This window comes from Coregonus clupeaformis, chromosome 35 (assembly GCF_020615455.1).
Source record: "Coregonus clupeaformis isolate EN_2021a chromosome 35, ASM2061545v1, whole genome shotgun sequence".
Taxonomy (NCBI): Eukaryota; Metazoa; Chordata; class Actinopteri; order Salmoniformes; family Salmonidae; genus Coregonus; species Coregonus clupeaformis.
This window is the reverse complement of record NC_059226.1, coordinates 26,823,293-26,967,471: the sequence shown is the minus strand read 5'-3', so window position 1 is coordinate 26,967,471 and position 144,179 is coordinate 26,823,293. Positions and strand designations below refer to the sequence as shown.

The 144,179-nt window shown below is 41.3% G+C and overlaps 6 protein-coding genes and 1 pseudogene across 9 annotated transcripts; all 7 read left to right on the top strand.

The window, feature by feature from the left end:
* Positions 1–7,391: 7,391 nt before the first annotated feature.
* Positions 7,392–24,986, top strand: LOC123482623 (zinc finger protein 239-like). 2 transcript variants are annotated; one of them, XM_045210983.1, is made up of 3 exons: positions 7,392–7,577; positions 22,009–22,186; positions 23,138–24,986. In XM_045210983.1, exons 1-3 carry the CDS (start codon positions 7,569–7,571, stop codon positions 24,073–24,075), a joined length of 1,125 nt encoding a protein of 374 aa, XP_045066918.1. In that variant the 5' UTR covers positions 7,392–7,568; the 3' UTR covers positions 24,076–24,986. The 2 variants fall into 2 exon arrangements, with proteins under 2 accessions (XP_045066918.1, XP_045066917.1); XM_045210982.1 differs by having other exon boundaries at positions 22,009–22,198.
* Positions 24,987–26,075: 1,089 nt separating this feature from the next.
* On the top strand, positions 26,076–40,707 carry LOC123482621 (zinc finger protein OZF-like). Its single transcript, XM_045210980.1, has 3 exons — positions 26,076–26,244; positions 38,748–38,931; positions 39,508–40,707. Exons 1-3 carry the CDS (start codon positions 26,236–26,238, stop codon positions 40,623–40,625), a joined length of 1,311 nt encoding a protein of 436 aa, XP_045066915.1. The 5' UTR covers positions 26,076–26,235; the 3' UTR covers positions 40,626–40,707.
* Positions 40,708–45,240: 4,533 nt separating this feature from the next.
* Positions 45,241–56,141, top strand: LOC123482624 (zinc finger protein 239-like). Its single transcript, XM_045210984.1, has 3 exons — positions 45,241–45,602; positions 53,034–53,220; positions 54,576–56,141. The coding sequence occupies exons 1-3, from the start codon at positions 45,594–45,596 to the stop codon at positions 55,469–55,471; spliced, it is 1,092 nt and encodes a 363-aa protein (XP_045066919.1). The 5' UTR covers positions 45,241–45,593; the 3' UTR covers positions 55,472–56,141.
* Positions 56,142–65,683: 9,542 nt separating this feature from the next.
* Positions 65,684–93,413, top strand: LOC123482622 (zinc finger protein 501-like). The gene is made up of 3 exons (XM_045210981.1): positions 65,684–65,916; positions 91,438–91,621; positions 91,973–93,413. Exons 1-3 carry the CDS (start codon positions 65,908–65,910, stop codon positions 92,962–92,964), a joined length of 1,185 nt encoding a protein of 394 aa, XP_045066916.1. The 5' UTR covers positions 65,684–65,907; the 3' UTR covers positions 92,965–93,413.
* Positions 72,468–76,158, top strand: LOC123482586 (annotated as a pseudogene).
* A 2,497-nt stretch (positions 93,414–95,910) lies between the features above and the next one.
* On the top strand, positions 95,911–103,271 carry LOC121551523 (zinc finger protein 239-like). The gene is made up of 3 exons (XM_041864224.2): positions 95,911–96,464; positions 101,610–101,787; positions 102,169–103,271. Exons 1-3 carry the CDS (start codon positions 96,456–96,458, stop codon positions 103,071–103,073), a joined length of 1,092 nt encoding a protein of 363 aa, XP_041720158.2. The 5' UTR covers positions 95,911–96,455; the 3' UTR covers positions 103,074–103,271.
* A 12,779-nt stretch (positions 103,272–116,050) lies between these two features.
* LOC121551520 (zinc finger protein 135) lies at positions 116,051–142,010 on the top strand. 3 transcript variants are annotated; one of them, XM_041864221.2, is made up of 3 exons: positions 116,051–116,074; positions 139,899–140,085; positions 140,495–142,010. In XM_041864221.2, exons 1-3 carry the CDS (start codon positions 116,066–116,068, stop codon positions 141,730–141,732), a joined length of 1,434 nt encoding a protein of 477 aa, XP_041720155.1. In that variant the 5' UTR covers positions 116,051–116,065; the 3' UTR covers positions 141,733–142,010. The 3 variants fall into 3 exon arrangements, with proteins under 3 accessions (XP_041720155.1, XP_041720156.1, XP_041720154.1); XM_041864222.2 differs by lacking the exon at positions 116,051–116,074 and adding an exon at positions 136,421–136,727; XM_041864220.2 differs by lacking the exon at positions 116,051–116,074 and having other exon boundaries at positions 139,869–140,085.
* Positions 142,011–144,179: the final 2,169 nt, after the last annotated feature.

Genomic DNA, 144,179 nt, shown 5'->3' with positions numbered 1-144,179 from the left:
GAACAAAAATATGAACGCAACATGCAACAATTTCACAGATTTTACTGAGTTACAGTTCATATAAGGAAATCAGTCAATTGAAAAAAAAGTTATTAGGCCCAATCTATGGATTTCCCTTGACTGGGAATACAGATATGCATCTGTTGACAAAATATACTTATAAGGGTCATGTCATTTTATATGAAATTATTTTTTTACCTTACCATGTATCTCATATAGCACTCTGTTCTGTCAGTCATCAGGTAGGATTGTTATATTATTATTATTATTTATGTTTCCTTGTTAGTCACTTCTCTTGTTTTGTATTCGTTCCAGGTTCGATATCGTTCAACTCACACTGCACTTGTTTCCTGACTTCCTGCGTCTACGTTACACCTTAGATTAGTTATTTGGCAACTTTAGTTGCGAATTATACTAACCTTTTTAGAATGTCTTAGAAATCAAAACATATCAAGTCAAATCAATTTTTATGTCACAACCGCCGAATACAACCGGTGTAGACCTTACTGTGAAATGCTTTCTTACAAGCCCTTAACCAACAATGCACTTTTAAGGAAATATGTACTCTTTTTTTTTTTACTTTAGTTTATTAAGTTAACACAATAAAATAACAATAATGAGGCTAAAAACAGGGGGTACCAGTACCGAGTCAATGTGCGGGGGTACAGGTAGTTGAGGTAATTTGTACATGTAGTTAGGGGGAAAGTGACTATGCATAGATAATAATCAGCAAAATTATATGGGCTGCATGATGCGACCATAGGCTATTGATGATTTCAGAAAGTTGCAAAAAATGCTTGTGCTCTGTTCTTTGCCTCAGGCTGCACAGCTGTTCTCACATTAAGTGATCATATATTACCCTATCAGACTATTCTGAATGTAATCTTGTCTTTACTAATGTTTAAAATGAGTTTGGATTTAGAATGGCCCATTATCAAATTGGCACGGGCAGGGGAAAAATACCACATCCTTATGCACTTGAATGGTGGCCACGCCCACCGCCTGTCGGTTTTTCAATGATGCCGGGTAGGCTACTTTGGTTTTATAGCAGAGCATGTGCTTAATATGAGCAGCTGAGAAATAAATATAAGAACACTTATTTCACTCCATTTACATTTACATTTTAGTCATTTAGCAGACGCTCTTATCCAGAGCGACTTACAGGAGCAATTAGGGTTAAGTGCCTTGCTCAAGGGCACATCGACAGATTCTTCACCTAGTCGGCTCGGGGATTAGAACCAGCGACCTTTCGGTTACTGGCACAACACCACTAAGCTACCTGCCGCCAAGCATCAAGCACTGTTTGAGGAGCATGCTCTCGCACCCAAGACATCTTAAATCTTGTTTTATTTCTGTCATGCTTAATATGTGGTAGGCTAAATATTGTATAACATCACAATCATCATTTTTATTCAGTTTGGTTTTTTGGGGGGCTTGGGCTCATATACAGCTCTAATATGCGTATGAGGTTTTGAATTAATCATCACCTTAGAAAGGCTGTCCATTTCGTTGTGTTAGGCTTTGAAACAACATCCACAATGACCTGCTGTTGAACTTCTTTCTTCAAATTGATCATCACAGTGAGGTGAGTTTTAAAAGCAGGATACTGTTTTGATGATAATGTGATTTTCGATTGCATTTGATGTCAGTGGTTAGAGGGACAATAGAGCCCTGAGTACCAGGCAATTAAGACCTGATGGCCATTAGCAAGTTGGGTACTACCAACGCATGTCCAGAGTGCATAAGAGGTCACATGGAATGACTGCTGGTGTGGCGCTAATCCAGTCACTGCAACAGCCCTAGTCCCAATCCTTTTCAATGGCTGTGCGAAGTTGCTGGAGATTGGCGGGAACTGAAACACGCTGTCGTACATGTCGATCCAGAGCATCCCAAACGTGCTCAATGGTACCAGACATGTCTGGTTGCATTTGATGCATTTGGTGAGTATGCAGGCCATGCAAGAACTGTGACATTTTCAGCTTCCAAGAATTGCGTACAGGTCCTTGGGACAAGGGGCTGTGCATTATCATGCTGAAACATGAGGTGATGGCGGTAGATGAATTGCACAACAATGGGCCTGAGGATCTCGTCATGGTATCATCCTTGAAGAGCACACTTCTCCAGCATGCCAGTGGCCACTGAACTGCAGTCAGGTCAAGACCCTGGTGAGGATGACGAGCACGCAGATGGGCTTTGCTGAGACAATTTCTGACAGTTTGTGAAGAAATTCTTTGGTTGTGCAAACCCACAGGTTCATCAACTGTCGGGTGGCTGGTCTCAGACGATCCCGCAGGTGAAGAAGCCAGGTGTGGAGGTCCTAGATTGACGTGGTTATATACGTGGTCTGCGGTTGTGAGGCAGGTTGGACGTACTGCCACATTTTCTAAAACAACATTGGCGGCGGCTTATGGTAGAGAACTGAACATTAATTTATCTGTCAAACAGCTCTGGTGGACATTACTGCAGTCAGCATGCCAATTGCACACTCCCGCAAAACTTGAGACATGGGTGGCATTGTGTTGTGTGATAAAACTGCACATTTTAGAGTGGCCTTTTATTGTCCCCAGCACAAGGTGCAACTGTGTAATGGTCATGCTGTTTAATCAGCTTCTTGATATGCCACACCTGTCAGGTGGATGGATTATCTTGACAAAGGATAAATACTTACTAACAGGGATGTAAACAAATTTCTGCACAACATTTGAGACAAATAAGCTTTTTGTGCATATGGATAAATTCTGGGATCTTTTATTTCAGATGAAGAAACATGGGACCAACACTTTACATGTTACGTTTATATTTTTGTGCAGTGTAGTTGAGCATTCCAGATAATTCCTCCATCCACATAGTAGGATTTCAGATGTGCTGATAGACCAAAGCCCAGTCTATTTTCCTGTTACTATAGTCAAGTCTGTAGGTATTTTAATACAGATGTTATCATTTTAGTAATCAACCTGGCAAGACAATTGGAACCATTTCTGTGTTTGACAGCTAGGTTTTATGGGTATTATGACACGCTCACTGTGGGGGACTATATCTCCGTATAGCTCTACATTTACATAATTGGTTGACGGTAAGTGGTGGCGGTACATCCTGTATAAACACAAACTCCCTTCCTTGACAACTTCCTTTGGAGTGCGGTTGACGCGAGGTGGAATGTTTGAAGCGCTCTCTTGGAACCAGCAGAATGTCTGGTCGTAAGAGGAATCACGGAACAAGAACAGGAATATTGGGACAGGGACACAAACTTGTGTTTCTGAGGAGGAATGGAGGCAGAGAAAGAGGAATAAGAGGTTGAAGAGAATGAGGAACGCAGAGGTTGGATTTTAATCTGAGGAAGGTGGAGATAAAAATGGAGATGGGGTGTCGAAGGAGATTTGTGTCAAGTGCAAACAGAGTGAGCTGTACGCCAGACCAAGTTCTGGAGAGGAAATGGAAGTGAATGAGGGAGAGTTAAGTGAGGTGGAAGGTGTGGTGAAGAGCTTGGAACCCGAGCTTGGCATGGTGGGACATGATAAACAAGAATCTGGTCCAGTAGGGGTGACATTTTTGTAGAAAGTGGACCCTTGCCTTTTGTCTGATCTATTTATGGTTTTCAGGGCGGGTGAGAAAGGAGTTGGGTGCAGCTGAATCAGTGAAGGTAACCTGTAGTGGACTTGTGATATTTGTTTGTTTTTTTCTGACCAGAGGGAGCAGGCGCTCCGTGTTACGCAACTTGCATCAAGATCGGTTTCTTGCTTTGCTCTTAGGAACAGGGCACCATTGAAAATAGTGATTTCTGGGGTATTGTTAAGTGTGGAGCAATTGAAGTTGAAGATTCGTGGTGTTTGTGACGCCCGCCGTTTGGTGCGACGCAGACACGGTGGGGAGCGTGGTGAAACGGGAGTCACTGTCAGTCCTTCTGAGTCAGTCTCTACCCGACAAAGGCATGCTAGGATATATCAGTTATCCTGTTAGAGCTTTTGTGCCGAATCCACTGCACTGTTTCAGAAGCAACATTTATGGTCATGTCACATCAGTGTGTAGGAGGGAGATTCCAAGATGTGGGAAGTGTGCAGGAGGGCATGAGACAGACAATTGTGTCGTTTAGGTCAATAAAGTTGTGTGAGTCAACTAGGGGTGACCGTGTTGCTAGGGATCGGAAGCGTCCGGTGCGAGAGAGTCAGGTTGAAGTGGCCAGAGTCCGAGTAGTGCAGAAGGTGTCGTATGCTGAGGCAGTGAAGAAAGTAGAGGAGGATGGGTCAAGGGCGAGGGATCCTGAGAAGATCCCAGTGAGTGGTAGATCTGTTCCAGCACAGAGGGATAGGCCAATGAGTGATTTTAAGCTTCAGTAAGGTTGGGTTCTTAGCATTCATAGCCATGGTTATCAACTGTACCGCAGAAATGGATGCTGTGGTGGCAGCTGCAGGGAAGTATTTGGGTATACGAGATTTGACTTCAGAAGAGTTACAGGGTGTGTTGAGTGGTGGTGTCCTGTCCTCCCAGGCTGTTGGGATGGTGCAGGAGCAAATAGGGTCAAAGTAGTGGAATGGGGTAGTGGGTTTTTAATGAGTGTAGGTGGCAGCTGCTGAGAAGTACCTGGGTGGACAATATTTTACTGCAGAAGAGTTATAAGATATTTTGAGATTTTAATATATATATATATATATATTATGATTTTTTAAAAAAATGTCACATGTAGCATGATTGAAAACACCCTCTACTGCACAGTAGGTAGTAGCATGCACAAACAAAATGTGCAAATGCCATGACACCGAAGAAGAAGACCCCTTCCTTCACAACAGCTCTGCTCCGTGAAGCACAAGAAGAATGAATGCCCTGACTTCTGCGGAAACTGTAAAGGCTGTATGGCCAGTGGCGACCCGTCATTCAGGGCAGGTCGGGAAGAAACTATGTTTTTCATTTTTTTGTTGGCTGTTTTTACATATTATTTTGGCATTAATACGTGTCACATATCAGTTTGCAAACAATGTAAAAAGAAAATCATTGAGTGAATAAAGCCGCATACAAACATGGTCTCTTTTTTACTGTCTTGAGTAAGGCAGCTCCAAAATGCAGGTGTTTCAGCCTAGCTCAGTGCTTTCTGTGGTGGTGGGGCAGCCAGCGGAAAATACAGAGCGTAGGGGTTGGTAATGTTCTCTAGTTGCACCGTGATTGGCTCAGTGTTGTGTCACTCATCGGGACACTACATCACCTCAAAATATACAGGGAGAGCTTGAAAATTCAAGCCCCTTGGGTGCTGCCATAGATTTACATTAGAAGTGCCCATCCAAGAAGACTTAAGGTCATTGGCCAGAGATAAAATGACGTCAAATCACGTTATACATACCGTAGCTTTGATTGGACTGATCATGTCAACATCATACAAGCTAGACAAGCAGTCATCATCATGAATGAAGTCTACAATCTACTGGCAAAGCCTTTTCAATCCTTGTCAATGAAGAGAAATTATAGATATAACATATCAGCTCATCAGCTATTGGGCATAAATATTACACAACAAGTTGGAAATCGCAACTTCAACAATGAGTGGTTTGGAAGGAATCAGTGGCTAACTGCAATCTTTGAAAAGCAATCACTAACCTGCTATTCAGTGGAGAGGGTGTGTGGTCCAAGTCTGGGTTTAAGAGGCTCTTTTCCAAGCTTAAAAGGATAAACATTCACCTATAACATCATGGGCCAGAAATATATTGACCATGCTGTCAATCCAGCACGACTTCTGCCGCGTTCAAACAACTGGAAATACGGAACTGGTCAATTTTAGACTTCAGTGAGTTCAAAACAACTGGGAACGAGCTCCAACTAGGAAAATAAGATTGAATGGTCATCCAACTTGGAATTCCAAGTTGGGAACTCGGGCCTCTTTCTATAGCTCCGACCTGAAGATCACTGACGTCATGATTCGACCTTTCCAAGTTTTCAGATGTCTTGAAAGCACCATAAATCCAGAGAATGCCAGACTTTGAGGACAAAGTTTGATGACCAAATCTGCCCACAAGAAGCACCGCCGCGCCACCTTCCTGTTCAAGTGAGCACAGCACAACAAGGTGAGTCCAAAAATGTATTGTATGCTGCTGTATAAATGATGTAATATGTCAGGGAGATATGTATACTGTAGCTAAGAAAGTAATACTAAGTGTATGTTGTGTAGTAAGCTGTTAGTAGCCCATGTGCCTCTCCCTAATAATTTGTCCCTTTCACCCTCATAACTTAGCCTACTGTTCTGACTTGGTGGTGTACATGCAGCCTATAGCCTGTTTTAGAGAAATGTCATCATCGAATATTGTAAGAGCTTTCATTGTCTGCTTATATACCCCTGTTATTTATCCTAAGGTCTGACTTGGTGTACAGGGAGAATACTGTAAGAACGGCCCATGTTCTGAATTCTGTCGCTGTACATTTCAAAAGTGCTGAACAAATAGTTATATTGACTACTACTACGTTGCTCATTGTCTTAATCGAAATTACGGATTGCCTCTCATCCGCTTTTCATTCCCTTATGCCATAGTTTGTCCATCTCAATTGTCAGTGGAAACCACATTTGTTTAAGTAAGTCAGCCATATCAGCTGTTTTTTTTAAAGGCAGTAAATGAGTCTGAATGAACTTTTTCGCTGCCAGACAAGGCTCCGTTGATAGCCGGGCATAGCCGTGGTAAGGATTCACTCCACGGTGCTGAAAAGAAAGCTCTGCTGTTGGGACAGCTTTATGTAGGCCCTAATAGTTTGTGGGCACCGTTTGTCAATGTTATAGTGCAAATAATGTATTGTTTAGTGTTGTGTTGTTGCTTTTCTGGCATGCATCCTCCAAAAATGTTTTGGGGTTTGCCCCACCAAGATTTACATGCTAAAATCGCCACTGTGTATGGCCACTGCAGTGGTCGGATTGAACATAAATCGGGCTTTACTGGTTCACTGCACAGATAGCGTATCGGTAATCAGTCTGTTATTTAGGAGGTTATTCTTACTGGGCCTCAGCCAATAACAATATCTGGACTCTAAGAGAACGTTGTCAGAGAGGAACGGGCAAAGAGAAAGGCCCACCTCGAGGGATAATCTGTCTCCCTCCAGCAGGTGGCGTTTGTTTGTTTTTTCCACACCAAGCAATTCGTTTTTGTATGGAGGTCAATGAGTGTAGAATTTGGTCATCCAAAAAAGACGAATGGCTTATTTGCTACGTGAGGTTTATTTGATCTAATATTTTAATTATAGTATATATATATATATATATGACAATACAAACCATTTATTTCTAGAAATGAATGACTCTCTAAACCGCCTCACCCGCTTGAAGAGAAGTGCTGAAGACTATGTACTGTAGGTGGCAGCACCTCTTAAACACCACAGAAGAAGCCGAAAAGCATCAACAGGAAGTTCTTTGTTACCATCCGCCATCGTGTTTTCAAACCAAATAAAATTCCACAGGCTTTTGTATGATATTTTCTGGTGTTAGATTAGTCTACATGAGACGTTTATTTGTCACAACTTAAATCGAGTTTTGATATTTAAAAAGGTGTGGTCTAGATTTTATTCATTTGAAGAAACGAAGAAAGAATACAGTAGCTTCCACGATGCATCGGGTACGTTTGGTTGACTTTTATGAGCAGTATGCTTACTGTGGTGTATAAAATGTCTAGGTGTAGTTTCCATCATCTTTGATCTTACATATCCATGCGTTTGATTAGAACAGTTAGACAAAATAAACCATGGTGGTAATTTCATCCAAGTAGCCTATCGCACACATATTGATGATACAAGCAATACGCAAACATTAGGTAAAGTCAAATAATTAGGCATAAGCTACACCAATGATGTATATAAACCCTGGATTGCTGATGCTATGTATTGGCCATTGAGAGGCTTTGAAGACACCTGTTAACCTCTTTGAGGTATTTTCTGAACACCTTCTCACTTTATTTCTCCAGATGTCAGTTCGACCACACCGTTTACACACTCATTTGTGGCGCCCAAATAAAACATATCACAGTTGAAAATACGTGATTCTTGTTGCTGGGCTACCAGTTAGTGCTTTTATCTTGTGTTTGTGCGCGCCTTTATGGATAGGGGATACAACAATGATAGTTTGAAATGATATGGAGTTAATATTTGTCAGCTCAAATAAGCATCAGAAATCCTGATGTGGACCTCAGTCAAGAGAATATGCATTGTATGTGCTGAGAAAATATACTATGTAGTCCAACTGTCAGTATGTGTCACCATATTGAGAAAGTAAGGTGTCCACATAGGCCTATCTCAGTATATATAATGAGTCAATATCCGTTCATACCATGTATGATATCTGGAGGGAATCCAAAAATGATTTGTGCATAAAATAAAAAATATGGATTTCATATTTGTCTAATTATTGAGCCTTTGCTGAAAACTCAGAAATGTTTCAGAAATCCTCCTTATTGTCAGCATATCAAGATCCATATATGGACCTCAACCAAGAGAAGCTTCATGTCTTGAATGTGCTGAGAAACACATGCAATGTATACAGTCAGTATTTGTCAACATGAAGAGAGAAAATAGGGTGTCACATATCTCAGGATAATGAATGACTCCATATCCGACCATAGGAAATGTCCATGTGTGATATTCTGAGTTATCCCAATATCAGATACAGTGGGGAGAACAAGTATTTGATACACTGCCGATTTTGCAGGTTTTCCTACTTACAAAGCATGTAGAGGTCTGTAATTTTTTATCATAGGTACACTTCAACTGTGAGAGACGGAATCTAAAACAAAAATCCAGAAAATCACATTGTTTGATTTTTAAGTAATTAATTTGCATTTTATTGCATGACCTAAGTATTTGATACATCAGAAAAGCAGAACTTAATATTTGGTACAGAAACCTTTGTTTGCAATTACAGAGATCATACGTTTCCTGTAGGTCTTGACCAGGTTTGCACACACTGCAGCAGGCATTTTGGCCCACTCCTCCATACAGACCTTCTCCAGATCCTTCAGGTTTCGGGGCTGTCACTGGGCAATACGGACTTTCAACTCCCTCCAAAGATTTTCTATTGGGTTCAGGTCTGGAGACTGGCTAGGCCACTCCAGGACCTTGAGATGCTTCTTACAGAGCCACTCCTTAGTTGCCCTGGCTGTGTGTTTCGGGTCGTTGTCATGCTGGAAGATCCAGCCATGACCCATCTTCAATGCTTTTACTGAGGGAAGGAGGTTGTTGGCCAAGATCTCGCGATACATGGCCCCATCCATCCTCCCCTCAATACGGTGCAGTCGTCCTGTCCCCTTTGCAGAAAAGCATCCCCAAAGAATGATGTTTCCACCTCCATGCTTCACGGTTGGGATGGTGTTCTTGGGGTTGTACTCATCCTTCTTCTTCCTCCAAACACGGCGAGTGGAGTTTAGACCAAAATGCTCTATTTTTGTCTCTTCAGACCACATTACCTTCTCCCCATTCCTCCTCTGGATCATCCAGATGGTCATTGGCAAACTTCAGACGGGCCTGGACATGCGCTGGCTTGAGCAGGGGGACCTTGCGTGCGCTGCAGGATTTTAATCCATGACGGCGTAGTGTGTTACTAATGGTTTTCTTTGAGACTGTGGTCCCAGCTCTCTTCAGGTCATTGACCAGGTCCTGCCGTGTAGTTCTGGGCTGATCCCTCACCTTCCTCATGATCATTGATGCCCCACAAGGTGAGATCTTGCATGGAGCCCCAGACCGAGGGTGATTGACCGTCATCTTGAACTTCTTCCATTTTCTAATAATTGCGCCAACAGTTGTTGCCTTCTCACCAAGCTGCTTGCCTATTGTCCTGTAGCCCATCCCAGCCTTGTGCAGGTCTACAATTTTATTCCTGATGTCCTTACACAGCTCTCTGGTCTTGCCAATTGTGGAGAGGTTGGAGTCTGTTTGAGTGTGTGGACAGGTGTCTTTAACGAGTTCAAACAGGTGCAGTTAATACAGGTAATGAGTGGAGAACAGGAGGGCTTCTTAAAGAAAAACTAACAGGTCTGTGAGAGCCGGAATTCTTACTGGTTGGTAGGTGATCAAATACTTATGTCATGCAATAAAATGCAAATTAATTACTTAAAAATCATACAATGTGATTTTCTGGATTTTTGTTTTAGATTCCGTCTCTCACAGTTGAAGTGTACCTATGATACAAATTACAGACCTCTACATGCTTTGTAAGTAGGAAAACCTGCAAAATCGGCAGTGTATCAAATACTTGTTCTCCCCACTGTATTTCTAAAAGACATCTCGATTCAGAATTTCTGTTAAATTAAAATCTCCCTACCATCATATCTAAGCCATTATGACTCCAATGTTGATGAAAACTCACAAATCAACTTGATTGGAGATACACAACACACTCCCCACCTCTCGTCATGAGCTGTCCAGCCGTTACGGATTACCATAACCAGATTTCTAACAGGGTCCTTAGCAATTTAGTTTTCAGAGTATTCTCTGCGTCTACCTAGCTCAAATTCTAGACGTCAGATTTAAATTGAGAATATTTTGAAGGTTGTCCTCTAATAGCTCAAATCAGTATTGAACTTTAACTATTGAAGTATGTTTATAATTGACCATGGATAGTCAAAGGTAATTATCTGCAGCTTTCTGAATAGCTAATTGATTGTGACGGTCTTGCATTGTAAAATATGAATCAATTAAAAGCTAAGTAAAGGAAAATGGTTGGCATTGAATTAAAGGTTGTATACCTGAAGGTCATATAACTCAGCCATAGAAACTAAACAAAGATATCCCCATGTACAATAGAGCCACATCTTTCTTGTGCCTTTTACAGCTTGTTTCTAGCCTAAAGCATTGCAGTTATGCATCCTATACATTTATACAAATCAGTGTTTGGGGGATATTAGCCCCGTCTCCCACCCCAAGCACCACACCACTGGAATAGCATGCACTGCAGAGATGTTGACAAATATCCAACACATGGGCTAGTCCACCATCCAGATCAGAGCTGTAAAAACAATCAAGCCTGTCTAATGGCAGAGTTGTTAGTTTGGCACGGTTGATCTAAACAGATTTGGATAACAATGTCAAGACAGGAGAAGGAGCATACTAGAATGTATTCTGGATGTTTGAAACTGGTGAGTTTGTCCTGATGCAAGCATGCATTTGCTCACTGCAGTGCACAACATGCTGTTTACTTGTGCATTTGTTTTCTCAGCTACAGTTTGAGTTGTGTCCGACAGTGAAATATGGCTAGCTCTTACCATAGCTTGGACTATAGAGCTTTGTAGTGTTGCAAAAGCCACTTGCATTGCATGCATTGTGAGGTAGCAGCGTGACAATTTGGCCAAAGTTTGGTGTTGGTTTTGAACTGATGTACATAGCTAGCTAGCTATGTTTTGTGGAAATATTTAGGACTGGCATTTGGAAGTGAACTAGCTATCGTTAGCTACCTTCTGTGTCAAGGTCAGCTGTTGTCTGGCTCTAAATACCTAATGGCTTTGTTATTTGTATAACAAACCTTCCATAAACAAATATAGCTATCTACCTTTCTTTGCCCGTTCATTAGCTTGCTAGCGTTCAGCTGACTGGTGTTAGCTAGCTAGCTACAGAGGCTAGCTGCTGGACTTTGGACAAGCAAGCTAATGTTAGCTAATAGCAACTGTATTGTTGCTGACCCGTTTATGTAGAACTCTGAGATATGGCTGAAAAGATGTTAGCATTGTCAGAAATGCTACAAAAAAGGTAGCTCATCATTGGTTGCTAATGGACGGAAATGTGCACGTGAGAGTGAGTAATTATAAAATCTGCTGCAGCTACAAATTTAGTCAATCCGACATTTGTTAAATCAAATTTGGAAAGTATTCCGACCCTTTCACTTTTTCCACATTTTGTTACGTTACAGCCTTATTCTAAAATGGATCAAATAAATGTTTTACCTCATCAATCTACACACAATACCCCATAATGACAAAGCGAAAATAGTTTTTCTGAAATTTTTGCAAATAAAAAAAAAAAAAAAAATAACAGATACTTTATTTGTATAAGTATTCTGACCCTTTACTCAGTACTTTGTTAAAGCACCTTTTGCAGCGATTACAGCCTTGAGTCTTCTTGGGTATGACACTACAAGCTTGGCACACCTGTATTTGGGGAGTTATGTAAGCACAAAACCTGTGCCATTAAGGCGCAGACCTTTTGGCAGAGGCCAAATTAAAGGTTACAATAGAACTGCCAATGGCAGACTTGGTTGCTCAAAAAAAACCTAGCTTTGCATGTGGAAATGTTGTATAATATACAGTTGAAGTCGGAAGTTTACATACACTTAGATTGGAGTCATTTAAACTAGTTTTTCAAACACTCCACAAATTTCTTCTTAAACTATCGTTTTGGCAGGTCGGTTAGGAAATCTACTTTGTTCATGACACGTAATTTTTCCAACAATTGTTTACAGACCGATTATTTCACTGTATCACAATTGCAGTGGGTCAGAAGTTTACATACACTACAGTGGGGGAAAAAAGTATTTAGTCAGCCACCAATTGTGCAAGTTCTCCCACTGAAAAAGATGAGAGAGGCCTGTAATTTTTATCATAGGTACACGTCAACTATGACAGACAAATTGAGAGAAAAAAATCCAGAAAATCAAATTGTAGGATTTTTAATGAATTTATTTGCAAATTATGGTGGAAAATAAGTATTTGGTCACCTACAAACAAGCAAGATTTCTGGCTCTCACAGACCTGTAACTTCTTCTTTAAGAAGCTCCTCTGTCCTCCACTCGTTACCTGTATTAATGGCACCTGTTTGAACTTGTTATCAGTATAAAGGACACCTGTCCACAACCTCAGTCACACTCCAAACTCCACTATAGCCAAGACCAAAGAGCTGTCAAAGGACACCAGAAACAAAATTGTAGACCTGCACCAGGCTGGGAAGACTGAATCTGCAATAGGTAAGCAGCTTGGTTTGAAGAAATCAACTGTGGGAGCAATTATTAGGAAATGGAAGACATACAAGACCACTGATAATCTCCCTCGATCTGGGGCTCCACGCAAGATCTCACCCCGTGGGGTCAAAATTATCACAAGAACGGTGAGCAAAAATCCCAGAACCACACGGGGGGACCTAGTGAATGACCTGCAGAGAGCTGGGACCAAAGTAACAAAGCCTACCATCAGTAACACACTACGCCGCCAGGGACTCAAATCCTGCAGTGCCAGATGTGTCCCCCTGCTTAAGCCAGTACATGTCCAGGCCCGTCTGAAGTTTGCTAGAGTGCATTTGGATGATCCAGAAGAGGATTAGGAGAATGTCAGATGAAACCAAAATATAACTTTTTGGTAAAAACTCAACTCGTCGTGTTTGGAGGACAAAGAATGCTGAGTTGCATCCAAAGAACACCATACCTACTGTGAAGCATGGGGGTGGAAACATCATGCTTTGGGGCTGTTTTTCTGCAAAGGGACCAGGACGACTGATCCGTGTAAAGGAAAGAATGAATAGGGCCATGTATCATGAGATTTTGAGTGAAAACCTCCTTCCATCAGGGCATTGAAGATGAAACGTGGCTGGGTCTTTCAGCATGACAATGATCCCAAACACACCGCCCGGGCAACGAAGGAGTGGCTTCGTAAGAAGCATTTCAAGGTCCTGGAGTGGCCTAGCCAGTCTCCAGATCTCAACCCCATAGAAAATCTTTGGAGGGAGTTGAAAGTCCGTGTTGCCCAGCGACAGCCCCAAAACATCACTGCTCTAGAGGAGATCTGCATGGAGGAATGGGCCAAAATACCAGCAACAGTGTGTGAAAACCTTGTGAAGACATACAGAAAACGTTTGATCTGTGTCATTGCCAACAAAGGGTATATAACAAAGTATTGAGAAACTTTTGTTATTGACCAAATACTTATTTTCCACCATAATTTGCAAATAAATTCATAAAAAATCCTACAATGTGATTTTCTGGATTTTTTCTCTCTCGATTTGTCTGTCATAGTTGATGTGTACCTATGATGAAAATTACAGGCCTCTCTCATCTTTTTAAGTGGGAGAACTTGCACAATTGGTGGCTGACTAAATACTTTTTTTCCCCCACTGTAAGTTGACTGTGCCTTTAAACAGCTTGGAAAATTCCAGAAAATGATGTCATGGCTTTAGAAGCTTCTGATAGGCTAATTGACACCATTTGAGTCAATTGGAGGTGTACCTGTGGATGTATTTCAAAGCCTACCTCCAAACTCGGTGCCTCTTTGCTTGACATCATGGGAAAATCAAAAGCAGCCAAGACCTCAGAAAAAAATGGTAGACTTCCACAAGTCTGGTTCATCCTTGGGAGCAATTTCCAAACGCCTGAAGGTACCACGTTCATCTGTACAAACAATAGTACGCAAGTATAAACACCATGGGACCACGCAGCCGTCATATCGCTCAGGAAGGAGACGCGCTCTGTCTCCTAGAGATGAACGTACTTTGGTGCGAAAAGTGCAAATCAATCCCAGAACAACAGCATAGGACCTTGTGAAGATGCTGGAGGAAACAGGTACAAAAGTATCTATATTCACAGTAAAACGAGTCCTATATCAACATAACCTGAAAGGCCGCTCAGCAAGGAAGATGCCACTGCTCCAAAACCGCCATAAAAAAGCCAGACTACGGTTTGCAACTGCACATGGGGACAAAGATCATACTTTTTGGAGAAATGTCCTCTGGTCTGATGAAACAAAAATAGAACTGTTTGGCCATAATGACCATCGTTATGTTTGGAGGAAAAAGGGGGTAGCTTGCAAGCCGAAGAACACCATCCCAACCGTGAAGCACGGGGGTGGCAGCATTATGTTGTGTGGGTGCTTTGCTGCAGGAGGGACTGGTGCACTTCACAAAATAGATGGCATCATGAGGAAGGAAAAGTATGTGGATATATTGAAGCAACATCTCAAGACATCAGTCAGGAAGTTAAAGCTTGGTCGGAATAACCCCAAACATACTTCCAATGTACCACATACTTGTGAAAATCGCAACTAACAGAAAAGTAATGGGCTAGTGGGATTATCCACCATATGTTTTATACCAGTAATTTCCTTTAAAATCAGTGAAGGGAAGTGAACAAGTGCACACTTTGGGAGGAAGGAAAGATAATGAGGGATTCCTTAACATTGTATCTATGCAGAAGTGGAGCTAGTGTGAGGACCATTGGTGCAACTGTTCCTGCAGAAAAAAAAAAAAACTTTGATGTAGGCCTACCATTATTGAACACTATAAAACATTATTTAACACCATAACATTATTTAACACTTTAAAATACGGCAAAATTGAGATGATTAAATTCAACCCTGGAATTGGTCTAGGCGGTTGTTGCTTATTTGATAAAGCAATGTACCCTAAAACTGTCTGTCACGATACCTCCTTGAGGGCCCCCCTGGGACTGGTGGCTGCACTGCTGGTTGGGGAAGGACCAGGGTCTTCACATACTAAGTAAAATATTTTTTAAAATATAGACTCAGCAATATGACGTAGGCTAGATGCACAAAGTAAACAGCATAGTGGGTTAATTTCCGCAATAACAAAGAACGTTGAAGCGTGAGGCTAAACTTCTCCACTGTTTTGGTCCCATGGCTAGCATCCTGGAACAGCGTGAAGCGTACCCTTTCATATGTGCAGATACTGTGTGTGGCTGAGTGAGAGCGAAGTCTTGCATCTCGCTCATTGCAATATCTGCGGTGCTACTTGTAGCGTCATTTAGCCGAGTCTGCCTTTAATGTAGCATATTTTACATTCGCTATGCAATTTAGTAGACACATATTCCTGTGCCCTTATCAGTGTCAAGAAATCTATTTTATAGTAAAACTGTTTTAAGTGAAAAGTAGGCATTGGTCTGAATCTGAAAAAGGACATTCCCATGAGCACCACAATCCCTACTCCACCCATGCTCTACCAAGGTTTTCCAGCACACAGATTTGACCTACTACAGGAGCTATGTTGGTCTATTGTACTTACGGCTGTCTCTGACAAAAAAAAATATATGGGTCTGTTCTTTCGACCAATCAATTGGTTGAAATGTCAAAACGTGTATTTTTCCATATAAAGATACATGAACTATATGCACTGAGTTTGTCTGATGCTTTAAGCACACTGTTCGATGATATTAAGACACACAAATGACTCAAGGGCGTCAGATGTCTGGCGAACGTTGGTAATCTCTCTCCTCCCTGCTGCAGCGGACGGACACCACAGCACATTTCATTCCTTGCCTGTTTCTCTGACTGAAAAGTTGTTACCAAAATCCCTCATTTAGTTTAGCAAAAACATTCCCTATTCCCTCAGCCTCAACCCTTGCTCTCTTTACGTGAAGCAGGTATGCATTGAATGCACGTGACCAGTAGGGCCTGACCTATAGCCTATCATAATCACATCAATAAATTGGTTATAAAACTCAGAACTCAGTAACACAGAAAAATGGATCCGGAGGACATGAAAAACTGAATCTGAAAATGGGGAAAACTGGTTGCTCAGGAGAGAAAGGGGAAGTCAGATGTGTGGAAGATATTTGACTTACAGTGGTGTGAAAAAGTGTTTGCCCCCTTCCTGATTTCTTATTTGTTTGCATGTTTGACACACTTAAACGTTTCAGATCATCAAACACATTTTAATATTAGTCAAAGATAACACATGTAAACACAAAATGCAGTTTTGAAATGAAGGTTGTTATTATTAAGGGAAAACAAAATCCAAACCCACATGGCCCTGTGTGAAAAATGGATTGCCCCCTACAACCTAATAACTGGTTGGGCCACCCTTAGCAGCAACAACTGCAATCAAGCGTTTGCGATAACTTGCAATGAGTCTTTTACAGCGCTGTGGAGGAATTATGGCCCACTCATCTTTGCAGAATTGTTGTAATTGAGCCACATTGGAGGGTTTGAGCATGAACTGCCTTTTTAAGGTCATGCCACAGCATCTCAATAGGATTAAATTCAGGACTTTGACTAGGCCACTCCAAAGTCTTCATTTTGTTTTTCTTCAGCCATTCAGAGGTGGACTTGTGTTTTGGATCATTGTCCTGCTGCAGAACCCAAGTTCGCTTCAACTTGAGGTCACGAACAGATGGCCGGACATTCTCCTTCAGGATTTTTTGGTAGAAAGCAGAATTCATGGTTCCATTTATCACAGCAAGTCTTCCAGGTCCTGAAGCAGCAAAACAGGCCCAGACCATCACACTAACACCACCATATTTTACTGTTGGTATGATGTTCTTTTTCTGAAATGCGGTGTTACTTTTACGGCAGATGTAATGGGACACACACCTTCCAAAAATTTCTACTTTTGTCTCGTCAGTCCACAGAGTATTTTCCCAAAGGTCTTGGGGATCATCAAGATGTTTTCTGGCAAAAATGAGACGAGCCTTAATGTTATTTTTGCTCAGCAGTGGTTTTTGTCTTGGAACTCTTTTTGCCCAGTCTCTTTCTTATGGTGGAGTCATGAACACTGACCTTAACTGAGGAAAGTGAGGCCTGCAGCTCTTTGGATGTTGTTGTGGGGTCTTGTGACCTCTTGGATGAGTCGTCGCTGCGCTCTTAGGGTAATTTTGGTCGCCCGGCCACTCCTGGGAAGGTTCACCACTGTTTCATGTTTTCGCCATTTGTGGATAATGGCTCTCGCTGTGGTTCGCTGGAGTCCCAAAGCTTTAGAAATGGCTTTATAACCTTTTCCAGACTGATGGATCTCAATTACTTTCTTTCTCATTTGTTCCTGAATTTCTTTGGATCTCGGCATGATGTCTAGCTTTTGAGGATCTTTTGGTCTACTTCACTTTGTCAGGCAGGTCCTATTTAAGTGATTCCTTGATTGAGAACAGGTGTGACAGTAATCAGGCCTGGGTGTGGCTAGAGGAATTGAACTCAGGTGTGATAAACCACAGTTGAGTTGTGTTATAACAGGGGGGGCAAACACCTTTTCACACAGGACCATGTAGGTTTGGATTTTGTTTTCCCTTAATAATAATAACAACCTTCATTTCAAAACTGCATTTTGTGTTTACTTGTGTGATCTTTGACTAATATTTAAATTTGTTTGATGATCTGAAACATTTAAGTGTGACAAACATGCAAACATAAAAAAATCAGGAAGGGGGCAAACACTTTTTCACACCACTGTAGTTGTGGAAACTACTGCAGATCCTGAAAAAGCAGCAAGCACGCTGAGTGAGTATTATATGTGCCAAACAGGTGCTGTTAGATGTATAATTCTTTATCACCATTTGGAGCTGGTTTAACAACACTAAATAAATGATAAGTGTATATTCTAAATAAAAAATATATAAAGCCTTTATTACAGCGAAGACTAAAAACAGTTAGTGAATTGCGGTTGTTTTATTGCTTAGGCAAATTATTCAAAGCGCCCTTTTTGTTACTTTATTTTAAAACATAAATGCTTTATTGCATTTCAAAGCATGAAGGACTCGTCTGTGTGATGAAATGAACAAATGATCCATTGTATATTATGTGTGATGAACAGATTTAGATTATTTTACTTTCGGTTTTGTTCACCAGCTTCAAACACCTGAAAATCCAATAGTTTGGGTTATGGAAAATATATTTCACAGCGGTTTAGATGCTACAATGATTATCTACACTATACTTGCTTGTTTTGTCACAAACTGAAATTAGGCGAACTAGAAACAATTTAGCAACCAGGAAATGGTGGAGCAATTTCTGCATAGTGCATCTTTTTAAAAGATGTTTTATAGTGTTATATAATGTTCTGTAGTGTCACAATGTTTTATAGTGTTACATAATGTTCTGTAGTGTTACATAATGTTTTATAGTGTTACATAATGTTCTGTAGTGTTACATAATGATTTATTAGTTTTTTGGTAGGCTTACATGTATTATTATTATTATATTAATTTTTTGGAACAGTCGCCCCCACGGCCCTATGTGCAGTTCTGTCACACAACACAATGCCACATATTTCTCCAAGTTTTGAGGGAGCGTGCAATTGGCATGCTGACTGCAAGAATGTCCACCAGAGCTGTTGGCAGAGAATTGATTGTTCATTTCTCTACAATATGCCGCCTCCAATGTCGATTTAGAGAATTTGGCAGTACGTCCAACCAGGTCTCACAATCTCAGACCCTGTGTATGGTATCGTGTGGGCGAGCAGTTTGCTGATGTCAACAGTGCTCCATGGTGGGGTTATGGTATGGGCAGGCCTAAGCTACGGACAACAAACACCACTGCATTTTATTGATTAGCAATTTGAATGCACAAAAATACCGCAACGAGATCTTGAGGCACATTGTGAAGCTAATTATTTTAAGGTAGCTGTAACCAACATATGCATATATGTATTCCCAGTCATGTGAAATCCATAGATTAGGGCCTAATGAAGTTATTTCAATTGACTGATTTTCTCATATGAACTACAATCTTTGAAATTGTTGCATATTGCGTTTTATTTTTTGCTCAGTGTATATATATTTTTTAAATAGTGGAATGGGATTAGTGTGGTGTGTGTGTGAAGAATCATTGTATCCGGTACAAATCACTTTGTGGGAGCACCTCCTCTAAGAGTCTGAATTGGGCTTTTTGAGAAGGTTTGAATCCTAAGCAACCTGAATAAACATTGTTTGAAGTACAATAGTGGCATTTCCTTTTGAAGCTTCAGACCAATGCCTACTTCTCACTTATAACAGTTTTTTTGTTTTTAATTCTTACTATAAAATAGATGTCTTCACTATGATTAGGGCACAGGAATATAAGTGTCTACTAAATTGCATACACACTGTAAAAATATGCTACATTAAAGGTAGACTCAGTGAAATGATGCCACAAGCAGCACCACAGATATTGCAATGAGCGAGATGCAAGACTTCGCTCTGACACAGTCACACACAGTCTCTGCACATGTGCAAGGGTACGCTTCACGCTGTTCCAGGATGATAGCCATGGGACCAAAACATTGGAGATGTTTAGCCTGCGCTTCAACTTCCTTGGTTATTGCGGAAATTGACCCACTATGCTGTTTACTTTGTGCATCTAGCCTACGTCATATTGCTGAGTCTACCTTTAAAACTCAATATGCTATTCTGTTTTTTTGAATGCGTTTTTGTTTCTTAAATTTTTAGGCAGGAATTATTAGATTGTTTAGAATGTAGACAATATGCGTCATTGTTGGATTCATCTACTATAGGCCTACCTCAAGTCTAGGGGATTGTGTTAACTTAATTTAAACTATTCAACTTAATAAATAATTTACTAAATAAATAGCCTGGTCCTACCCCAACCAGCAGTGCAGCCACCAGTCCCAGGGGGGCCCTCAAGGAGGCATCGTGACAGACAGTCGTAGGGTACATTGCTTTATAAAACAAGCGACAACAGCCCAGACCAATTCCAGGATTTAAAAAAAGTATTTTGTCCATTTTGCCATGTTTCATAGTGTTACATAATATTTGATAGTGTTACATAATGTTTTAGTGTTACATCATATTTTATAGTGTTACATTAATATTTTATAGTATTACATTAATGTTCTATAGTGTTACAATGTTCTATAGTGTTACATAATGTTCTGTAGGGTTACATAATGTTCTATAGTGTTACATAATGTTCTGTAGTGTTACATAATGTTCTGTAGTGTTATATAATGTTCTGTAGTGTTACATAATGTTCTGTAGTGTTACATAATGTTTTATAGTGTTACATAATGTTTTATAGTGTTACATAATGTTTTATAGTGTTACATAATGTTCTATAGTGTTACATATAATGTTTTATAGTGTTACATAATATTTTATAGTGTTACATAATGTGTTTGTTTGTTGGTAGGCTTACATGTATTATTATTATTTTAGTCGCCCACATGGCCCTCACACTAGCTCCACTTCTGCCTAGATACTATGTTAACGAATACCTCATTATCTTTCCTTCCTCCCAAAATGTGCACTTTCTCTTCACTGATTTTAAAGGAAATGACTGGTATAAAACATATGATGGATACTCCCACTAGCACATGACTTTTCTGTTAGTTGCGATTTTCACAAGTATGTGGTAAGTTTTCACAACTCTAAGCACAAAAATCGGTTTCAAAACTCTTAGGCCATTTTCAATTGATTACTTAAATATTTGTTAACAATACATTTAACTACCATTTCATCAAACTGCTAAAAACTGTCTAGTTTATGTACAGTTTGAAAACTGTATGAATTGACATTCATTGATTTTGGTTGGAAGGTAAAACCAAATAATTTATGGATATGGCTGTAAAAACTACATTATCCTTCTTCAGCCAGTGTGCTTCTATACAGTAGGGCAAAGTGGGACACTGTGCTACCATTTGAAATGATGGTGTAGTGTACAATGCACTGCTGAAATACTTGGGTGGTAAATTACAGTTTATTCCACTCATTATCTGAATATTGTTATACTGTGAGCTGATTTTAGATGATGATGCTGTTACAGTAACAAGTCACATAGAAAAGTGGATCTTGAGTAATGTTGCATGGGGCAGAAATTGCACCAGGCTACACCAATACCTTTTTACTGTAGGCTTCTGCTACATGCCACAATACCCCTATATCAGATGGTTTCTTCTATTCATGTAGTGTATACGGATACTGAAACTAGAAGACTGACATTTCTCTCAACATGATCCAATGGTGGGATAATGAGCAGCAGTAGTTTAGCAGTTTAGGTTTTTCCTCACTGGTTATTTGAACAAATCACGATTTAGCAGGTGTTAGCATCTTTCATATTTTGGAAGGGGAGGACACATTTGGGCCATATCAAGAGGGGGAGGAGCTCCTCATTCCAGTTCTGCTCCTTGTTCTAGAATCTCTTAATCTCTCAATGTATGAACCCAGAAGTTAATCGAGCGGCTGACCAATTACGTGAGACTTTAGTTCTGGGTTAACCAAGATTAACTCAGGGTGGAAAGTAGTGAACGATTGCACACTTCAGGAGAAAGGAGATATTTTAAGGATGCACCAATTAATCAGAGATTTAGACTAAAGTAATCAAATATTTGGTCTAATAATATTCTATGTACAATACTTCCTGTGGTCACCAGGACAGCGCTAGCCCCTCCGCCTCCACACTGCTGGAGTCCCCTGGTCACAACTCTCCTGGTAGAGCCTTACTGCTGGGTCTGAAGAGGGTGTCTGTGTGGCTGGTCGACTGCAGGAAAACACAAGGGCAGAGTGGAACTATGAGAGAAGGACACGAGGAGGGAGAGTTGATTTCATCAAGTAAGAACAATGGTGTGTGTGGATTAGACTACAATCTGCTTCTGCAACTTCTGTTAATTGATTGATAAACAATATAGACTCAGTTGTCAGTTTATTAGGTACACCCATCTAGTACCGGATCGGGCCCCTTTTTATCTCTGTAACAGCCTGAATTCTTCGGGGCATGGATTCTACAAGGTGTCGGAAAAGTTCCACAGGGATGTTGGTCCATGCTGATGCGATGGAATCACGCAGTTACTGCAGATTGGACGGCGGCACATTCATGCTGCCAACAGCCGTTCCATCTCATCTAAAATATACTCTATTGGGTTTTGTCAGCAATAATGCTCAGATACACTGTGGCGTTAAATCGTTGCTCAATTGGTATCAAGACACCTAACGTTTTTAGTTGAAAGGAGCGTATCCCGGTGTGGTCGTCTGCTGCAATAGCCCATCATTGACGAGGATCGACGAGTTGTGCGTTCCAAGATGCCGCTCTGTTCACCACGGTTGTATTGTACTGCGCCGTTATTTGTGTTTGTGTCCCGCTTGTTAGCTTGCACGATTCTTGCAATTCTCGTTCATCCTCTCTCGTCAACAAGCTGTTTTCACCCACAGGACTGCCACTGACTGGATGTTTTTTGTTTGTCGCACCATTCTCTGTAAACCCTAGACACCGTCGTGCGTGAATAGTCCAGGAGGGCGACCATTTCAGAGATACTGGATCCGGCGCACCTGGCACGGACAATCATACCACGCTCAGTCGCTTGGGTCACTTGTTTTGCCCATTCTAATGTTCAATCAAACAGTAACTGAATGCCTCTGCCCGCTTTATATAGCAGGCCACAGCCACGTGACTCACTGTCTGTAGGAGCGATCTATTTACATGAACGGGGTAGTGTACCTAATAAACTGGCCAGTATTGACGGTGATATTTCGAAAACCTAATCATTCAATGTCTTTGTTTCGCAGGGGACACCCTTAACCGTTGCTCTCTCAGTGGGAGGGACTTATCATCTGGGGAGTCTCAACAACAACATGTTGCTGACGAGGCAGAGAAGAGTATCTCCCAATCAGATCACCTCATGAAACACCAGCAGAGACGTACAGGGAAGAAACCTCACCACTGCTGCGCTGACTGTGGGAAGAGCTTCATTACACGGAGGTCCTTCATAATTCACCAGCGTATTCACACCAGAGAGAAACTGTACTGCTGCTCTCAATGTGGGAAGAGTTTTGCTTCATCTAACACCTTCAAATCTCATCTGAAAATTCACACAGGAGAGAAACCTTACAGATGCTCACAGTGTGGGAAGAGTTTTGCTGCTTCTAACACCTTCAAATCTCATCTGAGAATTCATACAGGGGAGAAGCCTTATCCCTGCCTTGTTTGTGGTAAAAGCTTTGCTAACTCAGGAGCTCTAACCATACACCAGCGTGTACACACTGGAGAGAAGCCTTATAGCTGTGATCAGTGTGGAAAGAGCTTTGCTCGGTCAGGAGAGCTGACTGCACACCAGGTAACACACACTGGAGAGAGAACTTATGTCTGTCTATGTGGGAAGAGCTTTGCTCTATCAGGACACCTGAATAGACACCAGCGAACACACACTGGAGAGAAGCCTTATAGCTGTGATCAGTGTGGGAAGAGCTTTGCTCTATCAGAACACCTGAATAGACACCAGCGAACACACACTGGAGAAAAACCTTTTAGCTGTGATCAATGTGGGAAGAGTTTCAGTCTTTCAGGGACCCTAAATACACACCAGCGAACACACACTGGAGAGAAACCGTATGTCTGTCTATGTGGGAAGAGCTTTGCTCATTTAGGGCCAATGAAAAAACACCAGAAAGCAGAAATGTGCCGTATTTCATCTCCCACCTATCCGGCACCGGTTCCAGATCCCTAAATAAAGGATCAATAGAAAACATCTAGTGAACAGTCATATCCATCTCCCATTCTTAAACAGTTGACTTAGTCTGATCACCATGGTAACGTCTCTGGAACATAATATGCAGCTCTGATCTAGGATCAGGTCTCCCCTGTGTCTATGTAATATCACATATTGGGATTTAAATTGATAAATGTTATCATAGAAGAGGTCATAGTCAACGTGTGTGTGTGTGGTTCTAAAACTAATCAATGATACATTGGAAAATAATATCCATGAGGTCAAGGCAAGAAGAGGTATGCTGTGTCTTTGTAACAGTGGTTAATGTAATAACTTTTAGATTTATAATGTAATAAAACCGGGAAATGTAATATTTATTAAGTTAATGTGATAAAATGTTGAATTGTTATACATTTTTCCATTTAATGTAATAAGTTACGTTATCAGTCAGGTGAGTAACAACTTTTTTAATGAATAACGTAATAACTTCAACCGATCATGTAATAACACCTAAACCAATGTTTTATGTGTTACTTCACTAATGTTAATGCACATACCACCCTACACCAATTGCAAACCCACACACACAAACTTATGCACTTGTCCTCACACACACTCACAAACACACATTGAAATGTACACACCTGCACAGTCAGACAGACACACACACATTGATAAATAAAATACCTGAATTAATCTGTAGGCTTTATAATCAATGAGACCGGGGGTTGGTCGGGCTCACTTGGGGTGAAAATGTCCCAGTGACTTTAAGTGATTTTTTTTTTTTTAAGGTCTATGTCCCTGGAGTGTAAAATGTGTTCTATCATTGCAGCAATGGTAGCTTTCTGTGTGTTATCACTATTCATATTCATCCCTACAACCCATTCAGGAAAACATTGGATGTTATTTTGGCATTAATACGTGTCACATATCAGTTTGCAAACAATGTTTTAAAAAATAATAATAATAATCATTGAGTTAATAAAGCCGCATATTTGCTCAGTGATCTGTCACTCATGGGAACACTACTGTACCTCACCGCAAAATCTACTGGAGAGAGATCGAAAATTCAAGCCCCTTGGGTGCTGCCATAGATTTACATTAGAAGTGCCCATCCAAGAAGGCTTAAGGTCATTGGCCACAGATAAAATTGAGGTCAAGTCACGTTATATCTACAGTATCTTTGATTGGACTGATCATGTCAACATCCTACTTTCAAAATCTTAGCTAGCAAGCTAGCAGTCATGATCAAGTCAACAATCTACTGGCAAATCCTTTTCAATCCTTGTCATGTGAAGGGAAATTTTGGATAAAGCGTATAGGTGGCGTTTGTTCGTCCCCCCACCAATCAAGGAGTTCTTATACAGAGGTCAATGAGCGAGTATTGAAATTGTTCATCAAAAAAACGGTATGGCTTATTTGCCACGTGAGGTTTATTTGATCTAATAGAAGTTTCTTATCCTGTACCCATAGTACCGCTACAAGACCTTGGCAGGCCGCTTTTGCGTCTTCCATTCAGAGGACGGCCTTAAGCAAGCCATCTAGTCATGAGCTAATTTGAAAGACAATATCAAGGAATTTCACTAATCTCAAATTCGGCCTGCCACCTTCCAGCAAAGCTGTTTTTGTTGATTCTATAAATACCTTAGATTTGTTGTGATTTTAATTATATTTTATTAGCAAATGGAAAAACTATGACCACACGTGGACATAATGCACTTACAACCATTGAGGATGAAACCAAAAACGTGATTCAAATAATAATGTATAGTTTAAATTGATTATATTGATTATAGCAAAAATAGCCAACATTTTTGCCATTCTTTTAACATACTATATATTTGAGACAATACAAACAGTTATTTTCTAGCAATAAATGACTCCCTAAACCGCTTCACCCACTTGAAGAAAAGTGTTGATGACCCTGTACTGTAGATGGCGGCACCTCTTAAACACAACATAAGAAGCCGAAAAGTATTTACAGGAAGTTCATTGTCACCATCCTCTGAGTTTTCAAACCAAATAAAATTTCACAGGCTTTTGCTAGATCTATTCCGTTGTAAGATTAGTGTAGATGAGACGTTTATCACAATTTACATATAATTTAGATATTTAAAAAGGTGTGGTCTAGCTTTTATTCATCTGAACGCATTGACAAAAGAAATAATCGCTTCCAAGATGGATCGGGTAAGTTTGGTTGACTTTTATGAACAAGTATATATACTGTGGGTCTAGTAGGTCTAGTTTTCTTTGATCTTCCACATCCATGCGTTCGATTTGAACAGCTAGACAAAATAAACCATGGCGGTAATTCAGCCAAGTAGTTTACTAGCCTATCGCACACTGATTGATGATACAAGCAATACGCAACCAGCAGGTAAAGTCAGAACCAGGGAGAAATAATTAGGCATAAGCTACACCAATGATGCATGTTGCAGCTCACTTTTTTACTGGCAACATTTTTCATTTTCTATTTTATTGTTTTATTCCATTATGTTGTAGTCGCGCTGAGTATGGATTGGTTGAAGATCAATGCTAAATGAATCTCCCTACCATCATATCTAAGCCAATATGACACCAAAGTCGATTAAATCTCGCAAATGAACTTCATGGGAGATACACAACACACTACCCACCTCTCGTCATGAGCTGTCCAGACGTTACGGATTACCATATACCGGATTTCTAACAGGGTCCTTAGCAATTGAGTTTTCAGAGTATTTTCTGCGCCCACCTAGCTCAAATTCTAGAAGTCAGATTAAAACGAGCATAGAGCTACCATAAAGTGACCATTTGATTTAAAAAACTGTCGGATTTACTACGTTTGTAGCTGCAACAGATTTTATTACATTTTATAATGTATCGCTCATGCATATTTCCGTCCATTACAACCAACAATGAGCTCCATTTTATTGTAGTATTTCTGACAATGATAACATCTCTAAAGCCGTTTCTGAGTTCTATCTAAACGGGTCAGCAACTCTGTTGCTCTGCAACAATACAGCTGCTATTAGCTAACGTTAGCTTGCTTGTCCAAAGTCCAGCAACTAGCCTCTGTAGCTAGATAGCTAATGAACAGGCAAAGAAAGGTAGCTAGCGATATTTGTTTATAAAAGGTATGTTACACAAATAACAAAGCCATTAGCTAGCTAGAGCCAGACGACAACAGCTGACCGCAACACAGAAGGTAACTAATGATAACTAGTTCACTTCCAAATGCCAGTTCTAAATATTTCCACAAAACATACAGCTACAGCAGTTCTAATACAACACCAAACTTTGGTGAAATTGTCACGTTGCTACCTTACAATGCATGCTATGCAATTTGGCTTTTACAACACTAGCTAGCTACTCGATAATCGAAGCTACGGTAAGAGCTAGCCACATTCCACTGTCAGACAGGACACTTCTCAAACTGTAGCTGAGAAAACAAATGCACATGTAAACAGCAAGTTGTGCACTGCAGTTTGCAAGTGCATGATTGCTAGCATCAGGAAAAACTCACCAGTTCCGAACATCCAGAATAGATTCCAGTATGCTCCTTATCCTGTCTTCTTGACATTGTAATCCAAATCTGTGCAGATCAACAGTGCCAAACTAGCAACTTTGCCACTTGACCGGCTTGAATGTATTTACAGCTCCGATCTGGATGCACTCTCCCTCAACTTGAGACATCTGTGGCACATTGTGTTGTGTGAAAAAACGGCACATTTTAGTGGCCTTTTATTGTCCCCAGCACAAGGCGCAACTGGGTAATGATCATGCTGTTTAATCAGCATCTTGATATGCCACAACTGTCAGGTGGATACATTATCTTTGCAAAGGAGAAATGCTCACTAACGGGGATGTAAACAAATTTGTGCGCACATTTTGAGAGAAATACGCTTTTTGTGCTTATGGACAATTTTAACTGAGTGTACAAAACATTACACTTCTGTCATCATGAAGTGCTTTGAGGCCAATTAAGGATAGTTTCACCTTACCTGACACCCTAGACCCACTTCAATTTGCATACCGCCCCAACAGATCCACAGACGATGCAATCGCCATCACATTGCACAATGCCCAATCCCATCTGGACAAGAGGAATACCTATGTAAGAATGCTGTTCATTGACTATAGCTCAGCCTTCAACACCATAGTACCCTCCAAGCTCATCATTATGCTCAGGACCCTGGGTCTGAACCCCGACCTGTGCAACTGGGTCCTGGACTTCCTGACGGGCCGCCACCAGGTGGTGAAGGTAGGAAACAACACCTCCACTTCTCTGATTTTCAACAAAGGGGCCCTGAAGGTTGCGTGCTCAGACCCCTCCTGTACTCCCTGTTCACCCATCAAGTTTGCAGACGACACAACAGTAGTAGGCCTGATTACCAACAATGAAGAGACAGCCTAGAGGGAGGAGGTGAGGGCCCTGGCGGAGTGGTGCCAGGAAAATAACCGCTCCCACAATAAAACAAAACAGCTGATCGTGGACTTCAGGAGACAGCAGCGGGAGTACTCCCCTATCCACATCGACGGGACCGCAGTGGAGAAGGTGAAAAGCTTCAAGTTCCTCGGTGTACACATCATTGACAATCTGAAATGGTCCACCCACACAGACAGCGTGATGAAGAACGTGCAACAGTGCCTCTTCAACCTCAGGAGACTGGAGAAATTCTGCTTGGCCCCTAAGACCCTCAAACTTTTACAGATGTGCGATTGAGAGCATCCTGTCGGGCTGCATCACCACCTGGTACGGCAATTGCACCGCCCGCAACTGCAGGGCTCTCCAGAGGGTGGTGCAGTCTGCCCAACGCATCACACGGGTCAAAAAGCCTGCCCTCCAGGACACCTACAGCACCCGATGTCACAGGATGGCCAAAAAGATCATCAAGGACATCAACCACCCGAGCAACGGCCTGTTCACCCCGCTATCATCCATAAGGCGAGGTCCGTACAGGTGCATCAAAGCTGGGAGAGAGAGACTGAAACAGCTTTTACCTCAAGGCCATCAGATTGTTAAATAGCCATCCCTAGCCGGCTACCACCCTGTAACTCAACCCTGCACCTTAGAGGCTGCTGCCCTATGTACATAGACATGGAATCACTGGTCACTTTAACAATGTTTACATACTGTTTTACACAATAAATGGCGCCGGAGAAGATGGCTGCCGTTTTACAGCCCTCTAACCAATTGTACTATTATGTCTGTTGTTTCGCATTATTTGTAATTTATTCTGTACATAATGTTTCTGCCATCGTCTCTTATAACCAAAAAGAGCTTCTGGATATCAAGACAGCGATTAGTCACCTCGTATTGGACGAAGATTTTTTCTTCAATGAGTTGGACGCGAAGGATATCCTACAGACACCCGACAAGGCCCATATCCCCGTCATTCGCAGGAGAAAGAGACGGAGATATCGTGGACGTAGGTCGGGGTGCCTTGTAAGGATCCGATGGCGAGCGAGTAAACGGCCTCTTCCATCAAACCTATTAGCCAACATTCAATCATTTGAAAATAAATTAGATTACCTAAGATTACGGTTATCCTACCAATGGGACATTAAAAACTGTAATATCTTATGTTTCACCGAGTCGTGGCTGAACCACGACATGGACAACATATAGCTGACGGGATATATGCTACATCGACAGGATAGAACTGCTGACTCCGGTAAGACAAGGGGTGGCGGTCTGTGTATATTTGTAGCTGGTGCTGACTAAGGAAGTCTCAAGGTTTTGCTCGCCTGAGGTAAAGTATTTTATGATAAGCTGTAGACCATACTATTTACCAAGAGAGTTTATCTATATTTTTCATAGCTGTCTATTTTACTACCACAAACCAATGCTGGCACTAAGATTGCACTCAATGAGCTGTATAAGGCCATATGCAGACAGGAAAACGCTCATCCAGAGGCAGTGCTCTTAGTGGCCGGGGACTTTAATGCAGGGAAACTTAAATCCGTTCTACCCAATTTCTACGAAAATGTTAAATGTGCAACCAGAGGAAAAAAATCTAACTCCACACACAGAGACGCATACAAAGCTCTCCCTCACCCTCCATTTGGCAAATCTGACCGTAACTCTATCCTCCTGATTCCTGCTTATAAGCAAAAAGTAAAGCAGGATGCACCAGTGACTCGGTTAATAAAAAAGTGGTCAGATGACGCAGATGCTAAGCTACAGGACTGATTTGCTAGCACAGACTGGAACATGTTCCGGGATTCTTCAGATAGCATTGAGGAGTACACCACATCAGTCACTGGCTTCATCAATATGTGCATCGATGACGTCGTCCCCACAGTAACCGTACGTACATACCCCAACCAGAAGCCATGGATTACAGGCAACATCCACACTGAGTTTAAGGGTAGAGCTGCCGCTTTCAAGGAGCGGGACTCTAACCCGGACGCTTATAAGAAATCCCGCTATGCCCTCCGACGAACCATCAAACAGGCAAATAGTCAATACAGGACTAAGATTGAATCGTACTACACCGGCTCTGACGCTCGTCGGATGTGGCAGGGCTTGAAAACTATTACAGACTACAAAGGGAAGCACAGCTTCGAGCTGCCCAGTGACACAAGCCTACCAGATGAGCTAAACCACTTCTATGCTCGCTTCGAGGCAAGCAACACTGAAGCATGCATGAGAGCACCAGCTGTTCCGGATGACTATGTGATCACGCTCTCCGTAGCCGATGTGAGTAAGACTTTTAAGCAGGTCAACATTCACAAGGCCTCAGGGCCAGACGGATTACCAGGACGTGTACTCCGAGCATGTGCTGACCAACTGGCAAGTGTCTTCACTGACATTTTCAACATGTCCCTGACTGAGTCTGTAATACCAACATGTTTCAAGCAGACCACCATAGTCCCCGTGCCCAAGGACACTAAGATAACCTGCCTAAATTACTAACGACCCGTAGCACTGACGTCTGTAGCCATGAAGTGCTTTGAAAGGCTGGTCATGGCTCACATCAACACCATTATCCCAGAAACCCTAGACCCACTCCAATTTGCATACCGCCCCAACAGATCCACAGATGATGCCATCTCTATTGCACTCCACACTGCCCTTTCCCACCTGGACAAGAGGAACACCTACGTGAGAATGCTATTCATTGACTATAGCTCAGCATTCAACACCATAGTGCCCTCAAAGCTCATCATCCTGGGACTAAACACCTCCCTCTGCAACTGGATCCTGGACTTCCTGACGGGCCGCCCCCAGGTGGTAAGGGTAGGTAACAACACATCTGCCACACTGATCCTCAACACGGGGGCCCCTCAGGGGTGCGTGCTCAGTCCCCTCTTGTACTCCCTGTTCACCCATGACTGCATTGCCAGGCACGACTCCAACACCATCATTAAGTTTGCCGACGACACAACAGTGGTAGGCCTGATCACTGACAACGATGAGACAGCCTATAGGGAGGAGGTCAGAGACCTGGCCGTGTGGTGCCAGGACAACAACCTCTCCCTCAACGTGACCAAGACAAAGGAGATGATTGTGGACTACAGGGGAAAAAAGAGGACTGAGCATGCCCCCATTCTCATCGATGGGGCTGTAGTGGAACATGTTGAGAGCTTCAAGTTCTTTGGTGTCCACATCACCAAATAACTATCATGGTCTAAACACACCAAGACAGTCGTGAAGAGGGCACGACAAAGCCTATTCCCCCTCAGGAGACTGAAATGATTAGGCATGGGTCCTCAGATCCTCAAAAAGTTCTACAGCTGCACCATCGAGAGCATCCTGACTGGTTGCATCGCCGCCTGGTATGGCAACTGCTCGGCCTCCGACCGCAAGGCAATACAGAGGGTAGTGCTTACGGCCCAGTACATCACTGGGGTCAAGCTTCCTGCCATCCAGGACCTCTATACCAGGCAGTGTCAGAGGAAGGCCCTCAAAATTGTCAAAGACTCCAGCCACCCTAGTCATAGACTGTTCTCTCTGCTACCGAACGGCAAGCGGTACCGGAGCGCCAAGTCTAGGTCCAAAAGGCTTCTCAACAGCTTCTACCCCCAAGCCAGAAGGCTCCTGAACAGCTAATCATGGCTACCCAGACTATTTGCACTGCCCCCTCCACCCCCACCCCATCTTTTTACGCTGCTGTTACTCTGTTAATTATTTATGCATAGTCACTTTAACTCTACTCACATGTACATATTACCTCAACTACCTGGTGCCCCCGCACATTGACTCTGCACCGGTACCCCCCTGTATATAGCCTCCCTACTTTTTCTCAACACTTTTTTGTAAAAAAATTAATGCATTGTTGGTTAAGGTCTGTATGTAAGCATTTGACGGTAATGTCTACACCTGTTGTATTCAGCGCATGTGACAAATAACATTTGATTTCATGTACTGTATATACTGTATACTACTGTATTTTAGTCAAAGTCACTCCGACATTGCTTGTCCTGATATTTATGTATTTCTTAATTACATTCTTTACTTTAGATTTGTGTGTATTGTTGTGAATTGTTGGATACTACTGCACTGTTGGAGCTAGGAACACAAGCATTTTGCTACAGCGGCAATAACATCTGCTAAATATGTGTATGTGACCAATAAAGTTTGATTTTATTAAAAACACCTGCTCTTAGGCTCAATCAAGCTAATCTTCTTGACTACGTTCTTATGTCATTCTCACTGGCACCAAAAGTTAGTGTTGATAGGGTGCAGAATGCGGTGGGACCATCAAATAATTGGCATATACAGTACCAGTCAAACGTTTGGACACACCTACTCATTCAAGTGTTTTTTATTTTATTTTATTTTTTAAAACTATTTTCTACATTGTAGAATAATATTGAAGACATCAAAACTATGAAATAACAAATGGAATTATGTAGTAACCCAAAAAGTGTTAAACAAATCAAAATATATTGATATTTTAGATTCTTCAAAGTTTCCACCCTTTGCCTTGATGACAGCTTTGCACACTCTAGGCATTCTCTCAACCAGCTTCACCTGGAATGCTTTTCCAACAGTCTTGAAGTAGTTCCCACATATGCTGAGCACTCGTTGGCTGCTTTTCCTCCATTCTGCGGTCCAACTCATCCCAAATCATCTCAATTGGTTTGTGGTCGGGTGATGCGGCACTCATCACTCTCCTTCTTGGTAAAATAGCTCTTACACAGCCTGGAGGTGTGTTGGGTCAATGTCCTGTTGTAAAACAAATGATAGTCCCACTAAGCCCAAACCAGATGGGATGGTGTATCGTGCAGAATGCTTTGGTAGCCATGCTGGTTAAGTGTACCTTGAATTTTAAATAAATCACAGACAGTGTCACTAGCAAAGCACCCCCACACCATAACACCTCCTCCATGCTTTACGGTGGGAACTACACATGCGGAGATCATCCGTTCACCCACACTGCGTCTCACAAAGACACATGCCGGTTTGAACCAAAAATCTCACATTTGGACTCCAGACCAAAGGACACATTAATGACAATGCTAACTTCTTTTTTAGCCAAATATCAGAGTTCTATCTAAACTGGTCAGCAACTTGGATGCTTGGCAACAATACAGCTGCTATTAGCTAACGTTAGCTTGCTTGTCCAATGTCCAGCAGCTAGACTATGTAGCTAGCTAACACTAGTTAGCTTGCTAACGAACAGGTAAAGAAAGGTTGCTAGCTGTAATTGTTTATGGAAGGTTTGTTACACAAATAACTTCAGCCATTAGCTAGCTAGCTAGTTAGCTACAAACAGACAACAACAGCTGACATCGACACAGAAGCTAGTTAACGATAGCTAGTTCACGGCCAAATGCCAGTCCTATTTTTGCACAAAACATAGCTACATTAGTTCAAAAACAAATTGTCACGCTGCTACCTTACAATGCATGGAATGAAATTGACTTTTGCAACACTAGCTAGTTATCTACTCCATAGACCAAGCTATGGTAAGAGCTAGCCATATTTCACTGTCAGACAGGACACAACACAAACTGTAGCTGAGAAAACAAATACACATGTAAACAGCACGTTGTGCACTGCAGTGAGCAAATGCATGTCGGCTAGCATCAGGACAAACTCACCAGTTTCAAACATCCAGAATAAATGAAAGTATTCGCCTTCTCCTGTCTTCTTCACATTTTAATCCAAATCTGGTTAGATCAACAGTGCCAAACTAACAACTCTGTCATTTAACCAGCTTTGTTGTTTTTACAGCTCTGATCTGGATGGTGGACTAGCCCATGTGTTGTATATTTGTCAACATCTCTGCAGTGCACGGCCATTTCAGTGGTGCGACGCTAGGGGTGGGAGCTAATGGGGGCAAGAAAATATGTTATGAAATGTATTTCTTTTCTCAATGACATCTATTTTTCTAAAACAAAGTTTTAAGGAAATACAGGCAGGCACCACATTACTACAAGACAAAACCATTCGGTCAATTAATCATGAAGGTCTTGTAAGTATAAAAGCAAAGCTTGCTTTCATGTACACTGAACTATGCAACGTGTAAAGTGTTGGTCCCATGTTTCATGAGCTGAAATAAAAGATCCCAGAAATATTCCATACTCTCAAAAACCTTATTTCTCTCAAATTTGTTTAGAAATGTATTTGCATCCCTGTTAGTGAGCATTTCTCCTTTGCAAGATAATCCATCCACCTGACAGTTGTGGCATATCAAGAAGCTGATTAAACAGCATGATCATTACACAGATGTACCTTGTGCTGGGGACAATGAAAGGCCACTCTAAAATGTGCATTTTTGTCACACAACACAATGCCACATATTTCTCCAAGTTTTGAGGGAGCGTGCAATTGACATGCTGACTGCAAGAATGTCCACCAGAGCTGTTGGCAGAGAATTGATTCTTAATTTCTCTACCATATGCCGCCTCCAATGTCGATTTAGAGAATTTGGCAGTATGTCCAACCAGGTCTGACAATCGCAGACCATGTTTATGGTATCGTGTGGGCGAGCGGTTTGGTGATGTCAACATTGTGAAAAAAGTGCCCCATGTTGGTGGTGGGGTTATGGTATGGGCAGGCATAAACTACGGACATCAAACACCATTGCATTTTATCGATTGGCAATTTGAATGCACAGAAATACCGCAACGAGATCTTGAGGCACATTGTGAAGCTAATTATTTTAAGGTAGCTGTAACCAACAGATGCATATCTGTATTCCCAGTCATGTGAAATCCGTAGATTAGGGCCTAATGAAGTTATTTCAATTGACTGATTTCCTCATTTGAACTAAAATCTTTGAAATTGTTGCATGTTGCGTTTTATATTTTTGTTCAGAATATATATTTTTTAAATAGTGGAATGGGATTAGTGTGGTGTGTGTGTGTGTGTGTGTGAAGAATCATTGTATCCGGTACAAATCACTTTGTGGGAGCACCTCCTCTAAGAATCTGAATTGGGCTGTTTGAGAAGGTTTGAATCCTAAGCAACCTGAATAAACATTGTTTGAAGTACAATAGTGGCATTTCCTTTTGAAGCATCAGAACAATGCCTACTTCTCACTTATACAGTGGGGGGAAAAAATATTTAGTCAGCCACCAATTGTGCAAGTTCTCCCACTTAAAAAGATGAGAGAGGCCTGTAATTTTCATCATAGGTACACGTCAACTATGACAGACAAATTGAGAAAAAGAAATCCATAAAATCACATTGTAGGATTTTTAATGAATTTATTTGCAAATTATGGTGGAAAATAAGTATTTGGTCACCTACAAACAAGCAAGATTTCTGGCTCTCACAGACCTGTAACTTCTTCTTTAAGAGGCTCCTATGTCCTCCACTCGTTACCTGTATTAATGGCACCTGTTTGAACTTGTTATCAGTATAAAAGACACCTGTCCACAACCTCAAACAGTCACACTCCAAACTCCACTATGGCCAGGACCAAAGAGCTGTCAAAGGACACCTGAAACAAAATTGTAGACCTGCACCAGGCTGGGAAGACTGAATCTGCAATAGGTAAGCAGCTTGGTTTGAAGAAATCAACTGTGGGAGCAATTATTAGGAAATGGAAGACATACAAGACCACTGATAATCTCCCTCGATCTGGGGCTCCACGCAAGATCTCACCCCGTGGGTTCAAAATGATCACAAGAACGGTGAGCAAAAATCCCAGAACCACACGGGGGGACCTAGTGAATGACCTGCAGAGAGCTGGGACCAAAGTAACAAAGCCTACCATCAGTAACACACTACGCCACCAGGGACTCAAATCCTGCAGTGAAAGACGTGTCCCCCTGCTTAAGCCAGTACATGTCCAGGCCCGTCTGAAGATTGCTAGAGTGCATTTGGATGATCCAGAAGAGGATTGGGAGAATGTCATATGGTCAGATGAAACCAAAATTTAACTTTTTGGTAAAAACTCAACTCGTCGTGTTTGGAGGACAAAGAATGCTGAGTTGCATCCAAAGAACACCATACCTACTGTGAAGCATGGGGGTGGAAACATCATGCTTTGGGACTGTTTTTCTGCAAAGGGACCAGGACGACTGATCCGTGTAAAGGAAAGAATGAATGGGGCCATGTATCGTGAGATTTTGAGTGAAAACCTCCTTCCATCAGCAAGGGCATTGAAGATGAAACGTGGCTGGGTCTTTCAGCATGACAATGATCCCAAACACACCGCCCGGGCAACGAAGGAGTGGCTTCGTAAGAAGCATTTCAAGGTCCTGGAGTGGCCTAGCCAGTCTCCAGATCTCAACCCCATAGAAAATCTTTGGAGGGAGTTGAAAGTCCGTGTTGCCCAGCGACAGCCCCAAAACATCACTGCTCTAGAGGAGATCTGCATGGAGGAATGGGTCAAAATACCAGCAACAGTGTGTGAAAACCTTGTGAAGACTTACAGAAAACGTTTGACCTGTGTCATTGCCAACAAGGGAAATATAACGAAGTATTGAGAAACTTTTGTTATTGACCAAATACTTATTTTCCACCATAATTTGTAAATAAATTCATTAAAAATCCTACACTGTGATTTTCTGGAATTTTCTTTCTAATTTTGTCTGTCATAGTTGACGTGTACCTATGATGAAAATTACAGGCCTCTCTCATCTTTTTAAGTGGGAGAACTTGCACATTTGGTGGCTGACTAAATACTTTTTTCCCCCACTGTAACAGTTTTTTTGTGTTTAATTCTTACTATGACATAGATGTCTTCACTGATTAGGGCACAGGAATATAAGTGTCTGCTAAATTGCATACACACTGTAAAAATATGCTACATTAAAGGTAGACTTATTGAAATGATGCCACAAGCAGCACCACAGATATTGCAATGAGCGAGATGCAAGACTTCGCTCTGACACAGTCACACACAGTCTCTGCACATGTGCAAGGGTACGCTTCACGCTGTTCCAGGATGATAGCCATGGGACCAAAACATTGGAGAAGTTTAGCCTGCGCTTCAAATTCCTTGGTTAGTGTGTTAATTGACCCACTATGCTGTTGACTTTGTTGTCTTTCCATCCTCCCAAAGTGTGCACTTGTTCACTTCCCTTCTCTGATTTTAAAGGAAATGACTGGTATAAAACATATGGTGGATACTCCCACTAGCCCATGACTCCACCAATCCAATGACGTTTTTTTTTTTGTGGGGTGCAATTTTCACAAGTATGTGATACATTTTGACAACTCTAAGCACAAAAATCTGTTTCAAAACTCTAAGCCCATTTTCAATTGATTACTTGTGAAAATATTTTCCTGTCATTTAACACATTTAACTATAATGTAATCAAACTTCTAAAAACTGAACTACGAAACTATGATGATAGTGTCTAGTTTACGTATGTTTTGAGAACTGAATGAATTGACATTCATTTAATTAAGGTTGGAAGGTAAAACCAAATCATTTATGGATTTGGCTGTAAATACTACATTATCCTTCTTCAGCCAGTGTGCTTCTATACATTAGGGAAAAGTGGGTCACTGTGCTACCATTTGGAATGATGGTGTAGTGTACAATGCACTGCTGAAATACTTGGGTGGGAAATTACATTTCATTCCACTCATCTGGATGTCAATGATATACTATAAGCTGGTGATTTTAGATGAGGATGCTTTTACAGTAACAAGTCACATAGAAAAGTGGATCTTGAGCAATGTTGCATGGGGCAGAAATTGCACAAAGCTACACCAATACCTTTTACTGTAGGCTTCTGCTACATGCCACAACACCCCTATATCAGATGGTTTCTTCTATTAATGTAGTGTATAAGGATACTGAAACTATAAGACTGACATTTTTCTCAACATGATCCAATAGTGGGATAATGAGTAGCAGTAGTTCAGCTGTTTAGGTTTTTCCTCACTGGTTATTTGAACAAATCACGATTTAGCAGGTGTTAGCATCTTTCATATTTTGGAAGGGTAGGGGACATTCGGCCCGTATCTTGAAAGAGGGAGGAGCTCCTCATTCCGGTTCTGATCCTTCTGATCCGAGGGCTGACCAATTATGTGACCCTTAAATTCAGGGTTAACTAAGATGAACTCGGGTGAAAAATGTTAAACTCTAATGAATGCTCAATCAAAGGTTCTGAACATAAGACAGGGGTCATTAGAAGTTATTGAACATTTTGTGGAAAGTAGTGAACAATTACACACTTCAGGAGAAAGGAGGTATTCTAAGGATGCACCCAATCAATCTGAGATTTAGACTAAAGTAACCAAATGTTTGGTCTAATAATATTATATGTACAATACTTCCTGCGGTCAACAGGACAGAGCTAGCCCATCCCCCTCCAACCTGCTGGAGTCCCCTGGTCACAACTCTCCTGGTAGAGCCTTACTGCTGGGTCTGAAGAGGGTGTCTGTGTGGCTGGTCGACTGCAGGAAAACACCAGGGCAGAGTGGAACTGTGAGAGAAGGACACGAGGAGGGTGATGGAGATTTGATTTCATCAGGTAAGAACAATGGTGTGTGTGGATTAGACTACAATCTGCTTCTGCAACTTCTGTTAATTGATTGATAACAGTAAAACGCTCAGTGGCCAGTAAATAGTCGATCCAATTTCGTGAACGGAGGAGGGTGTACCTAATAAACTGGCCTCTGAGTGTATATTGATGATAAGAGCGGCAGGTAGCCTAGTGGTTAAGAGTGTTAGGACACTTATCGAAAGGTTGCTGGTTCCAATCTCTGAGCCGACTAGGTGAAAAATCTGTCTTTACCCTTGAGCAAGCTACTTAACCCTAATTTATCCTGTAATAATAATATGCCATTTAGCAGACACTTTTATCCAAAGCGATTTACAGTCATGCGTGCATAAATGTTTACGTATGGGTGGTCCCGGGGATCGAATCCACTACCCTGGCGTTACAAGCGCCATGCTCTGCCAATTGAGCTACAGAGGACCACAGAGGATCCTGTAAGTCGTTCTGGTTAAGAGTGAAATCAATCAATATATATATATATATTTTTGTAGTATTTGTTTATGGACCCATATTTCCAAAACCTATTTATTTAATGACTTTGTTTCACAGGGGACACCCCTAACCGTCGTTCTCTCAGTGGGAGGGGCTTATCATCTGGGGAGCCTCAACATAATCTTGCTGATGAAGCAAAGAAGTGTCTTTATAGATCTGAGCAACGCAAGAAACACCAGCAGAGACATATAGGGAAGAAACCTCACCACTGCTGCTCTGACTGTGGGATGAGTTTCACTAGCCTGAGTGACTTCATTATTCACCAGCGGACGCACACCGGAGAGAAACCGTACTGCTGCTCTCAGTGTGGGAAGAGGTTCACTGCTTCAAACGCCTTCAAATCTCATCTGCGAATTCATACAGGGGAGAGGCCTTACCCCTGCCTTGATTGTGGAAAAAGCTTTGCTTATTTGGGAGCCCTAAACATACACAAGCAAACACACACTGGAGTGAAGCCTTATAGCTGTGATAAGTGTGGGAAGAGCTTCAATCAGTCAGGCCACCTGACTACACACCAGCTAACACACACTGGAGAGAAACCTTATAGCTGTGATCAGTGTGGGAAGAGCTTTGCTGTAGCTTCCACCCTGAATAGACACCAGGTAACGCACACTGGAGAGAAGCCTTATAGTTGTGATCAGTGTGGGAAGAGCTTTGCTGTAGTTTCCTCTCTGATTAGACACCATCAAACACACACTGGAGAGAGAACTTACGTCTGTCTATGTGGGAAGAGCTTTGCTCTAGCTTCCACCCTGACTACACATCAGCGAACACACACTGGAGAGAAGCCTTATAGCTGTGATCAGTGTGGGAAGAGCTTTGCTGTATCAGAAAAACTAAGTATACACAAGCGAACACACACAGGAGAGAAGCCTTATAGCTGTGATCAGTGTGGGAAGAGCTTCAGTCAATCAGTACACCTAAATACACACCAGCGAACACACTCACGAGAGAAGCCTTTTAGCTGTGATCAGTGTGGGAAGAGCTTCGGTCAATCAGTACACCTGAATACACACCAGCGAACACACACAGGAGAGAAACCTTACAGCTGTGATCAGTGTGGAAAGAGCTTCAGTCAATCAGGGAGCCTGAATTCACACCAGCGAACCCACACTGGAGAGAAACCCGTATGTCTGTCTATGTGGAAAGAGCTTTGCTCATTTACGGACAATTAAAAAACATCAGAAAGCAAAAATGTGCCGTATTTCATCTCCCTCCTGTCCGGCACCGGTTCCAGATCCCTAAATAAAGGGTCAACAGAAAACATCTAGTGAACAGTCATATCCATCTCCCATTCTTAAACAGTTGTCTTAGTCTGATCACCATGGTAACCTCTGAGGAGCATAATATGCAGCTCTGATCTAGGATCAGGTCTCTCCTGTGTCTATGTAATATCACACATTGGGATCTAAATGCATTAATGTTCTAGAAAATGTCATAGTGAACCTGTGTGTGTTGGGGGGGATGTTGATAATTGTATCTTCTTTCATATACACATGATACTATTATTATTAAATGTCATTATGTAGAACAAGGTTTCAACAATAGGTGTATATTCATGTATTCAATTGATCAATAAATTCAATCCATTATCTTCTCAACAAGAAGTTATCACTTTAATTGTATATTTTTATAATAATATCTACATTGATTAAAATGCTCCTAAAACTAATCAATGATGAATTGGATAATAATATCCACGAGGTCAAGGCAAGAACTATGCATACTGTGTCTTGTAAACAATGGCTAATGTAATAAAACTGGGAAATGTAATATCTTGTTGGTTAATATAATAATATATCGTTATGACTTTTTCCACTTAATGTAATAAGTTACGTTATCAGGTGAGTAAGAACTTTTTAAATGAATAACGTAAGAACTTCAACCGATCATGTAATACCACCTAAACCAATTTTTATGTGTTACTTCACTAATGTTAATGCACATACCACACTCCACCAATTGCAAACCCAAACACACAAACCTATGCACTTGTACTCACACACAAACACACACTCTTAATCATAAAATTGTATTGGTCGCATACACATATTTAGCAGATGTTATTGCGGGTGTAGAAATGCTTGTGTTCCTAGCTCCAACAGTGCAGTAATATCTAACAATACACAACAATATACACACATCTAAAAATAAAAGAATGGAATTCATTAAATGTACACACCTGTACAATCATACACACACACACATTGATAAAACATTTACTGAATTAGTCTGTAGACCTTATAATCAATGAGACGGGGTCGGTTTAAGGTCGATGTCCATAGAGGGTAAAATGTGTTCTATCATTGCAGCAATGGTAGATTTCTGTGTGTTTTCCCTCTTGTCTATTCATCCCTCCATCCCATTCAGTTTTCCCATAGGGGTTTTACCCTATGACAATGTCAGAATACAGTACAGCAGGTTATTGCTAATGTATACCCTTTAATCATATATCATTGGAAATATTAGATTCATAGCTATCCGTCAGACACATATTCAGAATGGTGGAAAACAATTGGAACCATTTGCCTGCTTGACCACTAGGTTTTATGGGTATTATGACTATATACTGTGGGGCTCTATAGAGAGATAGTAATGGCATCTTGTTATAGGCACTAATTTTGCCATGGTTGTTTGGACAAAACCTATGGGGAAAATGTAATGGTGTTTTTGTAGGGTGTTTAGATAAATGCCGAAAATAAGGTATGTTGTAAACATAGGTTTAGGAGATCTTATTCGTTTTGTTCTAGAATATTTATCAACTAATGTCACTTCTTGTGGCGCAGGAGAGGAAATCATGGAATAAATGGTTTATACTAATAAACAGAGGTACGCAGCAATTCGTAATATACACCAATGCGGTAACCGGCGCACTGGGGAAGACAAGGTACTGTGGGGATCTAGATGTGATGCCTAGCTTAGAAAGAATGCATTAATGATTAAACATAATAGGTTTGTACTGTACTGATATAAATTGTTTCACATAACAAGCTGTGATTCATTTGAGGAGCTGTTAGGGAGTAGGGGGAGATAAGAACTTGTGTCTCAAATGTCTCACATACACAAACACTGCCTCTTTGTTAAACCGCGCTCAAGGACATGTGTACTGCAAAAGTGCCGACTCTCTACAGGTTGTGATGATAACAACTTATGCCTGGCAACAGTGAAGCGCCAAGGGGCTGGGACCAGCCTGTGCGCCAACGATTGGCTGAGTAAGTCTAAACCACGCTCAGTCTCTACCCTGATAGGCCCAGCAGAGAGCGGGAACTAAAACTGTCAGGGTATTTACGGAATAATTTGTAATGAGGAAGTCAGTTCTCTGTCTGCCCTGCGTGGTATTTCAGTGAGCCCGTATACGAACCATCATACTTATCATACATACATTTTGCATATAATAAATTTAGCTTGGATTGAATATCTCTTGATTATGTTTTCTCTTATTCCAATACCAGATTTGAATTACGCTATTTCTAACAGTACGCGGGTGAATATCCTGGCGATACACAATACAAATCATACTCCACTGAGCTATATATATCCTCTACAATGAACAATCACACTCAAAGACAAGGGGGCAGAGGGAACACTTATACAGGTACTGGTGATGGGGATATGAACCAGGTGTGTGTAATAAACAAGACAAAACAAATGGAATGATGATATGAGGACTTGCAGTGGCTAGAAGGCCGGTGACGACGAACGCCGAAGCCTGCCCGAACAAGGAGAGGAGGCAGCCTCGGAGGAAGTCGTGACATAAAGGTCATATTAACTGACTGGTATTATTTCATAGAACAAAACGTATAAGATCTCCTAAGCCTGTGCTAACCTTATTTTCGGCGTTTATTCCAAACCCCACATTTATCCCCATTGATTTTTCCCATTGCTGAACGAGCCAAAGGTATCTCATTTCCGAGTTTTAAAACTACAAGCTGGCGAGCTAGAATAGCTCAACATTGACATGATTTGTTGATGGTAAGTGTGGGCAGTACTTCTTGTAAAAACACAAACTCCCATTCTTGAGTACTTCCTTCCAGCAGTGTGTAGCAGGGAGATTCCTAGATGTGAGAAGTGTGCAGGAGGACCTGAAACAAAAGAATGTGAAGTATTGATGGAAAAGGTTTGTGTAAACTGTAGGGGTACCCATGGTGCTGGAGATCAGACGTGTCCAGTGAAAGAAAGACAGGTTGAGGTTGCCAGGATCAGAGTAGAGCAGAAGGTGTCGTATGCTGACGCAGTGGAGAGAGTAGTAGAGGAAGATGGTTCCAGGGTGAGGGTCTGAGAGGATCCTTGTGATTAGGCCGAGGTCAACAGAGCGTGATAGGAATAACGCTTCACTTATGGCCATGGTTGTCAACTGTACCGCAGCAATAGAACGTAAATCACAGTGGATAGATGTGTTGGTGGCAGCTGCAGTGAAGTACTTGGGTGTACAATATTTTACTGCAGAGTTACAAGGTGATTTGAACGATAATATCCCGTCCTCTCAGGCTGCTGGCCGGGTGTAGGATCAGAGGGCCAAAGTAGTGGAATAATGATGAGGTTTTAATGGGTTTAGGGTTAGTCAAATCAAATCAAATTGTATTTACCACATGCGCCGAATACAACAGGTGTAGACATTACCATGAAATGCTTACTTACAGCTCTTAACCAACAATGCATTTATTTTTTAATAAAAAAGTAAAATAAAACAACAACAACAAAAAAGTGTTGAGAAAAAAAGAGCAGAAGTAAAATAAAATAACAGTACGAAGGCTATATACAGGGGGTACCGGTGCGGAGTCAATGTGCGGGGGCACCGGCTAGTTGAGGTAGTTGAGGTAATATTTGCATGTAGGTAGAGTTAAAGTGACTATGCATAAATAATTAACAGAGTAGCAGCAGCGTAAAAATATGGGGTGGGGGTGGGGGGGCAGTGCAAATAGTCCGGGTCGCCATGATTAGCTGTTCAGGAGTCTTATGGCTTGGTGGTAGAAGCTGTTGAGAAGCCTTTTGGACCTAGACTTGGCGCTCCGGTACCGCTTGCCGTGCGGTAGCAGAGAGAACAGTCTATGACTAGGGTGGCTGGAGTCTTTGACAATTTTGAGGGCCTTCCTCTGACACCGCCTGGTATAGAGGTCCTGGATGGCAGGAAGCTTGGCCCCAGTGATGTACAGGGCCGTACGCACTACCCTCTGTAGTGCCTTGCGGTCGGAGGCCGAGCAGTTGCCATACCAGGTGGTGATGCAACCAGTCAGGATGCTCTCGATGGTGCAGCTGTAGAACTTTTTGAGGATTTGAGGACCCATGCCAAATCTTTTCAGTCTCCTGAGGGGGAATAGGCTTTGTCGTGCCCTCTTCACGACTGTCTTGGTGTGTTTGGACCATGATAGTTCGTTGGTGATGTGGACACCAAGGAACTTGAAGCTCTCAACCTATTCCACTACAGCCCCGTCAATGAGAACGAGGGCGTGCTCAGTCCTCTTTTTTTCCCTAGTTAGTTGGTTTTTCACAAAGTGTAATGAATTAATACTACAGAAAAGTAAGCTGATACACAGCCAATACACTAGGTGGTGGCATGCACCTATAACAATTGTTTGCGGATTGCCATAACACCAAAGAAGACCACTTCCTCCACTGTCTGCTCAACTCCGTGAAACGGAAGAGGACACATCCGCTGACTACTGCGGAGGTTGCATAGCTGTAAATGCTTCATGGCCACTGCAGAGGTCTGATTATACATACATCGGGGTTTACTGCTTCGCTGCACAGATAGCGCTGCTGTAACCAGTCTGGTATTTTATAGGCTACCCTTACTGGGCCTCAGTACAATTATAACTATCTGGACTCTCGACGAGGATGTTGTTCCAAGTGGCTCTCGGGTAGAGGTAGACGATAACAGACATCAGGATTCTTGGTGAATAGGGTGTTGAACGTTTTATTGACTAATAGATCAGGTAAAATCTTAACCAGGATCTTTCTGGTGTAAGATTAGCCTACATTAGACTTATATTTGTCACAACTTAAATCCAGTTTTGATATTTAAAAGGACGTTTGATTGCTCTGGTCTAGCTGTGACAAAGAAAGTAACTGTAGTGTAGGCTAACTACAGATTTACTCTCACGTTTTTTATTTGAAGAAACGCTGAAAAAAGAATAGCTTAAACGATGGATCGGGTAAGTTTGGTTTACTTTTATTATATATCCAGCAGCTAGCCTCTTTAGCAACTAACACCAGTCAGCTGAAAGTAGCTAGCTAGCTAACAAACAGGCAACGAATGGTAGCTAGATGTAATTGTTCATGGAAGGTTTGTTACACAAATAACGTCTAGCTAGTTAGAACCAGAGAACATCGACACAGAAGCTAGCTAACAATAGCTAGTTCACGTCCAAATACCAGTCCTAAATTCTTACTCAAAACATAGCTACATAAATTCAAAACCAAATTGTCATGCTGCTACCTTACAATGCATGCAATGAAATGGACTTTTGCAACACTAGCTAGCTATCTACTCCATAGACCAAGCTATGGTAAGAGCTAGCCATATTTCACTGTCAGACAGGACACAACTCAAACTGTAGCTGAGAAAACAAATACACATGTAAACAGCACGCTGTGCACTGCAGTGAGCAAATGCATGTTGGCAGCATCAGGACAAACTCACCAGTTTCAAACATCCAGAATATATTCCAGTATGCTCCTTCTCCAGTCTTCTTGACATTTTAATCCAAATCTGGCTTGATTGTTTTTACAGCTTTGCTCTGGATGCTGGATTAGCCCATATTTTGGATATTTGTCAACAACTCTGCGGTGCACTGCCATTCCAGTGGTGGGGCCTAATGGGGGCAAAAAAATGTTATGCATTATATATTTTTTCTCAATGACATGTATTGCTAAATCAATGGTTTAAGGAAATCCAGGCAGGCACCACATTACACAAGACAAAACCGCTCGGTCAATTCATTATGATGGCCTTGTAAGGATAAAAGCAAAGCTTTCTTTCATATACACTGAACAAAAATATAAACGCAACATGTAAAGTGTTGGTTTCATGAGCTGAAATAAAGAAATCCCAGAAATGTTCCATAGGCACAAAAAGCTTATCTCTCAAATGTTCTGCACAAATTTGTTTACATCCCTGTTAGTGAGCATTTCTCCTTTGCAAGATAATCCATCCACCCACATTGGGCTGGGGACAATAGAAGGTGAATCTAAAATGTGCAGTTCTGTCACACAACACAATGCCACATATGTCTCCAAGTTGAGGGAGCGTGCAATTGTCATGTTGACTGCTAGAATGTCCACCGCAGCTGTAGGCAGAGAATTGATTGTTCATTTCTCTACCATACACCGCCTCCAACGTCGATTTATAGAATTTGGCAGTACGTGCAACCAGGTCTCATAATCTCAGCCCCTGTGTATGGTATCGTGTGGGCGAGCAGTTTGCTGATGTCAACAGTGCTCCATGGTGGGGTTATGGTATGGGCAGGCCTAAGCTACGGACAACAAACACCACTGCATTTTATCGATTGGCAATTTGAATGCACAAAAATACTGCAACGAGATCTTGAGGCCCATTTTGTTTTATGGTAGCTGTAACCAACAGATGCATATCTATATTCCCAGTCATGTGAAATCCTTAGATTAGGGCCTAATGAATTTATTTCAATTGAATGATCCTCATCTGAAGTAAAATCTTTGAAATTGTTGCATGTTGCGTTTTTTTATATTTTTGTTCAGTATAATTTAAAATTAAAGCTTGAAAAGGTAGTGGAATGGGATTAGTGTGGTGTGTGTGTGAAGGATCATTTTATGCATTAAAAATCACAGTGTGGAGCACCTCCTCTAAGAGTCTGAATTGGACAGTTTGAGAATGCTTGACTCATAAGCAACCTGCATAAACATATTTTGAAGTACAGTAGACCAACATAGCTACTGTAGTAGGTTAAAGCTGTGTGCTGGAAACCTTGGTAGAGCATGGGTGGAGTAGGGATTGTGGTGCTCATGGGAATTTCCTTTTTCAGTTTCAGACCATTGCCTACTTTTCACTTAAAACAGTTTTACTATAAAATAGATGTCTTGACTGTGATAAGGGCACAGGAATATGTGTCTACTAAATTGCATAGCCACTGTAAATTATGCTACATTAAAGGTAGACTCAGCAAAATGACGCTACAAGTAGCACCGCAGATATTGCAATGAGCGAGATGCAAGACTTCGCTCTCACACAGTCGCACACAGTATCTGCACATATGCAAGGGTACGCTTCACGCTGTTCCAGGATGCTAGCCATGGGACCAAAACAGTGGAGAAGTTTAGCATTGCGCTTCATCGTTCTTGGTTATTGCGGAAATTAAGCCACTATGCTGTTTACTTTGTGCATATAGCCTACGTCATATCGCTGAGTCTACCTTTAAACTCACAATATGCTGTTCTGTTCTTTGGAATGTTTTTCGTTTCCTAATGTTTTTAAATTACTGCTTAAAGATTTATTAGACTGTTTAAAATGCGTCATTGTTGGATTCTTCTTCTATAGGCCTACCTCAAGTCCCGGCAGTGTGTTAACTTAATTTAAAATATTTTAATTAATAAATAACTTAGTATGTGAAGACCCTGGTCCTTCCCCAACCAGCAGTGCAGCCACCAGTCCCAGGGGTCCCCTCAAGGAGGCATCGTGACAGACAGTTGTAGGGTACATTGCTTTATAAAATAAGCAACAACCGCCTACACCAATTCCAGGGTTGAATTTAATCATATCAATTTGACGTATTTTAAAGTGTTAAATAATGTTATGGTGTTAAATAATGTTTTATAGTGTTCAATAATGGTAGGCCTTCATCAAAGTTGATTTTTTTATCTGCAGGAACAGTTGCACCAATGGTCCTCACACTAGCTCCACTTCTGCATAGATACAATGTTAAGGAATCCCTCATTATCTTTCCTTCCTCCCAAAGTGTGCACTTGTTCACTTCCCTTCACTGGTTTGAAAGGAAATGACTGGTATAAAACACATGGTGGATACTCCCACTAGCACATGACTCCACCAATCCAATGCTGTTCAGTTTTTTCAATCTTTTTGTGCGATTTTCAAAAGTGTATATGTTACATTTTCACATATCTAAGCACAAAAATCTAAACAGATGATCAAAATGTTTCAAAACTCTTAGGCCACTTTCATTGTATAATTTTTTTAAAAGATTTTGCTATAATTTATTAACAATACATTTTAAGTATAATTTAATCAAACTGCTTAAAACTGAACTACTAAACGTTTGAAATTATGGTGTAGCATACAATGTGCTGCTGAAGTACTTTGGTGGTAATTTACGTGTGACTGAAATTCTGGGTTTATCAAGATGTGTTCAACTCCAATGAATGTTCACTCAAATGTTCTGAACATAATACAGGGGGCGTTACAAGTGTTATCAGTTTTGACATTTGTACTAAGAGTAAAAAAATCAAAAAATAAAGATAACACTTCAATTTGAAAAATGTGCCAAAGTGATTGAGAAAAAAACTGTACATTTGTGGAAAGTAGTGAACGATTGCACACTTCAGAATTGTAACCTTTATTTTATCAGGGAGTCATACTGAGACCAAGGTCTCTTGTACAGATGAGCCCTGAATTACATAAATTACAGAAAATACACACATCAATAGAAATGCAAGCAGAAAGAACAACATGGTCATAAAAATAAAAAAAACATATCAGTAATAAGGTCCTCAATCAGCTTTCTGAATTGCCCTATAAGCACCAAAACATCAAATTTAAGAACAATTTGAGGATTGGTCCACAAATAAAAGGTGCAAGAGCACTAAAAGCTGATTTACCTAACTCCGTAGAGACCAGAATGCCAACCAATTTTCTGGTAGAGAATGCAGTGATGAGTACTAAAATTGTCACCCGTAGTAAAACGCAGTGCGCTATGATAAACTGCATCTAACGGCTTTAATGAAGTGGCAGCTGCGTTCATATAGATGTCGCCATAGTCTTGAACCGATTGGAACGTTGACTGAATAATCTGATTTCTACTATTTAGCGCGAGGCAGGACCTATTTCTATAGAAGATGCCCATTTTAATTCTCAGCTTCTTAACTAACTCATCAATGTGCTTTTTAAAAGACAGCTTTTCATCTATCCAGATGCCCAGATATTTGTAAGCAGGGACACGATCAATATGGACACCATCTAAAGTACATATGCTTAAATCATCAGTTATTTTTATGCGCTCTAGAGAATATATACTTAGTTTAATCTGCATTCAATACTAATTTCAGGTCAATAAAGTTTTTCTATAATACAATGAAGGTACACTGTAGTTCAGATAGAGCCTGGTCAACAGCATACACAACAGCATCATCAGCATACAAGCTGTGTGCCAAGCTTTAGGGCCATCATGTTGGTGTTGTGGAGAGCTGTGTGCCAAGCATTAGGATCATCATGTTGGTGTTGTGGAGAGCTGTGTGCCAAGCATTAGTATCATCATGTTGGTGTTGTGGAGAGCTGTGTGCCAAGCATTAGGATCATCATGTTGGTCTTGTGGAGAGCTGTGTGCCAAGCATTAGGACCATCATGTTGGTCTTGTGGAGAGCTGTGTGCCAAGCATTAGGACCATCATGTTGGTGTTGTGGAGAGCTGTGTGCCAAGCATTAGTATCATCATGTTGGTCTTGTGGAGAGCTGTGTGCCAAGCATTAGTATCATCATGTTGGTCTTGTGGAGAGCTGTGTGCCAAGCATTAGTATCATCATGTTGGTCTTGTGGAGAGCTGTGTGCCAAGCATTAGTATCATCATGTTGGTCTTGTGGAGAGCTGTGTGCCAAGCATTAGGATCATCATGTTGGTCTTGTGGAGAGCTGTGTGCCAAGCATTAGGATCATCATGTTGGTCTTGTGGAGAGCTGTGTGCCAAGCTTTAGGGCCATCATGTTGGTCTTGTGGAGAGCTGTGTGCCAAGCATTAGGACCATCATGTTGGTCTTTTATAGAGCTGTGTGCCAAGCATTAGGACCATCATGTTGGTCTTGTGGAGAGCTGTGTGCCAAGCATTAGGACCATCATGTTGGTCTTTTATAGAGCTGTGTGCCAAGCATTAGGACCATCATTTTGGTCTTGTGGAGAGCTGTGTGCCAAGCATTAGGACCATCATGTTGGTCTTTTATAGAGCTGTGTGCCAAGCATTAGGACCATCATGTTGGTCTTGTGGAGAGCTGTGTGCCAAGCATTAGTATCATCATGTTGGTCTTGTGGAGAGCTGTGTGCCAAGCATTAGGATCATCATGTTGGTCTTGTGGAGAGCTGTGTGCCAAGCATTAGGACCATCATGTTGGTCTTGTGGAGAGCTGTGTGCCAAGCATTAGGACCATCATGTTGGTCTTGTGGAGAGCTGTGTGCCAAGCATTAGGACCATCATGTTGGTCTTGTGGAGAGCTGTGTGCCAAGCATTAGGACCATCATGTTGGTCTTGTGGAGAGCTGTGTGCCAAGCATTAGGATCATCATGTTGGTCTTGTGGAGAGCTGTGTGCCAAGCATTAGGACCATCATGTTGGTCTTGTGGAGAGCTGTGTGCCAAGCTTTATGATAATCTGTGTAGAACAGAAGGTCTCATTTTATTTCCTTGTTAGCTTTTAGGATGAAGTCTGTCTTCAGAGTCTCTGGCGATTCTCTTAGCTATTTCTTTTTGAATTTCTTTTTTCCTGACTCACTTGTAACAGTTTCAGGATACGTGAAGGCAAGGTCTCTGAAACAATGATTAGAGAATGTATTGATCTTCATCTCCATGGTAACCTCTTTAAACAATGCACTCTGCTCTAGAATGATGTGCATGTGCCTCTTGATGAAAGCACTTATTTAAATAAGGCACCTATAGATGCATGCTTTTTAAACAAAGCATGAATAATACAAATAAAATCTAATTGTATTTGTCACATGCGCCGAATACCGTGAAATGCTTACTTACAAGCCCTAATCCAACAATGCAGTTCAAGAAATAGAGTTAAGAAAATATTTACTAAATAAACTAATGTAAAACATTTTAATAAAAAGTAACACAATAAAATAACGAGGCTATATGTAGGGCGTACTGGTACCGTGGGGGTGCAGGTTAGTTGAGGTAATTTGTACATGTAGCTTGGGGTAAAGTGACAAACAAAGAGGGGGGGTGTCAATGTAAATAGTCCAGGTGGCCATTTCATTCATTGTTCAGCATTCTTATGGCTTGGGTGTAAAAGCTGTTAAGGAGCATTTTGGACCTAGACTTGGCGCTCTGGTACCTCTTGCCATGCGGGAGCAGGGAGAACAGTCTTGGGTAACTGGAGTATTTGACAATTTTTTGGGGCCTTCCTCTGACATGCCTAGTATTTAGGTCCTGGATGGCAGGAAGTTTGGCCCCATTGATATACTGGGTCGTACACACTACCCTCTAGCGCCTTACGGTCGGATGCCGAGCAGTTGCCATACCAGGCGGTGATGCAACCGGTCAGGATGCGCTCGTTGGCGCAGCTGTATAACTTTTTGAGGATCTGGGGACCCATGCAAAATCTTTTCAGTCTCCTGAGGGGGGAAAAGGTGTTGTCGTGCCCTCTTCATCACTGTCTTGGTGCGTTTGGACCATGATAGTTTGTTGGTGATATGGACACCAAGGAACTTGAAACTCACAACCCACTCCACTACAGCCCCATCAATGTTAATGGGGGCCTGTTTGGCCCTCCTTTTCCTGTAGTCCACGATCAGCTCCTTTGTCTTGCTTACATTGAGGGAGAGGTTGTTGTCCTGGCACCACACTGCCAGGTCTCTGACCTCCTCCCTATATGCTGTCTCATTGTTCTCGGTGATCAGGCCTACCACTGTTGTGTCATCAGCAAACTTAATGATGGTGTTGGAGTCATGCTTGGCCATGAGTCGTGGGTGAACTGTGTTGAGGATCAGCGTGGCAGATGTGTTGTTGTCTACCCTTACCACCTGGGGAAGGCCTGTCAGGAAGTCCAGGATCCAGTTGCAGAGGGAGGTGTTTAGTCCCTGGGTCCTTATCTTAGTGATGAGCTTTCTGGGCACTATGGTGTTGAACGCTGAACTGTAGTCAATGAACCGCATTCTCACATAGGTGTTCCTTTTGTCCAGGTGGGAAAGGGCTTTCATTTACTATTTATATTTGACTACTTTTACTTCACTACATTCCTAAAGAAAATGATGTAGTTTTTACTCCATATGTTTTCCCTGACACCCAAAACTACTCGTTACATTTCGAAGGCTTAGCAGGACAGGAATATAGCCTAATTCACACACTTCTCAAGAGAACATCCCTGGTCATCTCTACTGCCTCTGATCTAGCGGACTCACTAAACACATGCTTCATTTGTAAATTATGTCTGAGTGTTGGAGTATGCCCCTGGCTATCCGTAACAAAAAAAAAGAAAAGGAAAATGGGGCCTCGACCTTCGCCTCTCCCGAGTCCGTACTGGAGTTGCAGCGATGGGACAAGACTGTTAACTACCAATTGGATATCATGAAATTGGGGAGAAAAAGGGGGTAATAAAAAAATATATATATATATATATATATATTTTGGTCTAATGATATTCTATGTACAATACTTTCTGTGGTCACCAGGACAGAGCTAGCCCCTCCCCCTCCACCCTGCCAGAGTCCCCTGGTCACAACTCTCCTGGTAGCGCCTTACTGCAGAGTCTGAAGAAGGTGTCTTCGTGGCTGGTCGACTGCAGGAAAACACCAGGGCAGAGTGGAACTGTAAGAGAAGGACATGAGGAGGAGGGAGATGGAGATTTGATTTCATCAAGTAAGAACAATGTGGATTAGACTCCAATCTGTATCTGAAACTTCTGTTAATTTATTGATTAAAAAAGATACTCTGTGGCCAGTTTATTAGGTACACCCATCTTGTACCGGATCGGACATGCCTTTGCCTCCAGAACAGCCTGAATTCTTCAGGACATGGATTCTACAAGGTGTCGGAAACATTCCACAGGGATGTTGGTCCATGCTGACGCGATGGAATCACAAAGCTACTGCAGATTGGATGGCGGCACATTCATGCTGCCACAGCCCTCTCTATTTCATCTCAAAGATACTCTATTGGGTTTGGTCAGGAACAATGTTCAGATACGCTGTGGTGTTCTAACCTCCCGAGTGGCGCAGTGGTCTAAGGCACTGCATCGCAGTGCTAGCGGTGCCACTAGAGATCCTGGTTCGAATCCAGGCTCTGTCGTAGCCGGCCGCGACTGGGAGACCCATGGGGCAGCGCACAATTGGCCCAGCGTCGTCCAGGGTAGGGGAGGGAATGGCCGGCAAGGATGTAGCTCAGTTGATAGAGCATGGCGTTTGCAATGCCAGGGTTGTGGGTTCGATTCCCACGGGGGGCCAGTATGAAAAAAATAAAAAATAATTTATGCACTCACTAACTGTAAGTCGCTCTGGATAAGAGCGTCTGCTAAATGACTAAAATGTAAATGTGTTAAATCGTTGCCAAACGTGTGCCAGGAAAACATTCCCCACACCAGTACACCACCGCCACCAGCCTGTACTGTTGAAACCACTCTGGATGGGTCCATGGGCTCATGCTCGGTACACCAAATCCTGACTGCCATCAGCATGACGCAACAGAAACCGGGATTTGTTGGACCAGGTAATGTTTTCCAATCCTCAATTGTCCAGTGTTGATCGCATGCCCACTGGAGCCGCTTCTTGTTTTTAGCTAATAGGAGTGGAACCCGGTGTGGTTGTCTGCTGCAATAGCCCATCCATGGCGAGGATCTACTAGTTATGCGTTCCGAGATGCCGTTCTGCACACCACTGTTGTACTGCACTGTTATTTATGGCCCGCCTGTTAGCTGGCACGATTCTTGCCATTCTCCTTCGACCTCTCTTATCAACGAGCTGTTTTCCCCCACAGGACTGCCGTTGACGTTGTCTTTTGTTTGTCACTGGTTTTGCCTATTCTAACGTTCAATCAAACAGTAACTGAATGTCTCAATACCTGTCTGCCTGCTTTATGTAGCAAGCCACAGCCACTTGACTCGCTGTCTGTAGGTGTACCTAATAAACTGGTCACTGAGTGTACTGTATATTGATGATAATTGTTGTTTATGGGCCCATATTTCATAAACCTAGTTATTAAATGTCTTTGTTTCACAGGGGATCTCGGTGGGAGGGGATTATCATCTGCGGAACTTCAACGACATGACGATACTGACGAGGCAGAGAATAATTTCTCCAGATCAGAACACTTCAAGAAACACCAGCAGAGACGTATAGGGAAGAAACCTCACTGCTGCTCTGAATGTGGGAAGCGTTTCACTAGCCGGAGTTGCTTCATTATCCACCAGCGGATTCACAATGGCGAGAGACCGTACTGCTGCTCTCTGTGTGGGAAGAGGCACATCTCTGCAGGGCGTCTTAAAGAACACCAAAGAATCCATACAGGAGAGAAACCTTACAGATGCTCACATTGTGGGAAGAGTTTTGCTCTATCTAGCACCTTAAAATCTCATCTGAGAATCCATACAGGAGAGAAACCGTACTGCTGCTCTCTGTGTGGGAAGAGTTTTACTGTTTCTACTGCCTTAAAATCTCACACGAGAATCCATACAGGAGAGAAACCGTACTGCTGCTCTCAGTGTGGGAAGAGTTTTACTGTATCTAGGGCCTTAAAATCTCATCTGAGAATTCATACAGGCGAGAGGCCTTACCTCTGCCGCCTTTGTGGGAAAAGCTTTGTTAGTGCAGGAAACCTAACCATACACAAGCAGATACACACTGGAGAGAAGCCTTATAGCTGTGATCAGTGTGGAAAGAGCTTTGCTCTAGCTTCTGTGCTGACTTCACACCGGCGCATACACACTGGAAAGAAACCTTACAGCTGTGAACAGTGTGGAAAGAGCTTTACCGTAACTTCCTCCCTGACTAGACACCAGCGAACACACACTGGAGAGAAACCTTATGTCTGTCTATGTGGAAAGAGCTTTGCTCAGTTAGGGACAATGAAAAGTCACCAGAAAACAAAAACGTGCCGTATTTCATCTCCCTCCTAGACAGCACCGGTTCCAGATCCCAAAATGAAGGATAAATAAAAGACCTCTAGTGAACAGTCATATCCATCTCCCATTCTTAAACAGTTGACTTAGTCTGATCACCATGGTAACCTCTCTGGAGCCTAAATGCAGCCGTGATCTAGGATCAGGTCTCCCCTGTGTCTATGTAATATCACACATTGGGATTTAAATGGATAAATGTTATCATATAAGATGTCATAGTCAACCTGTCTGTGTGTGTGCTCATAAAACTAATCAATGATAAATTGGGTAATAATATCCATGAGGTCAAGGCAAGAACTATGCATACTGTGTCTTGTAACAACGGTTAATGTAAAAACTTTTAGATATGTAATGTAATATCTTGTACCGCAGAAATGGAACGTAAATCACAGAAAATAGATCCAGTGGTGGCAGCTGCAGAGAAGTATTTGGGTATATGAGATTTGACTTCAGAAGAGTTACAGGGTGTTTTGAGTGGTGGTGTCCTGTCCTCCCAGGCCATTGGGATGGTGGAGGAGCTGATTGGGTCAAAGTAGTGGAATGGGGTAGTGGGTTTTTAATGAGTGTAGGTGGCAGCTGCTGAGAAGTATCTGGGTGGACAATATTTTACTGCAGAAGAGTTATAAGATATTTTGAGATCAAATATATACATATATATTACGAAATTGTGCTGTGTGTATGTGTGTATATATATATATATATATATAATTGTAGAATAATAATGAAGACATTAAAACTATGAAATGACACATACAGTGGGGAGAACAAGTATTTGATACACTGCCGATTTTGCAGGTTTTCCTACTTACAAAGCATGTAGAGGTCTGTAATTTTTATCATAGGTACACTTCAACTGTGAGAGACGGAATCTAAAACAAAAATCCAGAAAATCACATTGTATGATTTTTAAGTAATTAATTTTTGCATTTTATTGCATGACATAAATATTTGATCACCTACCAACCAGTAAGAATTCCGGCTCTCACAGACCTGTTAGTTTTTCTTTAAGAAGCCCTCCTGTTCTCCACTCATTACCTGTATTAACTACACCTGTTTGAACTCGTTACCTGTATAATAGACACCTGTCCACACACTCAATCAAACAGACTCCAACCTCTCCACAATGGCCAAGACCAGAGAGCTGTGTAAGGACATCGGGGATAAAATTGTAGACCTGCACAAGGCTGGGATGGGCTACAGGACAATAGGCAAGCAGCTTGGTGAGAAGGCACCAACTGTTGGCGGAATTATTAGAAAATGGAAGAAGTTCAAGATGACGGTCAATCACCCTCGGTCTGGGGCTCCATGCAAGAGCTCACCTCGTGGGGCATCAATGATCATGAGGAAGGTGAGGGATCAGCCCAGAACTACACGGCAGGACCTGGTCAATGACCTGAAGAGAGCTAGGACCACAGTCTCAAAGAAAACCATTAGTAACACACTACGCCGTCATGGATTAAAATCCTGCAGCGCACGCAAGGTCCCCCTGCTCAAGCCAGCGCATGTCCAGGCCCGTCTGAAGTTTGCCAATGACCATCTGGATGATCCAGAGGAGGAATGGGAGAAGGTCATGTGGTCTGATGAGACAAAAATATAGCTTTTTGGTCTAAACGCCACTCGCCGTGTTTGGAGGAAGAAGAAGGATGAGTACAACCCCAAGAACACCATCCCAACCGTGAAGCATGGAGGTGGAAACATCATTCTTTGGGGATGCTTTTCTGCAAAGGGGACAGGACGACTGCACCGTATTGAGGGGAGGATGGATGGGGCCATGTATCGCGAGATCTTGACCAACAACCTCCTTCCCTCAGTAAGAGCATTGAAGATGGGTCATGGCTGGGTCTTCCAGCATGCCCCGAAACCTGAAGGATCTGGAGAAGGTCTGTATGGAGGAGTGGGCCAAAATCCCTGCTGCAGTGTGTACAAACCTACAGGAAACGTATGATCTCTGTAATTGCAAACAAAGGTTTCTGTACCAAATATTAAGTTCTGCTTTTCTGATGTATCAAATACTTATGTCATGCAATAAAATGCAAATTAATTACTTAAAAATCATACAATGTGATTTTCTGGATTTTTGTTTTACAGTTGAAGTGTACCTATGATAAAAATTACAGACCTCTACATGATTTGTAAGTAGGAAAACCTGCAAAATCGGCAGTGTATCAAATACTTGTTCTCCCCACTGTATGGAATCATGTAGTAACCAAGAAAGTGTTACACACTTTTTTATATTTGAGCTTCTTCAAAGAAGCCACCCTTTGCCTTGATGACAGCTTCGCACACTCTTGGCATTCTCTCAACCAGCTTCATGAGGTGCATTTCAATTAACAGGTGTGCCTTGTTAATTTGTAGAATTTCTTTCCTTCTTAATGAGTTTGAGGCAATCAGTTGTATTGTGACAAGGTAGGGTTGGTATACAGAAGATGTCCATATTATGGCAAGAATCGCACATATAAGCAAAGAGAAACAACAGTCCATCATTACTTTAAGACAGTCAATCTGGAAAATGTGTGCAGTCGTAAAAACCATCAAGCGCTATGATGAAACTGGCTCTCATGAGGACCACCACAGGAAAGGAAGACCCAGAGTTACCTCTGCTGCAGAGGATAAGTTCATTAGAGTTACCAGCCTCAGAAATTGCAGCCCAAATAAATGCTTCAGAGTTCAAGTAACAGACACATCTCAACATCAACTGTTCAGAGATGACTGTGTGAATCAGGCCTTAATGGTTGTATTTCTGAAAAAGAAACCACTATTAAAGGATACCAATAAGAAGATGAGACATGCTTGGGTCAAGAAACACGAGCAATGGCCATTAGACCGGTGGAAATCTGTCCTTGGTCTGATGATTCCAAATTTAAAATGTTTGGTTCAAACCGCTGTGTCTTTGTGAGAGACAGTAGGTCAACGGATGATCTCCGCATGTGTGGGTCCCACCATGAAGCATGGAGGAGGAGGTGTGATGGTGTGGGGCGCTTTGCTGGTGACACTGTGATTTATTTAGAATTCAAGGCACACTTAACCAGCATGGCTACCACAGCATTCTGCAGTGATACGCCATCCCATCTGGTTTGCTCTTAGTCCCACTAACATCGGTTTTTCAACAGGACAATGACCCAACACACCTCCAGGCTGTGTAAGGGCTATTTGACCAAGAAGGAGAGTGATGGAGTGCTGCATCAGATGACCTGGCCTCCACAATCACCCGACCTTAACCCAATTGAGATGATTTGGGATGAGTTGGACGCAGAGTGAAGGAAAAGAAGAGAACAAATGCTCAGCATATGTGGGAACTCCTTCAAGACTGTTGGAAAAGCATTCCAGGTGAAGCTGGTTGAGAGAATGCCAAGAATGTGCAAAGCTGTCAAGGCAAATGCTGGCTACTTTGAAAAATCTTTGTTTAACACTATCTTGGTTATTCCATATGTGTTATTTCATAGTTTTGATGTCTTCACTATTATTCTACAATGTGGAAAATAGTACATATACATAAAAATACTTGAATGAGTAGGTGTCCAAACTTTTGACTGATACTGTATACAGTTAGTCGGAAGTTTACATCTTTGCCAAATACATTTAAACTCAGTTTTTCACAATTCCTGACATTTAATCCTATTAAAAATGCCCTGTTTTAGGTCAGTTAGGATCACCACTTTATTTTAAGAATGTGAAATGTCAGAATAATACTAGAGAGAATGATTTATTTCAGCTTTTATTTCTTTCATCACATTCCCAGTGGGTCAGAAGTTTACATACACTCAATTAGTATTTGGTAGCATTGCCTTTAAATTGTTTAACCTGGGTCAAACGTTTCAGGTAGACTTCCACAAGCTTCCCATAATAAGTTGGGTGAATTTTGGCCCATTCCTCCTGACAGAGCTGGTGTAACTGAGTCAGGTTTGTAGGCCTCCTTGCTCGCACACGCTTTTTCAGTTCTGCCCACAAATGTTCTATAGGATTGAGGTTAGGGCTTTGTGATGGCCACTCCAATACCTTGACTTTGTTGTCCTTAAGCCATTTTGCCACAACTTTGGAAGTATGTTTGGGGTTATTGCGACCAAGCTTTAACTTCCTGACTGATGTCTTGAGATGTTGCTTCAATATATCCACATACTTTTCCTTCCTCATGATGCCATCTATTTTGTGAAGTGCACCAGTCCCTCCTGCAGCAAAGCACCCACACAGCATGATGCTGCCACCCCTGTACTTCACGGTTGGGATGGTGTTCTTCTGCTTGCAAGCACCCCCTTTTTCCTCCAAACATAACGATGGTCATTATGGCCAAACAGTTCTATTTTTGTTTCATCAGACCAGAGGACATTTCTCCAAAATCTTTTGTCCCCATGTGCAGTTGTAAACCGTAGTCTGGCTTTTTTATGGCGGTTTTGGAGCAGTGGCTTCTTCCTTGCTGAGCGGCCTTTCAGGTTATGTCGATTATAGGACTCGTTTTACTGTGGATATAGATACTTTTGTACCTGTTTCCTCCAGCATCTTCACAAGGTCCTTTGCTGTTGTTCTGGGATTCATTTGCACTTTTCGCACCAAAGTACGTTAGTCTCTAGGAGACAGAACGCGTTTCCTTCCTGAGCGGTATGACGGCTGCGTGGTCCCATGGTGTTTATACTTGCGTACTATTGTTTGTACAGATGAACGTGGTACCTTCAGGCATTTGGAAATTGCTCCCAAGGATGAACCAGACTTGTGGAGGTCTACAATATCTTTTCTGAGGTCTTAGCTGATTTCTTTAGATTTTCCCATGATGTCCAGCATAGAGGCACTGTGTTTGAAGGAAGGCCTTGAAATACATCCACAGGTACACCTCAAATTGACTCAAATTATGTCAATTAGCCTATCAGAAGCTTCTAAAGCCATGACATTATTTTATCTTGCCAAGCTGTTTAAAGGCACAGTCAACTTAGTGTATGTAAACTTCTGCCCCACTGGAATTGTGATACAGTGAATTATAAGTGAAATAGTCTGTCTGTAAACAATTGTTGGAAAAATAACTTGTGTCATGCACAAAGTAGATGTCCTAACCAACTTTCCAAAACTATAGTTTGTTAACAAGAAATGTGTGGAGTGGTTGAAAAACAAGTTTTAATGACTCCAACCTAAGTGTATGTAAACTTCCGACTTCAACTGTGTGTACATACATACATACATACATGCATACATACATACATACATACATACATTCTTTGTCAATAAAAGCCTTTGACACTTATGGAATGCTTGTAATTATACTTCAGTATTCCATTAGTAACATCTGACAAACATTTCTAAAAACACTGAAGCAGCAAACTTTGTGAAGACCAATAATTGTGTCATTCTCAAAACGTTTGACCACGACTGTATATACAAACATATACATACATATACTGTTATGTCAGCTGGTCTTTTTGTGGCAGGGCTGAAATGCACTGGAAATGTTTTTTGGGGGATTAAGTTAATTTTCATGGCAAAGAGGGACTTTGCAATTAATTGCAATTCATCTGATCACTCTTCATAACATTCTGGAGTATATGCAAATTGACATCATAAAAACTGAGGCAGCAGACTTTGAAAATTAATATTTGTGTCATCCTCTAACCCTTTGACCACGACTGTATGTATATATATCTATATATACAGTGAGGGAAAAAAGTATTTGATCCCCTGCTGATTTTGTACGTTTGCCCACTGACAAAGACATGATCAGTCTATAATTTTAATGGTAGGTTTATTTGAACAGTGAGAGACAGAATAACAACAAAAAAATCCAGAAAAACGCATGTCAAAAATGTTATAAATTGATTTGCATTTTAATGAGGGAAATAAGTATTTGACCCCCTCTCAATCAGAAAGATTTCTGGCTCCCAGGTGTCTTTTATACAGGTAACGAGCTGAGATTAGGAGCACACTCTTAAAGGGAGTGCTCCTAATCTCAGTTTGTTACCTGTATAAAAGACATGTCCACAGAAGCAATCAATCAATCAGATTCCAAACTTTCCACCATGGCCAAGACCAAAGAGCTCTCCAAGGATGTCAGGGACAAGATTGTAGACCTACACTAGGCTGGAATGGGCTACAAGACCATCGCCAAGCAGCTTGGTGAGAAGGTGACAACAGTTGGTGCGATTATTCACAAATGGAAGAAACACAAAAGTACTGTCAATCTCCCTCAGCCTGGGGCTCCAGGCAAGATCTCACCTCGTGGAGTTGCAATGATCATGAGAACAGTGAGGAATCAGCCCAGAACTACACGGGAGGATCTTGTCAATGATCTCAAGGCAGCTGGGACCATAGTCACCAAGAAAACAATTGGTAACACACTATGCCGTGAAGGACTGAAATCCTGCAGCTCCCGCAAGGTCCCCCTGCTCAAGAAAGCACATATACAGGCCCGTCTGAAGTTTGCCAATGAACATCTGAATGATTCAGAGGAGAACTGGGTGAAAGTGTTGTGGTCAGATGAGACCAAAATCGAGCTCTTTGGCATCAACTCAACTCGCTGTGTTTGGAGGAGGAGGAATGCTGCCTATGACCCCAAGAACACCATCCCCTCCGTCAAACATGGATGTGGAAACATTATGCTTTGGGGGTGTTTTTCTGCTAAGGGGACAGGACAACTTCACCGCATCAAAGGGACGATGGATGGGCCATGTACCGTCAAATCTTGGGTGAGAACCTCCTCAGCCAGGGCATTGAAAATGGGTCGTGGATGGGTATTCCAGGATGACAATGACCCAAAACACATGGCCAAGGCAACAAAGGAGTGGCTCAAGAAGAAGCACATTAAGGTCCTGGAGTGGCCTAGCCAGTCTCCAGACCTTAATCCCATAGAAAACCTGTGGAGGGAGCTGAAGGTCCGAGTTGCCAAACGTCAGGCTCGAAACCTTAATGACTTGGAGAAGATCTGCAAAGAGGAGTGGGACAAAATCCCTCATGAGATGTGTGCAAACCTGGTGGCCAACTACAAGAAACGTCTGACCTCTGTGATTGCCAACAAGGGTTTTGCCACCAAGTACTAAGTCATGTTTTGCAGAGGGGTCAAATCCTTATTACCCTCATTAAAATGCAAATCAATTTATAAAATTTTTGACATTAGTTTTTTTCGGGATTTTTGTTGTTGTTATGCTGTCTCCCACTGTTCAAATAAACCTACCATTAAAATGATAGACTGATCATGTCTTTGTCAGTGGGCAAACGTACAAAATAAGCAGGGGATCAAATGCTTTTTTACCTCACTGTATTTAGGTGTAGGGTTGGTTGGTTGGTTGGTTGGTGGTGAAATGTTCTATTTTTTTGTGTGTCAATGTGATTGAAAACACCCTCCACTGCAGAGTAGGTAGCAGCATGCACAAACGCCATGACACCGAACAAGACCATTTCCGAATGCCTGACTTCTGTGGAGGCTGCATCGCAGTAAATGCTGTATGGCCAGTGGCGACCTGCCATTCAGGGCATGTGGGGCAGAAAAAATATATATTTTTGTGGCTGTTTTGAATGTTATTTTTGATATTAATACCTGTCACATATCAGTTTGCAAATAATGAAAAAAATTATTGAGTTAATAAAGTAAAGTAAGGCAGCTCCAAAATGCAGGTGTTTCAGACTAGCTCAGTGCTTTCTGTGATGGAGAGAGAGCCAGCGGAAAATATAGAGGATAGGGTTTGGTAATGTTCTCTAGTTGCGCCATGTTGCGCATTTTCTTAACATTTGTCATAATTAGCAATGATTTTGTATCCTCTCTCGACAGACTTCGGCTGCACATTTTCCGCCATTTTCTTCAAACCTGAAAATGTTGTGAAGCCACGCCCATTTTCAAATCCGTTTCAATCCTTGTCATATGACGAGAAATTATAGATAAAACATAAACATACACAACAATTTGGAAATCGCAAATTCAACAATGAGTGGTTTGGAATTAATCAGTGGCTAACTGTAACAGTTGCAAAGGAATCACTAGCCTGCTATTCAGTGGAGAGGGTGTGTGGTCCAAGTCTGGGTTTAAGAGGCTCTTTTCCAAGCTTAAAAGGATAAACATTCACCTATAACATCATGGGCCAGAAAATGTTGAATACATTGGCCATGCTGTCAATCCAGCACGTCTTCTGCCGCTTTTAAAACAACTGACAACTGGAAGCTCAGAACTGGGACATTTTAAACTTCAGTGAGTTCAAGAGAACTGGGAACTCTGGGGGGGAAAAAACTAGCTCAGACTGGGAAAATACGTTTTGAACGGACATCCAACTCGGAATTCCAAGTCGGGAACTCGGGCCTCTTTCTAAAGCTCCGACCTGAAGATCACTGACGTCATGATTCGACCTTGTGCTTTCCAGAGTTTTCAGTTGTCTTGAAAGCACCATAAATCCAGAGAATGCCAGACTTTGATGACAAAATATGCCCACAAGAAGGACCATCGCGCCACCTTCCTGTTCAAGTGAGCACAGCAAAAGAAGGTGAGTCCAAAAATGTATTGTATGCTGCTGCATAAATTATGTAATATGTCAGGGAGATATGTATACTGTAGGTAAGAAAGTAATTCTAAGTGTATGTTGTGTAGTAAGCTGTTATTAGCCCATGTGCCTCTTTCTTATAATTTGGTCCCGTTCCCCCTCATAACTTAGCCTACTGTTCTGACTTGGTGGTGTACATGTAGCCTATAGCCTGTTTTAGAGAAATGTCATCATCGAATATTGTAAGAACTTTCATTGTCTGCTTATATACCCCTGTTATTTATCCTACGGTCTGACTTGGTGTACAGGGAGAATACTGTAAGAACAGCCCATGTTCTGAATTCTGTAGCTGTACATTTCAAAAGTGCTGAACAAATAGTTATATTGACTATGTCCTTCTTTATATTGACTACTACTACGTCGCTCATTGTCTTAATCGAAATTACGGATTGCCTCCTCCACTTTTCATTCCCTTATGCCATAGTTTGTACATCTCAATTGTCAGTAGAAACCAGATTTGTTTAAGCAAGTCAGCCATATCAGCTGTTTTTTAAAAAGGCAGTAAATGAGTCTGAATGAAATGTTTTGCTGCCAGACAAGGCTCCGTTGATAGCCGGGCATAGCCGTGGTAAGGATTCACTCCACGGTGCTGAAAAGAAAGATCTGCTGTTGGGACAGCTTTATGTAGGCCCTAATAGTTTGTGGGCACCGTTTTTCAATGTTACAGTGCAATTAATGTATTGTTTAGTGTTGTGTTGTTGCTTTTCTGGTATGTACCCCCCAAAAATGTTTGGGGTTTGCCCCACCAAAATGTACATGCTGAAATCGCCACTGTGTATGGCCACTGCAGAGGTCGGATTGAACATAAATCGGGCTTTACTAGTTCACTGCACAGATAGCGCATCGGTAATCAGTCTGTTATTTAGGAGGCTATTCTTACTGGGCCTCAGCCAATAACAATATCTGGACTCTCTATGAGAACATTGTCAGAGAAGAGAGGCAAAGAGAGAGGCCCAACTTGAGGGAAAATCTGTCTCCCTCCAGCAGGTGACATTTGTTCGTTATTTCCCCACCAAGCAAGGAGTTTTTGTATGGAGGTCAATGAGAGAGTGTTGAATTTGGTCATCCAAAAAACGAATGGCTTATTTGCTACCTGAGGTTTATTTGATCTAATAGAAGTTTCTTAGCCTGCACTCATAGGACTGCTACAAGCCCTTGGCAGGCCACTTTTGCGTCTTCCATTCAGAGGATGGCTATAAACCCTATTTTTTTTTGCCAATTTTAAAAACACAATACAACCACAGGTGGACATAATGCATTTACAATCATTGAGGATGACACAAAAAATGCAATACACCTAATAATTTACAGTTTAAATAGATTCATGATTTATAGCCTACATTTTTGCCATTCATTTAATATACTATATACTATATATATATATATATATATATATATATATGTATGTATGTATGTATGTATGTGTGTATATATATATATGTATGTATGTGTATATATATATATATGTATATATATATATATATATGTATGTATGTATGTGTATATATATGTATGTATGTATGTATGTATGTATATATATATATATATAGCAATACAAACAGTTTCTTTCTAGCAATAAATGACTCCCTAAACCGCCTCACCCACTTGAAGAGAAGTGTTGAAGACTATGTACTGTAGGTGGCAGCACCTCTTAAACACCACAGAAGAAGCCGAAAATCATCAACAGGAAGTTCTTTGTTACCATCCTCAAACCAAATAAAATTCCGCAGGCTTTTGTAGGATATTTTCTGATGTAAGATTAGTCTACATGAGACGTTTATTTATCACAATTTATATCGAGTTTTGATATTTAAAAAGGTGTGGTCTAGATTTTATTCATCTGATCGCAGTGAGAAAGTAACTGTAGCGAACACATTTACTGTCAATTTTTTGTATTTGAAGAAACGAAGAAAGAATACAGTAGCTTCCACGATGGATCGGGTAAGTTTGGTTGACTTTTATAAATAGTATGCTTACTGTGGTGTATAAAATGTCTAGGTGTAGTTTTCATCATCTTTGCTCTTCCACATCCATGCATTCGATTTGAACAGCTAGACAAAATAAATCATGGTGGTAATTTCATCCAAGTAGCCTACAAGCCTATCGCACACAGATTGATTATACAAACAATGCACAGCCAGGAGGTAAAGTCAGAACCAGGGAGAAATAATTAGGCATAAGCTACACCAATGATGTATATAAACCCTGGATTGCTGATGCTATGTATTGGCCATTGAGAGGCTTTGAAGCCACCGGTTAACAACTTTGAGGTAGTTTCTGAACACCTTCTCACTTTGTTTCTCCAGATGTCAGTTCGACCACACCGTTTACACACTCATTTGTGGCGGCCAAATAAAACATATGACAGTTGAAAATACGTGATTCTTGTTGCTAGGCTACCAGTTACAGTACTTTTATCTTGTGTTTATGCACAGGGTTACAACAATGATAGCTAGTGTCAAATAATTAAATGGAGTTAATATTTGTCAAATTATTGATCATGTCCTCAGCTCAAATAAGCATCAGAAATTGTCCTTATTTAGCATATCAAGATCCTGATGTGGACCTCAGTCAATAGAATATGCATTGTATGTGCTGAGAAAATCTACTATGTAGTCCAACTGTCAGTGTGTGTCACCATATTGAGAAAGTAAGGAGTCCACATAGGCCTATCTCAGTAAATATAATGAGTCAATATCCGTTCATACCATGTATGATATCTGGAGGGAATCCAAAAATGATTTGTGCATAGAATAAAAAATATGGATTTCATATTTGTCTAATTATTGAGCCTTTGCTGAAAACAACTCAGAAATGCTCCTTATTTTCAGCATATCAAGATCCATAAATGGACCTCAACCAAGATAAGTTTCATTTCTTGAATGTACTGAGTAAAACACAGATATGCAATGTATACAGTCAGTATTTGTCAACATGAAGAGAGAAAATAGGGTGTCACATATCTCAGGATATTGAATGATTCCATATCCGACCATAGGAAATGTCCATGTGTGTTATTCGGAGTAATCACAATATCATATATGTCTAAGAGACACATCTGGATTCAAAATTTCTGTTAAATTCAAATCTCCCTACCATCATATCTAAGCCATTATGACACCAATGTCGATGAAAACTCGCAACACACTCCCCACCTCTCGTCATGAGCTGTCCAGCCATTACGGAGTACCACATACCGGATTTCTAACAGGGTCCTTAGCAATTGAGTTTTCAGAGTATTTTCTGCACCTACCTAGCTCAAATTCTAGACGTCAGATTATAATGAAAATATACAGTCTGCTGGCTGTGGCCCTCTAATAGCTCAAATCAATTTTGAACTAACTATTAAAGTATGTTAAGAATTGACCGTGGAGAGTCAAAGGTCATTGTCTGCAGCTTTCAGAAGGTGAATAGCTCAATTGATTTTGACGGTCTTGCATTGTAAAATATGTCTCAATTCCCATTAAAGCTAAGTAAAGGAAAATGGTTGTCAATTGAATTGAAGGACGTATACCTGAAGGTCATATAACTCAGCCATAAAAACGAAACGAAACTATGTAACCCATGAACAATAGAGCCACATCTTTATTGTGCCTTTACAGCTTGTTTCTAGCCTAAACCAACGCAGTTATGCATCCTATATATTTATATAATCAGGGTTTGGGGGAAATTTGCCCTGTCTCCCACCCCAAGCACCACACCACTGGAATAGCGTGCACTGCAGAGTTGTTGACAAATATCCAACACATGGGCTAGTCCACCATCCAGATCAGAGCTGTAAAAACAATCAAGCCGGTCAAATGGCAGAGTTGTTAGTTTGGCACTGTTGATCTAAACCGATTTGGATAAAGATGTAAAGCAGACAGGAGAAGGAGCATACTGGAATGTATTCTGGATGTTTGAAACTGGTGAGTTTGTCCTGATGCAAGCATGCATTTGCTCACTGCAGTGCACAACATGCTGTTTACATGTGCGTTTGTTTTCTCAGCTACAGTTTGAGTTGTGTCCGACCAGTCAAATACAGTGGGGAGAACAAGTATTTGATACACTGCCGATTTTGCAGGTTTTCCTACTTACAAAGCATGTAGAGGTCTGTAATTTTGATCATAGGTACACTTCAACTGTGAGAGACGGAATCTAAAATCCAGAAAATCACATTGTATGATTTTAAAGTAATTAATTTGCATTTTATTGCATGACATAAGTATTTGATCACCTACCAACCAGTAAGAATTCCGGCTCTCACAGACCTGTTAGTTTTTCTTTAAGAAGCCCTCCTGTTCTCCACTCATTACCTGTATTAACTGCACCTGTTTGAACTCGTTACCTGTATAAAAGACACCTGTCCACACACTCAATCAAACAGACTCCAACCTCTCCACAATGGCCAAGACCAGAGAGCTGTGTAAGGACATCAGGGATAAAATTGTAGACCTGCACAAGGCTGGGATGGGCTACAGGACAATAGGCAAGCAGCTTGGTGAGAAGGCAACAACTGTTGGCGCAGTTATTAGAAAATGGAGAAGTTCAAGATGACGGTCAATCACCCTCGGTCTGGGTCTCCATGCAAGATCTCACCTCGTGGGGCATCAATGATCATGAGGAAGGTGAAGGATCAGCCCAGAACTACACGGCAGGACCTGATCAATGACCTGAAGAGAGCTGGGACCACAGTCTCAAAGAAAACCATTTGTAACACACTACGCCGTCATGGATTAAAATCCTGCAGCGCACGCAAGGTCCCCCTGCTCAAGCCAGCGCATGTCCAGGCCCATCTGAAGTTTGCCAATGACCATCTGGATGATCCAGAGGAGGAATGGGAGAAGGTCATGTGGTCTGATGAGACAAAAATATAGCTTTTTGGTCTAAACTCCACTCGCTGTGTTTGGAGGAAGAAGAAGGATGAGTACAACCCCAAGAACACCATCCCAACCGTGAAGCATGGAGGTGGAAACATCATTCTTTGGGGATGCTTTTCTTCAAAGGGGACAGGACGACTGCACCGTATTGAGGGGAGGATGGATGGGGCCATGTATCGCGAGATCTTGGCCAACAACCTCCTTCCCTCAGGAAGAGCATTGAAGATGGGTCGTGCCTGGGTCTTCCAGCATGACAACGACCCGAAACACACAGCCAGGTCAACTAAGGAGTGGCTCCGTAAGAAGCATCTCAAGGTCCTGGAGTGGCCTAGCCAGTCTCCAGACCTGAACCCAATATAAAATCTTTGGAGGGAGCTGAAAGTCCGTATTGCCCAGCGACAGCCCTGAAACCTGAAGGATCTGGAGAAAGTCTGTATGGAGGAGTGGGCCAAAATCCCTGCTGCAGTGTGTGCAAACCTGGTCAAGACCTACAGGAAACATATGATCTCTGTAATTGCAAACAAAGGTTTCTGTACCAAATATTAACTTCTGCTTTTCTGATGTATCAAATACTTATGTCATGCAAATTAATTACGTAAAAATCATACAATGTGATTTTCTGGATTTTTGTTTTAGATTCCGTCTCTCACAGTTGAAGTGTACCTATGATAAAAATTACAGACATCTACAAGCTTTGTAAGTAGAAAAACCTGCAAAATCGGCAGTGTATCAAATACTTGTTCTCCCCATTGTATGTCTAGCTCTTACCATAGCTTGGACTATAGAGCTAGCTAGTGTTACAAAAGCCAACTGCATTGCATGCATTGTAAGGTAGCAGCGTGACAATTTGCCCAAAGGTTGGTGTTGGTTTTGAACTGATGTAGTTAGTTAGCTAGCTATGTTTTGTGGAAAAATGTAGGGCTGGCATTTGGAAGTGAACTAGCTATCGTTAGCTACCTTCTGTGTCGAGGTCAGATGTTGTTGTCTGGCTCTAGATACCTAATGGCTTTGTTATTTGTGTAACAAACCTTCCTTAAACATATATAGCTAGCTACCATTCTTTGCCCGTTCATTAGCAAGCTAGCGTTCAGCTGACTGGTGTTAGCTAGCTAGCTACAGAGGCTAGCTGCTGGACTTTGGACAAGCAAGCTAACGTTAGCTAATAGCAGCTGTATTGTTTCAGAGCAACAGAGTTGCTGACCCGTTTATATAGAACTCTGAGATACGGCTGAAAAGATGTTAGCATTGTCAGTAATGCTACAAAAAAGGTATCTCATCATTGGTTGCTAATGGACGGAAATGTGCACATGAGAGTGAGAAATCATACAATCTGTTGCAGCTACAAACTTAGTCAATCCGACATTCTTTAAATCAAATTTGGAAAGTATTCTGACCCCTTCACTTTTTCCACGTTTTGTTACGTTACAGCCTTATTCTAAAATTGATAAAATAGTTTTTTTGCCTCATCAATTTACACACAATACCCCATAATGACAAAGCAAAGATAGGTTTGTAGAACATTTTGCAAATTTCTGAAAAATTACAAACATATTTATGTAAGTATTCTGACCCTTTACTCAGTACTTTGTTAAAGCACCTTTGGCCGCGATTACGTCCTTGAGTCTTCTTGGGTATGACGCTAAAAGCTTGGCACACCGGTATTTGGGGAGTTATGCAAGCACACCACCTGTACCATTAAGTCCCAGACCTTTTGGCAGAGGCCAAATTAAAGGTTACAATAGCACTGCCAATGGCAGACTTGGTTGCACCAAAGAAATCTGTCTTTGCCTGTGGAAATGTTGTATAATGTACCCTTAACAGAAAATAACCTTAAAATGTAAAAATCATGGAAATCTAAAACAAAACAAAACAACTATGTTTTAAGTGAGAAGTAGGCGTTGGTGTGAAGCAGAACAAAACAAAGGATATTCACATGAGCACCACAATCCCTACTCCTCCCATGCTCTACCAAGGTTTTCCAGCACACAGATTTGACCTACAACAGTGGTCTATTGTACTTAAGGCTGTCCCCGACTAAAAAAAATATGGGTCGACCAAGAGTAGTCTGTTCTTTCGACCAATCAATTGGTTGAAATGTCAAAACGTGTATTTTTCCATATATAGATACACCCTATGTCATTAAATAAAATCAACTATATGCACTGAGCTTGTCTGATGCTTTAAGCGCACTGTTCAATTAAATAATTAAGACACACAAATGACTCGAGGGCATCAGATGACTGGCGCACGTTGGTAATCTCTCTCCTCACTGCTGCAACGAACAGGCACAACAGCACATTTAATTCCTTACTTGTTTTTCTGACTGAAAAGTTGTTACCAAAATCCCTCATTTGTTTAGCAAAAACATTCCCTATTCCCTCTTCCTCAACCCTTGCTCTCTTTATGTGAAACAGGGATGCATTGAATGCACGTGACCAGTAGGGCCTGACCTATAGCCTATCATAATCACATCCATAAATTGGTTATAAAACTCAGAACACAGTAACACAGCAAAATGTATCCGGAGGACATGAAAAACAGGGGAATGTTTACTGGTTGCTCAGGAGGGAACGGGGAAGTCAGATGTGTGGAAAACATTTGACTTAGTTGTGGAAACTACTGCAGATCCCGAAAAAGCAGCAAGCACGCTGAGTGAGTATTGTGTGTGCCAAACAGGTGCTGTTAGATGTATAATTCTTTACGACCATTTGGAGCTGGGTTAACAACAGTGTACCAGAGTCTATTCTAGTGAATTGCGGGTTATTTATTGTCTCGGCTAATTATTCAAAGCTCCCTTTGTTACTTTATTTTAAAACTAAAATGCTTTTGCATTAAAATGCATTTCAAAGCATGAAGGACTCGTCTGTGTGATGAAATGAACTAATGATTGATTGCGTTCATATTATTTATGACAAACAGATTTAGATTATTTTACTTTCGGTTTTGTACACCACTTTCAAACAGCTGAAAATACAAGTTTGGGTTTAGATGCTACAATGATTCTCTACACTATACTTGCTTGTTTTGTTACATAAACTGAAATTAGGCGAATTCGAAAACATTTAGCAACCAGGAAATGGTGGAGCAATGTCTGCATAGTGTAACTTTTTTAATAATGTTTTATAGTGTTAAATAATGTTTTATATTGTTACATAATGTTTTTTTTTTTTTTTTTTTGGTAGGCTTACATGTATGTATGTGTGTGTATATATATATATATATATATATATATATATATATATATATATTGGAACAGTCCCTCAAAGTGTGCACTTGTTCACTTTCCTTCACTGTTTTGAAAGGAAATGACTGGTATAAAATATATGGTGGATACTCCCACTAGCACATTACTTTTCTCTGTTAGAAGCAATTTTCACAAGTATGTGGTATGTTTTCACAACTCTAAGCACAAAAATCGGTTTCAAAACTTTAGGCCATTTTCAATTGATTACTTTAGAAAATATTTTCCTGTAATTTGTTAACAATACATTTAACTATCATTTCATCAAACTGCTAAAAACTGAACTACGAAGACAAAATGGTATAGTGTCTAGTTTACGTACAGTTTGAAAACTGTATGAATTGACAATAATTTAATTAAGGTTGGAAGGTAAAACCAAATCATTTATGGATATGGCTGTAAATACTACATTATCCTTCTTCAGCCAGTGTGCTTCTATACAGTAGGGCAAAGTGGGTCACTGTGCTACCATTTGAAATGATGGGGTAGTGTACAATGCACTGCTGAAATACTTGGGTGGGAAATTACATTTCATTCCACTCATCTGGATGTCAATGATATACTATAAGCTGGTGATTTTAGATGAGGATGCTTTTACAGTAACAAGTCACATAGAAAAGTGGATCTTGAGCAATATTGCATGAGGCAGAAATTGCACCAGGCTACACCAATACCTTTTTACTGTAGGCTTCTGCTACATGCCACAATACCCCTATATTTGATGGTTTCTTCTATTCATGTTGTGTATAAGGATACTGAAACTATAAGATTGACATTTTTCTCAACATGATCCAATAGTGGGATAATGAGCAGCAGTAGTTCAGCTGTTTAGGTTTTTCCTCTCTGGTTATTTGAACAAATCACGATTTAGCAGGTGTTACCATCTTTCACATATTTGAAGGGGAGGGGACATTCGGCCCGTATCTTGAAAGAAGGAGGAGCTCCTCATTCCGGTTCTGCTCCTTGTTGTAGAATCTCTTAATCTCTCCACGTATGAACCCAGAACTTAATCGAGGGGCTGACCAATTATGTCACATTTACATTCTGGGTTAACTAAGATTAACTCAGTGGTGGAAAATGTGTTCAACTCCAATGAATGCTCAATCAATGGTTCTGAACATAAGACGGGGCATTACAAGTGTTATCAGTTTTGACATTTGTTTTGAGCCAAAAAAAATATACAATTTCCATTTGAAAAATTTGCCAGAGTGATTGAGAAACTGTACATTTTTGGAAAGTAGTGAACGATTGCACACTTCAGGAGAAAGGAGATATAAGGACGCATCCAATCAATCTGAGATTTAGACTAAAGTAATCAAATGTTTGGTCTAATGATATTCTATGTACAATACTTCCTGTGGTCACCAGGACAGAGCTAACCCCTCCCCCTCCACCCTGCCAGAGTCCCCTGGTCACAACTCTCCTGGTAGCGCCTTACTGCTGGGTCTGAAGAGGGTGTCTGTGTGGCTGGTCGACTGCAGGAAAACACCAGGGCAGAGTGGAACTGTGAGAGAAGGACACGAGGAGGATGGAGATTTGATTTCATCAAGTAAGAACAATGTTGTGTGTGGATTAGACTACAATCTGCTTCTGCAACTTTTGTTAATTGATTGATAAAAAAAAAAACACTCAGTTGCCTGTTTATTAGGTACACCCATCTAGTACCGGATCGGGCCCCCCTTTTGCCTCCAGAACAGCCTGAATTCTTCGGGGCATGAATTCTGCAAGGTGTCAGAAACGTTCCACAGGGATGTTGGTCCATGCTGATGCAATGGAATCACGCAGTTGCTGCAGATTGGACGGTGGCACATTTCATGCTGCCAACAGCCCGTTCCATCTCATCCCAAAGATACTCTATTGGGTTTGGTCAGCATCAATGTTCAGATACACTGTGGCGTTAAATCGTTGCTCAGTTGGTATCAAGGGACCTAACGTGTGCCAGGAAAACATTCCCCACACCAGTACATCACTGCCACCAACCTGTACCGTTGACACCAGGCTGGATGGGTCCATGGACTCATGCTGCTTACGCCAAATCCTGACTCTGCCATCAGCATGACGCAACAGGAACTGGGATTCGTTGGATCAGCTAATGTTTTTCCACTACTCAGTTGTCCAGTGTTGCTGATTGCGTTCCTACTGGAGCCGCTTCTTCATGTTTTTAGCTGATAGGAGTGGAACCCAGTGTGGTCGTCTGCTGCAAAAGCCCATCCGTGACAAGGATCGACGAGTTGTGCTTTCCAAGATGCCGTTTTGTACACCACTGTTGTACTGACCCGTTATTTGTCTGTTTGTGGCCCGCCTGTTAGCTTGCACGATTCTTGCCATTCTCCTTCGACCTCTCTCATCAACAAGCTGTTTTTGCCAGACTGACTTGATGTTTTTTAGTTTGCCGCACCATTCTCTGTAAACCCTAGACACTGTCGTGCGTGAAAAGCCCAGGAGGGTGGCTGTTTCTGAGATACTGGATCTGCCGTGCCTGGCACTGACGATCATACCACGCTCAAAGTCGCTTAGGTCACTCGTTTTGCCCATTCTAATGTTCAATCGAACAGTAGCTGAATGTCTCGATGCCTGTCTACCTGCTTTATAAAGCAAGCCACAGCCACGTGACTCACTGTATGTAGGAGCGATCCATTTTTGTGAACGGGGTAGTGTACCTAATGAACGGGCCGCTGAGTGTATGTTGATATATTATTTGTATAATATTTGTTTATGGACCCATATTTCCAAAACCTAGTTATTCAATGTATTTTGTTTCAAAGGGGACTCCCCTAACCATCGCTCTTTCAGTGGAAGGGACTTATCATCTGGGGAGCCTCAACAACATCATGTTACTGATGAGGCCGAGAAGAGTCTCTCCAGGTCAGATCACCTCAAGAAACACCAGCAGAGACGTACAGGGAAGAAACCAAAACACTGCTGCTCTGACTTTGGGAAGAGTTTCACTAGACTGAGGACCTTAATTCACCAGCAGATTCACACCGGAGAGAAACCGTACTGCTGCTCTCAGTGTGGGAAGAGTTTTACTGCATCTAACGCCTTAAAATATCATCTGAGAATTCACACAGGGGAGAGGCCTTACCCATGCCTTGATTGTGGAAAAAGCTTTGCTAATTCAGGAGGCCTAACCATACACAAGCGTTTACACACTGGAGAGAAACCTTATCGCTGTGATCAGTGTGGGAAGAGCTTCAATCAGTCAGGACACCTGACTACACACCAGCGAACACACACTGGACAGAGGCCTTATAGCTGTGATCAATGTGGGAAGGGATTCAATCAGTCAGGAGAGCTGTCTACACACCAGCGAACACACACTGGACAGAGGCCTTATAGCTGTGATCTGTGTGGGAAGAGATTTTCTCAAGCTTTCTCCCTGACTACACACAAGCTAACACACACTGGAGAGAGACCTTATGTCTGTCTATGTGGAAAAAGCTTTGCTCGAGCTTCCACCCTGACAAGACACCAGCGAACACACACTGGAGAGAAGCCTTATAGCTGTGATCTGTGTGGAAAGAGCTTTTCTCAAGCTTTCTCCCTGAATAAACACAAGCTAATACATACCGGAGAGAAAGAAACCTTATGTCTGTGATCAGTGTGGGAAGAGCTTCATTCAATCAGGGACCCTTTATTCACACCAGTGAACACACATTGGAGAAGGTATCTTATGTCTGTCTATGTGGGAAGAGCTTTGCTCTTTTAGGGCCAATGGAAAAAACACCAGAAGGCACAAACGTGCTGTATTTCATCTCCCTCCTATCCGGCACTGGTTCCAGATCCCTAAATAAAGGATCAAAAGAAAACATCTAGTGAATAGTCCTATCCATCTCCCTTTTTTAAACAGTTTACTTAGTCATATCACCATGGTAACCCTTGTAGAGCATAGATGTGTTAAAGAAGTACATCGAACTCGACCAAAACAATGGAGAAAGGGCCTTGGGGGAAAGATCCGGAATCTCCTTATTGCCCCCCAGCAAAATTACCCTACATTTAGACTTGTTTATACAGTGCTATGAAAAAGTATTTGCCCCCTTTCTAATTTTCTCTACTTTTGCATATTTGTGATACTGAATGTTATCAGATCTTCAACCAAAACCTAATATTAGATAAAGGGAACATAAGTGAACAGATAACACAACAATTACATATTTATTTCATAAACAAAGTTATGCAACACCCAATTCCCCTGTGTGAAAAAGTAATTGCCCCCTTACACTCAATAACTGGTTGTGCCACCTTTAGCTGCAATGACTCCAATTGAGATGTTGTGGCAGGACTTGAAACGAGCAGTTCATGCTTGAAAACCCACACGTCACTGAGTTAAAGCAGTTCTGCATGGAAGAGTGGGCCAAAATTCCTCCACAGCGACGTGAGAGACTGATCAACAACTACAGGAAGCATTTGGTTGGAGTCATTGCAGCTAAAGGTGGCACAACCAGTTATTGAGTGTAAGGGGGCAATTACTTTTTCACACAGGGGAATTGGGTGTTGCATAACTTTGGTTTATTAAATAAATTAAATAAATATGTAATTGTTGTTATTTGTTCACTTATGTTCCCTTTATCTAATATTAGGTTTTGGTTGAAGATCTGATAACATTCAGTATCACAAATATGCAAAAGTAGAGAAAATTAGAAAGTGCTATGAAATACTTTTTCATAGCACTGTATGTGTTTGTCATGCTATGTTGTCCTTTCTTCTAAACCTGACAACTTCTAAATTTTATGCTGCGAAATTAGCCAAATATATCCAAATCAGACTTTAGTAACCACATTGTGGGCCTGTTACAATGCATACATCGTGACGATTTGACGAATATCCACTTTGTTGGATTAGATTTCTTGAATGTGCACCAATTTGGTCAATGGAACCGTCAGCGTTCCTTTGACTCTATTACCGCATCTATAATATGCAGCTCTGATCTAGGATCAGGTCTTCCCTGTGTTTATGCAATAGCACACGTGATCTAAATGGATAAATGTTATCACAGAAAATGTTATATTGAACCCTTTTGTGTGTGTGTGTGTGTATTCAATTGATCAATAAAATCAATCCTTTATCTTCTAAAGAAGATATCATTTTAATGTTATATTTTTATTATAATAATAATAAACAAATCTAAATAGATTGTATGTTTCTAAAACTAATCAATGATACTTTGGATAATAATATCCATGAGGTCAAGGCAAGAACTATGTATGCTGTGTCTTGTAACAACAGTTAATGTAATAACTTTTAGATTTGTAATGTAATAAAACTGGTAAATGTAATATCTTGTCGGTTAATATGATAAAATGTTGAATTATTATCGTAATAACTTTTCAATTTAATGTAATAAGTTACGTTATCAGTCAGGTGAGTAACAACATTTTTAAACAAATATCGAAATAACTTCAACCGATCATGTAATAACACCTAAACCAATGTTTTATGTGTTACTTCATTTACATTTACATTTACGTCATTTAGCAGACGCTCTTATCCAGAGCGACTTACAAATAGGTGCATTCACCTTATAGCCAGCACATACCACCCTCCACCAATTGCAAACCGACACACACAAATCTAGCGCAGCGGTAATCAGTGTGATATTTATGAGGCTACCCTTACTGGGCCTCAGCCAATAAAAGTATCTGGACTCTTGAAGATAACCTTGTGTTGCAAGTTGCTCTCAAGTAAAAGTAGATGATAACAGACAACAAGATTCTTGGTCGATGGTAAAATCTTATCCAGGATCTACACCAGACATGTGTAAGGCCAGGTCAGCTGATGCAGCACTCCATCACTCTCCTTCTTGGTCAAATAGCCCTTACACAGCCTGGAGGTGTGTTGGGTCATTGTCCTGTTGAAAAACAAATGATAGTCCCAGTAAGCCCAAACCAGATGGGATGGCGTATCGCTGCAGAATGCTGTGTTAGCCATGCTGGTTAAGTGTGCCTTGAATTCTAAATAAATCACAGACAGTGTCACCAGCAAAGCACCCCCACACCATAACACCTCCTCCTCCATGCTTTACGGTGGGAACTACACATGCGGAGATCATCCATTCACCCACACCACGTCTCACAAAGACACGGCGGTTGGAACCCAAAATCTCCAATTTGGACTCCAGACCCAGGGGCCCATTTCCACCGGTCTAATGTCCATTGCTCGTGTTTCTTGGCCCAAGCAGGTCTCCTCTTCTTATTGGTGTGAAGGCCTGATTCACACAGTCCCCTCTGAACAGTTGATGTTGAGATGTGTCTGTGACTTGAACTCTGTGAAGCATTTATTTGGGCTGCAATTTCTGAGGCTGGTAACTAATGAACTTATCCTCTGCAGCAGAGGTAACTCTGGGTCTTCCATTCCTCTGGTGGTCCTCATGAGAGCCAGTTTCATCATAGCGCTTGATGGTTTTTGCGACTGGACTTGAAGAAACGTTCAAAGTTCTTGACATTTTCCGTACTGACTGACCTTGCTTATTTGAGATGTTTTTGCCATAATATGGACTTGGTATTTTACCAAATAGGGCTATCTTCTGTATACCCCCCCTACCTTGTCACAACACAACTGATTGGCTAAAATGCATTAAGAAGGAAATAAATTCCACAAATTAACTTTTAAGAATATAGGTGTGCCTTCTATATTAAGAAGGCACACCTAATTGAAATGCATTCCAGGTGACTACCGCATGAAGCTGGTTGAGAGAATGCCAAGAGTGTGCAAAGCTGTCATGAAGGCAAAGAGTGGCTATTTGAAGAATCTCAAATATAAAATATATTTTGATTTGTTTAACACTTTTTTTAGTTACTACATGATTCCATGTGTTATTTCATAGTTTTAATGTCTTCAATATTACTGTACAATGTAGAAAATAGTTTTTTTTTAAATGAGTCGGTGTGTCCAAACTTTTGACTGGTAGTGTACATATGAAGTGGTTAAAACTGTATGTAAACATTGTAAAGTAACCAGTGTTCCATGTCTATGTACATAGGCCAGCAGCCTCTAGGGTGCATGGTAGCACACCCGGGTGGTAGTCGGCTTGTGACAGTGACTAAGTTCAGGGCAGGTTACTGGGTGGTAGTCGGCTCGTGACAGTGACTATGTTCAGGGCAGGTTACGGGGTGGAGGCCGGCTAGTGATTACTATATAACAGTATGATGGCCTTGAGATAGAAGCTGTTTTTCAGTCTCTCGGTCCCAGCTTTGATGCACCTGTACTGACCTCGCCTTATGGATGATAGCGGGGTGAACAGGCCGTGACTCGGGTGGTTGATGACCTTGATTTTCTTTTTGGCCTTCCTGTGACATCGGGTGGTGTAGATGTCTTGGAGGGCAGGCTTTGTGCTCCCGGTGATGCGTTGGGCAGACCACACCACCCTCTGGAGAGCCCTGAAGTTGCAAACGGTGCAGTTGCAGTACCAGGCGGTGATACAGCCCGACAGGATGCTCTCAATGGTGCATCTGTAAAAGTTTGTGGGTCTTAGGGGCCAAGCCGAATTTCTTCAGCCTGCTGAGGTTGAAGAGGAGCTGTTGAGCCGCCTTCACCACACTGTCTGTGTGGGTGGACCATTTCAGATTGTCAGATGTGTACACAAAGGAACTGGAAGCTTTTTACCTTCTCCACACAGAAGATTGGAGTCGTGATCTGATTTGCTGAAGGGAAAATACACATGTAAACAGCATGTTGTCTACTGCAGTGTGCAAATACATGCTAGCATCAGAATACCTCACCAGTTTCGAACATCCAGAATAGATTCTAGTATGCACCTTCTCCTGTCTTGACATTTTTTATCCAAATCTGTGCTGATCAACCGTGCCAAACTAACAACTCTGCCATTAGACAGGCTTGAGTGTATTTACAGCTCTGATCTGGATGGTGGACTAGCCCATGTGTTGGATATTTGTCAACATCTCTGCCATGCACATCCATTCAAGTGGTGTGGCGCTTGGAGTGGGGGAGGGGGCTAATGCCCCCCAAACCCTGATTATATAAATGTATAGGGTGCATAACTCTGCAAAGCTTTAGGCTAGAAATAAGCTATAAAAGGCACCAGAAAGATGTGGCTCTATTGTACATGGAGATAACTGTGTATAAATTGACATTAATTTAACATAGGGTGGAAGGTAAAACCAAATAATTGATGGATTTGGCTCTAAATACTACATCATAATGGGTAGCAGTAGTTCAGGTGTTTTGTTTTTTCCACACTGGTTATTTGGACAAATGACAATTTCGCAGGTGTTGGAAAGGGGAGGGGACATTCGGCTCATATCAAGAGAGGGAGGAGTCTTGGAGCTCCTCCTTCCAGCATCTCTTCAGCTCTCCTCCTAACACGTATGAACCCAGAACTAAATCAAGCGGCGGACCAATTACGTGAGACTATAGTTCTGGGTTAACTAAGATTAACTCAGGGGTGAAAGATGTGTTCAACTCCAATGAATGTTCACTCAAAGGTTCTGAACATAATACAGGGGGCATTACAAGTGTTATCAGTTTTGACATCTGTCTAAGAGGGGGTTTTTTTAATGAAAAAAGTGCCCAAACTAGACATTTGTGGAAAGTAGTGAACAATTACAAACTTCAGGAGAAAGGTGTCATGTGAATTTTTATCTCTAATTCACCCTAAGCTTGAATCATTACCAGAGGTTGTAAGGCTCTGGTTTTAATCATCAATGATTCAAGGTCCACAACTCACAAGTCTTATCTGTATTTTTATTCATGGCGAGAGCTCTGGGGCCAAAAACACAAACATACTGTTTTTATACCCCTTGACAAACAAAGGCACTATGCTCCTCCCACCTTTTAGGAGGCTTTCTTAAACAGTTCCCGCCTTCCCCCTTGAATGGTTAGTAACGCCCCCTCTGTTAGTGGGTTGACACTACATCATCATTCTAACATTTATACTGTGTTTGGGGTGAAATTCTTTAGTCATTATTCTTAAAATCCAAATTAATCTAACAATCCACCCCTTTGACTAAATATTCCCACATTCAGGATAAATGTATTTTACAAGCATGATTAATCTCAGAGATCACATCAGAACTAATAAACATTTCATCCAATTGCGGTCTTTCAGGGTCCAAATCCTCGTCATCCACCAAGCCTGGAGGATTGTTTTTCACATTCCCCTGGTCAGAGTCCGGAGTCAGTCCATCTCTCATCATGGTTTAGATACTGCATTTCACCAACGCCTGACTCACCAATCCTCGGACACAGGGAACAAGACAACAACCACATAATACAAGAATACCCATACAAACACTGATCGCTCCTAAGATGGTGGCTGCTAGGGTTTTCCATTTACCAAATATTTCATCAAACCACCCTATCCACAATGTACTAACTTCTGAGTTCAGTTCATCCTTCACTTAGTGCAGTTAATTCTGTAAGAGCTCTGGTGACTGTCCCATCCAGTGTGGTGTTGTTAGGGATAAATATGCAACAATGGCTTATCTTTCTATAGACACCGGCCCTTTCTGCCTGATCTAGAACCAACCTCTACTAAGTTATGAGCGGGATGGCGGATAATCGCTCAGAGATCCCCTTACTGCATCTCTAGTCTTGTCAATAAATCGCTGTTGGTTGTAATAGATATAATTTATCCAATCCATATTTTTGTTTGTCCCCCACCAGAAATTTTTTGTAGTAAAACTCTCCCATATTTGATTCATAGCTTTGTATTCGTCTGGAACACCCCTGGGGATGCCTATACCATCTATCCAAATTGGGCTATTTCCTTCCTGACTTATATTTCTTTTCCTTCTGATTATTCTTCCTGTCACTGGTCTTTGATGACCAATTCTTACAGGTTGGACCAACAATACTGGTGCACAAGTACCCACCCATCCCTCTGGTAATGTCTGCCGAATGCTCCCTTTTTTAGTGCATGCCCACCACACATCAGTCAAAGGGATGGTTAGGTTCCTAATTTTTTTTCCCTTCCTTCCTTATCTAAATCAGTCACATTAATTATCTCCTTACAGCCATCAAAATCACCCAAGTTACGGGTGCCATTTCTATGTCTGTAACACTGGTATTCGCCAGGAGTTAAAGTGAATCTAGGTGGGCTGGCCGAGTATGTCAATTTTGCCAGCCCAATCCCTGTGCAATTTGGCTCTTTTTGATTGGACCCCAGGTCTAATACACAGGGAAACATTGCCTTTGGCATTGGGGCGGTCAACATTGTTGGTCGCCCAATGGAGCATGCATAACAATTGGTCTCCCCCAAGGCCCTAGTGGTGTATTTCATCCACTTTAACCAGATATTCTCATCAGGGACCCCCTCCACTTCCCCATTGTTCCATTCCTGGAGGAGAAAATCTTTCATAGTGGACGGGTTAGTCAAATTGACTCCATCATCCCTTGACTGATTTACTCGGTCTATTGTCATCAATGGATTAATGCCAGTACCTGCTCCCTCTATCTCTTTTGACTCCATTAAATATAATCTTAGACAAGTATCCCGTCCGTATACGTCCGCGCAAGCCCAGTAAGTTCTTTTCATGTCCTCTTTAGTGACCTTTACTATTGTTACTACCATCTCCGTGGGGATGTCGTTATACCTTCTTATCCTCCATCTGGACGTCCAGCCCCCCCCGTCTCATATCTCCTTCCCCCAGTATGTCTAAATACCTGAGCCCAGGAACAATCCGCTGAGGGGGCTGAACATAAATACAACGGGATCTTATAATCCCATGTTGCTTACTTATCCGCTCTGATAAGATCCCTAATCATAATTTTGAATCTTACTCCCCACCCTTCTCTGACTCCTATTTTGTAGATCACTCGCCCTTGATGGTCAGTATGTCGAGTCGCTTTCCCTTTATTTCTTAATAATGGTAAGGCCATAGCGTAATTGGTGCGAGGTGGTGGTGGATTTTGACCTACCACGACTATTGCCGAGACTATGATGCAGCTCAGGGTCACCCATATTCCCAAAAACCCCCAACCCTCTCCTGTCTTGAGTCCTTCTGCTCGGTACCACCCCATACTCACACCCTAGGAACACACTACAGTGATGATAGGTCTGGGTAGGAGATCTTCGTTGACAGAGGTGACCCCCGCACCCTGTGGCGCAGTTCCGCTCGTCAACTCTGCGTGTGCTAAGCGGTGCTTGTATGTGGTCCTACCTTCTTTCAGTGGGTAACATGGTCCCAGGTTCCTCTCTCTGCTATTCTAATGGCCAAGGTGGTTACCAACATAACCTGATAGGGCCCTTCCCAACAGGCCTGCTTCCAGTTTTCCTTCTAGTGACTGGATGCTCACCAGTCACCTGGTTAGATAGTGGGTCACCTTCTCCTTTAGTTCACCTGTGGGGCACAAAACCTCTGACATACGGGTGTGGTTAATAAACTATCTTCACACATGTTCAGATTATTGTAACAATTTCTGACTGCATTCTCTTTTTAGACTATCTAAAAAATGTTTTTTTTTTTTTAAGTATTTTGTCCTCTCCTTCGTATATTATCTAATACAATTAGCCTCTTCCCCCCTCTTGACACATAGTTCTGCTTATGTGTCAATTTTTTCCACCTTCCTAAACATTCCCTTAGGTTATTTATCAACCAATTGCCATGCCTTTCATTTTTGATATTCTTTTTTGCTTCTTTATTGCTCCTCCCACTTCCTTTGTCTTTATGGCGGCTAAATTCGACTTTCATTCAGTTCAGAATCAATTAGTAATCCAATCAAACAATCTCTTATCTTGTAAAAACACTTATGTTTAGTTCAACCTCTGTTCTACCCCGGCTCTCCTGGGCTTGACCTGAAGACTGATTGTTGGACATGACAAGTCTATTTTTTAAGTCACCTAAGTCTTCTGTCTAGCAACAAAGAATAAAAATCTCTATGTTCATGATTAACCCAGTTATATCTAATAGCCCACCAAAAAAACTTCATCATCTTTAAATCACTACCAATGTCATATCCCTCGTTACTCTCTACCATTTGGATAACATCCCTGATGTACAGTGGGGAAAAAAAGTATTTAGTCAGCCACCAATTGTGCAAGTTCTCCCACTTAAAAAGATGAGAGAGGCCTGTAATTTTCATCATAGGAACACGTCAACTATGACAGACAAAATTAGAAAAAATAATCCAGAAAATCACATTGTAGGATTTTTAATGAATTTATTTGCAAATTATGGTGGAAAATAAGTATTTGGTCAATAACAAAAGTTTCTCAATACTTTGTTATATACCCTTTGTTGGCAATGACACAGGTCAAACGTTTTCTGTAAGTCTTCACAAGGTTTTCACACACTGTTGCTGGTATTTTGGCCCATTCCTCCATGCAGATCTCCTCTAGAGCAGTGATGTTTTGGGGCTGTCGCTGGGCAACACAGACTTTCAACTCCCTCCAAAGATTTTCTATGGGGTTGAGATCTGGAGACTGGCTAGGCCACTCCAGGACCTTGAAATGCTTCTTACGAAGCCACTCCTTCGTTGCCCGGGCGGTGTGTTTGGGATCATTGTCATGCTGAAAGACCCAGCCACGTTTCATCTTCAATGCCCTTGCTGATGGAAGGAGGTTTTCACTCAAAATCTCACGATACATGGCCCCATTCATTCTTTCCTTTACACGGATCAGTCGTCCTGGTCTCTTTGCAGAAAAACAGCCCCAAAGCATGATGTTTCCACCCCCATGCTTCACAGTAGGTATGGTGTTCTTTGGATGCAACTCAGCATTCTTTGTCCTCCAAACACGACTGAGTTGAGTTTTTACCAAAAAGTTCTATTTTGGTTTCATCTGACCATATGACATTCTCCCAATCCTCTTCTGGATCATCCAAATGCACTCTAGCAAACTTCAGACGGGCCTGGACATGTACTGGCTTAAGCAGGGGGACACGTCTTGCACTGCAGGATTTGAGTCCCTGGCGGCGTAGTGTGTTACTGATGGTAGGCTTTGTTACTTTGGTCCCAGCTCTCTGCAGGTCATCCACTAGGTCCCCCCGTGTGGTTCTGGGATTTTTGCTCACCGTTCTTGTGATCATTTTGACCCCACGGGGTGAGATCTTGCGTGGAGCCCCAGATCGAGGGAGATTATCAGTGGTCTTGTATGTCTTCCATTTCCTAATAATTGCTCCCACAGTTGATTTCTTCAAACCAAGCTGCTTACCTATTGCAGATTCAGTCTTCCCAGCCTGGTGCAGGTCTACAATTTTGTTTCTGGTGTCCTTTGACAGCTCTTTGGTCTTGGCCATAGTGGAGTTTGGAGTGTGACTGTTTGAGGTTGTGGACAGGTGTCTTTTATACTGATAACAAGTTCAAACAGGTGCCATTAATACAGCTAACGAGTGGAGGACAGAGGAGCCTCTTAAAGAAGTTGTTACAGGTCTGTGAGAGCCAGAAATCTTGCTTGTTTGTAGGTGACCAAATACTTATTTTCCACCATAATTAGCAAATAAATTCATTAAAAATCCTACAATGTGATTTTCTGGATTTTTTTTCCTCAATTTGTCTGTCATAGTTGACGTGTACCTATGATGAAAATTACAGGCTTCTCTCATCTTTTTAAGTGGGAGAACTTGCACAATTGGTGGCTGACTAAATACTTTTTTTCCCCACTGTATGTATGCCTCCTTAGAGTTCCAAATTACTTTACCATGGGCTACCATTGCCTTCTCATAGATAAGATCACTTAATTTACCCGTATGCAGTACATAATGGAGTACGCAAACTTTACAGCACTTTATCATTACCAATAAGCTCATCATTTGTTTTTTGTTTTAACGGTTTTGGCGCTTCAAATATAGCAGTTTTCCTGGATGAGTTTAACATTCGCCCCTCCTGTGTTATAGTGTGTCCTAGGTAAATGACCTCTACCAAAGTTGAAGTTTCTTTTTGCTCACTTTGTGTCCTTGTTCTGCCAGGAAGGTTAACAATTGGATTGTATCCCTCTTACATCCCTCCTGGATGGGATTAGCCAATAGAATATCATCTACATAAACTAACATTTGCGTCCTTCCCTATGTTCAAACTTTCCCAAATTCCTAGTTATAGCCTGGTCTAAGATTGTAAGACTTTCCGAGTAGCCTTGAGGCATCCTAGCCTAAGTCCATTTCCTTCCCTGAAAAGTAAAGCCAAACCACCCCTGACTATCCGGATGAACTTGGATACTAAAGAAAGCATTAGCTAAATCTATCACTGTAAAATAGGAGTTCTCTGGTTTCAATTGGTTCAGCAATGTATTTCAGCAATGATATTTCTATTAACCCCCTGCAAGTCCATGACCATCCTCCAGTCGGCGCTAGGTGCCTCCTTTCTAACAGGAAAAATTGGAGAGTTTCATTGTACCTCATCTCCAGGAATTATCACCTCTCCCTTAAGTAAATGCTCAAATGTAGGTGTTATCCCTTTTATTGCTTCTGGTTTCATAGTATATTGCTTTTGGTATGGTCTATTATCGAATCGAGGAATCACTTGTACTGGAGCTACCCCCTTTAATTAGTCCTACATCTGCTGTCCTTGTGACCATAATTTGAACGGAATTGCTTCTAACTCAGCCTCCTGTTCCTGAGTTAAGAAAATCTATTCCTGTCATCCGTTAAAACTTATCTCCAGATGGACTCTGGGCTGGGTTTTTTTGCTCTCCAATTTAACTTTCTTCTATATCTCCCAGTGGAGTGGCCATACTGATCCCCATTTGGTGTATTCTGCCAGTCAGTAATGTTTTCCCCCTGTTTTATCCATTTACCTAGTGATAACCATTCCTCTGAATGTCCTTTCACTAGGGCAACATGGGGGCTCCACCTTTCTCTGTACAGCCTCTGGCTCTGTGAACCCATTTTAACCCAATTCGAAAAAACAACAATCACAAATAGCCAGGCCTCACTCAATTTGATAGCTCACTTTTATGACCTAAATACTGCCTAACTGAGATGAGCTAATCTCTTTCTCCTAGTTATAATTTAAAGATGGTAGTACACACAAAACATGATAGATATTCCCAGTCTTAACCCATCAATAATTGTTTGTATCATTCTAATTCCTCCTAACTAATCCATTAAACCACTCAAAATTCCTCGAGTATACAATGATTATTTAATTGATTACCCTAACTCTGCTACATGTGATCTCATCTCAAATGATCCATTATCAATTATTTGATCCACCCCCTAGTAAATCTCTCTCCTCTTCTATCCTGGAGTTCTACCGATCCCAGCTATTTCCCCTAGTGGCCATTAAATACTCTGCTCTCGTCTGTTCCTTTTCTTACTCTGTTAGTCTCTGCTTTTCAAGCTCCAGAAACTGTTATCTCTGTCTCTCAGCCTTTTATTCTCTCCCTCTCTAACTTCCTCTGTCTCTCTAAGTCTGTCTCTGCCTCTCCTTTTTCCCGCCAACCAGAGCCACAAATCATTCTCCTTGTCCTCAACTCTCAACCCTCTCAGCTCTATCGCTACTTCCCTCCTATCATTACTGAATCAATGATAATACATTTACATTCTAGTCACCCAGCAGACGCTCCTATCCAGAGCAACCTAGTGAATACATTTGTATTATTTTAATCTTTTTTTTTTTTTTTTTTTTTTACTGGCCTCCCCCCGTGGGAATCGAACCCATAACCCTGGCGTTGCAAACACCATGCTCTATCAACCGAGCTCCATCCCTGCCGGCCATTTTCCCCCCTACCCTGGACGACACTGGGCCAATTGTGCGCCGCCCATGAGTCTCCCGGTCGCTGTCGGCTGCGACAGAGCCTGGATCCGAACCAGGATCTCTAGTGGCACAGTTAGCCCTGCGATGCAGTGCCTTAGACCACTGCGCCACTCAGGATAATAATAATTGCAATAACTATCAATAATAATTATAATAACTATTACGGATTATATTGTCCTTTTTCTGATGTTCCAATTGTAGTCTATTCATTTTAGTTTAAAATATAAAGTTATTTATACCAAATCCAGAACCCACCACAGGCTGGCGCTATTCCCCCAGCACAACAGCCAATGCCACTTGCTTCCTTGTTACGAAAATAAATTATCGTTTTCAAATTTTCCAATTATTTGTATTCCATGCCTTTCATTTTCAGTTCGCTATTCAATATATTTAACAAGTTTCTCTGATTCGGCCCCAATCAATAAAACAAATGCTTGATATTATTTATCAGCATACACTTAATGACATTCCTACCATTTGAACAATGTCCTGTCTCTCACTCCCCCCCTCTCCTGCTCCTTCCTACATTATGGGGGAGGCGGGGGAAACTTCCCTACAATTTTCCTTCTTAGGAAATAATGTCATTAGTACTTATAACATATTTTCATAGACATATCTAGAATATTACTAAAGCTATCTAATGCAACTTTTAATACACGTAAAAAAACTCTCTCTCCACCCATTCCTTTTTGAATAAGTGCGTCTTCCTAGTTACCCCATAACCACGCCTTAAATCTTTTATTTAGCATTTAACCAACCAAATACTAAGTAGTATCCGGTTATCATTCATACCCGCGGTTGAATTTCCTCATACACACATATTTCATCTTCTGCCATTCAAATGCCCAACACGACAGAATAGTTCCATGCAAACCTCTATTGGCTCTTCAAGTCGCTCCGGATTAGAGCGTCTGCCAACTGACCAAAAACGCAAATATTCTCCACCTTCTCACCCATTACGTACGTCTACGTTTGAGTGCGAAAGTCCAGACACACGCATAATAATATGCCATCTAGCAGACGCTTCCATCCAAAGCGACCTACAGTCATGCGTGCATAAATTTTTTATTATGGGTGGTCCCGGGGATCGAACCCACTACCTTGGCGTTACAAGCGCCGTGATTTACCAGTTGAGCTACAGAGGACCACATCGTTGGACTTTATAGGTACCTCTCAAATAATCGCTTTGTGGTGTTTTTAGCCAATTCTTAATTGACACGAATCATTTTGTCAAACATTTGTTCGAACCAAAAATATTGACTGTCATTTTCTTTTTATCCCCTGCAGTCACGATAGTTAAATATTCCTTTGTCCCCGTTAAAGCATTTTCGCGCTTAAAAAAAACACACTCCCTGTCTTCCTGTTTACATTCATGTACTTTGGAGAAGTCAGCATGTCGATGGTAATATTCCCTTAAATTATTACACAATTCAGTTATTTTCCCAACGTATTGCCCATCATCTGCCCATGGTAGGACTGCTCCATTGGCATCCCCTGCAACCCACTGCCCCCGAACAGCTGCCCAATCTTTCCCAACTAGGGTTCTGACTGCCCTCTCAATTTCCCCTGTGTTTAGCTTAAAGCTTGCTGCTAGACTCTCCAAATCCCTCCTGAACCCCTCTATTCCTGTTTTAGGGTGCACTACACCCTCTATAGCTCTCACTACATCCCGTTGTGTCCATGCCCTATAAACATCCAGTGTGTCTGGTGCATGCTCCTCCCCAGCCCTTGGGTTCGGCAAGGCTATCAAAGGGTACTGGTCATCCCCTGTGTTATCATCTACCCACTCTTTCTTCCCTGGCTTATTGTAGTTTTCTAATCTTTTTAACTCCCTGTTCTTAAACTCTCTGTGTTTACTTTCTCTAGCTTTCCCTGCCTCTTTCTCCCTATCCAATTATATTCTTAACCTGACTACCTCCTGTTGTAAAACTTCCCCCTCTTTGTTCTCTTCACTGGCCTCTTTACTCTGCCCCCCGTCTTCCCGCCCTTCCAACATTCCGGCTTGGCCGTCATATGGTGGAGGAAGGACGGGGATCACCCCTAATCTTCTTTTACACATGACAACGGTGTCATCTGGGCTTTCTTTCCAAGCTTGCTCTACCAACTCTGGATATAACCTCTCTGCTCTTTGCTGTGGGAGAGGTCCTGAAACTTCCTTTTTCTGTATATCCCTTTCTCTCTCCATCTCTAACTTCTTCCTCTTTTCTCCTTCCTCTCTCCTTCGCGCTTCAAAAAGCCATACCCTCGCTGTCTCTAGCCCCTCCGCTCGCTGTTTTTTAACATTTGCTCCACAGTTGATATGCATTTGCGTAATCATATTTTCTAACTTTGCAACATCGAGATGCCCAATAAATCCATACCTCTTCTCCCAAATGGACCCATAAAACATATTTCTTTCATCTCCCGTTAATTCTCGGACTTGTTTAGAAGATGTCTTTCCCATCGTGGAACAATAAGAAATCCCTCCCCCCCTTTTTGTTTTTTAAATAATTCACTCCCGAATTATTTCCGTAGGAGCCAATCTCTTAGTGCGCCTCTTGCTTTTGTAATTAACCCTTTAAAATTATTTAACCCCTAACCCAGAGTTTCTATTTAAAACTCCGGTTTCATGAAAAGAGTAAGTTACCCAATTTTTCTCACGCGACTTATTTTTTCCTCCACCCCTGAAATAATATGATCACGTCTCCCGAGGGATTAAGTCTCACCACATACGACCTTATCATCTGATAAACTTGTTTGCACAGTTCTAGCAAATTCCCAGTCGCATATAGAACTCCCGACACATCCCTCTCACACGATGATAATTATTTCCCTGTTTATACTGTCATACTGCAATTCGTTCAATGACAATATTAACTTAGTTTACATTTGTGATTGCAATTCACTACCATGTCATTTCGGACTAGTTTTTTTTTGTAATAGCTATTTACCTCTAGGATCAATTGCGGACCCTCCCTGTCGTAATAATTATTACCTTCTTTGACTTTGGTAACTAAGTTCAACTCATTTTACCAAAATCCATGAATAAAAATTACTGACCTTTTCCTTGCAGTCTGGATTAAAATGCTTTTTCAAACTTGTTAACGTCTTTATCGTTCATAAAGAGTAATCACCTGCCTGTTTATTAACCTTAACGTGGAAGGCCAGGACTCTCTAACGGATGCTATCACCCGCCCGTGCACGGATTTCGGTGTCTCTAGAACGATAAAGATGTATTAAGCTCCGCTTCGAAGGACCAATCTGTCATGTGAATTTCTATCTCTAATTCGACCTAAGCTTGAATCATTACCAGAGGTTGTAAGGCTCTGGTTTTAATCATCAATGATTCAAGGTCCACAACTCACAAGTCTTATCTGTATTTTTATTCATGGCGAGAGCTCTGGGGCCAAAAACACAAACATACTGTTTTTATACCCCTTGACAAACAAAGGCACTATGCTCCTCCCACCTTTAGGTGGCTTTCTTAAACAGTTCCCGCCTTCCCCCTTGAATGGTTAGTAATGCCCCCTCTGTTAGTGGGTTGACACTACATGATCATTCTAACATTTATACTGTGTTTGGGGTGAAATTCTTTAGTCATTATTCTTAAAATCCAAATTAATCTAACAAAAGGAGATATTATAAGGATGCACCAATCAATCAGAGATTTAGACTAAAGTAATCAAATGTTTGGTCTAATGATATTCTATGTACAATACTTCCTGTGGTCACCAGGACAGAGCTAACCCTTCCCCCTCCACCCTGCTGGAGTCCCCTGGTCACAACTCTCCTGGTAGAGCCTTACTGCTGGGTCTGAAGAGGGTGTCTGTGTGGCTGGTCGACTGCAGGAAAACACCAGGGCAGAGTGGAACTGTGAGAGAAGGACACGAGGAGGGTGATGGAGATTTGATTTCATCAAGTAAGAACAATGGTGTGTGTGGATTAGAGTGGCCAGTAAATTGTCTATCCAGTTTCGTGAACGTAGGGGTGTACCTAATAAACTGGCCTCTGAGTGTATATTGATAAGGGTGGCAGGTAGACTAGTGGGTAAGAGCGTTGGGCCACTAATCAAAAGGTTGCTGGTTCGAATCTCTGAGCCGACTAGGTGAAAAAATGTGTTGAGCAAGGTACGTAACCCTAATTGCTCTTGTAAATTGCTCTGGATTAGAGCGTCTGCTAAATAACAACAGCAAAATATTAAACTTGTTATAGTATTTGATTATAGACCCATACTTCCAAGACCTAGTTATTCAATGTCTTTGTTTCACAGGGGACACCCCTAACAGTCGTTCTCTCAGTGGAAGAGGCTTATCATCTGGGGAGCCTCGACCACATCATGTTTCTGACGAGACAGAGAAGAGTCTCTCCAGATCAGAACATCTCAAGAAACACCAGCAGAGACGTATAGGGAAGAAACCTCACCACTGCTGCTCTGACTGTGGGAAGAGTTTCATTAGCCGGAGTGACTTCATTACTCACCAGCGGATTCACACAGGGGAGAAACCGTACTGCTGCTCTCAGTGTGGGAAGAGTTTCACCTCTCCAGGAAGTCTTAACATACACCAAAGAATTCATACAGGAGAGAAACCTTACAGATGCCCAGAGTGTGGAAAGAGTTTTCCTGCTTCTCAAACCTTAAAATGTCATCTGAGAATTCATACAGGGGAGAGGCCTTACCCCTGCCTTGATTGTGGGAAAAGATTTGCTTATTTGCGAGCCCAAACCATACACAAGCTAACACACACTGGAGAGAAGCCTTATTGCTGTGATCAGTGTGGGAAGAGCTTCAATCAGTCAGGCCACCTGACAAAACACAAGCTAACACACACTGGAGTGAAGCCTTATAGCTGTGATCAGTGTGGGAAGAGCTTTGCTGTAGCTTCCATCCTGAATAGACACCAGCGAACACACACTGGAGAGAAACCTTATAGCTGTGATCAGTGTGGAAAGAGCTATGCTGTAGCTTCCGTCCTGAATAGACACCAGCGAACACACACTGGAGAGAAGCCTTATAGCTGTGATCAGTGTGGGAAGAACTTTGCTGTAGCTTCTGCCCTGAATAGACACCATCGAACACACACTGGAGAGAGAACTTATGTCTGTCTATGTGGGAAGAGCTTTGCTCTAGCTTCTGCCCTGAATAGACACCATCGAATACACACAGGAGAGAAGCCTTACAGCTGTGATCATTGTGGAAAGAGCTTCAGTCAATTAGGGAACCTGAATTCACACCAGCGAACACACACTGGAGAGAAACCTTAGATAGATATATGTGGGAAGAGCTTTGTTCATTTAGGGCCAATGAGAAAACAACAGAAAGCAAAAACATGACGTATTTCATCTCCCGCCTATCTGGCACCGGTTCCAGATCCCTAAATAAAGGATCAACAGAAAACATCTAGTGAACAGTCATATCCATCTCCCATTCTTAAACGGTTGTCTTAGTCTGATCACCATGGTAACCTCTGTGGAGCATAATATGCAGCTCTGATCTAGGATCAGGTCTCCCCTGTCTCTATGTAATATCACATATTGGGATCTAAATTGATAAATGTTCTAGAAAATGTAATAGTGAACCTGTGTGTGTTGGGGGGATGTTGATAATTGTATCTTCTTTCATATACTCATGATACTATTATTATTAAATGTCATTATGTAGAACAATGTTTCAACAATAGGTGTATATTCATGTATTCAATTGATCAATAAATTCATTATATTATGTTCTAAACAAGAAGATATCACTTTTATGTTGTATTTTTATTGTAATAATAAACAAATCTAAATTGATTATTATGTTCCAAAAACTAATCAATGATACATTGGATAATAATATCCATGAGGTCAAGGCAAGAACTATGTATGCTGTGTCTTGTAACAACGGTTAATGTAATAACTTTTAGATTTCTAATGTAATAAAACCGGTAAATGTAATATCTTGTCAGGTAATATAAAATGTTGAATTGTTATAGTAATATATTTTCCATTTAATGTAATAAGTTACATTATCAGGTGAATAACATCTTTTTTGATGAATAACATAATGACTTCAACCGATCATGTAATAACACCTAAACCAATGTTTTATGTGTTACTTCACTAATGTTAATGCACATACAACCCTCCATCAATTGCAAACACACACACACAAACCTATGCACTTGTACACAAACTCTAATCATCAAATTGTATTGGTCACATACAGAAACAGTCAAAAGTTTGGACACACCTGCTCATTCCAGGGTTTTTCTTTATTACTATTTTCTACATTGTAGAATAATAGTGAAGACATCAAAAATATTAAATAACACATATGGAGTCATGTAGTAACCAAAAGAGTGTTCAACAAATCAAAATATATTTTATATTTGAGATTCTTCAAAGTAGCCACCTTTTGCCTTGATGACAGCTTTGCACACTCTTGGCATTCTCTCAACCAGTTTCATGAGGAATGCTTTTCCAACTGTCTTGAAGTAGTTCCCACATATGCTGAGCACTTGTTGGCTTCTTTTCATTCACTCTGCGGTCCAACTCATCCCAAACCATCACAATTGGTTTGAGGTCGGGTGATTTTGGAGGCCAGGTCATCTGATGCAGCACTCCATCACTCTCCTTCTTGGTCAAATAGCCCTTACACACCCTAGAGGTGTGTTTTGGTTCATTGTCCTGTTGAAAAACAAATGATAGTTTTGATGTCTTCACTATTATTCTACAATGTAGAAAATAGTACAAATAAAGAAAAACCCTGGAATGAGCAGGTGTGTCCAAACTTTTGACTGGTGCTGTATTTAGCAGATGTTAATGCGGGTGTAGAAATGCTTGTGTTCCTAGCTCCAACAGTGCAGTAATATCTAACGATACACAACAATACACACACATCTAAAAGTAAAATAATGGAATTCTTGACATGTACACACACATTTTAGTCATTTAGCAGACGCTCTTATCCAGAGCAACTTACAGTTAGTGAGTGCACACATTCTTTTTTTATTTTTCATACTGGCCCCCCGTGGGAATCGAACCCACAACCCTGGCGTTGCAAATGCCATGCTCTACCAACTGAGCTACATCCCTGCCGGCCAATCCCTCCCCTACCCTGGACGAATTGTGCGCCGCCCCATGGGTCTCCCGGTCACGGCCGGCAACGACAGAGCCTGGATTCGAACAGCTAGCACTAGCAATGCAGTGCCTTAGACCACTGCGCCACTCGGGACACTGTACAATCATACACACACACACATTGATAAAACATTTACTGAATTAGTCTGTAGACCTTATAATCAATGAGACGGGGTCGGTTTAAGGTCGATGTCCCTGGAGTGTAAAATGTGTTCTATCATTGCAGCAATGGGAGCTTTCTGTGAGTTATCACTATTTCTATCCATCCCTCCATCCCATTCAGTTTTCCCATAGGGGTTTTACCCTATGACAATGTCAGTGTGCCTACCAGACTACAGTACATCAGGTTATTGCTCATGTATACCCTTTAATCATATATCATTGGAAATATTAGATTCATAGCTATCCATCAGACACATTTTCAAAATGTTCAGATTGACAGAAATCTGATCTTTGACCTCTAGGATACATGTCAGAATTACCTGTCATAGCTTTAAAAATAAAATGATACATTTTAAACTTTGTTTGACAAGTGGTTCTGAAACGTCATAAATTACCTTTTCAAAAGTGACCAGGCCTCGGGAAGGGAGAACCCCCGACCGGACCCCCACCCCATCATGGGCTACCATCATGGGCTACCACCTCCACCCCAACCACTGAGAGGATCCCTGTGATTAGGCCGAGGTCAATAGAAAGTTATAGGAATAACATGCTTCAGTATTATTATTATTTTTGGGCGTTCATGGCCATGGTTGTCAACTGTAAAGCAGGTATAGAACGTAAATCACAGTGGATAGATGTTGTGGCAGCTGCAGAGAAGTACTTGTGTGTACAATATTTTACTGCAGAGTTGCAAGGTATTTTGAACGATAATATCCTGTCCTACCAGGCTGCTGGCCTGGTGTAGGATCAGAGGGCCAAAGGAGTGGAATAATTATGAGGTTTTAATGGGCATGAATTTACGCTACATAATAGTCCTACAGAATAGTGGGCTGATAAACAGATAAATCAATAGGTGGCGGCATGCACCTATAACAATTGTTTGCGGACCGCTATAATACCAAAGAAGAAGACCACTTCCTCCACAACAGTTTTGAGTCTGCTCTGCTCCGTGAAGCGGAAGAAGTATGAATACCCTGACTTCTGCCAAGGTTGCATCGCTGTATGGACACTTCAGATGTCGGATTGAACATACATCGGGTTTTACTGCTTCGCTGCACGGATAGCGCTGCTGTAATCCGTTTGGTATTTACGAGGCTACACTTACTGGGCCTCAGACAATTAAAACTATCTGGACTCTCGAAGAGCACGTTGTTCCTTGTGACTCTCGGGTAGAGGTAGACGATAACAGACAACAGGATTATGGATGAATTGGGTGTTGAACGTTTTCTTGATTTTAATAGATCAGGTAAAATCTTATCCAGGATCTTTCTGAAGTAAGATTAGCCTACATCAGACGTTTATTTGTCACCACTTAAATCGAGTTTTGATATTTAAAAGGACGTTTGACTGCTCTGGTCTAGCAGTTCTTTATCTGAACGCGGTGACAAAGAAAGTAACTGGGAAAGGCTAGCTACAGATTTACTGTCATGGTTTTTATTTGAAGAAACGCTGAAAAAAGAATAGCTTCCACGATGGATCGGGTAAGTTTGGTTTACTTGTATTAACAGTATGCCTACTGTGGTGTATAAAATGTCTAGGCCTAGTTTTCATCTTTGAGCTTCCATATCCATTCGTTCCATTTGAACAGTTGGACAAAATAAACAATGGTAGTAATACAAACTTGGGATATTTTGTCCTTCAGCAAAGTAGCCTACATATTGATACAAGGCAATGCGCAACGAGCAGGTAGAGTCAGAACCATGGAGAAATAATGAGGTCAAGCCTACACCTTGCAGTAGGGGTGCGTGGGTAAAATCACCCGGGAAGCAAAGCCAGAAAGAAATGACCTATATTACAACCTATGTGCTGTGATAATTGCGTTGTATGTTCTATAACCTGTTACTTTATATGCCTTGACACAGCCGAATAAATTCAACCACACCTTTGTTAAATCACAAAACCGGAGAGCAACATCTGTCCGGTTAAGTTAACAAAATATGTTGCATGTAACAAACAGTTAAATGACTTAAAAAATAGTCAACAAGTTAACGTTAACGACTTTTTCGGACTAATAAACAACTATGGATTTAGTTACCGCAAAGAAAACAGGCGCTACCTCCGCTATTCCAGCACCATTTCAACATCTAATGACCTATGCTTAGTCTACTACAGTGACAACTAAAATATACCAAAAACGATTTAGTCCGATCAATGTAAGCTAAATATGAAGCGTCTATCCATGGTACTGATTTCTGTGTGTGCATGCAAGTAGAAAAAACATGTTGACTTGTAGAGAAATGCCAATGCCATCCTTCTCTTTCATGTTCCCTGAACAGTCTGACTCTGTTTTACAGTACACACTTTTCGTTTTTGTTGTCGTAGGCTACCTGGCTAAGGTGTTTACTCGATAGCCTAGTAACTTCCATTCATGGGCAACGATGTGCCATGCCAGCTAGTTAATAGCCCCTTCTCAAAAATAGTAATAATATGAAATTAACTCACTACACACTGTCCCCAAAAATATTTTGGACGATTATTATTTTCTATTTTATTGTTTTATATTATATTGTAGTCGTGAGTTTTCAGTCTTTTCTGCGCCTACTTAGCTCAAATTTTAAAAACGGCCCTATAGCTTCCATAAAGTGACCATTGGACTTATGTAGTGTATTAAGATTATGACTTGGTTAATGTTTTCAAGTGGAACCTGAGGGGATGTTTATTTAGGTTCAAAGAGAGCCGTTTTTAGTGTGACACCACATAGGATAGAGAGGTCTGTGTGTTGTAGACAGGGGATTGGACAGTAGAGGGAGCCATTTTGTAGTGACACCCCTGTTCGTTGGAGACAGGTGATTGGACAGCAGAGGGAGCCACCCATATTTTTGCATACCTTATAAGTATAGGCTAGAGACAAAGGGGGTTAGAACAGACATATTATCTTTGGACACTGTTCTCCAGACCCTGCAGGCGTCTGTAAACTTATGCTGAAATCTTGTGATATAAATAAAACTTATAATCAAAGTACAGCCTAAGCGGCAATAATTGCCAGCATTGACTCGACACTACACTTACATTTTTTTTTTATGACTAAGTTGATAGGTGCACCAGTTTTTATTACGTTTATAATTTACCACTCTCGCATGCACATTTCTGTCCATTAAGAACCAACGATGTGCTAACTTTTTATAGCATTTCTGACATTGCTAACTTGTTTTCAGCCTAATCTCAGAGTTCTATCTAACCTGGTCAGCAACTTGGATGTTTGGCAACAATACAGCTGCTATTAGCTAACGTTAGCTTGCTTGTCCAGCAGCTAGCATCTGTAGCTAGGTAACAACAGTCAGCTGAAAGCAGCTAGCTAGCTAACGAACAGGCAAAGAAAGGTAGCTAGCTATATTTCTATTGGTTTGTTACACAAATAACTTCAGCCATTAGCTAGCTAGAGCCAGACAACAACAGCTGACATCGACACAGAAGGTAGCTAACGATAACTAGTTCACTTCCAAATGCCAGTCCTAAATATTTTATTATATCACACATTTGTTTACGTCCCTATTAGTGAGCATTTCTCCTTTGCAAGACAGTCCATCCACCTGACAGGTGTGGCATATCAAGAAGCTGATTAAACAGCATGATCATTACACAGGAGCACCTTGTGCTGGGGACAATAAAAGGCCACTCTAAAATGTGCAGTTTTGTCACACAACACAATGCCTCATATGTCTCCAACAATGTCCACCAGAGCTGTTGGCAGATAATTGATTGTTTGTTTCTCTACCATATGCCGCCTCCAACGTCGTTTTAGAGAATTTGGCAGTATGTCCAACCAGGCCTCACATTCACAGACCATGTGTATGGTATCGTGTGGGCAAGCGGTTTGCTGATGTCAACATTGTGAACAGAGTGCCCCGTGGTGGTGGTGGGGTTATGGTATGGGCACGCATAAGCTACGGGCAATAAACATCATTGCATTTTATCAATTGGCAATTTGAATGCACAAAAATACCGCGATGAGATCAAGGCCCATTGTGAGGCCCATTATTTTTTAGGTAGCTGTAACCGACAGACGCATATCTGTATTCCCAGTCATGTGAAATCCATAGATTAGGGCCTAATTAAGTTATTTCAGTTTACTGATTTCCTCACATGAACTAAAATCTTTGAAATTGTTGCATGTTGAGTTTTATATTGTTGTTCAGTATAATTTTCAAAAAAGCTTGAAAAAGATTAGTGTGGTGTGAGGAATCCTTGTATGCGGTACAAATTCCATTGTGGGAGCAACTCTAAGAGTCTGAATTGGGCTGTTTGAGAAGGTTTGACTCATAAACAACCTGCATCAACGATATTTGAAGTACAATAGACCAACATAGCTACTGTAGTAGGTCAAAGCTGTGTGCTGGAAAACCTTGGTAGAGCATGGGTGGAGTAGGGATTGTGGTGCTCATGGGAATTTCCTTTTTCTGCTTCAGACCAATGCCTACTTCTCACTAAAAATTTAGTTGTTTGTCTTACTATAAAATAGATGTCTTGACTGATAAGGGCACAGGAATATAAGTTTCTACTAAATTGCATAGCCCACTGTAAAAAAGGCTACATTAAATGTAGACTCAGCTAAATGATGCCATAAGCAGCACCGCAGATATTGCAGTGAGCTAGACGCAAGACTTCGCTCTCACACAGTCACACACAGTGCCTGCACATGTGCAAGGGTATGCTGTTCCAGCATGCTAGCCATGGGACCAACACATTGGAGAAGTTTAGCATCACGCTTCAACGTTCTTGGTTATTGCAGAAATTGACTCACTATGCTGTTTACTTTGTGCATATAGCCTACATCGTATCGCTGAGTCTACCTTTAAACTCAGAATATGCTATTCTGTTCTTTGGAATGTTTTTAGTTTCCTAATGTTTTTAAATTACTGCTTAAAGATTTATTAGACTGTTTAAAATGTAGACAACATGCGTCGTTGTTGGATTCTTCTTGGATAGGCCTACCTCAAGTCCCGGCAGTGTGTTAACTTAATTTAAAATATTTTACTTAATAAATAACTTAGTATGTGAAGACCCTGGTCTTACCCCAACCAGCAGTGCAGCCACCAGTCCCAGGGGTCCCCTCAAGGAGGCATCGTGACAGACAGTTGTAGGGTACATTGCTTTATAAAATAAGCAACAACCGCCTACACCAATTCCAGGATTGAATTTGAATCATATTATATCCATTTTGCCGTGATTTATAGTGTTGAATAACGTTTTATAGTGTTAAATAATGGTAGGTCTACATCATGTTTCTTTGTAAAAAAAATAAAAGTTATCTGCAGGAACAGTTGCACCCATGTCCCTCACGCTAGCTCCGCTTCTGCCTAGATACTATGTTAAGGAATCCCTCATTATCTTTCCTTCCTCCCAAAGTGTGCACTTTCTCTTCACTGATTTTAAAGGAAATGACTGGTATAAAACATATGGTGGATACTCCAACTAGCCCATGACTTTTCTGTTAGTTGCGATTTTCACAAGTATGTGGTACGTTTTCACAACTGTAAGCACAAAAATAGGTTTCAAAACTCTTAGGCCATTTTCAATTTATTACCTTTGAAAATATTTTCCTGTCATTTGTTAACAATAATTTAACAATAATTTCATCAAACTGCTAAAAACTGAACTACGAAACTATGATGATAGTGTCTAGTTTATGTATAGTTTGAAAACTGTATGAATTGACATTAATATAATTTAGGTTGGAAGGTAAAACCAAATCATTTATGGATATGGCTGTAAATACTACATTATCCTTCTTCAGCCAGTGTGCTTCTATACAGTAGGGCAAAGTGGGTCACTGTGCTACCATTTGAAATGATGGTGTAGTGTACAATGCACTGCTGAAATACTTGGGTGGGAAATTACATTTCATTCCACTCATCTGGATGTCAATGATATGCTGTAAGCTGGTGATTTTAGATGAGGCTGCTTTTACAGTAACAAGTCACATAGAAAAGTTGATCTTGAGTAATGTTGCATGAGGCAGAAATTGCACAAAGCTATACCAATACCTTTTTACTGTAGGCTTCTGCTACATGCCACAATACCCCTATATTTGATGGTTTCTTCTATTCATGTTGTGTATAAGGATACTGAAACTATAAGACTGACATTTTTCTCAACATGATCCAATAGTGGGATAATGAGCAGCAGTAGTTTAGCTGTTTAGGTTTTTCCTCACTGGTTATTTGAACAAATCACGATTTAGCAGGTGTTACCATCTTTCACATATTTGAAGGGGAGGGGACATTCGGCCCGTATCTTGAAAGAAGGAGGAGCTTCTCATTCCGGTTCTGCTCCTTGTTCTAGAATCTCTTAATCTCTCCACGTATGAACCCAGCTCTTAATCGAGGGGCTGACCAATTACGTGACACTTAAATTCAGGGTTAACTAAGATTAACTCGGGTGAAAGATGTTCAACTCCAATGAATGCTCAAAGGTTCTGAACATAAGACAGAAGGCATTAGAAGTCTTTATACGTTTTTACACCATTTCCATTTGATTGAACATTTTGTGGAAAGTAGTGAACAATTACACACTTCAGGAGAAAGGAGGTATTATAAGGATGCCCCAATCAATCCGAGATTTAGACTACAGTAATCAAATGTTTGGTCTAATGATATTCTATGTACAATACTTCCTGTGGTCACCAGGACAGAGCTAGCCCATCCCCCTCCACCCTGCTGGAGTCCCCTGGTCACAACTCTCCTGGTAGAGCCTTACTGCTGGGTCTGAAGAGGGTGTCTGTGTGGCTGGTCGACTGCAGGAAAACACCAGGGCAGAGTGGAACTGTGAGAGAAGGACACGAGGAGGGAGATTTGATTTCATCAAGTAAGAACAATGGGGTGTGTGGATTAGACTACAATCTGATTCTGCAACTTCTGTTATTGATTGATAAACAGAATACATTCAGTGGCCAGTAAATTGTCGATCCAGTTCGTGAACAGAGGGGGGGTGTACCTAATAATCTGTGTATATTGATGATAAGGGTGGCAAGTAGTCTAGTGGTTAAGAGCGTTGGGCCACTAATCGAAAGGTTACTGGTTCAAATCAGTCTGTGCCCTTGAGCAAGGTACTTAACCCTAATTGCTCCTGTAGGTCGCTCTGGATAAGAGTGTCTGCTAAATAACAACAATTTTTTAAAAATGTTATAGTATTTGTTTATGGACCCATATTTCCAAAACCTAGTTATTCAATGTCTTTGTTTCACAGGGGACACCCCTAACAGTCGTTCTCTCAGTGGAAGAGGCTTATCAGCTGGGGAGCCTCGACCACATCATGTTTCTGACGAGACAGAGAAGAGTCTCTCCAGATCAGAACATCTCAAGAAACCCCAGCAGAGACGAATTGGGAAAAAACCTCACCGCTGCTCTGACTGTGGGAAGAGTTTCACAAAACGGAGTGGCTTCATTATTCACCAGCGGATTCACACCGGAGAGAAACCGTACTGCTGCTCTCAGTGTGGGAAGTGTTTCACTGCTTCTCATAACTTAAAATGTCATCTGAGAATTCATACAGGGGAGAGGCCTTACCCCTGCCTTGATTGTGGGAAAAGCTTTGCTTATTTGGGATCCCTAAACATACACAAGTTAACACACACTGGAGAGAAACCTTATTGCTGTGATCAGTGTGGGAAGCGCTTTGCTATATCAGAAGCCTTAACTATACACCAGCGCATACACACAGGAGAGAAGCCTTATAGCTGTGAGCAGTGTGGGAAGAGCTTTGCTATAGTTATTTCCCTGAATAGACACTATCGAACACACACTGGAGAGAGACCTTATGTCTGTCTATGTGGGAAGAGCTTTTCTCTAGCTTCCAACCTGAATAGACACAAGCGAACACACACTGGAGTGAAGCCTTATAGCTGTGATCAGTGTGGAAAGAGCTTTGCTGTAGCTTCCACCCTGACTAGACACCATCTAGAACACACTGTAGGGAAGCCTTATAGCTGTGATCAGTGTGGAAAGAGCTTTGCTGTAGCTTCCACCTTGACTACACACCAGCGAACACACACAGGAGAGAAGCCTTACAGCTGTGATCAGTGTGGAAAGAGCTTCAGTCAATCAGGGAACCTGAATTCACACCAGCAAACACACACTGGAGAGAAACCGTAGATAGATATGTGGGAAGAGCTTTATTCATTTAGGGCCAATGAGAATACACCAGAAAGCACAAACGTGCCTTATTTCATCTCCCTCCGGTTCCAGATCCCTAAATAAAGGATCAATAGGATTGGCCATAGGCCTCCTGTAGCTCAGTTGGTAGAGCATGGCGCTTGCAACGCCAGGGTTGTGGGTTCGATTCTCACGGGGGGCCAGTATGAAAAATGTATGCACTCACTAACTGTAAGTCGCTCTGGATAAGAGCGTCTGCTAAATGACTAAAATGTAAATGTAAATATCCATCTCCCATTCTTAAACGGTTGACTTGGTAACCTGTGTAGAGCATAGATGCATTAAATAAGTAAATTGAACTCGACCAAAACAATGGAGAAAGGGCCTTGGGGGAAAGATCCGGAATCTCCTAATTGCCCCCCAGCAAAATTACCCTACGTTTAAACTATTGTTTATATGTGTATGTCATGCTATGTTGAGGTACAAATCTGAGTATAATGCTTGTATGGATGTCAACCCCCTTCAACAAATGTTCATTTTATCGTTACCAATCAACTGTATTACAGTCAAAAACGATTGACTACCACCACAGATGTCTGTATGCTAGCTATGCTACCATCTTATACGAACAGGATTTAGCATTTAGCAGTCACTTCTTCTAAACCTGAAAAGGGACAACGTCTAAATGTTATGCTGCTCAATTAGTTAAATATATCAAAATCTGACTTTAGTAACCACATTGAGGGCCTGTTACAATACATATATGTTGACGATTTTATGAATATCCACTTTGTTGGATCAGATTTCTTGAATGTGCGCAAATTTGGTCAATGCAATGGTCTGTGTTCCATTGACTCTTTTACCGCATCTATAATATGCAGCTCTGATCTAGGATCAGGTCTTCCCTGTGTCTATGCAATAGCACACGTGATCTAAATGGATAAATGTTATCACAGAAAATGTTATATTGAACCCTTTTGTGTGTGTGTGTGTGTGTGTGTGTGTGTATTCAATTGATCAATAAAATCAAGCCATTATCTTCTAAAGAAGAAGATATCACTTTGTTATTTTTATAATAATAATAAACAAATCTAAATAGATTTTATGTTCCTAAAACTAATCAATGATACATTGGATAATAATATCCATGAGGTCAAGGCAAGAACTATGTATGCTGTGTCTTGTAACAACGGTTAATGTAATAACTTTTAGATTTATAATGTAATAAAACCGGGAAATGTAATACCTTGTTGGTTAATATGATAAAATGTTGAATTGTTATCATAATGTTACCATTTTAATGTAATAAGCTACGTTATCAGTCAGGTAAGTAACAACTGTTTTGATGAATAACGTAATAACTTCAACCGATCATGTAATAACACCTAAACCAATGTTTTATGTACTACTTCCCTAATGTTAATGCACATACCACCCTCCACCAATTGCAAACCGACACACACAAATCTAGTGCAGCGGTAATCAGTGATATTTACGAGGCTACCCTTACTGGGCCTCAGCCAATAAAAGTATCTGGACTCTTGAAGAGAACCTCATAAAGTGATGTTAGGATATATAAGTTATCCTGTATGAGCTTTTGTGCCAAATACATTACGTTGTTACAGGTGTCAAGCTTATGGGCATGTGGCAGCAGTGTGTAGGAGGGAGGTTCCTAGGTGTGAGAAGTGTGCAGAAGGGCATGAGACAAAGGAATGTGTAGGTTCAGGCGGGGGCACGCGTAGACAAGATGGCGTATTGAATTGAAATCGGTACAAAACACCTCAAGATAAAAACATAATATTCAAAATCAGTAAGTTAGACTAAATATTTGCATTTCATATATTCGCAGTTAATATAATTCAATCTGGATAATAACACAAAACAGATCATAAGGCTAGAGAAATATATCGACAAATATTACAACACGCAACACCAAAACATGACTGAAGACAAGCGTGGAGAGCCGATCCCCAAAAGGAAACGCGACTCATCGACTGATACAGATGATATATGCTTTTCACCACTGGGTATGGTAAGTGTGGAAAGCGACCTGTTGAAGTCGACAAATGACAAATTGGGCATATTAGAATTGGTCAGTAAAAGAGTTGAAAGCGAGTCTTCAAATGAGTGACGAAAAAGCTTTGGTAATGGAGAAAGAAACCAACGAATTAAAAGTGACAGTCTCTAAAATGGAAACAGATGTTAGGGAACTAAAAAAGGAGAACAATCTTCTGAGAGAAGCCTTACTAGACATCCAAACTAGATCGATGAGGGAAAATCTAGTACTTACGGGTATTCAGGAAAAGGAGGGAGAAATAACAGAGAATATTATGAAGGACTTCCTGCATACAGCGCTACAAATCCCACTCGAGGCTGTCGATAAAATCCAACTCGAACGTGTACATCGTTTCGGAAAAAGAGGACAGAAATATGAGCGCCCAATCGTTGCCAAATTTGCTTTTTTTAAGGATAAAGCTATGGTGAAAAGCCTAGGAAAAAGACTTGCTGGCACGAAAATAGGCATGAATGATCAGTTCCCGAGGGAGATTGTAGAAAGGCGCAGAGTTCTGTATCCAATCTTCAAGGAAAACAGATTAAAAGGGAAACGTGTTGCACTAGTGGTGGATAAATTATATATTGACAACCAAATGTTCAGAGACACAAAGACTACACCATGGCTATTCTAAAAGTTGTAATAGAGGAGTCAAATATTGGAGCACCTGATACTAGCAATGATAGGGATTGTAATATTAAATAACATTTATAGTAAGTATAGTATTTTATAAAAGGATAAAACGATATAATAAGCAGAATAATACATATTTAAATACAAATAATTAGAACATGGCTTTTTTGGCGGGAGGTTGTTGTTTTGGCGGATGGTTGTTGTGGTTGGTCCTGTGTTCTCTCTGGCGTCCTTTCCCCCTTGAGGCAGATGTGGATGCGGGTGCGTTTGCATGCTCGGCCCATTTCTTCCGCAGTCAACCATGTGGTGTGCATTTTTGTGTTTGAAAAGGTGCGGCGTTAAGTGAGTGAGAGGGGAAATGGTTGCATATCCAAGAGCCGACCGGGGGTCTATGAGCAGGGGTAGTGAGAGAGAGAGCTTTCAATTTTGTGTAGATGAGGGATATACATTTTTAAATATAGTATATATCTAATCTAATTTTTCATTGTCCTATCATGATGGAAAGATCCCTAACCCTATAACCTGGACACCCAACTGAGCGACCCATAAACCAAAGAGAAGTTCCCATCTCTTTTATGGACCTGCTGTGAATATGCAGCCTAAACAGAGAAATAAATGCGGTCAGAGACCTACTTGAGCAGCACCGCCCCCTCAAGATTCTGAGCCTGCCTGGCAGGGTTGGTCCTACAAAGCCAGAGCCCCCTGATGGGAGAGCATAATATACAAGGAAATTCTCAAAGCTGCTAATGAGAACCTTTACGACCTTTTTACCTAGCCGGTGGGGATTCCGGTGGGGTACGCCCACCCAGGTAGTGGCAGTGCTGGCAACACTGGCTGCAGTAACCCATGGGGAGGGGGTCACACTCGGACAATCAGAGAGGGGGTTTATCATTGTGGCCCAGGTGGCACAAAATAATCAAAGGTCTGACCGCATGGAGATGCTTGGGAAAATGGTTACAACAGGGGATCAGAGTGTTTGTGTCTCAGGTGAAGAGGGTGGATCTGATCTCCATCACCTAGAACTTGACATAGATTAAGTAGATTAATCAAATCTCACATTGTTATCAATTTCTGCTCAATCTGCATGCTTTCTCAATCAGCTTTAACTGTATGTGCACTCGTAAATCAAGTTATTTCTCGAGTTGGGCTCTGGGATATAACAGCTGTTGAGTATCTGATTTTATGGTGGATTGTGGAGGAGGGGGGTTGAGAGTGTTGGAGTATGTGAGTATGTGCGTGTGTGCTTGTCTGGCATCTGTTGTGGGGGGTTGGGGATGTTGGGGGGGAGGGTATGGGATGGACCGCGGGGATTATTTGCTAGGATAATAATTGCTTGTCAATGAATTAAGTGTAATACAATGGCAAACCGGGTTATATGTTGGAATCCTACGCGTGAACTGCCGACATTATTACGCATATTAATTGATAATGACGGAAAATAGGATATGCATAATAAAAAATAAATATATATATATAGGTGAAAGCATTGGAAATGCTTTTGGCGGTTAATCTGCTTCTGTTTTATGGGTGCCACTGTGTGCTGTTTTCGATGGATGGGTCCTGGCCTCTCGGGGCCTTAGGGATACGGAGGGACGTGGGTGGGATGCTGATCACTGGGATGACGGCTCAACTTGGGATGGGGAGGGGCTTTAGCGGGGAAATTAGTGGAGAACAATTGAAGGGTTACTCCGTAGCAATGCAAATATCATGGTACAGCTATATGGACACTCAATCATTACGCTATTTTTTTATTGGTAAATTTACAAACATATATAATGATAAATAGACTTGAAACTTGTATCTCATTATGGTGTATGGTGAAATAAGTATAGCCAGTTATAATTGTAATGGCTTAGCTGATAATAACAAAAGAAGAACAATATTTACATGGCTCAAAGAGAAGAAATATAATATCTATTGTATACAGGAAACTCATTCAACAATTCGAGATGAAGTAGCGTGGAAAAAATAATGGGGGGGGGGAAATATACTTCTCCCATGGGCAAAGAAATTCAAAAGGGGTGATGATATTAATTAATAGTAATTTCGATCCGAATGTGCAAATTGTCCAAATAGATACGCAAGGTAGATGGATTATTTTAAATATGTTATTGGACCATAAACTGATATGGCTCATTAACCTTTACGGACCAAATAATGATGATCCACAATTCTTTGACAATATATATAATAAATTATCAAGCCTGCAAGCAACTCAAGACAATATTATTATGGTGGGGGATTATAATACTGTTTTAAATAGCTCAATGGACCGTAAAGGAAATCACACCACAAACAACCACCCACATGCTCTTAAGGAAATTGTGAATGTCATGGATACATTAGAACTAGTAGATATATGGAGGCTTAAATATACTGATCTAGTGAGATATACATGGCGGAGACTGAATCAAGCTAGTCGTCTTGACTTCTTTCTTATCTCATTCTCGTTGGCACCAAAAGTTTAAAAAAAAGTGTTGATAGGGGACAGAATGCGGTCGGACCATCATATAATAGGCATATACATTACTCTTACTGAATTTCCACGTGGGCGAGGATATTGGAAATGTAATCAAAGCCTATTGAATGATAATTTATTCATAATTAGAACAAATGAATTTATAACTGACTTTTTCCAACATAACATAGGTACAGCGAATCCCCTTATTGTATGGGACACCTTTAAATGTGCCTTTAGAGGCCATGCAATTCAGTACTCATCTCGAAAACAAAAGCAATTTAGGTCAAAAGAGTTTATACTAAGAAAGGAAATAGAAAATCTAACAGAACAGATAGATGGCAATACAAACTGTAACAGAGGCTCTGAATAAATTAGAGGAAAAACAAAAAGAAATGGAGAAACTTATTCAAGAAAGATCAAGTGTAATATATTATAAAAATAAAGCAAACTGGATGGAATATGGGGAAAAATGCACAACATTCTTTTTTAATCTTCAACATAGGAATGCTACCAAAAAGAACTTAATGAAACTGGTTACAATTGACGGAGTCACCCATAATTCACCAAATGATATTTTGAAGGAAGAAACAAAGTACTTTAAGCATATGTCTTCTTTTCAGTCGCCTCCATCTCCTCCAACTGAAGCTAATTGTAGAGATTTTTTTTCTATTGATAATGTCAAATTAACAGCCACACAGAAAGACTCACGTGAAGGTGAAATTACAGAGGAGGAACTTCTGGATGCAATTAAAGACTTTAAGTCCGGGAAAACTCCAGGGTTGGATGGCATACCAGTCGAGGTATACCAAACCTTTTTTGATATACTAAGCGGACCGTTATTAGCATGTTTTAACCACTCCTATGTAAATGGTAGATTATCTGACACTCAAGAAGAAGGTCTGATCTCATTATTACTGAAACAGGATACAAGTGGAAAATATAAAGATCCAGTCCATTTACAAAATTGGAGGCCCCTTACACTTCAGTGTTGTGATGCAAAAATCCTGGCAAAATGTATAGCGCATAGAATTAAAAAGGTATTGTCGGATATTATTCATTCTAATCAGACAGGTTTTTTACATGGAAGATACATTGGAGATAATATAAGGCAAGTATTGGAAACAATAGAACACTATGGAAAATATGGGAAACCAGGCCTGCTATTCATAGCAGACTTCGAAAAGGCATTTGATAAAGTTTGACTGGGGTTTATATATAAATGCCTGGAGCATTTCAATTTTGGAGAATCTCTTATAAAATGGGTCAAAATCATGTATAGTAACCCTAGGTGTAAAATAGTAAATAATGGCTATTTCTCAGAAAGTTTTAAACTGTCAAGAGGAGTGCAACAAGGATGTCCACTATCGGCATATCTATTTATTGTGGCCATCGAGATGTTAGCTATTAAAATCAGATCCAATAATAATATCAGAGGATTAGAAATACAGGGCTTAAAAACAAAGGTGTCATTGTACGCTGATGATTCATGTTTTCTTTTAAATCCACAACTAGAATCCCTCCACAGCCTCATAGAGGATCTAGATACATTTTCTAACCTCTCTGGATTACAACCAAATTATGACAAATGTACTATATTACGTATTGGATCACTAAAAAATACAATTTTTACATTACCATGTAGTTTACCAATAAAATGGTCTGATGGTGATGTGGATATACTCGGAATACATATCCCAAAGGAAATAAATGATCTCACTTCAATACATTTTTATAGAAAGTTAGCAAAAATAGATAAGATCTTACTACCATGGAAAGGAAAATACCTGTCAATTTGTGGAAAAATCACCCTTATTAACTCTTTAGTATTATCCCAGTTTACCTATTTGCTTATGGTCTTGCCTACGCCTAGCGAACAGTTTTTTTAATTATATGAGAAAAAAATATTCAATTTTATTTGGAACGGCAAGCCAGACAAAATTAAAAGAGCATATTTATATAATGAATATGAATTCGGAGGACAGAAATTATTAAATATTAAAGCATTAGACCTATCACTAAAAGCTTCAGTCATACAAAAGTTATACTTAAATCCGAACTGGTTCTCAAGCAAATTAGTAAGATTGTCTCACCCAATGTTCAAGAAAGGCCTTTTTCCCTTTATTCAGATTACAACCTCTCACTTTCAGTTATTTGAAAAGAAAATAATCTCCCAAATGTCACTATTTCTAAAACAAGCCATAGAAAGTTGGTTGCAATTTCAATTTAATCCTCCAGAAACGACAGAACAAATAATGCAACAAATATTGTGGTTAAATTCAAATATACTAATTGACAAAAAAACTTTATTTTTTGACAGAATGTTTAAAAAAGGTATAATCTTCGTAAATGATATCATCGGTAGGACTGGTGGAGTTATGTCACACATGCAGCTAACAAAAACATATGGAAATGTCTGCTCTACCCAAAATTACAACCAAATAATTGCAGCCTTACCGCAAAAGTGGAAGAGGAAAGTGGAAGGGGGAGAAAGTAAGGAACTTGTCTGTCGGCCTTGCATTAAAGAACATAATTGGTTAAGGAAAACTGTGATAAATAAAAAAGTATATCAGTTTCACTTAAGGACCAAAGGATTGACAGCCGTCCCATATAGATTGCAAAATAGTTGGGAAGAGATCTTTGACGTACCGATCCCATGGCATAGTGTTTATGAACTGACACGCAAAACGACACCGGATTCAAAAATTTGAATCTTTCAATTTAAATTATTATATAAAATTCTTGCTACCAATAGAATGTTATTTATATGGGGGATACAATCTTCCCAGCTCTGCAGGTTTTGCTGTGAAGAGACAGAATCATTAGATCATTTGTTTTGGTTCTGTCCATTTGTAGCTTGTTTTTGGACACAGGTCCAGGAATGGCTAAAGGATTGCAATATTTACCTGGAACTAACCTTGCAGATAGCATTACTGGGTGATCTGAAAAGTCATAGTCAATCAATCAATAATATAATAATACTTTTAGCAAAAATGTTTATTTTTAATTCACAATCTGTAGAAGCAATGAGAATAGAAAGGTTCAGAATTTTTGTAAAACATCACAGTACGGTTGAAATATATATGGCAAATAGAAATCCTATATGGATGGTGTTAAGAGATAGATGGGAGGTATTGAATAGAGTTGAAGGATGGGACTAATAACAAATAATAACAAAGATAGCTAATAATGTAAGCATACTGTGTCCATAATAAGTATATAGGTTGTATGTTGGGAGCTTTTGGGAAGGAGCACAGTTAGAAAGATATGCCATATAGAAGCAAACCGGATGGACACCATGAAAATGATCGGAGAGGTTGAGAGTAGAAGAAGTTCAGGAGCAAAAAAATATATATACAGTGGGGGAAAAAAGTATTTAGTCAGCCACCAATTGTGCAAGTTCTCCCACTTAAAAAGATGAGAGAGGCCTGTAATTTTCATCATAGGTACACGTCAACTATGACAGACAAAATGATTTTAAAAATTCCAGAAAATCACATTGTAGGATTTTTTATGAATTTATTTGCAAATTATGGTGGAAAATAAGTATTTGGTCAATAACAAAAGTTTCTCAATACTTTGTTATATACCCTTTGTTGGCAATGACACAGGTCAAACGTTTTCTGTAAGTCTTCACAAGGTTTTCACAAACTGTTGCTGGTACTTTGGCCCATTCCTCCATGCAGATCTCCTCTAGAGCAGTGATGTTTTGGGGCTGTCGCTGGGCAACACAGACTTTCAACTCCCTCCAAAGATTTTCTATGGGGTTGAGATCTGGAGACTGGCTAGGCCACTCCAGGACCTTGAAATGCTTCTTACGAAGCCACTCCTTCGTTGCCCGGGCGGTGTGTTTGGGATCATTGTCATGCTGAAAGACCCAGCCACGTTTCATCTTCAATGCCCTTGCTGATGGAAGGAGGTTTTCACTCAAAATCTCACGATACATGGCCCCATTCATTCTTTCCTTTACACGGATCAGTCGTCCTGGTCCCTTTGCAGAAAAACAGTCCCAAAGCATGATGTTTCCACCCCCATGCTTCACAGTAGGTGTGGTGTTCTTTGGATGCAACTCAGCATTCTTTGTCCTCCAAACACGATGAGTTGAGTTTTTACCAAAAAGTTCTATTTTGGTTTCATCTGACCATATGACATTCTCCCAATCCTCTTCTGGATCATCCAAATGCACTCTAGCAAACTTCAGACGGGCCTGGACATGTACTGGCTTAAGCAGGGGGACACGTCTGGCACTGCAGGATTTGAGTCCCTGGCGGCGTAGTGTGTTACTGATGGTAGGCTTTGTTACTTTGGTCCCAGCTCTCTGCAGGTCATTCACTAGGTCCCCCTGTGTGGTTCTGGGATTTTTGCTCACCGTTCTTGTGATAATTTTGACCCCACGGGGTGAGATCTTGCGTGGAGCCCCAGATCGAGGGAGATTATCAGTGGACTTGTATGTCTTCCATTTCCTAATAATTGCTCCCACCGTTGATTTCTTCAAACCAAGCTGCTTACCTAATGCAGATTCAGTCTTCCCAGCCTGGTGCAGGTCTACAATTTTGTTTTTTGGTGTCCTTTGACAGCTCTTTGGTCTTGGCCATAGTGGAGTTTGGAGTGTGACTCTTTGAGGTTGTGGACAGGTGTCTTTTATACTGATAACAAGTTCAAACAGGTGCCATTAATACAGGTAACGAGTGGAGGACAGAGGAGCCTCTTAAAGAAGAAGTTACAGGTCTGTGAGAGCCAGAAATCGTGCTTGTTTGTAGGTGACCAAATACTTATTTTCCACCATAATTTGCAAATAAATTCATTAAAAATCCTACAATGTGATTTTCTGGAGAAAAAACATCTCAATTTGTCTGTCATAGTTGTACCTATGATGAAAATTACAGGCCTCTCTCATCTTTTTAAGTGGGAGAACTTGCACAATTGGTGGCTGACTAAATACTTTTTTCCCCCACTGTATATATATATATATATATATATATATATATATATATATATATATATATATATATATATATATATATATATAGAATTATTGTAAAATTAACTCTGTCCATAAGGTGTAGATAGTAAGTATAGACTGGAAGTAGAGGCCTGGGCATTGTTGTTCACTAATTTACTCCAAGTAGGGAAAGGATGGTGGGGTTGGAGAGTAATAAAGGGGAGTATATATATATAAAAAATAAAATAAAACATGGGGGATTGGAAGTGATGCAGACAATTACATTGATAGAAGATTCTGTCTTCAAGAGAGCGAGAGTTGCTCCCCTTCTCAAAAAACCAACACTCGACCCCACTGATGTCAACAACTACAGACCAGTATCCCTTCTTTCTTTTCTTTCCAAAACTATTGAGCGTGCCGTCTTTAGCCAACTCTCTTGCTATCTCTCTCAGAATGACCTTCTTGATCCAAACCAATCAGGTTTCAGGACTGGTCATTCAACTGAGACTGCTCTTCTCTGTGTCACGGAGACTCTCCGCACTGCTAAAGCTAACTCTCTCTCCTCTGCTCTTGTCCTTCTAGACCTGTCTGCTGCCTTTGATACTGTGAACCATCAGATCCTCCTCTCCACCCTCTCCGAGCTGGGCATCTCCGGCGCGGCTCACTCCTGGATTGCGTCCTACCTGACCGGTCGCTCCTACCAAGTGGCGTGGCGAGAAGCTGTCTCCGCACCACGTGCTCTCACCACTGGTGTCCCCCAGGGCTCAGTTCTAGGCCCTCTCCTTTTCTCCCTATACACCAAGTCACTTGGCTCTGTCATATCCTCACATGGCCTTTCCTATCACTGCTACGCTGACGATACACAACTAATCTTCTCCTTTCCCCCTTCTGATAACCAGGTGGCGAATCGCATCTCTGCATGTCTGGCAGACATATCAGTATGGATGACGGATCACCACCTCAAGCTGAACCCTGGCAAGACGGAGCTGCTCTTCCTCCCGGGGAAGGACTGCCCGTTCCATGATCTCGCCATCACGGTTGACAACTCCGCTGTGTCCTCCTCCCAGAGTGCGAAGAGCCTAGGCGTGACCCTGGACAACACCCTGTCGTTCTCCGCCAACATCAAGGCGGTGACCCACTCCTGCAGGTTCATGCTCTACAACATTCGGAGAGTACGACCCTGCCTTACACAGGAAGCGGCACAGGTCCTAATCCAGGCACTTGTCATCTCCCGTCTGGACTACTGCAACTCGCTGTTGGCTGGCCTCCCTGCCTGTGCCATTAAACCCCTACAACTCATCCAGAATGCCGCAGCCCGTCTGGTGTTCAACCTTCCCAAGTTCTCTCACGTCACCCCCTCCTCCGCACACTCCACTGGCTTCCAGTTGAAGCTCGCATCCGCTACAAGACCATGGTGCTTGCCTATGGAGCAGTGAGGGGAACGGCACCTCTGTACCTTCAGGCTCTGATCAGTCCCTACACCCAAACGAGGGCATTGCGTTCATCCACCTCTGGCCTGCTGGCTCCCTTCCTCTGCGGAAGCATAGCTCCCGCTCAGCCCAGTCAAAACTGTTCGCTGCTCTGGCACCCCAATGGTGGAACAAGCTCCCTCACGACGCCAGGACAGCGGAGTCACTCACCACCTTCCGGAGACATTTGAAACCCCACCTCTTTAAGGAATACCTGGGATAGGATAAAGTATTCCTTCTAACCCCCCCAAATTGTAAAGTGGTTATCCCACTGGCTATAGGGTGAACGCACCAATTTGTGAGTCGCTCTGGCTAAGAGCGTCTGCTAAATGACGTTAATGTGCCCTTGAGCAAGGCACTTAACCCTAATTGCTCCTGTAAGTCGCTCTGGATAAGAGCGTCTGCTAAATGACTAAAATGTAAATGTAAAAATGTAATACAATCTATCTGCAATATTAAGCTGATCCATTCCCATAAAAAAAAAAAAAAAAAAAAAAAAGGAATGTGTAGCATTGGAGAAAGTAGTGGTATGTGTTAATTGTAGGGGTGCCCGTGGGGCTGGGATCAGAACGGTCCGGTGCGAGAGAGGCAGGTTGAGGTTTCCAGGGTTAGAGTAGTGCAGAAGTTGTCATGCTGAGGCAGTAAAGAAAGTAGAGGAAGATGGGTCAAGGGGGAGAGAGCCTGTGAGTAGTAGATATGTACTAGTACAGAGGGATAAGCCAAAAATGATATGTTTCAGTAAAAAAATTTTTTGGGGCATTTATAGCAATAGTTATCAACTGTAATGCAGGGATGGAACAGAAGTCGCATAAAATAGAGGTTGTGGTGGCAGCTGCAGAGAAGTATTTGGGTGTGCGAGATTTGACGTCAGAAGAGTTACAGGGTGTGTTAAGTGGTGGTATCCCATCCTTTCAGGCTGTTGGCCTGAAGTAAGACTAAATCGATTTAAATAGTGGAGTATGATATTTATTTATTATTTTTTAGTGAGTGTAGTGTTATGGTGGTTTGTAAAAATGTTTTTATTTTTTTATTACTATTTTATTTTTTAAGCAAAGTATAGTTCAAAGTACTCCAGTCTAGTATGTGGCTGTAGTGCAACATTTATTGGATGACAACCGCCGTTAAACCTCATTGAAGAAGAAGATAACCTTTTTCCAAGTGACTCTCGGGTAAAAGTAGGAGATAACAGACAACAGGATTCTTTGTGAATAGGGTGTTGAACGTTTTCTTGACTCTAATAGATCAGGTACAATCTTATCCAGGATTTGTATTAAGTAAGATAAGCCTACATCAGACGTTTATTTGTCAGAACTTAAATCGATTTTTTATATTTAATAAGAGGTTTGATTGCTCTGGTCTAGCTGTTCTTTATCTGAACGCTGTGACAAATAAAGTAACTGTAGTATACACATTTACGAAGAAAGAATAGCTTCCACGATGGATCAGGTAAGTTTGGTTTACTTTTATTAACAGTATGCCTATTGTGGTGTATAACATGTCTAGGCCTAGTTTTCATCATCTTTGATCTTCCATATCCATTCGTTCCATTTCAACAGCTGGACAAACGAAACAATGGTGGTAATTAAAACTTGGGATATTTTGTAGCCTACTACCCTATCGCACACAGTTTGATACAAGGCAATGCGCGATGAGAAGGTGAAGTCAGAACCATGGAGAAATAGCTGCAGTAGCGGTGCGTGGGTAAAACCACCGTGGAAGCCAAACCAGGAAAAAATACATTTTACAACCTATGTGTTGTTTTCTCTATGATATCCTGTTAGTTCATATGCCTTGACACAGCCGAGACAAGAAGACAGAGTGGCAGAATACATTCAACCACACCTAACAAACAGTTACATGTCCTACAGCATGGTCAAGCAAGTTAATGTTTCTGACATTTTCGGACTACTAAACAACTATGGATTTAGAGTTACCGCAAGTCGCAAAGAAAACAGGGTCTGCCTTCACTATTCCAGCACCACTTCAACATAATCTAATCACCTATGCTTAGTCTAATACAGTGACAACTAAAAGATACCAAAAAATATTTAGTCTGATCAACCTAAGCTAAATATGATGTGTCTATCCATGGTACTGATTTCTGTGTGCGTGCAAGTAGAAAAAAAACATGTTGACTCACCCGATTTGTAGAGAAATGTAAATTCCATCCTCCTCATTCATGTTCCCTAAACGGTCTATGACTCTGTCACACTTTTAGTTTTAGTTGTCCTAGGCTACCTGGCTAAAATGCTTGCTCGTTAGCCTATAATTCATGGGCAACGATGCGCTACTCCAGCTAGTTAATTGCCACTTTTCAAAATTTTACTATTTTTGAGAAGTAACTGTGAGATACTTATCTCACTACCTATGCACTTTCAAAAAAATTAATTCTGACAATTATTATTTAGTGTTTTATTGTGTTATATTCCATTATATTATAGTCGTGGGTTTAGAATATTTCATGAGCCTATTTATCAGAAATGATTGTGTTGAATTAAAACAACACTATATTATTTTTATTTAACCTTTATTTTATCAGGGAACAGTGGCGAATTTAGCATGTAAATTGTTAAGTTGCGTCAATTCAAATCTGGTATTAGGAACAAAAGAGGTCAATACACGTCTTCTAAATAGACTAGTATTTTAATTAATGCAAAACCTTCAATGGTAAATATGAGGTTCGTATATACGGGCTCCCTGAAATACCACGCAGGGCAGACAGAGAACTAACTCATTGTTACAGGTTCTTCTTCAAATACTCGGACAGTTTTTAGTTCCCGCTCTCTGCTGGGCCTATCAGGGTAGAGACTGAGCGTGGTTTAGACTTACTCAGCCAATCCGTTGGCGCACAGGCTAGTCCCAGCCTCTTGGCGCTCCACTGTTGCACACTGTTGCCAGGCATAAGTTCTTATCATAACAACCTGTCATGGTGAAAAGAGCCAGCTCCCCTAGACACCATTCCTACGTCCAAGGACGGTTCACAGATCACAAAGAAGCAGTATAGTCTAGTATTTGGAGACACAAATTCTTATCTCATCTTACCCCCTAAAACAGCTCCTCACATTAATCACAGCTTGCCAGGTGAAACAACCCACATCAGCACAGTACAGACCCTCCATGCCTTAATCATTAATGCATTCCTTCCAAAATAGTCATCCCATCAATTATGAGAATAATAAATCCCCACAAAATCTTGGTGGGTCACACCCCAAAAAATATGTATGCCAGCAAAGCCACTTCACAACAATTAAACAATACATTAATTGCACTATAACGGTGACAAATGGTGCCCACAAACTGTTAGGGCCTACATAAAGCTGTCCCAACAGCAGTCCCAACATCTTACCACTGCTACACCTGGCTGTCAGCGGGGCCTTGTCTGGCAGCGAAACAGTTCATTCAGCCTTATTTACTACCTTTCTAAAAAACATAGCTGATATGGCTGACTTGCTTAAACAAATGTGGTTTCTACTGACAATTGAGATGTACAAACTATGGCATAACGGGATGACAAGCGGATAAGAAGCGATCCGTAATTTCGATTAAGACATTAATGAGCGAGCTAGGACAGACGTAGTCAATATAACTATTTGTTTAGCACTTTTGAAATATACAGCGACAGAATTCAGAACATGGGCCGTTCGTACAGTGTTCTCCATGTACACCAAGTCAGAACCGTAGGATAAATTAAGGGGGCATATAAGCTGACAATGAAAGCTCTTACAATATTAGATGATTACATTTCTCTAAGACAGGTTATAGGCTACATGTGCACCACCAAGTCAGAACAGTAGGCAAAATTAAGAGGATAAAATAGACCAAATTATTAGGGTGAGGCACATGGGCTACTAACAGCTTACTACACAACATACACTTAGTTTTACTTTCTTAGCTACAGTTTACAAATCTCCCTGGCATATTACATCATTTATGCAGCAGCATACAAGACATTTTAGGACTCAACTTGTTGTGCTGTGCTCACTTGAACAGGAAGGTGGAGCGGATGTCCTAAGTGGGAAAACTTTGTCATCAATGTCTGGCATTCTCTGGATTTATGGTGTTTTCAAGACAACTGGGAACTCGGAAAAACCAAGGTTGAATCATAACGACGTCAGTGATCTTCAGGTCGTAACTCTAGAAAGAGGCCCGAGTTCCGGATTTACAATTCCGAGTAGGATGACCGTTCAAAACTTTTTTTCCCCAAGTTCACAGTTGTCTCAAACTCACTGAAGTCAGACTTCGCAGTTCGAAGTTAACAATTGTTTTGAACGTGGCACAAACCATGCTTCATTGACAGCATGGCCAATGTTGAATGTTTATCATTTTAAACTTAGAAAATAGACCCTTAATCCCAGATTTGGGACCACACAGCCACTCCACTGAATAGCAGGCTAGTGATTGCTTTACAATGCTTGCAGATAGTCAAACCACTCGTTGTTGAATTTGCGATTTCCAACTTATTGTGTAATGGCCGATGAGCACCGATACATTTTATCTATAAATTCTCTTCATTATTTCTCTTCATATGACAAGGATTAAAAAGGATTTGCCAGTAGATTGTCGACTTGATTCATGATGATGACTGCAAGGTAAGATTTTGAAAGTATGATGTTGACGATCAGTCCAATCAAAGCTACTGTAGATATAACTTGATTTGACGTCATTTTATCAGAGGCCAATGACCTTGAGCCTTCTTGGATGGGCACTTCTAATGTAACTCTATGGCAGCACCCAAGAGGCTTGAATTTTCAAGCTCTACCCTTAGTCTTGGCGGTGAGGTAGTGTCCCCATGAGTGACAGAACAATGAGCCAATCACGGCGCAACTAGAGAACATTACCAACACCTACGCTCTGTATTTTCCGCTGGCTGCCCCACCACCACAGAAAGCACTGAGCTAGGCTGAAACACCTGCCTTACTCAAAAAAGCAAAAGAGAGACCATGTTTGTATGGGCTTTATTAACTCAATGATTTTTCTTTACATTATTTTCTTTTATTATTATATTTTGCTAAAAATGTAGTCCCACCTGCCCTGAATGACTGTCCGCCACTGTCAGGGAGTCATACATATAGCTTCCATAAAGAGACCATTGGAGTTGTCGAATTGACACATTTTGTAGCATATTTTTTGTTGTTGCAACATTTCTTATTCCATGTATAATTTATCACTCTCACCTGCACATTTCCATTCATTAAGAACCAATGATGTGCTACCTTTTTGTAGCATTTCTGATATTGCTCATTTATTTTCAGCCAAATCTCAGAGTTTTATCTAACCTGGTCAGCAACTTAGATGCTTGGCAACAATACAGCTGCTATTAGCCAATGTTAGCTTGCTTGTCCAAAGTCCAGCAGCTAGCCTCTGTAGCTAGCTAACACAAGTCAGCTGAAAGCTAGCTAGATAGCTAATGAAAAGGCAAAGAAATGTAGCTAGCTGTAATTGTTTATGGAAGGTTTGTTACACAAATAACTTCAGCCATTTGCTACCTAGCAGACACCAACCACTGACATCAACACAAACGCTAGCTAACGATAGTTAGTTCACGTCCAAATTGCCAGTCCTACATTTTTCCACAAAACATAGTGTCCAAGATGGCGTAGCTGGGCGGTCATGTATTCTGTAGTGTCCTCGTGTAAATAGCCTGTTTTTAGTTTTTTTGTCTTTTTCGTATATAATTCTCAATCTCACTTTTCATCCTTTAACTAAATATACTTTCCTGCAACCCGCCTCACTCAATGTGGAACGGAGTCTATTATTTCTTCATACATTTTTATCCAGAACCTCTGGCTGAAACTAGTCAGCTAGCCAGGTAACTAGCTACTTGCTATTAGCCACCATTAGCGGTCTTCACCATTGTCCGTGGCCTGCACTACCTACCAGCCAGCTCAAGCTCTAGCCTGGACAATTATCGGCCAGTCTGCACAGTCTGCTATCGACCCAGAGCATATCGGATTTTCTGCCGGAATCACTGAATCACTGGACCTTAACACCGGATCATCGCAACTAGCTAGCTGCAACCGAATGGCTATTGTTGTTGTTGGCTAATCACCACTGTCTCGAAGCAAGCACCAGTTAGCCTTGAGCTAGCCTCGAGCCAGGCCCATCTCCCGGCTATCTACCTCTCTGTCAACCGGACGGGACCTCCTAGTGTTGACACGGAGCCCCGCCGATCCATCACGACTGGTCTGCCGACGTAAACGTCTGATGTGGTTTCAACAGGCTTCCCATTGCGACGACGATCACGAAGATCCATCTGCTAGCCCCGGCCCGCTAGCACACGCAATCAACAGCCGTGCCTCCTGCTCACCTGTGCTGTAGCAGCCACCGAACTGCTCCCGGACTCACCTATTGCTGTTCACTGGACCTTATGATCACTATACTGCTGATGCCTGCTGGACTGTTCCTTTATACGGTACCCCATCCTGTTTATCTGTTAAGCCTCAGCCCAAAGTTTCGTCGCCATTACCAGCTGTTATCTTAGCTCTCTCGAATAACACCTGTGATTGCTTTATGCCTATCTCCCATGTCAATATGCCCTGCTTATTGCTGTTTCGGTTAGTTCTTATTGTACTATTTCACTGTAGAGCTCCCAGTCCCGCTCAACCTGCCACAGATAGCTCCTTTGTCCCACCCCCCCACACAAGTGGAGACCGGCTCAATCGGTGCCTCCAGTGATGCTATCTCTTTCATCGTTACCCAACGCTTAGGTTTACCTCCACTGTACTCATATCCTTCCATATCCTTGTCTGTACATAATGCCCTGAATCTATTCTACAACGCCCGGAAATCTGCCCCTTTTAATCTCTGTACCCAACGCACTAGAAGACCAGTTCTTAAAGCCTTTAGCCGTATCCTTATTCCATTCCTCCTCTGTTCCTCTGGTGATGTAGAGGTTAACCCAGGCCTTGTAACCCCCAGTATCAATCCTACTCCCCAGGCGTTGTCATTTGTTGACTTCTGTAACCGTAAAAGCCTTGGTTTCTTGCATGTTAACATCAGAAGCCTCCTTCCTAAGTTTGAGTTATTCACTGTGTTAGCACACTCCACCAACCCTGATGTTCTAGCAGTGTCTGAATCCTGACTTAGGAAGGCCACCAAAAATGGTCCAAAAAGTTTTGGGACACTGTAAAGTCCATGGAGAATAAGAGCACCTCCTCCCAGCTGCCCACTGCACTGAGGCTAGGAAACACTGTCACCACCGATAAATCTACGATAATCGAGAATTTCAACAAGCATTTTGCTACGGTTGGCCATGCTTCCCATCTGGCTACCCCCCGCTTCTCCTTCACCCAAATTCAGACAGCTCATGTTCTGAAAGAGCTACAAAATCTGGACCCCTACAAATCAGCTGGGCTAGACAATCTGGACCCTTTCTAAAATTAGCCGCAGAAATTGTCACAACCCCTATTACTAGCCTGCTCAACCTCTCTTTCGTATCGTCTGAGATCCCCAGAGATTGGAAAGTTGCCGCGGTCATCCCCCTCTTCAAAGGGGGTGACACTCTAGATCCAAACTGTTACAGACCTATATCCATCCTGCCCTGCCTTTCAAACATTTTTGAAAGCCAAGTTAACAAACAGATCACCGACCATTTCGAATCCCACCGTACCTTCTCCGCTATGCAATCTGGTTTCTGAGCTGGTCATGGGTGCACCTCAGCCACGCTCAAGGTCCTAAACGATATTATAACCGCGATCGATAAAAGACAGTACTGTGCAGCCATCTTCATCGACCTGGCCAAGGCTTTCGACTCTGTCAATCACTGCATTCTTATTGGCAGACTAAATAGCCTTGGTTTCTCAAATGACTGCCTCGCCTGGTTCACCAACTACTTCTCAGATAGAGTTCAATGTGTCAAATCGGAGGGCCTGTTGTCTGTACCTCTGGCAGTCTCTATGGGGGTGCCACAGGGTTCAATTCTCGGGCCGACTCTATTCTCTGTGTATATCAATGATGTCGCTCTTGTTGCTGGTGACTCTCAGATCCACCTCTACGCAGACGACACCATTTTGTATACATCTGGCCCTTCATTGGACACTGTGTTAACAAACCTCCAAACAAGCTTCAATGCCATACAACACTCCTTCCGTAGCCACCAACTGCTCTTAAACGTTAGTAAAACTAAATGCATGCTCTTCAATCGAACGCTGCTTGCACCCGCCCGCCCGACTAGAATCACTACTCTCGGGGGGTCTGACTTACCATATGTGGACAACTACAAATACCTAGGTGTCTAGTTAGACCGTAAACTCTCCTTCCAGACTCACATTAAGCATCTCCAATCCAAAGTTAAATCTAGAATCGGCTTCCTACTTCGCAACAAAGCCTCCTTCACTCATGCTGCAAACATGCCCTCATAAAACTGACTATCCTACCGATCCTTGACTTCGGCGATGTCATTTACAAAATAGCCTCCAATACTCTACTCAGCAAATTGGATGTAGTCTATCACAGTGCCATCCGTTTTGTCACCAAAGCCCCATATACTACCCACCATTGTGACCTGTACGCTGTCGTTGGCTGGCCCTCACTACATATTCGTCGCCAAACTCACTGGCTCCAGGTCATCTATAAATCACTGCTAGGCAAATCCCTGTCTTATCTTAGCTCACTGGTCACCATAGCAACACCCACCCGTAGTCTGCGCTCCAGCAGGTATATCTCACTGGTCATCCCCAAAGCCAACACCTCCTTTGGCCGCCATTCCTTCCAGTTCTCTGCTGCCAATGACTGGAACTAACTGCAAAAATCTCTGAAGCTGGAGACTCTTATCTCCCTCACTAACTTTAAGCATCAGTTGTCAGAGCAGCTTACCGATCACTGCACCTGTACACAGCCCATCTGTAATTAGCCCACCCAACTACCTCATCCCCATATTGTTATTTATTTTGCTCATTTGCACCCCAGTATCTCTATTTGCACATAATCTCTTGCACATGTAGCATTCCAGTGTTAATACTAATTGTAATTATTTTTGCACTATGGCCTATTTATTGCCTTACCTCCATAACTTACTACATTTGCACACACTGTAAATAGATTTTCTATTGTGTTTTTGACTGTACGTTTTGTTTATTCCATATGTAACTCTGTGTTGTTGTTGTTGTTGTTGTTGTTTTTATCGCACTGCTTTGCTTTATCTTGGCCAGGTCGCAGTTGTAAATTAGAACTTGTTCTCAACTGGCTTACCTGGTTAAATAAAGGTAAAAAATTAATAAATTATTTGCTACATCAGTTCAAAACCAAATTGTCACGCTGCTACCTTTAGAATGCATGCAGTGCAATGGACTTTTGCAATGCTAGCTAGCTACTCCATAGTCCAAGCTACGGTAAGAGCTAGCCATATTTCACTGTCAGACAGGACACAACTCAAACTGTAGCTGAGAAAACAAATCAAATCAGATTTTATTGGTCGCATACACATGTAGTGCCCTCCACTAATATTGGCACCCTTGGTAATTATTGTTTATCCTCTTAGTCTTTCATTCAAAATATTCACAAAAATCAAACCTTTAATGAAATTAAAATAATTGAAGAAATATGAATTCTTATCATAAAACAAATATTTTCCTCAAATATGTGTGCCACAATTATTGGCACCCCTTCAATCAATACTTTGTGCAACCTCCCTTTGCCAAGATTACTGCTCTGAGTCTTCTCCTATAATGCGTAATAAGGTTGGAGAACACATGGCAAAGGATCTGAGACCATTCCTCCATACAGAATCTCTCCAGATCCTTCAGATTCTAAGGTCCACGCTTGTGGACTCTCCTCTTCAGCTCATCCCACAGGTTTTCTATGGGGTTTAGGTCAGGGGACTGGGATGGCCATGGCAAAACCTTGATTCTGTGGACAGTAAAGCATTTTTGTGTTGATTTGGAGGTGTGCTTTGGATCATTGTCCTGCTGGAAGATTCAACCACGGCCCAGTTTAAGCTTCCTAGCAGAGGCAGTCAGGTTTTAATGTAATATCTGCTGATACTTGATGGAGTCCATGATACCATGTATCCTAACAAGTTGTCCATGACCTTTGGAAGAAAAACAGCCCCACAACATCAAAGATCCACCACCGTACTTCACAGTGGGGATGAGGAACTTTTCAGCATGGCTATCTTTCTGTCTACGCCAAACCCACCTCTGGTGTTTGTTTCCAAAAAGCTCTATTTTGGTCTCATCTGACCATAGAACCCGGTCCCATTGAAAGTTCCTGTAACGTTTGGCAGACTGTAGGCACTTAAGTTTGTTGTTTGATGACAACAAAGTCTTTTTAATGGCAACCCTCCCAAACAACTTGTGATTATGTAGGTGGCATCTGATCGTAGTTTTGGAGACTTTCTGACCCCAAGACCCAACTAACGTCTGCAATTCTCCAGCTGTGATCCCTGGAGATTTTTTGGCCACTCGTACCATCCTCCTCACTGTGTGTGGGGTCAATATAGACACACTTCCTTTTCCAGGCCGATTGTTAACATCTCCAGTTGCTTTAAACTTCTTAATTATTGCCCTGATAGTGGAAATGGGCATTTTTAATCGTTGAGCTTTTAGCCATTTCCTGATTTGTGCAGCTCAACAACCTTTTGTCGCACATCATTACTGTATTCTCGGTTCTTTCCCATAGTGATGGATGACTATGGGAACTTGGCCTGTGTGTCACCTCATATTTATACCCCAGTGAAATAGGAAGTCATGGCTTACCACTTAATTGTTCCTAATCACTCAGGTTAACTTAAAAACGTAAAATATGAATGGGAATATACTTCAGTTAGATTTTAGTCATAAGAATGTATAGGGCCAATAATTGTGGCACACATGTTAAGGAGAAAAATAGTTATTTCATTTATTTCACATTTAATTTTTTTCAATCATTTTAATTCAATTAAAGGTTTGTTTTGTGTGAAAATGTTGAATGAAAGACCAAGAGGATTAACAGCAAATGCATTTTTTTCACAGCCCGTTTTGCTCATATTTACCAAGAGTGCCAATATCACAGAAGGGGACCGCCGAGCACTGAAGCGCGTAGCGCTTACAAATTGCCTCTCCTCGGTTGCAACACTCCCTACCGAGTTCCAAACTGCCTCTGGATGCAACATCAGCACAATAACTGTTCATTGGGAGTTTCAAATATGGGTTTCCATAGCTGAGCAGCCGCATACAAGCGTACGATCACTATACCATCAGCTCACCGCCATTGGACTCTGGAGCAGTGGAAACGCGTTCTCTGAAGTGATGAATCACGCTTCACCATCTGGCAGTCTGACTGACAAATCTGGATTTGGCGGATGCCAGGATAACGCTACCTGCCCCAATACATAGTGTCAACTGTAAAGTTTGGTGGATGAGTAATAAATGTCTGGGGATATTTTTCATGGTTCGGGCTAGGCCCCTTAGTTCCAGTGAAGGAAAATCTTAACGCTACAGCATACAATTACATTCTAGACGATTCTGTGCTTCCAACTTTGTGGCAACAGTTTGGGGAAAGCCTTTACCTGTTTAAGCATGACAATGCTCACATGCACAAAGCAAGGTCCATACAGAAATGGTTTGTCGCGATTGGTGTAGAAGAACTTGACTGGCCTGCACAGAGCCCTGACCTCAACCCCATTGAACACCTTTGGGATGAATTGGAACGCCGACCGCGAGCCTGGCCTAATCGCCCAACATCAGTGCCCTATGTCACTAATGCTGTTGTGGCTGAATTGAAGCAAGTCCCCGCAGCAATGTTCCAACATCTAGTGGAAAGCCTTCCCAGAAGAGTGGAGGCTGTTATAGCAGCAAAGGGGGGACCAACTCTATATTAATGCCCATGATTTTGGAATGAGATGTTCAACGAGCAGGTGTCCACATACTTTTGGTCATGTAGTGTATGTGATGGGATTGTCGTGGAAATTCTACACAGGGACACTCGAAGTCAATCTTAAATGAATCATTGTTTATTATCAGCATGCTAGAGAGGTCAAAGTCAAACTTGGATACAAAGTACCGTTCTGAAGTGAGCTCCCTCTGGGCAGTCCCGTTATATCTCTTATATACTGTTTACAGACACGTTACATAGGCATAGTTAATAGGGTTGGTTCCGGCATGTGTCTGGCACCATCTCCTATCTTAACTTATAGAACATATTCTGGGCGTTCTGCCAGATGGTCCTAAGGAGGAGGTCATTTTGCCCCCCATTCATATCTTTACCAAGCACAGGCAGGAACCAAGGATTATTTAGGACAGTAAGACTAGATTAACATTTTCAAGGCTGCTCTTCACATGATAACATTTTCCATCACAGGATGTATAGACATTATGGACAGTATGTGGATAGAATATTTAGTATATCTGTAGAATACGTAGAATTGAATAGTGTGTGTGTGTGTGTGTGTGTGTGTGTACAGTGCCTTGCAAAAGTATTCACCCACCTTGGCGTTTTTCCTATTTTGTTGCATTACAAACATGTCATTTAAATTGAGTTTTATTTGGATTTCATGTAATGGACATACACAAAATAGTCCAAATTGGTGAAGTGAAATGAAAAAAAGTACTTGTTTCAAAAAAATAAATAACGGATAAGCAACCAATTACCTTCAGAAGTCACATAATTAATTAAATAAAGTCCACCTGTGTGCAATCTAAGTGTCACATGATCTGTCAAATGATTACAGTAAATCTACACCTGTTCTGAAAGGCCCCAGAGTCTGTAACACCACTAAGCAAGGGGCACCACCAAGCAAGCGGCACCATGAAGACCAAGGAGCTCTCCAAACAGGTAAGGGACAAAGTTGTGGAGAAGTACAGATCAGGGTTGGGTTATAAAAAAATATCTAAAACTTTGAACATTCAACAGAGCACCATTAAATCCATTATTAAAAAATGGAAAGAATATGGCACCACAACAAACCTGCCAAGAGAGGGTCACCCACCAAAACTCATGGACCAGGCAAGGAAGGCATTAATCAGAGAGGCAACAAAGAGACCAAAGATAACCCTGAAGGAGCTGCAAAGCTCCACAGTGGAGATTGGAGTACCTGTCCATAGGACCACTTTAAGCCGTACACTCCACAGAGCTGGGCTTTACGGAAGAGTGGCCAGAAAAAAAGCCATTGCTTAAAGAAAGAAATAAGCAAACATGTTTGGTGTTCGCCAAAAGACATGTGGGAGACTCCCCAAACATATGGAAGAAGGTACTCTGGTCAGATGAGACTGAAATTTAGCATTTTGGCCATCAAGGAAAACTATATGTCTGGCGCAAACCCAACACCTCTCATCACCCCAAGAACACATTGTTTTTCATCGGCAGGGACTGGGAAACTGGTCAGAATTGTAGGAATGATGGATGGCGCTGAATACTGGGAAATTCTTGAGGGAAACCTGTTTCAGTCTTCCAGAGATTTGAGACTGGGACAGAGGTTCATCTTCCAGCAGGACAATGACCCTAAGCATACTGCTAAAGCAACACTTGAGTGGTTTAAGGGGAAACATTTAAATGTCTTGGAATGGCCTAGTCAAAGCCCAGACCTCAATCCAGTTGAGAATCTGTGGTATGACTTAAGGATTGCTGTACACCAGCGGAACCCATCCAACTTGAAGGAGCTGGAGCAGTTTTGCCTTGAAGAATGGGCAAATTTCCCAGTGGCTAGATGTGCCAAGCTTATAGAGACATACCCCAAGAGACATGCAGCTGTAATTGCTGCAAAAGTCGGCTCTACAAAGTATTGACTGACTACCACCACAGATGTCTAGCTAGCGATGCGGGAGTTAGCATTTAGAAGTCACTTCTTCTCAACCTGAAAAAGGGACAACTTTTAAATGTTGTCCTGCGAAAGCCAAATATATCAAAATCGGACTTAAGTAACCACATTCGGAAAGTATTCAGACCCCTTCACTTTTTCCACATTTGTTACATGACACCCTTATTCTAAAATGTATTTAAAAAAACAAAATTATCCAATCTACACACAATACCCCATAATGACAAAGTGAAAGGTTTTTAGAAAGTTTAGCAAATGTATTAAAAATTAAAAACATACCTTATTTACATAAGTATTCAGACTCTTTGCTATGAGACTTGAAATTGAGCTCAGGTGCATCCTGTTTCCATTGAGATGTTTCTACAACTTGATTGGAGTCTACCTGTGGTAAATTCAATTGATTGGACATGATTTGAAAAGGCACACACCTGTCTATATAAGGTCCAACATTTGGCAGTGCATGTCAGAGCAAAAACCAAGCCATGAGGTTGTAGGAATTGTCCGTAGAGCTCAGAGGCAGGATTGTGTTGAGGCACAGATCTGGGGAAGGGTACAAAAACATTTCTGCAGCATTGAAGGTCCCCAAGGACACAGTGGCCTCAATCATTCTTAAATGGAAGAAGTTTGGAACCACCAAGACACTTACATTTTAGAATAAGGCTGTAACGTAACAAAATGTGGAAAAATTCAAGGGTCTGAATTAGGGCTGACCCCAATTAGTCGACTGGTCGATTGTTAGGTTGTTGGTCGACTGAGATTTGTTTTAGTCGAGCAGTAACAAATATATGCACTTTTTCGGATCAAGCATGAATTGACCTTTAGTCTAGGCCTCCGCAATGGAATAGTTCACTGAGATGGGCGCAAATATTCAGTACCAGTCAAAGATTTGGACACTATTTTCTACATTGTAAAATAATGGAAGAAATCAAAACTATCAAATAACACATATGGAATCATGTAGTAACAAAATAATTGTTAAACAAATCAAAATATTTGAGATTTGAGATTCTTCAAAGTAGCCACCCTTTTGCCTTGATAACAGCTTTGCACACTCTTGGCATTTTGTCAACCAGCTTCACCTGGAATGCTTTTCCTACAGTCTTGAAGGAGTTCCCACATATGCTGTGCACTTGGATGCTTTTCCTTCACTCTGCGGTCCAACTCATCCCAAACCATCTCAATTGGGTTGAGGTCGGGTGATTGTGGCGGCCAGGTCAGCTGAGGCAGCACTCCATCACTCTCCTTCTTGGTCAAATAGCCCTTACACAGCCTGGAGGTGTGTTAGGTCATTGTCCTGTTGAAAATCAAATGATTGTCCCACTAAGCGCAAACCAGATGTGATGGAGTATCGCTGCAGAATGCTGTGGTAGCCATGCTGGTTAAGTGTGCCTTGAACTCTAAATTAATCACAGTGTCACCAGCACACCTAAATGAATCACCCCCACACCATCACACCTCCTCCATGCTTCACGGTGGGAACTACACATGCGGAGATCATTCGTTCACCTACACTGCGTCTCACAAAGACACGGCGGTTGGAACCAAAAATCTCCAATTTGGACTCATCAGAGCAAAGGACAGATTTCCACCGGTCTAATGTCCATTGCTCGTGTTTCTTGGCCCAAGCAAGTCTATTCTTCTTATTGGTGTCCTTTTAGTAGTGTTTTCTTTGCAGCAATTCGACCATGAATGCCTGATTCACGCAGTCTCCTCTGAACAGTTGGTGTTGAGATGTGTCTGTTACTTGAACTCTGAAGCATTTATTTGGGCTGCAATTTCTGAGGCTGGTAACTCTAATGAACTTATCCTCTGCAGCAGAGGTACAGTGAGGGAAGTGTTTGATCCCCTGCTGATTTTGTACGTTTGCCCACTGACAAAGACATGATCAGTCTATAATTTTAATGGTAGGTTTATTTGAACAGTGAGAGACAGAAAAAAGAAAAAAAAGAAAAGAAAAACGCATGCCAAAAATTTTATAAATTGATTTGCATTTTAATGAGGGAAATAAGTATTTGACCCCTCTGCAAAACATGACTTAGTACTTGGTGGCAAAGGTCAGACATTTCTTGTAGTTGGCCACCAGGTTTGCACACATCTCAGGAGGGATTTTGTCCCACTCCTCTTTGCAGATCTTCTCCAAGTCATTAAGGTTTTGAGCCTGACGTTTGGCAACTCGAACCTTCAGCTCCCTCCACAGATTTTCTATGGGATTAAGGTCTGGAGACTGGCCAGGCCACTCCAGGACCTTAATGTGCTTCTTCTTGAGCCACTCCTTTGTTGCCTTGGCCGTGTATTTTGGGTCATTGTCATGCTGGAATACCCATCCACGACCCATTTTCAATGCCCTGGCTGAGGGAAGGAGGCTCTCACCCAAGATTTGACGGTACATCGCCCTGTCAATCGTCCCTTTGATGCGGTGAAGTTGTCCTGTCCCCTTAGCAGAAAAACACCCCCAAAGCATAATGTTTCCACCTCCATGTTTGACGGTGGGGATGGTGTTCTTGGGGTCATAGGCAGCATTCCTCCTCCTCCAAACACGGCGAGTTGAGTTGATGCCAAAGAGCTTGATTTTGGTCTCATCTCATCTGACCACAACACTTTCACCCAGTTCTCCTCTGAATCATTCAGATGTTCATTGGCAAACCTCAGACGGGCCTGTATATGTGCTTTCTTGAGCAGGGGGACCTTGCGGGTGCTGCAGGATTTCAGTCCTTCACGGCGTAGTGTGTTACCAATTGTTTTCTTGGTGACTATGGTCCCAGCTGCCTTGAGATCATTGACAAGATCCTCCCGTGTAGTTCTGGGCTGATTCCTCACCGTTCTCATGATCAATGCAACTCCATGAGGTGAGATCTTGCATGGAGCCCCAGGCCGAGGGAGATTGACAGTTCTTTTGTGTTTCTTCCATTTGTGAATAATCGCACCAACTGTTGTCACCTTCTCACCAAGCTGCTTGGCGATGGTCTTGTAGCCCATTCCAGTGTAGGTCTACAATCTTGTCCCTGACATCCTTGGAGAGCTCTTTGGTCTTGGCCATGGTGGAGAGTTTGGAATCTGATTGATTGATTGCTTCTGTGGACAGGTGTCTTTTACACAGGTAACAAGCTGAGATTAGGAGCACTCCCTTTAAGAGTGTGCTCCTAATCTCAGCTCGTTACTTGTATAAAAAACACCTGGGAGCCAGAAATCTTTCTGATTGAGAGGGGGTCAAATACTTATTTCCCTCATTTAAAATGCAAATCAATTTATAACATTTTTGACATGCGTTTTTCTGGATTTTTTTTGTAGTTATTCTGTCTCTCACTGTTCAAATAAACCTACCATTACAATTATAGACTGATAATTTCTTTGTCAGTGGGCAAACGTACAAAATCAGCAGGGGATCAAATACTTTTTTCCCTCACTGTAACGCTGGGTATTCCTTTCCTGTGGCGGTCCTCATGACAGCCAGTTTCATCATAGCGCTTCATTGTTTTTGTGACTGCACTTGAAGAAATGTTCAAATTTCTTGGAATGTTCCATACTGACTGACCATGTCTTAAAGTAATGATGGACTGTCATGTATCTTTGCTTATTTGAGCTGTTCTTGCCATAATATTGACTTGGGCTTTTACCAAATATGGCTATATTCTGTATACCACCCCTACCTTGTCACAACACAACTGATTGGCTCAAACGCATTAAGAAGGAAATCAATTCCACAAATTAACTTTTAACAAGGCACACCTGTTAATTGAAATGCATTCCAAGTGACTAGCTGGTTGAGAGAATGCCAAGAGTGTGCAAAGCTGTCATCAAGGCAAAGAGTGGCTACTTTGAAGAATCTCAAATATAAAATATATTTTGATTAGTTTAACACTTTTTTGGTTACTACATGATTCCTTATGTGTTATTTCATAGTTTTGATGTCTTCACTATTATTCTACAATGTAGAAAATAGTAAAAATAAAGAAAAACCCTAGAATGAGTGTCCAAACTTTTGACTGGTATAGTAGAGTATATATGCGTCTTCCAAATGTTGTAACAATGTGGAGGGCTCTGTTTAGCTCTGCGTTAACACTCACTTCCTAGACAACAGCTCTGCACTGCTCCGTGAAGCGCAAGAAGCATGAATTCCCTGACTTCTGCTGAGGCCGTATCACCGTAAATGCTGCATGCTCAATGCAGTTGTCAGATTGACCATGCAGCGCCCAGATGCACAATGCACTTCTCTTTCCAGAATGCACAATGCACTTCTCTCTCCAGAATGCGCTCTCTCCTGCCAATTTGTGCCTATTCATTGTTTCATAACTTCATTGTGTGAATTGTTTGCATTTGATATCACTTCTGCATTACATATCAGTAGTACATTTTACCATTCATTCCTATGATTTCTAATATACAATGTTTGTTACTGTGGTTAGAGTGATTTCTGTTAATGCATTCAATGTAATTATTCCAGTCTTCCCGTTATCATTGTCGGAGTGGATACATTATTTGCAGAGTGCAAAACCTATGCAACACTTGTGAGAAAAAAGTGTTGGTTTATTTCATTCCATTGACGAATTTTGTCAATTTAGTCAGTCTTTTGTTTGGTGAGCTCCTGTCAATGTTGAGTAAGAACTTGCACGCATTGTAGGCTTATAGGCTACCTGGCCTAATTTATATAAATGTGCCCATTTGGGGATCTGATTAGTATTTCTGATTGGCTTAACGCACCATCACTAATGGCATGTTGAGCTTCTCAAAGTATTTTTTTCTTCACCTCAAAAAGCAAGCAAACAAAGTCTGTTTTTACATCCATTGAGAATTACAATAGTTCCTCAATGTATTTGAAAAATCTTTCCACCTCTCTCCCTTTCAATTAACCACATAGTGTGAAAGGGAATAATGCCATGCTCTGATCCAGTGGAAACGTCATAAAATAGGCCTACCTGATTACTTCTTATCAGTGCTTAACTTGGACTGAAACAGGTTCCGGTACTCATTGTGGGTGCTGGTACTGTTTATATTTAGGTGCAGGAGCTCCACAATACTTTTGAGCTAATATTCTACAAGATGAACAGGACCTCCAAGCAGTATAACATTTTAGGTGCCGGTACTCAGCTCCAGTGAGCCCAAGTCAAGCACTGCTTCTTATCCCTTGCACAAATAGCTTACAGCTGTGTCTGTCCAGAGCTCATTGGCACAGGAAACTCTGAGGGTCCAGAATATTTTATAAAATGTTTCAAGTTTGCTAGCACAAGCTTTGGGCCGGACCCAGTTAATAGTTGATTCAATGTTTCAAGTTCGTTGCAGACAGGCCATGTGTAGCCAATGTGACTTATATTTAACAAGGCTCACCTTATCAGGATATTTTCTACCTGCAGGCTGCAATGCTTTTATTTGTTGGCTTTTTGTAGGCTATTTTTACATAGTTGGCAATAGAAATTACTTTTTAGGTTTTTTACCATTTTCATTTAGATTTGGCCAGAATTTTGATAAACCACATGACAATGATTGAGATATGAAGTCATTATTATAAATTAAATTAAACTGTTTCGCGAAAATGTGCATATGAAAACCATAACTGGCACGCAGATCGATAGAAATGGTAAGATAAATTGGCATTCCACATGAGAAAGGTTGCCAACTCCTTCTATAGCCTATTACCAGCAACTTCAGGAGAGTAAGCAGAATCTGAGAAAGCCAGCAGGAAAGGGAGGAGAATAGTTGGGTCAGGTTACGTTTTTTCTAGATCTTTGGCGCCCTCTTGAGGCATTTGTCTTATTTCATCAAACCGTAAGCTTAAAGCATCAGACGGTGCATGTAGCTGATTTTATTCAAACACATTGGGTGTGTCTATATATACATATATAAAAATACACGTTGAAACATTTCGATCAATCGATTGGTCGAAAGAACAGACTATTTTGTTTAGTCGGGATAGCCCTAGTCTGAATACTTTCCGAATGCACTGTAAATCATGACGATATGACGAATATTCACTTTGTTAGATCAGATTTGTTGAACGGTCTGCGTTCCATTGACTCCTTTACCGCATCTACAATATGCAGCTCTGATCTAGGAGCAGATTTCCCCTGTCCATGCAACATCACACATTGTGATCGAACTGGATAAATGTTATATATATTATATTGATAAAAGTCCCCTTGTCCGAGAGGGATTTACACGGTTATCAAAATGTCTCACCAGAGTAAGCTTACACGAAACACAGCCCTTAATTTAACTGTTTCTAAAATTCTATATGGGAAGAATTAATGGTTGAAAAACGATTGGAACCATATCCCTGCTTGACCACTAGGTTTTATGGGTATTATGACATGCCCACTGTGGGGCTCTATAGAGAGATAGTAATGGCATCTTTTTGTAGCCACTAATTTTGCCATGGTTCGTTGGACAAAGCCATGGGGAAAATGAATGGTGTTTTTGGATGAATGGCAAAAATAAGGTCTGTGGTAAACAGGTTTAGGAGATCTTATACGTTTTTTTCTATGAGAGTCTTCATCAGCTAATGTTACTTTGTGAATTTAAGAATGTATGTAATAAAAAAGCACAAAGTACAAAGGTTTCATAATTCATAAAGGTCATATGAACTGACTGATGCTATCTCATAGAACAAAACCTATAAGTTCTCCTAAGCCTTGTTTTCCTTCCCCATTCATTTTCCCCATAGGGATGGCTGAACGAGCCAGAGGGAACTCATTTCCAGGATTTAGGACAACAGGCTGGCGTGCTCTATAGCGCCGTATAACTCCACATTGACATGATTGGTTGATGGTAGGTGGGGGGCGGTACATCCTGTATAAACACAAACTCCCTTCCTTGATTACTTCCTTCCAGTAGTGTGTAGCAGGGAGATTCCTAGATGTGAGAAGTGTGCAGTAGGACCTGAGACGAAGGAATGTGTAGTATTGATGGAAAAAGTTGTGTTTGTAAACTGTAGGGGTACTCATGGTCCTGGAGATCAGACGTGTCCGGTGAGAGAAAGACAGGTTGAGGTTGCCAGGATCAGAGTAGTGCAGAAGGTGTCGTATGCTGACGCAGTGAAGAGAGTAGTAGAGGAAGATGGGTCCAGGGTGAGGGTCTGAGAGAATCCCTGTGATTAGGCCGAGGTCAACAGAGTGATGGGAATAACTTGCTTCAGTAAGGTCGTTTTTTTGGGCGTTCATGGCCATGGTTGTTAACTGTACCGCAACAATAGAACGTAAATCACAGCGGATAGATGTGGTGGCAGCTGCAGTGAAGTACTTGGGTGGACAATATTTTACTGCAGAGTTACAAGGTGTTTTGAACAATAATATCCATCCTCTCAGGCTGCTGGCCTGGTGTAGGATCAGAGGGCCAAAGTAGTGGAATAATATGATGAGGTTTTAATGGGTGTAGGGTCAGTCATGTAAAGTACACAAGTAAAAATACTTTAAAGTACTACTTAAGTCGTTTTTTGGGGTTATCTGTACTTTACTATTTATATTTGACAACTTTTACTTCACTACATTCCTAAAGAAAATGATGTACTTTTTACTCCATACATTTTCCCCTGACACCCAAAAGAACTCATTACATTTTGAATGCTTAGCAGGACAGGAAAATGGTTAAACTCACACACTACTCGAGATCATCCCTACTGCCTCTGATCAGGCAGACTCACGAAACACAAATGGTTTGTTTTTTAATTCTGTCTGAGTGTTGTAGTGTGCCCCTGGCTATCTGTAAAATAAATAATTGTGCCATTTGGTTTGCTTAATATAAAGAATTTGAAATGATTTATACGTTTACTTTTACTTTTGATACTTAAGTATATTTAAAACCAAAGACTTTTAGACTTATACTCAAGTAGTATTTTACTGGGTGACTCACTTTTACTTGAGTCATTTTCTATTAAGATATCTTTATTTTTACTCAAGTATGAAGATGAGGTACTTTTCCCACAACTGCGTAGGATTAGTTGGTTTTTCCCAAAGTGTAATGAATTCCTACTACAGAGTAATAGGCTAATACACAGCCAATACTGTAGGTGGCGGCATGCACCTATAACAATTGTATGCTGACTGCTGTAATACCGATGAAGAAGACGACCACTTCCTTCAAAACAGCTCTGAGTCGGTTCTGCTCCGTGAAGCAGAATAAGTATGAATGCACTGACTAATGTGGAGGTTGCATTGCTGTAAATGCTTCATGACTACTGCAGATGTCGGATTGAACATACATCACGTTTTACTGGTTCGCTGCACGGATAGCGCTGTAATCAGTCTGGTATTTACGAGGCGACCCTTACTGGGCCTCAGCCAATAAAAATATCTGGACTCGAAGAGAACCTTGTGTTCCAGGTGGCTCCCGGGTAAAAGTAGACGATAACAAGAAGGAATAGCTTTCACGATGGATAGGGTAAGTTTGGTTTACTTTTATTAACAGTATATAATGTCTTGGCCTAGTTTCCATCCTCCATATCCATTCGTTTCATTTGAACAGCTGGATAAAAGATAAACAAAAGTGGTATATTTTTTACATAGCAGCCAAGCCAGGAAAAGATGACATTACAACCTGTGTTGTTTGATCCTGTTAGTTCATATGCCTTGACACAGCCGAGACAAGAATACAGAGCAACATCTGGACACAAAACAGATTGCATATAACAAACCGTTTCATGACCTACAGCATGGTCAAGCAAGTTAATGTTTACGAGATTTTCGGACTACTAAACAACTATTCATTTAGAGTTACCGCAAGTCGCAAAGAAAACCAAAAATGATTTAGTCTGATAAACCTAAGCTAAGTATGCTGTGTCTATCCATGGTACTGAGTTCTGTGAGTGCATGCAAGTAGAAAAAAACATGTTGACTCACCCGATTTGTAGAGAAATGCCAATGCCATTATCCTCTTTCATGTTCCCTAAACGGTCTATCAGTACAACTACATGCTTTAAATGTTTGTAGTCCTAGGCTACCTGGCTAAAATGCTTGCTGGCTAGCCTTTAATTAATGGGCAACGATGCGCTAGTCCAGCTAGTTAATTGCCACTTTTCAAAGTATTACTCTTTTTAAGAAGTAACTGTGAGTTGTTCATCTCACTATGTACTCACTTTCCAAAAAATTCATTTGGTAAATGTATTTTGTATTTTGTTATATTCCATTATATTATAGTTTTAAATTGAGAGTTTTCTGGGCCTATTTGGCTCAAATTCTTGCGTTGGATTAAAACAACATATTTTATTTGTATTTAACCTTTTTTTATCAGGGAGTCATGCATATAATTTACATAAAGTCACCACTGGACATGTCGGATTGACAAATTTAGTAGGTGCAAATTTTTTTAATTACAGTTATAATTTATCGCTCTAACGTGCACATTTCCGTCCATTAAGAACCAATGATGTGCTACATTTTTTGTAACATTTCTGATATTGCTAATTTATTTTCAGCCAAATCTCAGAGTTCTATCTAACCTGGTCAGCAATTTGGATGCTTGGCAACAATACAGCTGCTAATAGCTAATGTTAGCTTGCTTGTCCAATGTCCAGAAGCTAGCCTCTTTAGCTAGCTAGCACCAGTCAGCTAAAAGTAGCTAGCTAACAAACAGGCAAAGAATGGTAGCTAGCTGTAATTGTTAATGGAAGGTTTGTTACACATAACTTCAGCCATTAGTTAAATAGCAGACAACAACAGCTGACAACGATCGCTAGTTCACGTCCAAATGGCAGTCCTACATTTTCCCACAAAACATAGCTAGCTACATCAGTTCAAAACCCAATTGTCACGCTGCTAGTGCTACCTTACAATGCATGCAATGCAAATTACTTTTGCAACGTGTCGAAACTTTTAGATTTCTACAAAACCATCAAACTTTGTTAATAATCAAATCACATTGTATTGGTCACATACACGTGTTTAGCAGATGTTATTGCGGGTGTAGCGAAATACTATTGTTTCTAGCTCCAACAGTGCAGTAATGTATAACAAGTAATATCTAACAATTTCACAACATATACCCAATACACACAAAACAAAGTAAAGGAATGGAATTAAGAATATATGGACAAGCAATGTCAGAGCAGCATAGACTAAGATACAGTAGACTAGTATAGAGTACAGTCTTTACATATGAGATGAGTAATGCAAGATATGTAAACATTATTAAAGTGGCCAGTGATTTCTAGTCTATGTATATAGGCAGCAGCCTCTAATGTGCTAGTGATGACTATTTAACAGTTTGATGGCATTGAGATAGAAGCTGTTTTTCAGTCTCTCGGTCCCAGCTTTGATGCACCTGTACTGACCTCACCTTCTGGATGATAGCGGGGTGAACAGGCCATTGCTCGGGTGGTTGATGATCTTTTTGGCCTTCCTGTGACATTGGGTGCTGTAGATGTCTTGGAGGGCAGGCATTGTGCCCCGGTGATGCGTTGGGCTGACCGCACCACCCTCTGGAGAGCCCTGAAATTGCAAACAGTGCAGTTGCCGTACCAGGCGGTGATACAGCCCGACAGGATGCTCTCAATGGTGCATCTTTAAAAGTTTGTGGGTCTTAGGGGCCAAGCCGAATTTCTTCAGCCTCCTGAGGTTGAAGTGGCGCTGTTGAGCCGCCTTCACCACACTGTCTGTGTGGGTGGACCATTTCAGATTGTCAGATGTGTACACAAAGGAACTGGAAGCTTTTTACCTTCTCCACTGCTGCCCTGTCGATGTGGATGGGCAGAGAGGAGGAGATTGGAGTCGTGATCTGATTTGCCGAAGGGAAGGCAAATGCACATGTAAAAAGCACGTTGTCCACTGCAGTGTGCAAATACATGCATGCTAGCATCAGAAAAACTCACCAGTTTCAAACATCCAGAATAGATTCTAGTATGCTCCTTCTCCTGTCTTGACATTGTTATCCAAATCTGTTTAGATCAACCGTGCCAAACTAACAACTCTGCCATTAGACAGGCTTGATTGTATTTACAGCTCTGATCTGGATGGTGGACTAGCCCATGTGTTGGATATTTGTCAACGGCCATTCCAGTGGTGTGGTGGTTGGGGAGGGGGCTAATGTTCCCAAACCCTGATTATATAAATGTATAGGATGCATAAATGTAATGGTTTAGGCTAGAAACAAGCTGTAAAAGGCACCAGAAAGACGTGGCTCTATTGTACAGCCACATTTTGGAAAGGGGTGGGGACATTCGGCCCGTATCTTGAAAGAGAGGGTGGTGTTCCTCGTTCCAGCATCTCTTAAGCTCTCCTCCTAACACGTATGAACCCAGAACTAAATTAACCAAGTTAACCAAGATTAACTCAGGGGTGAAAGATGTGTTCAACTCCAATGACTGCTCAATCAAAGGTTCTGAACATAAGACAGGGGGCATTACAAGTGTTATCAGTTTTGACATTTGTAAAAAATATACAACTTTCATTAGAAAAAATTTCCAAAGCAAAACTAGACATTTGTGGAAAGTAGTGAACAATTACACACTTCAGGAGAAAGGAGGTATTATAAGGATGCACCAATCAGAGATTTAGGCGACTAATCAAATGTTTGGTCTAATGATATTCTATGTACAATACTTCCTGTGGTCACCAGGACAGAGCTAGCCCATCCCCCTCCACCCTGCTGGAGTCCCCTGGTCACAACTCTCCTGGTAGAGCCTTACTGCTGGGTCTGAAGAGGGTGTCTGTGCGGCTGGTCGACTGCAGGAAAACACCAGGGCAGAGTGGAACTGTAAGAGAAGGACACGAGGAGGAGGGAGAGGGAGATTTGATTTCATCAGGTAAGAACAATGTTGTATGTGGATTAGACTACAATCTGCTTCTGAAACTTCTGTTAATTGATTTATAAACAGTATACTCAATGTCCAGTAAATTGTTGATCCAGTTTCGTGAACGGAGGGGGTGTACCTAATAAACTGGCCACTGAGTGTATATTGATGATAAGGGCGGCAGGTAGTCTAGTGGTTAAGAGTGTTAGGACACTAATCGAAGGGTTGCTGTTTCGAATCTCTGAGCCGACTAGGTGAAAAATCTGTCTGTGCCCTTGAGCAAGGTGCTTAACCCTAATTGCTCTTATAAGTCGCTCTGGATAAGAGTGTCTGCTAAATGACAAACATTTAAAACAAGATATTATAGTATTTATGGACCCATATTTCCAAAACCTATTTATTCAATGTCTTTGTTTCACAGGGGACACCCCTAACTGTCATTCTCTCAGTGGGAGGGGCTTATCATCTGGGGAGCCTCAACCACATCATGTTGCTGATGAGACAGAGAAGAGTTTCTCCAGATCAGAACATCTCAAGAAACACCAGCAGAGAGGTATAGGGAAGAAACCTCACTGCTGCTCTGGCTGTGGGAAGAGTTTCACAAGCCAGAGTGGCTTCATTATTCACTGTGATCAGTGTGGGAAGAGTTTTGCTGCATCTAACACCTTCAAATCTCATCCAAGAATTCATACAGGGGAGAGGCCTTACCCCTGCGTTGATTGTGGGAAAAGCTTTGTTAGTGCAGGAGCCCTAACCATACACCAGCGTGTACACACTGGAGAGAAGCCTTTTACCTGTGATCAGTGTGGGAAGACCTTCAATCAGTCAAGCAACTTGACCATACACCAGCGTGTACACACTGGAGAGAAGCCTTTTACCTGTGATCAGTGTGGGAAGACCTTCAATCAGTCAGTCCACCTGACAAAACACAAGATAAAACACACAGGAGTGAAGCCTTATAGCTGTGATCTGTGTGGGAAGAGCTTTGCTGTAGCTTCCACCCTGAATAGACACCAGGTAATACACACTGGAGAAAAGCCTTATAGCTGTAATCAGTGTGGGAAGAACTTTGCTGTAGTTTCCTCCCTGATTAGACACTATCGAACACACACTGGAGAGAGAACTTATGTCTGTCTATGTGGGAAGAGCTTTGCTCTAGCTTCCACCCTGATTACACACCAGCGAACACACACAGGAGAGAAGCCTTATAGATGTGGTCAATGTGGGAAGAGCTTTGCTGTATCAGAAAAATTAACTATACACCAGCGAACACACACAGGAGAGAAGCCTTATAGCTGTGATCAGTGTGGGAAGAGCTTTGCTGTATCAGAAAAACTAACAAAACACCAGCGAACACACACAGGAGAGAAACCTTACAAATGTGAACATTGTGGAAAGAGCTTTTCTCAATCAGTAAACCGGAATATACACCAGCGAACACACACAGGAGAGAAACCCTACATCTGTAAACATTGTGGAAAGGGCTTTGCTCAATCAGGGAGCCTGAATTCACACCAGCGAACACACACTGGAGAGAAACCCTATGTCTGTCTATGTGGAAAGAGCTTTGCTCATTTAGGGCCAATGAAAAAACACCAGAAAGCAAAAATGTGCCGTATTTCATCTCCCACCTATCCGGCACCGGTTCCAGATCCCTAAATAAAGGATCAAAAGAAAACATCTCGTGAACAGTCATATCCATCTCCCATTCTTAAATCAGGTTACTAATTCTGATTTACCATGGTAACCTGTATGGAGCATAATATGTATCTCTTCATCTGTAGGTATGAACCGTCTCAGAGCAGGAGCAGGGCCCATATCCACAAAGCGTCTCAGAGTAGAAAATTGGTCATATAAGTGCTTAGAATAGACATTCTACTCTTATGGGTATAAATTAAAGCTATGCATGAAGTCTCTAGTCCCACCTAGTCGGCAGATATTTAGGACACCTCATGAGCTGTCCTAACCAGTTAAGAGTTAACAGCAGGTGTCTTGATAATACTATAGAATAATGCAGTGAGTCAGTGGTTCCTGCACCACATGTAATTGCTTTGGAATAGTTAAAAGAATTGTCGTGGAAATTCTACACAGGGACACTCAAAGTCAATCTTAAAAGAATCATTGTTTATTAACAGCATGCTGGAGAGGTCACAGTCAAACTTAGATGCATAAGGTACCGGTCTGAAGTGAGCTCTCCCGGGGCAGTCCCGTTAGTTCTCTTATATACTGCTTACACAGACAAGCTATATTTACATGATTTAGCTTATTCATAATTAACGTTTGGTTCATGCATGTGACCGACCAATACCTCACGAGGCTTCTTCTCTCCAAGCTGAGACCTTGAAACTGAGATATCCTTTTCATTCTCAAAACAAGGTTCTGGGCGTACTGCAAATTGCAGATACTGATAGTGAGGATTCCTCCCAGGCACAAACATAGAACACAGAAATTGGTTATTAGAAAAGCACAAACATAAAATGTTCCATCACAGAATGTTTTGATATTTCTATATGATCAATCCATAAATAAAATTAGACCTACATGCAACAGTATCTCTTGCGCTTCTGACAATGATTTCACAAGGTCTATTTCACATGTTATGCCTAAAATGACCTTCTAACCAGTAGGCTATAATAAACACGATTATTTAATTACCTACATCATATTATTTCAAGTTATCCCTTTGGAGCACAACGTCACATTGTTAAAAATGATCCTAAATTGGGCATGCCTATAAATTGGGCAATTGAATGCATCTAGGGCTTAGTATGTTAACTGACCTTATCGGCAAGGGACTTGATGACTACTATGCCAAAGCGATTTAGAGTTGTTAAAAAATCCTATAGGATGTGATGGACATTTCTGTTATACCTTTATTATGCTTGTGTACTAGAAGCTTTTTCTTTAAACTCAATTACTTCTACATTAACATTGAGATGATTGATATAACTAGATCATATGGGATGGGATTGTATGGGGATGTTTCTAACTGTTCTGTGTGTGTAGCATAAGAACCTAGTTTTAGAGAAGTAAGGACATGATGTCTGGGCGAACAGCCAAGAGATGACCTATGGTTTCCTGCTAGTCAGAAGGAAAAGAACCGATTCCTTCTCTTAATCTACTGAAATCAGAGCAAAGTGTTAAATCCTACATACTAATGATAACTTGGTGTGGGTGGGTGTTAAGTCCCACATCATCTAGGCAGACGGCGAAAGACGCTTGCTTGCTCGGGTCAAGGGGCCATTAATCTACTTTTGAGGAACTATGTCTGAGGAGATTTCCTGTTGTTTTAGCACCTATTGTCCTCAGAATGAGACTACCTTTGTCACAGTTAGTCTGCACCCTGTACCCCAGTTCCGTCTCATTGTCCAGCACAGATCACAGGTTTTGTACATGCTTGCATAAGATGACTTGCCTATATAAGGTTTCTGTACTCCTCGTGTCAGTTGAGCTCTATGGCGTACACCTTAGAAGTGCATGTCCGATCAGCTCCCATTATTGCAATAATTAATTTGTAAATAAAGTATAATTGTTTGAAGAAATAAGTCTCTCCCTATTGGGTAGAATTTCCACGACAAGGATGAGTGATTTTTCCAATAGAATCCTATAGGATTATCTTAACATTTTGTGTCGGAATAATTGTATTGGAATAATTTTTTTCCTATTGGGAATAAAAATAAATCATATTGGATCCTATAAGATTCTCGCAGTCCTATAGGATTTTGTGTCAGCTGTATCAGAATCCTACTGGAATCCTATTGGACTATTTTTTTTTCTTATTGGGAATCAAAAGTAATCCTATTGGACCCGATATGATTCTCGCAATCCTATAGGAATTTGTGTCACCTGTATCAGAATCCTATTGGACTACATTTTTTCCTATTGGAAATCAAAAGTAATCAAATTGGATCCTATAGGTTTTGTCTTGTAGGATCTTGTCACCCCAATCAGAATCATTAGAACTTTTTTTCTTAATTTAACTCATTAAATTATAGTTTGTTGTCAGTAGTTCCAGTACAATGCAACAACATTAATTACAACATTTTCGTTGATCGGGAACAACCATGTAATCTCCGTAGACAAACATTGGCAGTAGAATGGCCTTA

What these genes read in the sequence shown, in the direction of transcription:
- LOC121551520 (XM_041864220.2), top strand. Translation starts at nt 139,872, where the DNA reads ATGTACAATACTTCCTGTGGTCACCAGGACAGAGCTAGCCCATCCCCC. An exon ending in GGGAGATTTGATTTCATCAG is followed by an intron (nt 140,086 to 140,494) that starts GTAAGAACAATG and finishes TTTGTTTCACAG; the next exon opens with GGGACACCCCTAACTGTCAT.
- LOC123482622 (XM_045210981.1), top strand. An exon ending in TGGAGATTTGATTTCATCAA is followed by an intron (nt 91,622 to 91,972) that starts GTAAGAACAATG and finishes TTTGTTTCACAG; the next exon opens with GGGACACCCCTAACAGTCGT.
- LOC123482624 (XM_045210984.1), top strand. An exon ending in TGGAGATTTGATTTCATCAA is followed by an intron (nt 53,221 to 54,575) that starts GTAAGAACAATG and finishes TTTGTTTCACAG; the next exon opens with GGGATCTCGGTGGGAGGGGA.
- LOC121551523 (XM_041864224.2), top strand. An exon ending in GGGAGATTTGATTTCATCAA is followed by an intron (nt 101,788 to 102,168) that starts GTAAGAACAATG and finishes TTTGTTTCACAG; the next exon opens with GGGACACCCCTAACAGTCGT.
- LOC123482623 (XM_045210982.1), top strand. An exon ending in TTCATCAAGTAAGAACAATG is followed by an intron (nt 22,199 to 23,137) that starts GTGTGTGTGGAT and finishes TTTGTTTCGCAG; the next exon opens with GGGACACCCTTAACCGTTGC.
- LOC123482621 (XM_045210980.1), top strand. An exon ending in TGGAGATTTGATTTCATCAG is followed by an intron (nt 38,932 to 39,507) that starts GTAAGAACAATG and finishes TTTGTTTCACAG; the next exon opens with GGGACACCCCTAACCGTCGT.